Raw genomic sequence first — 103,400 nt, forward strand, 5'->3', positions numbered from 1 at the left:
TGAAAACAAATAAGCAGTGATTTATTTCTCTCCACATTAATTTAGCAACCCTGATCTTCCGTGCTTATTTTTGGCTTCTCTTTAAATACTTCAATATTAATTGCCATGGATTCAAGGACTGGTTTTGTATACGAATAAAGAAAGCCCTAAAATGACCACAGAGAGGTTAAAGAAGCCCAAAAGGGCTTTAAACAAAGTCCTAAAATTAAATCAAGGCCATTTAATCAAAAACTTTTTCATTACAAGAAAGCAAAGCCTGTTTCTAAATGTGCAGCAGTGAAACCGTCACAAATAAAGACGTTGAATGAACCAGACAAATGAAATCAACTTGATTTATATTACATTTTCTTTAATGTGCACAGCATTATGTGATTTTACAGTAAAAGCAAGAAAAGAGAATTTCAGTTTTCATATAAAAATATGAATAAAAATAGGCTCTCATCTACAGAGGAGGACTTATTGAAGCAAATGCATCGCAATAGGTATTAAGACAGCAGGTAGACAAAGAGGTGACCAAGTTAAAGCGGGTAGACAGAAGTGAGCATAATGTCAGAACAAAATACTATATAAATCCCACTTTAGCAGCAGCCTTTGATGCTGGAAACTTTGGTTTGCTGCCAGTCTTTGCCAGTGCGTGTGTGCATGTGTGTGTGTGCGTCTGACAGTGAACTAACAGAGAAGCAGACAGGTTTGTTTACGGGACAAAATTCCAAACCAAATAATGTCACGTTGTATCGCAGAAACATTTTAAAAATGCAATGAAAAAAATTCTTCATCTTCAAAGACTGCAAATAAAGTTTAAGCATATGTTAAGGCTGTGGTAATGTGCTTTCGAGTTAAAAAAGTTCAATCTTCATGAGCTTTGTTTCCTTTAGTTGCTAGCTTCACATGATGTCTCTCTGGAAGTTGTCTCTGCCACTCAAAAAGCTGTTGACAGGATGACCGGTTTGAAGCGTTAAATGTCAGAGCCAGGAACAGTCTCTTTGTTAGTATATGCTGAGTTAGCAAAGGGTTCAGTGAGGGCACCTCTTTTGCCCTGTGTTCGGGCCATCCACCATATTTAGTGGCAACATGCAGTGTGACGGGCAGTCTTAACATCAGCAGGGCCACGCCTACTTTTTTCTCTTATATTTCCCGAACCCTCTCCCAAAACAAAAACTTTTGTGTCAGTGATGACAAAAAAGGGTGATAGTACCCAAATGGAAGAATGAACATAGCAAAACTATTAGAATATTCTATATAATGTTTAGAAACAACAATGGAACTATTTTGGACAGACTTTGTGGACGTGTCAATGAACGATAGGGGACAAAAAACAAAACAAAACCAAATAATAAAAAAACAACAAATTCACAGCCTTGTCCCAGCAGGCAAATCGTAAAGGGATAGTTCACCTCAAAATGATTTTTTTTTCATTATTTACTCAACCTAATGTCATTCCAAATGTATATAACAGTAATGTATCTGTGGGATGCAAAGTGGAAAATATTTAACGATAAATAGTCACATTTTTTGTAGTTCGGCAAATTTTCACGGTCAAAATCCAGTTACCTGGACCCTAAAATATTGATTTTTATATATAGATTTTTAAAACATATTTATATATTTTAATATATAAACATATATATAAATATATTTTTTATTAAAAATGAATAAATTATACAAATTATAATTATTTATAATTAAAAATAAAATAATATTCATAAAATATATTCTATATTATGACCACTGTCAAGCTCCAAAAAGGACAACAATTGGTAAAAAAAGACATTAAAGTAGTTAAAGTACTTAAAAATAGCGCATTAGTGTCATGTGGATCACTTTTATGGAGTTTTTGAAGCTTGACAGACGTGGAATAACATGAGGGTAAGTAAAAAATAACAGAATTTGCATTTTTGCATGAACTGTCTCTTTAAAAGTTAGGCTAAAACGGTATTCCTACGTTGATAAATTCTAATAGATTACAAAAAATGTGAATTTTTAAACACACGTCCCCTACGCCCCAAGGAATCCAAAGCTTAGAGGAGATAAGCTCATAAGAGCGTTGAAAAGAGACGGAGGGGAGAGTCTTATCTAAGGGCCGCCGAAATACAGTGCAAGCCTCCATCTCTGGTCACGTTTGTTTCACCCTCGTGATTTTATCTCCCTGCGGCGGACACTGGTTTCCATACCCCCAACCCATCCATCCCACCCTATCCCTCTGGCTCTTTTCCTTCTCCCTCTCCCTACACCACTTTGGTGGTGGAGATCCGCACACTGCTGAAGCACTTCCCCATGGCTTCGAACAGCGGGTCGCAGAAGGTGTGCACACAGATGGAGTAGACTCGACTGACGCAGTGGATCTCGATTAGGTAGCTCTTCACGCAAGGCACCACCGCCCAGATGTGGATGAAGGAGAGGATGGCGAAGAAGATGCCCCATATCAGGGCAAGCGGGATGCCCACGAGGGCCGTCAGCAGCCTGTAGCACCAGTACTTTGTTACTGTGAAGGTGGTGAAGCTCGCTTTCCACACGCCGTCAAAGCTGTAGGTGCCGGGGGGCTCAGCGATCACGTCCTCGAAGTCCACCTGGAGATGAATCGAAATATAACATTGGTATAATCCAAATCAGATATATTTTCATAATTTCCTTTTGCACAACAAACCCACTGGGTGTTTTCCAGTGAACCCATATTTGATGACTTTCTAAGGCCTTTACATTAACATGACAAATACTTTTTTCTACTGCATGTCTTCTGCCCTCTAGTGGATTATAAATGATCTTCAGGAAGTAGAAGTACTTTTAATATTATTTCATAAATGTCCTTATATGTCACAACAACAAAGGTCTTTTTACTGGGAAATTCAAGAATAACTTTCAAATCATTATTGATATTTTAAAAACAGTCAATCTATATTCATATTCAACAGTCATATTTAATGGTATCTATCTATCTATCTATCTATCTATCTATCTATCTATCTATCTATCTATCTATCTATCTATCTATCTATCTATCTATCTATCTATCTATCTATCTATCTATCTATCTATCTATCTATCTATCTATCTGCCTATATATCTATCATTCTGTCTGTCTATCTATCTATCTATCTATCTATCTATCATTCTGTCTGTCTGTCTGTCTGTCTATCTATCTATCATTCTGCCTGTCTGCCTATCTATCTATCATTCTGTCTGTCTGCCTATCTATCTATCTGTCTATCTATCTATCATTCTGTCTGTCTGTCTATCTATCATTCTGTCTGTCTGCCTATCTATCTATCTGTCTATCTATCTATCATTCTGTCTGCCTATATATCTATCATTCTGTCTGTCTATCTATCTATCTATCTATCTATCTATCTATCTATCTATCTATCTATCTATCTATCTATCTATCTATCTATCTATCTATCTATCATTCTGTCTGTCTGTCTGTCTGTCTATCTATCTATCATTCTGTCTGTCTGCCTATCTATCTATCTATCTGTCTATCTATCTATCATTCAGTCTGTCTGTCTGCCTATCTATCTATCTGTCTATCTATCTATCATTCTGTCTGTCTGTCTGTCTATCTATCTATCATTCTGTCTGTCTGTCTGTCTGTCTGTCTGTCTGATCGATCGATCGATCTATCTATCTATCTATCTATCTATCTATCTATCTATCTATCTATCTATCTATCTATCTATCTATCTATCTATCTATCTATCTATCTATCTATCTATCTATCTGCCTATCTATCTATCATTCTGTCTGTCTATCTGCCTATCTATCTATCTATCATTCTGTCTGTCCGTCCGTCCGTCCGTCCGTCCGTCCGTCCGTCCGTCCGTCCGTCCGTCCGTCCGTCCGTCCGTCCGTCCGTCCGTCCGTCCATCTATCTATCTATCTATCTATCTATCTATCTATCTATCTATCTATCTATCTATCATTCTGTCTGTCTGTCTATCTATCTATCTGCCTATCTATCTATCTGTCTATCATTCTGTCTGTCTGTCTGTCCATCCATCCATCCATCCATCCATCCATCCATCCATCCATCCATCCATCCATCCATCCATCTATCTATCTATCTATCTATCTATCTATCTATCTATCTATCTATCTATCTATCTATCTATCTATCTATCTATCTATCTATCTATCTATCTATCTATCATTCTGTCTGTCTATCTATCTGTCTGTCCATCGTTCTGTCTGTCTGTCTATCTATCTGTCTATATATCTATCTATTGTCTGACTTTCTATGTAATATATACAATGTGATTATCCATCCATCCATCCACCCATCCATCCATCCATCCATCCATCAAACAATTTGTCCTATGTGTGGTCGAAGAGAAAGGTATTATACTGTTTTTATTTTTATTATACTATAAAAGCTATCTGAGTATTTCTGCATGTTTTCAGCCATATCAAGTGGGCCGACATAAAGAAATCCAGCACAATTCCTCCTCCCTCCCTCAATTCACCCATCTCCACATTCCTCATAGACAGCATCTTTACATTGCACAGCAGCCTGCTCTGGTTCACTCAGACTGGTACGACTTGGTTCATGCCCAAGTCTCTCTGCTCTAAACCTCCTGTATCAAGCACAGATTGGATTAGTGCCTGACACCGAACACTAACATTTAGAAGACATGTAAATATAAAACTCATTTAATAAGCTCCGGAAAGCTTGGTTTAGATCTTCCTTGCTGACAACCCTCACAACCTCACTGTATAGCAGTGCACTTTCTTTTAAATACACACGTGTTTATTAAAGTTGTGACACTTTTGATTATTCAGAGAAAAAAGCACACACAAACACACCCTGTCCTTCACGGTCACACATGAAAGTCAAGATAAAGCTAATATTTAGTTAAGAACTCTTGTATGAATCAGATTAACTAATCAACAAATTGCTAATACCTGAAAATGAATGTTTAGCTTACTGAAAAGTAGACAATTAAACCAGATTGTTTGTGCTAAACAGCACAGCCTTAGATTCCAAGCAAAACAACTGTTGTTAAACCACCACAGTCTTAACCACCAAGCTGGCTGATCAAGGAAGTCTTACTGGTTAAGTTAGCAAAAAAGCCTGGTAGGCACACCACCGGGTTTGGACAAAATAGACGAGCGTTTAGAGTAAATTGAAGTTCCTGTAAGAGTAAAATGATAAATTACTACTTGTCTAAGGGCTTGAAACCATCATGGCTCAATTTGGCAACAAAATGCCAAATTATACAGTCTAAGCAGGCTATCCTCCCCATTCATTTATCTACAGTATATCCCAACTGGCTGGACACATAGTTTCCATTACTTGAATATTACAACTATGACTTTCAACAAAGTTAAAATAAACAGTTCTCGAGCTGACTGCACAGTGTTCTCTGATAACACCCTCACTGTACTGACAGAAGTATCAACTTGCATTCTTTAGACCTGGGGGCCTGTGATTATATATGACCTGTCCACATAGTTAATAAATCAGCAGTGTGCAGTGTCAGTCTATGGAGGAGAAGGAGTGCCACTGATCAATTTTCATCATTTAAAATAAATAAATCACTTTTCAAAACGGAATAAAATAAAAATGAAAATAATAAATCACTTCAATAAACAAATAAGGAGATATTTAAAATTGTTTATTTAATGATATTTAAAAATAAAACAAAATTAAGTAAAATAAAAAATAAGTCGCTGTTTATATAATACATTTTATTATATATATATATATATATATATATATATATATATATATATATATATATATATATATATATATATATAATTTTACTTTTTAAAATACCCTCAAATATATTTTTAAGATTTACATAATTGACTAAAAAGTCAAATTGAATAATTGATTTAAGTTTGTAATTGTTTAATTATTCAATTAAAATATGTAAGGATTATTTAATTCAGTTTGATAGAAATATACTATTAATTACATTTAATTACATTTCTTAATTGCATCTGAGTGTATATTCAATTTTTTTTATTATATAAATATTTTTTCCCCCCTTCAAACTGACAAATACACTTTATAACAAAGAAATTGTATTAATTCTATTAAATATTTTAATAAATAAAAAAAAAAGTAAAAAAAAGTAAATAAATCATATTTCAAACTGACGAATACACATAATATGTAATTAAATATTTACATACAAAATTAATGACCTTTAGACATTTTAAATTTATTGAACAAATGCTCATTAATAAATAAATAAAGATTTATTTTTAAGTAGTCCTCCATACACATTATGCCTCAAAATACTGAACTTGGACACACAAAAGTTATGCAAAAACAATGGCATTGTTGAGGATCCACAACAGTTCAAATGAAAACCATATAGCTGCCTTGTTTATTTTTTCTAAATCCTCGATCACCATAGCAAGAGCCTGTGACTCATTTCAAATCACAAAATCATATGCAGTGACTAACAAACCCACCAAAGCCTTGTTACTGTATCTGCATGGAAGGCTTTCCTATTGGTCAGCCAAGATTTAATACTTCTGCAAACACTGTATACTACAAGTATAATCTCATGCATTCGAGATGACTGCTCGGAGGTCACTAGACTGTGCTCTGGCCAGATTCCCACGTGGAATCCTGCTCCAGCGTGCTATTAAAAGAATGCACTTTTATGAGAGGAAAATATTCAGATCCAAGGGAAAGCTACGCATGTGTTTCTGCACACAAGGTTCTTTGATGTGGAAGTCTGTGGGAGTGCACTTGGACCACGAGTGCATCACGGTCCAGAGGAACGCCCCATGTGTGCAGAGGGATGTGTGTGTGTGTGTGCGTGTACGGAGAATTTGTGAAAATGGAGATGGGAATTCCCTGCTACGCTCTCCTACGCAAGACCACTGCGAGTGCTCAACCCCTTTTAAGGACAAAATAAAAGGACTGCGTGCACAAAATGAGTTTGACTATCAGAGCCGTTGTGACAGTAATCCCATAATTCAAAGCAAACAGCAAATTATAAGCAGAAAACTTGCTTTCGGTGTTCTCTGGATTCAATTTTCAGTCAAACCATAAGAGGAATTCAACTGTATGTGTCCTTTGGGATGTGACTCAGTGTCATGTTGTGGTGGGAGGGAAAAAGACATGCAAAAAAATAATGCAAAAGGGTGGAGATGGATGCAGGGGGATTGTTTTTGAAGTGTAATCCTGTATGGTCAGGTGACCCTTCGACATTTCTTACAGGGAAAGTTGCTATGCAAGGCGTCGCCCCACGCCCAGGAGAATTTTGACTAAGAATGTTAGGTGTGCAGTCTTTGCTGAAAAACAGGAAACTGTTAATATTTCCTCTATAAAAAAAGACCTTACTTTGACAGCCCGTCACCGCATGGGAGTTACCACATCAACATGCCCGTCCAAATGAGAGCGCCGGGCTATTATTGCACGATTTCACAAACTCGTGCCACAGTCCCAACATTTCACATTGCGGAGACAGCTGCTCCAGTGATAATTATTTCCACCCTGTTGGAAAATCCAGCTTAAGATGGCAGCTGCGGATCTTCTAGCTGGTCTAAGATGGTACTGGTTAACTAGTTTGAATACTATAACCATCTGGTCTGTGAGGTAGAACCAGCTTAGAAACCATCTGTTGCTTCAAAACACCTAAAGAAGCCTTGTATTGACACCAGCACATCAGTATATTATGCTAGAGACAGGTGAGACTGAATGCAAGTGCATTTAAAAGTAAATGTAAGGTTTTGCAAGTTCAAAAACAGATAATTCGTCAAAGACTTGAAAGACAGCAGCTGCCTGCAGTAATTGTTTCCAGTGCCACTGCGACAAACTGACCAGTGACTCATCATCGCCTCTGTTATGAAGCCAAACTTTTTTGTTGAGTTATAATGCCATTTTTTAAGTGTATGCATGAACCTTAATGCCCTTTGAAGATGTTTCTGAATATTACATTTAATATAACAAAGCATAACATTTAATAGTTAAGATATTTGTATAATTATAATACAAATACTTTAATACATAACATTATATATCACTTTAAATATAATATACTAAAATAAATACGTATGAAAAGTTGCGTGCAGTTGTTTCATCTTACATTGTAGCTACTAATAAATGCATTTTTTTATTAAAGTGACTGACCAAAAGAAGGAAAAAAGTTGCATAAAGTAGAAAAAGTGATAGACATACCTTCACTACATCGTCATTTAAATGCTTTGGGTCCCGGTTGACCAGGTCAATCTCCTTGGTGTGGACATCCCGAAGTGTCTTTTCGTTGATGCTGTCGTTATCCATTTCTTTATTATTTGGTTTGTAAATGTTCCCCTGTTTCCTGATGAACGGCGAGTGAGCGTATTCCTGCGGTTCCAAAGAAAACAGAAAATGAAGTTCATGAGCTTGGAGGGGAGACTGGGGCGCAACTCAGCACAGCCCTGGCATGGGATGGTTTTAAGCGGATAGAAATGAAGCACCACACCCTCTGGAACACAGTGGAGGGACCCGCCGCAGGGGGGCGCCATTTTACACGCCGCGCGTGCGTTGTGGTCTTTTTCTTATTCCGCAGCAAAATATATAATTAAAAAATACACCCGCAACTGAAAATATCAAACTTTTGGGAAGTGTTTAAAATATATTGGTTAGTCTGAATATTTTTTGTTTGTTTTTAAATCCGTCAATGTGAGCTGCGAACGTGCTTATTCCACCTAGAGATTGTGAGCATGTTCATTTAGCTAATATTATTATTCCATCAAGTTGTGTTTGCACAAAGAGTGCACAAAGTAAACAAGGGAGGCTTGCCGAACAAATACGTGCCTGTAACAGATAAGACCTCACATTTGCTAACATGCGCGAAAGAAAAAAACAAAACAATAGTGGAGCAAGTGCCAGCATACCGCGTTCATGTTGATAAACCCAGCGAAGTGTTTGAGTAATAAATTGCACAAATTACTCGGGAAAAGCCTGATAAATGAAGTGGCATAAAAAATAAAAGTTTTCCGAGGTAAAAATAGTCAATCTTCTTACCTCTTCAGGTGTCCCGTCCTTGTATCCGCTCGTCATGCTGTCCTGACTCCTGCCTGAAGTGCGATCAGATGAGTGTGTGGAAACGAGACAATCAGTACAGAGGAAGCCGTGTGGGAGGCGTGTGGAGATTACTTACTGTGGGGAGTCCTCTTCCTTACAAAAGCCCTCTTTTTTTTGCAAACTAAAGTCCCATAAAACTTTATCTATTAAATGTTTGTATCTCTCCTGCAGCCTCTCATGATATGAAGTGGGAGTTTCTCTCAGTCACTGAGGACATGCTGTGCGTTCAATGAATGAAACCTTCCATTAGCCTGCCACTCATAGAACTACGCAGTATTAGTGGTTGGGGTTATTGACGTGATTTTTCCCAAATGGGAGGCATATTTGGGCACTGTGTAGCCTACCATATTTTGCTGCACGATTGTGTACACTATAGCTACTTGGCTTGCACTATTTCTCCACGTTTGCCATTTAGAAAAAGAGTACCAAACAACCTGAAACCCCTTAAAATAGAGGGATCAAATGATAAATAAACCACACCATCTTATATTTGACCAAAGTAGTCTCACTGCCCTACATGCATAAGGTGCATTTTAGGATGTTTTTAAAACAGTATATGTTGAAAACTTATTGGCTACTATTTTAGTTTTAGGTAAAGTTTTATCTTTGTTAAAGAGATAGTTCACCCAAACATGAAAAATGTACTCAACCTCAAGTCATCCAATATGACATTCTTTAGAAGTCATTAGAAAATAACTTAATAAAAAAAAGTTAAAGGCGGGGTTAAAGGCATTCTGAAGCGAAGTAATAAGAAAGATGCATATAAGAAAAATATCCATATTTACCATCGTTCACGAGAGACTGGCGTTCCACCATATGCCGATGATGCTCAGGTGAGAATATGCTAATTTTGTTTTGCTCCATCGTCAAATTTTGTTTTGCTCCATCGTCTGGTGAGTAAATCATGGGCTAATTTTAATTTTTGGGTGAACTATCCCTTTAAGAAATTCACATTTGACTTGAAACGTATAAACCTGAAAATGTGACTACAGGTCAGTTTGCATACCAAAATACACCTCAAGGCAAAACTTGCACTTTAGTTTGGAATGTTTTCAACAATAATGCAGCTGCAGCTTGTTTTTCCTCACACTTGTAACTTATGATACTTTTTATAACTTTTCTATCATTTACTTTACATAGCTATACATCTTTTAGAATCCTTCTGTTGTACCGGTATAAATATTTGTACATCCAGTTCAGATGCTGGGATGTGCAGGCAATGCAAAATATGCAAAGAACGACGACAGTGATAGTGGCCAAAGGTCACAGCTCAGGTAAAAAAAGTAGTATGTTTTAAGATCTGTTTAAACTATATATATATATATATATATATATATATATATATATATATATATATATATATATATATATATATATATATATATATATATATATATATATAATACATTTTATTTATAATGCACTTTATATTAAACAAAATCTCAAAGTGCTAATATATATATATATATATATATATATATATATATATATATATAAATTATTATTTTAATTGAATGTCTCCATGAAAATGTTCCAAACCAATTACACAAAATCAGAATGCAGAAAAACCCATCTGTTATGAACTAGAACACTCAGACCCTTCCCCAAAAACATACAGTTTTTAAGCGTACACCGTAATCCTCAGGCATTTCTGCCACATTGAACATGTCACATTTTTTCACATTGCATACGATGTTCAATCTTATCAGGATAACATTCCATGTGCCACAAAGTGATCTCCATGGTCTCTCAGCAAAAGAAAAGAGTCCATTAAACTTCGAAAAATTATTTTATTTGCGAACTAAGAGGCATTTAGTTCTGTCGTTCATAAGCTGAGCTGTGTTCAGCATGTTTGCTACATGACATCATTCAACAGGGGCGAGGAAATGGCACCTGAGCCTCTAATGTTCCATTGCACAGTCAAATATTCCATTTACTCTGTGGAGCCACTAACAGAGCACAATCAATGACCAACAGCATGTCAAATGTGGCTTTGCAAGGCAAACCAATCGCCATTTGGGCACTTCATTACAAAAAGAAGTCATTAATACAGAAGAAAACATGTTATATTTATATAAAATGCTCTCTATAATAGGAATGTACCTGAAAATCATAAATAGTCTTAACACTTGCCATCAAATCATCTAATTTACTCTTGTTGATAAAAATCTATCCACTCAAAACAATATAAATATTAACTCAGAAATAAATCGCACAACACTACAACCCTATTGGAAGTAGTTGCATCAATTTTTCCTTGCAAGCACATTACGCGCTTATTGCAATATCATATTTCATGCAGTAGCCGAATATCCTTAAGGTAAAAAAATCTCAATCATTGCAATATAAAATCTTTTAAAAGTCTCACATTATAACACAAAAGCTTAATTAGACTTACATAACAGTATTGAAAAAGCATGTCAGCACTGACGGCGCCCATTACGAGGTTGACATGTCAGTCTAAATAATAGAATGAATATTGCGATTGTCTACTGAAATGAAAGAAAAAGTTCTTTCTCTTCTTTTTGCTTCAGAAGTCTTATCCTTCAGCTAATAACCCTCAAAAAGGAGGCCAAAAGAACATGACAGAAAGATTTCTGCAACACTTCCATGCGGAGTTAGATTTGGGCAGACTTGCTCAATTTTGCACAGTCTTGACATTAATGGAGGACAAGCACCGTCCAAGGCTGAAGAAGAAAGGCCCTATAAACATGTCCATTAAGCTGGTCCAGATCACGTGGATGGAGGGCAGTGTCATCATGCAGCCGTGGATCACTGGCATCACCACCCTGCAGATGGAAAATAACTCATCATTATGTGTGCTGATATACAAGTCTTATATAATAATAATTCACATCAAGGTGAACGTGTTCCTCTTTCTTTGTTCTGAAGTAAAAATGTACCCTGGAAAGTGTGCGAAGCATTAACCTTCTTTTCAGATGGTTCCATTAAATCATCACCTTTGATATTGTTGCCATTAAACACATATGCAAGATCTGTCAGTGAGGATGACTGGCCAATAAGAGATTAATAAAAGGTGAGACAATACATAAAGCAGGGTTGTATCCACAGAACAGGTCTAAAATCTTATTTTTTGTAACAATATTCCTATTTATAAGATTAAAGGTCTTTTAGGGAATTTGTCTATTAAAGGGTTAGCTCCCAATGATTTACTCACCCTCAAGCCATCCTATGTATATATATGGCATTCTTTTTTCAGACGAATACAACCAGAGTTATATTAATAAAGTCCTTGCTCTTCCAAGCTTCATAATGGCAGTGAATGTTGTCTCGTTTTTGAAGTCCATAAAAGTGCATGTATCCATCATATAACTGCTCCACACGGCGTTGTTGTTACGGAAGAATTCTAGCTTCCGTTGAATCACCTTCCGTATTCAATTTACGGAAAAAATGTAACGCCTCTCGCAGTTCAAAACACTCACGCTGCGTCTGACGAGTGTCGTCAGACGTAGCATAAGCATTTTGAACTGCGAGAGGCGTTACACTTTTTCTGTAAGTTGAATACTGAAGGTGATTTTTAGACACACTTTTATGGACTTCAAAAACGAGGCAACAGTCACTGACATTATAAAGCTTTGAAGAGCCAGGACATTTTTTAATTAACTCAGATTTTATTCGTCTGAAAGAAGAATGTCATACACACCTAGGATGACTTGAGGGTGAGTAAATCATGGGCTAATTTTCATTTTTGGGTAAACTATCCATTTAACCTAATTTATAAGGAACAAAACATTTGTGAGTGGCGGCCACTTGTGCAAAACTCACATCCTCAATGTTGTGGGTGGTTGTTAGGGTGTTGTTTTGCAGTTGCTAAGGTTCTGTGGATTTTAGCACTATGCTTGGCGATCTGTGGTTGCTAGGGTGTTGCTATGTTGTTATGTATTTGTTGAGGTTCTGTAAGGTTTTTTGCACTGTACTTGATGTTATGTAGTTGTAATGGTGTTGTTTTGCATCTGCTAAGGTTTTGTGGGTTTAAGCACTATCCTTGGAAATCTAGGTGGGTGCTAGGGTGTTGCTATGTTGTTATGTGTTTGTTGAGGTGTAAGGTTTTTAGCACTGATGTTATGTGGTTGTTATGGTGTTGTGTTGCACTATCAATGGTAATCTAGGTGGTTGCTAGGGTGTTGCTATGTTGTTATGTGTTTGTTAAGGTTCTATGATTTAGCATTGTACTTGATGCTCTAGGTGGTTGTTTTGCAGTTGCAAAGGTTCTGTAGTTTTTAGCAAAATGCTTGGCAATCTAGGTAGTTGCTAGGGTGTTTCTATGTTGTTATCTGTTTGTTGAGGTTCTGTGAGGTTTTTAGCACTGTACTTGATGTTGCTAAGGTCCTGTGGCTTTTAGCACTATACTTGACAATCTATGTGGTTGTTAGGGTGTTGCTATGTTGTAAAGGTTTTTAGCACTGTACTTGATGTTGATAGATGGTTGATAGGAGTTTGGGAAAAGTAATTACTCCTCAACAAGCTGCACAATGTGAAGCATCAGATTTACAAAATACTAGTAGCATATTGGTGTTGCTATGCAATTGCTATGGTGTACTAGCTGATTTATAGGCCATTGCTATTTGGTTACTAAGGTTCATAGGTTCACTATGTTTGGGTGGTTGCTATGCTGTTTCTACAGTTGTGTGTTTTAAGCACAATGCTTGTTGTTCTAGATGGTTGCTAAGGCATTGCTATGTGGTTGCTAATATTCTGCCTGATTTTTGCCATTCTACAGGGCTTGCTAGGGTGTTGATATGCAGTTGCTAAGGTTCTGAGTAGTATTTTACACTTATATTGAGTGGATTCTAGAGTGTTGATATCCGGTTGCTAATGTTATGTGTGGGTTTTAGTACTATGCTTGATCTAGCTGCTTGCTTTGGCGTTGTAATGAACTATCTAATGTTCTGTGTTTTTTATAACTATGCCTGGTTATCTAGGTGGTTGTAAGGCTTTTGCTATTTGGTCGCTAAGGTTCTATATGTTTTTAACACTATGCTTGTTTGGTTTTTAGCATTGTACTTGATGTTCGAGGTGGTCCCTAGGGTGTTGATAGATAGTTCATAGGAATTAAGGAAAAGTAAATACTCCATAACAAGCTGCATTTAAGATGTCGCCCACTATAGTACCTTAGACCTGCAGAATTCACTAAGTAGATTTCTCTTTTCCTATAGAGCTACACTGACATACTGACATTTGATCTTATCTGGCTAATCTGTCAGCACTACCCATTCCTAAGCTAATGCGGTCACTCTGCTACTCTACGTTGTAAAGTTTGTAAAGCTAATATGTTCAACTTAGGAACACTGACCCTGAAAAGGCTGATGATCTAAACTGCACAAGGGTCAAGCACCAAGCTTTGCCAAGTTTCTGCTTGCATGTGTCAAACCAAAGTTGGAGAAAGCCACTTGACTAGAATGTAAACAATCCATTAAGAGTTATGTGTGGATTTTTCCACCATATGTGAAAAAGGCAGGCCCATATGTACTACTCAAAACCAGTATGCAAGAATTTATCTGTGGTATTTCTTCAATTTTGTCAAATGCCAGTCTTTATCTAGGTGGGAAGTGGCCAAAGGCAAATATTCTGCAATTGAGCAGTGGAAAATACAACAGAGAGCCAACAGCCTTCCCCAACAAGAAGCCTTTTCATACCAAATATGTATACAGCTGAGGATCCCGAAAACAATCCCCACAATAAATGCCATGGGAATAGCCAGAAACGTGGTGAGGATCCGGTAGAAGACGTATTTCACCAGCTCGAACACAGCATGACTGCTTATCCACACTTTGTCAAAGCTGTGCGTGGAGATGGGCTCAGCAATGATGTCTTCAAAACCAACCTGAGGAATCAAACATAAAATATGAAAATCAATAGCGCACAAACTCAACTACCAAATACTTGTCCAAAAGTATAAAGTGTTTATATTTTAACTACACCTTTAAAGACCAAGAGATCAGTGTTGAATATCTTTATATACATTTTATATCTATATGAATGCAGTACTGTATGCAAAACAATCATGCAAATAAAGTAATATAAACTGAATTGGTAAAAAAAAAGAGAAAAAAAAGAAGATTATTATTGCGCATGTGCAACTACACACATTCACAGACTCATTTAGAAAAACATTAATGCACGTGAATGTTGGAAAGTTAAAATAACTTCGCATCATACCATAAACAACACGTTATTAACTCTTATAGCAACGATGTTGTAGCCCAGAAAGTTAATAAGCGATAGTAAAATCTCTCGCAATAACTTGTCACATACCTTTAGATGCGCGTTTATATCTTTGGGATCTCTGTCCGGGACCTCTGAATACACTTTCGATTTTTTTCCAAGTATAGGTTCAATCGATCTATTGAACTCATCCTCATCCATAATAACGCTGGTCTCCGCTTTTTCTTTTTCAAGCCCCATTTTTTTGTTTTTGGAGATGCGAGGCGCGCACTGCTGTCTGTTGCGCCTGCTGTACGCGCGCACTGTGCGCTCGAGGCAGGACGCGTCCACGCCCCTCACGGAAGACGCGTTCACGCGCAGACAAAACACACAAACGGCACTCAATTCACTGCTCCAAACAAATGTGGAACAACGATAAGGGACCTTTTTTAGAATAAATCCCTGTCTAGCCGTCCTTATCTCAATACGTTGTTTATTGAAACAGAATTTTAAAGGAATGTTAACAAATTGTTATTGTTATTCCCTCTAGAGTAGCATTGGTCGCGATTAGAAGTATTTTTCATCCATTCATTTAATCATTTATATTAAGTTTTTAACCGTTAAAACCAGGGCAATGCTAAATGTTTATCTCACACTCTTCAATAATCATTAATCTTCACTGGATTCTTGGAGAAGGGTAATGGCATTTTCTGTTCTTTAAAGGGTATTTACACATAGGCCTATAACCTTTTTTTGAACTGTCAAAATCCATTGAAAGCTACATTGATTTTTTTGGATCTCAACCATCCACTAAAACACTCTCAACATGTACTAACCTTCTTAAAACGTCTATAAATTTTAGTTCAAACTGTGAAAATCTAAATTTTATTCAAATTGTTGCTGGTTACCTATCATATGGCCCTTTTTTACTTTCTATTTTTTTTAAAAACAGGACATATGTGTGTAAGTGTGACTAGCTTTGTTGAGAATAGGCCTAATTATATTCTCAGCAAAAGACAAATATATTGAATATAAGACCTATTTTGAGTTATTGGTTTTATGCATAAACTGTACTTTTTGAACCAGTATTTTTCAGCTTCCAGGCAGTCTTAACTTCAGCCAATAGGCCCCTCTCCATATTTCTTTACACTGGAAACTGATTCAGTGCTGGTATTTGCCTTGCTATTTGACTTTTTTGAAAAGGGACACAGTTAACCCAAAAATGTAAATGTTGTCATCACAAAAAACAAACAAACAAACAAACAAACAAACAAAAACCTTTGTCCAAACTTTTTTCGAAAATGAAAGTGGATGTTGAGCAGCTTGGTCATTCTGCTAAACATCTTCTGTTGTATAGCCTCTAACACTTTGTTTTCATAATTCTTCCCTAATGTCTGAATTTTATCTATAACCAGAAGGAATGGAGGGCGTTTCACTGGAGCTAATACACACGTAAACAACAAACTCATTGTGTTGTAACATTCGGGAGGAAAAAGGGGAGAGGCCGTGGCGGCTCATGACAGCGGAGCAAAAGCACAACAGTGGGAGTGAAAAGCACATTCTACCCACGGACACGCACAATACATGCCGTAATCCCTATGGATAAACACACAGCTGATTCCCAACAGCAAAGCAAAGGTGCCAAGACCTTCCTCTGCCTGTGTGATTGAAGTGGTGATCAAACGTTGTCAGCATCATGAACGGCCACCATGATCTCTAGTTTGCTGTGGGTGTAGGCCTACTGTATTTTTTTTTTTTTTGTCCAAATAAAATAGACAGTGAGACAGGCAGACTTTACTACTAAACTCTTTATTGAAGGTATCAAGTACTATAATCTGTGATGAAGGGTTTGGCAGGCAAATCTGATTGATCTATTCTGGAGCTATCTTTTATACTGTCATAATAACTTAAGTTTGCAAGTTCAACAGTTTTTTTCCCCTTGAGGATACGGGACCAGCCCATCAAGCTTCTGAGTAAGTAATAAAACCAAACTCTCAAGTGAATGACAGCTGCCATAAGGTTGCATAAAACAAGTCAAATATAAAGGGATAGTTCACCCAAAGATTTTTTTCCACTGTAAAAAAATATTTTCATGATTTAGCACAACTTTTTATCTTTTGTCAGATCAACTTAATGTGGTTCAGAAAACACAATATTTTGAGTTTCTGTTTAATAAACCAATCCCCTTCATTGTTATACTTCTGTCTGAGGTCAACGTATGATGTTCGCATGGTTTTTAAATTCAAAACATCATAATGAATAAGTAATAAGCTATTTTCTACACTGGTTTTGAGGCTCTCTCAAGAAACTCTCAGTGTTAATGGGCATGCTGCACTGAAAACTTGGAAGTAAATGCTCACGGCTATGATTGGATAAGATTTGCATATTTAATGAGCTTCAGCTCCCCTGTTGTCAGTGTGCAAACAGCAACTGGAATTAATCGCCCAGACGCTCACAGGGCTTGACAAATGTCTTTATTAAACAAACACGATTCATCTCTCATCCACCCGCAATTGATTGGAATGTTATTTTTTTATTAACATTTGATCGATGAATATAACCGCAAACCGTACACAAACACAGCGCGCGTCCTTCAAATGTCAAATCAAGAGAGTGAACAATGCACATCAAGAAAGGAATGTTATTTCGCTATTTAAGATAGTGAGGTTTTGGTAGACTGTCTGGAAAACACACAGCCCCAGGCCACTGGCCTTTGCGAGCCCTGGCCCATACATGTCCGGGTCTGATCCCGAATCGCAATGATTCTCCAGCCTTTGACAGAGCGCTAAGGTATGTTCAGTTAGATATGTACACATAATCAATACTATCTGTAACAATGAAATACTATCACAAATTTTTATTTTTACTCGCATTAGTGTGTTGTTTCATTCATTCATGTAATCGCATCCTGTCTGCAAATCCAGTCTCTTGTTTACAAACGAATCTGTGGTTTAAACAAAGGAAAAGACAGGCAATGTCTTCCCCACGTGAGCTGGAAATTGATTCAAAAATAAAGTTCATCCATGATTCATAATATTAGAATCCGAATTAAGCTTATGTGACATGTTTACTGTTTAGAAATTCGATGCGGTTTAGTTCTATGTAGGCCTGTCATGTTAGTGGCATGTTCATGTTGTTTGTTCAGCACATCCCACAGGTGCTCGATTGGATTGAGATCTGGAGAATTTGGAGGCCAAGTCAACACCTTAAACTGGTTGTTGTGCTCCGGGAACCATTCCTGAATCATTTTTGCTTTGTGGCGGGTGCATTATCCTGCTGGAAGAGCCACAGCCACCAGGGAATACTGTTTCCATTAAGGGTGTACATTGTCTCCAACAATGCTTAGGTAGGTGGAACGTGTCAAAGTAACATCCACATGGATGCCAGGACCCAAGATTTCCCAGCAGAACATTGCCCAAAGCATCACACTGCCTCCGCCGTCTTGTCTTCTTCCTAAAGTTCATCCTGGTGCCATGTGTTCCCCAGGTAAGCGATGCACACGCAACCGGCTATCAATGTGATGTAAAAAAAAACATGATTCATCAGACCAGGCCACCTTCTTCTTTTGCTCCGTGGTCTAGTTCTAAAACTCATGTGCCCACTGTTGCCGCCTTCGGAGGTGAACAGGGGTTAGCATTGGCACCCTGACTGATCTGCGGCTATGCAGCCCCATACGCAACAAACTGTGATGGATTCTGTCATCACAGTGTATTCTGACAGCTTTCTATCAGAACCAGCATTGACTTCTTGAGCAATTTGAGCTACAGTAGTTTGTCTGTTTGATCGGAGCACACTGGCCAGTCTTAGTTCCCCACGTGTATCATTGAGCCTTGGCCACCCATGACCCTGTCGCCGGTTCACCTCTGTTCCTTCCTTGGATCACTTTTGATAGATACTGACCACTGCAGAACGGGAACACCCCACAAGAGCTGCAGTTTTGGAGATGCTCTGACCCAGTCGTCTAGGCATCACAATTTAGCCCTTGTCAAACTCGCTCGCCCATTTTTTCTGCTTCTCACACATCAACTTTGAGGATAAAATGTTCACTTGCTGCCTAATATATCCCACCCACTAACAGGTGCCGTGATGAAGAGATAATCAAGTGTTATTCACGTCACCTGTCATAATGTTATGACTAATCGGTGTACTTTTGCCTGTGGAAAAGCTACTTATTCATGATTCTTCATGTGGCCTCTTTTACCAACCGCATTACTATGGTGGTTGTCAGTATATGTTAAAGAAGGCACAAAAAAGGTTTTAGTAGCAGTGCGCGTTGGTAAATTTATTTGGCTTAAATTAAAATGTTCATGTTTGTAAATAATATTTATACTGTATGTACATGTTGTTGTTTAAATATGTTAACATTCTTACTATAAACTCTCAGTTTTTTTTTTGTTGTTTTTTTTGTTTTGTTGTAAAAACAACACTTTTTTTTACAGTGAAGATTAAGATGTGTGCACACATACTCAGGATGTAAGGAAAACTATTGACCTTAAGGCACAAACAGTGCTGGCGATTTTAATGAATTAGCAGAAGGTCACATTCCATGGTTCTGTGATCTAATTCTACCTGCAGAAAAACAATGATATCATCACACTTCCTGACAGTCAGCTCATCGGCTAAAGCTCTCAGCTCTGTGAATCTCTACCGACACATCATAATAAACCCTGACATGCAGTAATCGTGAGAATCAGCCTATAGCAAAGTTTCTCTATTGTCACCACCACCCAGGTGTGGAAGCTCACATATTCACATACATTAGAGTACAATTACATTATACAAAAAAATAAAAAAGTGTGAATAGCATTCCTGTCTATTACTTAGGCAATTGGCAATCAAAACAGAAGATTTCAATTAAAGAAGATTTCAGCAGAAGAAAACAAAAGCTTTACAGTATAGAACTGATGAAAGTCTTTGCTTAAACATTATTGCATAACTCATTCAGACATAAAAGTGGCCTTTCTGCATTGACTCTTATAAAGTCTGAACTTAAATCAACTTATGGAAATGAAATTAGACTAGAGGGAATACATTAGCCTTCGTGCTCTCTGCCAGTATGTATCTTTGTCTATACAGATCAAATTTAATGCTTTGTAACTTTTCCAAACACAATAAACCTGTCAAAAGCACTCAAGCCCTTTATCTGTACTCACGTTGTTCTGTGCTTGCGAACAGCACTGGCTGAAGGTGTGGTAAACACATCAGGGATCCACCCAGAGCCTGAGGTCACATTAGTCGAGAGTATATGCGCTTTGCGGGAAGAGATAAATAAGTTTTTTCCATCTGTACTAACTGTGGAGCAGCTTTTGCTGTGGTGTTGCACGGACAAGCCCTTGAGTCCTCACAAGCTTTAATCCTGCAGCTTTGACATGGTTGCCCAGTCGCACATGGAGGGATATTCATCTCCATCACATGACAGACCCCTCAAACCATTTTCCAGCATAGTTTAGATCAGATAGATGACTCTCAATATTTCAGATCGCACATACCGCTGCTGTTACTCAACAGCTTCAGGTGTGCTTTTTCCATTTATTTTAAGCCAAGTCTCATGCACCTCATTCGAGCTTTTATAAGCTGCCCTGTGATAAACATATCAATTTAAGGTTTTTAGCTTCTAGGTGATTTACACTTTGCAGTTATTTTTTATGTCACCTCATGAAAGCTCATAAACTCAAAATGTTTAGAAATCAATTTGTTGTTATTTATCACATTATCACATTTGGGTGAACATAAGAGAGTATTTTAAATAATTTATAAATAATTTCTACATTTATGCTAATACTTAATAAAACTAATATTGAACTAAAAATAACTAAAATAACACCGAAAGTTAAAAAAAAAAAAATTGAAGAATTTTTTTGTAATCATTATGTTTTTTTTTCATGTCTTCAATGTCGCTTTCCTGTTACCTCATGTTCAAATATGCCTATTTTCCTACTTTCCTAAAATGAGTAGTATGTCTGAATATGCAGTATTCTTAAACAATGGGCGTGGCGCGACTGTTAGGTCAAATGACAATTCTAACATGGCAACATTCTTCTCAAAAAAGTTACTTTGAAAGTGACTTCATCTATGCATAAAACCAAAATGATCTTTTGACAAAGTAAACAAATCTTGCACCCTGACCCCATTAAAGGGTTTGTATTAAAATATCCAAAAAACACTAGAATAGCGTTATATATTTTGTTGACTTATGTACTTACATATCCCAAATGTTTCCAAAAATGTTTAAATCCAGAGAAAAAAAGCAGTTTTAACCAGGACACGGACCGTGTCGCCTATAAATGACATCATACCCACGTTACTTTTTATTTTGTAGAAACCATGGAAACACCAAAGATGATTTAATATATTATGTGTTTTATTAGACAGACGAGCAACTGGATACATTCATTGACAGAAAAACAAATTATTATTAGCTCAACACAGTTAGTCTTATTGTTTAAATCTCGTTTTACCATGCCTAATATCGATCTAGCTTACTGCAGTGTGCAACAAGTGTCTCATACCAGCCACAGAGCGAACAAATTCACAGATAAGCATTATAACTTTCAACACACTCAAATGTATCTAATATGATAAAACATCTATCTATCTATCTATCTATCTATCTATCTATCTATCTATCTATCTATCTATCTATCTATCTATCTATCTATCTATCTATCTATCTATCTATCTATCTATCTATCTATCTATCTGTCTGTCTGTCTGTCTGTCTGTCTGTCTGTCTGTCTGTCTGTCTGTCTGTCTGTCTGTCTGTCTATCAGAATAGTATAGTATAGAAAACATGCATGTGCAACATAAACCAATTAATTTTTTTGAAGCTTTAATTTACCTTCTTCTTAGTTAGCTATGTGTCCATTTGAACCAGATGACTGGAGTAGCCGTGTGGTCCAAAGCAAACACTGTCAACCGTCACTGCTCTAGTAGTTTTCCAGACTTGTTTGCACTGGAATATGAGGACTACACTTGAATGAGCTACCTGAATTACCTAAATCCATGCTAGCCACGGACCCCCAAACTTAGCGACAGTGATGTTTTACAGGAACACATGCCCTGATTCTGTGCCAAAAGGGTGTGGGCTGAGGGGAACACAACTAGAGAGAGAAAAGCCCTTTTGTTTAGTTTTTTTTTGTCTTGAGTTGAAGGCGGTTAGCATGTTGCTAATGGCCTCTGAAGTAGTCAGACACGCAAAACTCTCATCTAGGGTTCCCCGAAGTGGAATTCCCAAGTTAAATTTAGTCTTTAATTATGCCTTCTCTCTCCCTCGTTCTCTCCGACCACACTATCACCTCACACACAGCTTTCTTTCTCTTTCCTTCCAAGCTATGGCGATGAAACGGTTCTGTTGAGGCTATTTTTAGGCCTCGGCTGCCCCCTTTCCACCTTGCTCCACAAACATCATCTCAGGGATACCGATGAGAGGTTAATTGTCTCATTTATGAGGTCTATATAAGAGTGTGTACTCAAAATCCATCAATCTATCATTATTGACCTTAGTACACGAGGAGAACTCAGCTAAATACACTGTACGGCGGCTACGGCCTTCACTGCAGTCTTTGACACTGTGAACCCCGCAGGCTGAATTCCAAGCTCAGTGTCCTCAAACCTTTGTCTTTTCATGGAAAAACAGTGTTTGAAACCAAATACGCAGCTATCGGACCACACACTTCCCGCGGTATGAATGCGACCTGGAGTGAATGAGTGTGCGCGGGCGGGTGGAGTGTCCCAGGGAGTTCAAAAGGAAGCTCCGGTCATGAACACACAATAATGAGACCACCGCTTACCCTGCTTGCTCGATTGAGGGTGTAATGAGGATTTGAAAACAGATGTGTGAGAGATCACTGTTCTTCTCTATCCCAATATTAGCACAAACAATGCACAGACAAAGGACACAGGGCGTGGTCATGAGGAAGCTGAATTTCCATTGGGTGCTTTTGAGGAATGTGATCTACTTAAGACCTCTTTTGGCTTGCGAAAGCTTTTTATCTGGGTTTAATAAAAGGTTTTAGAGTTGCCAATTTGTTTTCAAACTGGCAGATACCTTTGAAAGTGTTCCAAAAACCAAGATAATGCTAAAGCTATGTCCTAAAGTTTAGCCTAGTAATCCAAGGCAGCTATTTTAAGTCATGCAAGTACAGCTCCTGTCTAATTAAATGGGGAAATGGCGAAATTTCTAAAACTTGCCAAATATATAAATTTAGCAATAAAATCTGACAAGGCTGGTACCATGAATGTTGTTTCTTACACACTCTCAGAAAAAAAGGTACAGTGCTGTCACTAGGGCAGTACACTAAGGTACAAAAGTGAAAAGATACATCTTTGTACCTTACTCACCCCTAAATGGGACATATTAGTACCTTAAAAGGTACATATCAGTACTTTAAGAGTGAAAATTAGTACCCTAAAGGACAACTCCGGTGAGAAATGAACCTAGGGGTAATTAACACATGGTTACCGAGTAGATCGTTCTCTGGGATGCGTTTTCATGAAAATCGAATGTAAAGAGTTTCATTTCTAAAAACAGATTAGCTTATAAGGCTAGTCTATGGGGCACAGGGTAGTGAAATTAAATCTCTAGTTAATACCACTAACAAGGCTAGAAATAGCCTCACACTAACACGGTAGCATAATGAGGGTCCCTACATGCAAACCGAAGCATTGAGAACTTTGTAAGTGTACAAACAGTTTAATAAGAAGATACTTTATAAACACAGAGCATTACGCGTTCACAGACAGGCGTCATCTTGGAAAACAGTCTTATAGGCTATAGATATAGGCTTAGGCTGAAGTAAAAACATGCTTTGACATTAATCATTAATGTTTCTGATTATTTCTGATTATTTTCATTGAATAATGACTAAACATCAGAGTTTTTAATATCTTTATATTGTAATAATTTCACAGTTATGCTCCAAATGAATGTAAAAACTACATAAAGACAGTATATTTTGAATATTTGTTGCAATGGTAACTTTTTTATAGATACTAGTACTGTTAATTGCATTATATGTTTATGAATTAAACTGAAAAAATGTCTCAGCTTTAATGAAATATTGTTGATAGCACTAGTTATAACACAAATCTATCACATGATTTTAGAAGATTATAGAGAGAGTCATATAGTTTATTATACTTTACGTATGTGTGTACTATTAGGGTGACCATATTTTGATTACCGAAAACCAAGACACTCGGCCCAGCAATGAGATACTCAAATCATATTTGAAGTTTACTCAAAGATTCCTTATTAATTTCAATACATTTAAAGTATATGCCCCCTCTGTATGGATATAAAATTGTTATATAAGGGCCAGGACAGGACTTGAAAACAGGACATGTCCTGGGAAAACAGGATGTTTGTCACCCTAACTATCATTAACTTTTCCTTAAAGGGATAATTCACCCAAAAATTAAAATGGTGTTGTTCTATTGGATCACCAAAGGAAATGTCCCGCTCACCCTGTCCATATAATGGCAGTGGAAGGCGACCAGCAGGAAGGTTATTTTCTTTTCTTTTTTTTACTGTAAACGTATCACAGAAAGACCCCATGCAACATGTGTTGTACATTCCATGTGTTCTCAGAGTATACAATGGGATTTGGTAAAAAAACTAACCAAAATTTACATCCTGAACTTGGCTGTTTGTCTTCTGTGCAGGACTGTGCGTTCATGAGACTTGATGATGGTCTCTATTCACTGGCATTATATGGAATAGCATGAGGAACATTTAAAAAAAAAAAATCTCCTTTTCTGGTCCGAAAAAGATAGAACGGCATTAGAAAAACACCAACCGATAACTGATCCATCCAATGGAAATATTCATTTTTAGTTGACCTCTCTTTTGTGCTTTGAAATGAAACACACTCCAATGAGTCATTATTTAGACACTATGGCAGTCAGTGAAAATATTTTCAAGTGTTGTGAATGGAGGGTTAAATGGTGCTGATGTGTGTTAACAAGTAAATGGAAAGTCACATCCGCTTGTACAAAGGCAAGGAAGAACATGCCTCAGGCTGCCTTATGAAGGCTAAAAGTACCTCTCATGCCCAATTAACTGCAACGAGTTATAAAAATCAACTTCAATTGTAAAGATGACTCATTTGACACTTCATTTACTGTTAAAGGGTTAAACTGTGTGTGTCCCATTTAGACTGTTGTAGGAATATAACTAATCACATAATAGGATAACGCAAAACTACAGGATTATCAGATATTCAAGGTCCTTAAAACTGTAATTTTAACCAAAAAAATGGCTGAAATGGTCTGTAGCGTGTTCACTGCAAGTCCTCCATCATTTAAGTTGTAGTCTTTTTTTTTTAGCAAAACGTCTGCACAGCTCTTAAATTTGATGGTGAACTCTGAGAGCAAAACATGAAGGTCCACTGGGACTTTTTAATCGGGGAATTTTAAACAGGTTTTTTTTTTTTTCTCTGTGGTGACAGCAGGAGCATGACCATATCAGCTGCTCAGCAGAGTTTAATGTTTCCACCAAAACCATGTAAGGAGTTTTTAGGATCCAAGCACGATCAGAGACATTGTAAGGGAAGGAGGGACGGACCACTCACAGAAAAATTAATGGGAAAAATCGCAACACTTAATATAGCAGCTCTAGAAATGGAAGCCCTGCCTTTCAGTTATAGAGCCAATGCGAGTTTTTGACTCTAGTCTAGAACACACATGGACTTAAGTTCTAACTGCTAGACACAAAAACACACTGTTTTATAGCTACATGATTTGAGCTGCATTAATGATGCTAATATTTAAAATATTTATATAAAAACAATCTTTACAAACAGTTAACATTGAAAGTTGAAAGGAGCTGCGCTTGTATTCCTACTGCCTTCCATAATGGCTGCCGAGTGAACTGATTTGCCTTAAAGGGACAGGCATGATGTGAGCTTTATAGGGTTTGAAAGTGCATGTTTCTTCACAGATTCATAATACATCACCTTTGAAACACAAATGTTCCTCAGAGCTGTTGCCAAAAATCTCTGTATTTGCTCATCATTTCCTTGCAGACGTCTCAGGTCGGATACGCTACCACCCAGCATTAGTAGGCTGTGATTGGCTGGTTCTAAAGCCTATGGTCATCCGCTCATCATACTCTGGAGAAAAGGGAGGTTTCAGCTGCTTTGGCATCATCATCATTCATGTTTAAAGGCGGGCATTTTCAGGAGGAAGTAAGTACAGTGACCAATGTGGATTCAAATACAGAGCAATTGCATTGCCAGAAATTCCTCTGAAGTTCAGGTGTACCGATTTATGGAATATGAACTATATTTGTGATAGATAGATCTACATGTTATGACATTTCTAAAAGCACATTGGTTTTGCTATAAACAGATGCTTTGGACATCACGGAATATATATAAAAAACAACAACAGTTCAGACACGTACAAATCATCTATCAGGGGGTTTTCAAACTGGGGTCCGGAGATGCTCGAGGGCCCATGGAAAATCTGAGAGAGAAATGATTTCTTACCCTTTTCTGTTACCTGAATATGTTTAATTATAATGTTTTGATTACTATAAATATTATCATTAATATAGTTTTTCCATATTTACCACATTTGTAATCTTTCTATTACCTTTTTTTTCAGATTTACTAAATTTTATAATTACATTTTATTACAGTTTTTATCTCTTTCTAAAAACTGATCCGAAATGACAACGTTAATGACAACAGTTGTTTTAATGACAGCCCTTGTTATAATAAAATAAATAAAAACTAAATCTTATTTAAATAGGCCTATACATCTATCATGTATAAAGTCAATATTTTATGAGAATTATTTTATTTTATTGGCATATCATTTAAGGGCAATAAACAAAAACTAAATCTATTTTAAAATAGGTTTATTTATACCTATTAATTATTATAATGGTGGGGATATGTCAACTAAAAAGTAAATATTTTATATATGTTTTTCATAATGTAAAAGTCTGACTCTCTCACCAACCTGACACAGTAGACTCGCTGTCTCTTTCTCTCTCTCGGAGTGGACCGGCCTGCCTCAGTGCTCATACAGGAAGTTGTGTACAGTTGATAACAGAGAAAACAGGAGGAGTGGGCCAAACTTCATCCTGAAATGGGATGTCAGTAATTAGCAGAGACCGGGGAATAGGATTTGTTTTCCTTGTGCAGCTGAACATGAAATTATAGCTTTATCTGGAGGTAACAGGCCATTGGTCCCAGGGGTCAAACTCATGTAAGTGGACCAGGCTCTATGCCCAAACAATTATCTAGAAGATCCATTGTATAGCTTACATGCACACTAGTCATTTTAAACCATCTACACTAATTTATTTTAGTCATATTCAGTTTACTCAAATGTCTCTAATATTCACTTACTATGTTTCTGTAATTGAGGCCCTTGCTGTATAGTATCCTTCTATTGATATCTCAATCTACACCGAAGAGGGAGTCCCGAGGAGCTGTAATGCTATATAAAACCCTTTGCCGCAAAACTCCACCAGTTTTTGCCCATAGTTCTCCCACAGCCGAGCTGCCAAGCCGACACACATTTTCCTGGCTGGAGTTCAGGAAAGTGCTGCTCCGAGCTGAAGGATGGAAACTTCAGACTGCCTTTGCCTGGATACAATAAAAAACACACAAACACAGGACCGGGTGATTCAGAGTGATGCAGACAGTGCCTTCTTTATCAGGAAGGGGGCTCACCAGGTGGATACGTCCCTTATCACATTAGCACAAAACACAAGTCATTATAAACACATTGTCTGATATGTGAGGAGCCATAATTCTTCACTGTTCAATCTTTAAATCTTTCATGCCTTGTGCCGACATACTACAAACCACAGGGGAAAATGTCTGTCTCATTTTTTTGTATCCCTCATTTATGTTCAGTGAGTCATACTCGCCTTAAAACGCAACATTCCCATCACTCTCAAATGATATAGAGGGCTCTGCTCAAATGGTTCGCTTTGAGGTTACATGCGAATGAGAAGAATAAAACAATAAATGAACTCTCCCTAGAACAAACTGTACCATAAATAAGACCCCTGGTGGTTGTATAAATTAAATTGACAGAAGTGCCATCAGGGTATGTAATTAGATCAAATCAAACGGAACCTCATTGGTTCTTGCTGAAGCTCAAACGTGCTACGTAGCACACAGGAATAAACCTCATTGGTTCTTGCTGAAGCTCAAACGTGCTACGTAGCACACAGGAATAAACCTCATTGGTTCTTGCTGAAGCTCAAACGTGCTACGTAGCACACAGGAATAAACCTCATTGGTTCTTGCTGAAGCTCAAACGTGCTGCGTAACACAAGAGAATGAACCTCATTGGTTCTTGTGGAAGCTCAAACGTGCTGTGTAACACAAGAGAATGAACCTCATTGGTTCTTACTGAAGCTCAAATGTGCTGCGTAACACACAAGAATGAACCTCATTGGTTCTTACTGAAGCTCAAACGTGCTGCGTAACACACGAGAATGAACCTCATTGGTTCTTTGCTGAAGCTCAAACGTGCTGCGTAACACAAGAGAATGAACTTCATTGGTTCTTGCTGAAGCTCAAATGTGTTTTGTGTGTGTGTGTGAAAGAGTCTATTTTACACTCCATTTTGCACTGATGGTTTAGAGTTGAACCCTTTCATTGCTGTGTGGTTTTGCATGCATTAGATAAGAAATCTCTTAGGACTTAGATCTTAGGATCTGTTTCTATCAGATTTAACAACAAAATAAAGGCATAGAAACAATATATTTGTCGTGCCTAAAACCTAAAAATAAATCATTATGCTCACAAAAGCTGAAAAAGATAACTTCACACTCATTTAAAAATGACCTATAACATTCCAAGACATTTATCTTAATTTCATTGATCTCATGGATGTGGCTATTGTGGCTCATGGTTATAGTGGCACCAGCTGGCTGCAGTAAATGTGGCATATTCAAACAATTTGGCAATGTATGATGTGGCAATGTATCAAACAATACAGTTGTTACATTTATCTATTTTAAAAGCACACTGCCCATCATACATTTGTCCAAACATCATGGCAGTTGCGCCATGGGCTCGGGCCCGTCATCGTTGCTTGCAGCTTTATTTTAACTTGCAACCTTTGGCAAATTGATCTGGCATAAGATCCTTTCAGAAAATGTCTATTTTCCAGTCAGATTACAGTATAAAACTTCTTCTAGATCCTGTGGAAAAATAAAACAAAATATAAATAAGTGGATGTGACCAAAAACGTAGTAATACAAACCTGTACAGAACTCCAAACCCCAAATTATGTCAGAAAGGGAACTCCCTGACTGAGTGTTTATAGTCAGCCCCATCCAGGAACCCAACGTGAGGAACATTCTGTCAACACACGCCAGAGCCTCCCACCGCACAAGTACACAGTTCCAATTCCCACAACGTTGCCATGGCAGCAAAGAACCCATTACATAATGCTGTGGTGACCCACTCTTTCCTGCAACGGACTCCAGGCAGGATGTGTTTGAGTCGTGAATGTTAGCTCTCTGTGAGATTTTCCCTGATGCTCCATTTGCAGAAATTAATCTACTTTCTGAGATCATGAGATTTCAGGAAAATATCTAGTATCCAGGGTAAAATTGTCTTACTTTCTTATATGCACTTTCTTCTTTCTTCTACTTTTGTCCATACAAGGAAAGTAAATGGGGACCAAAACATAACATTAGGAAGAAAGAGACTTGAGGTCTGGTTGCCAACATAAGTTCTCTTTTAAACAGCTTTGTTCCTTGCAGAAGCACATGTGTTTGACATTAAATTTCAGAGACAAAGTTAATAGCAGACATCAGGAACAAAAAGAGGAACAGATGTAAGGTAGGAACACAAAACAACGTCAGCTGGCTAAAATTATCCGAGGACATCCCTGCTCACCACGTGGGTCGGCAGTGTAGAAGAACCCTTCTTCTAGAGCGGGGAACTCCTCCTGTCAGTGGAAGCCCATACAAATGGGACAGAGAGTATAAATCTTCCCCCAAAGGCCAAAGACACACCCTCACATTGTCCTCCAGCTCGCAGCAGCTTGAGGAAACGACTGCAACTCTTTTTGGACAGGAGATGTGAAAACAGTTCCTCTGAGAGATGTCTACTTTTACCACACGGCTTTGGCCAGGGGCTTCCGACTATTGACGCAGGCCATCTTTGCTTTCTCACACAATGCATATATCAGGTGGAGAACACCAGATGGGAAGATGGTTGAAGGATCTTTCAATGAGGCAAAGCAGACGTAAGAGGCGCCATTAATCTACTTTAATGCTGTGCTAATGGAAGGCGTCTATCTAAATGGGAAGAGAAAATTATATTTCAGCAAAATATATTCATCAATAAAATGCAAAATAGTACAATCCATTTTGCTACTTAAGCTCAAATCACATACACACACAAAACTGGAGACATTTCCTTTAAAATGTGATTGGGTGTTTTAACTAAAAGGCAGGGCTTCAATTCCTGCAGTTGCCATATTCTGTTATTTAAGTTCCCCCATCCCCCAAATAAATTATAATTCAAAAATTTGGGTGAACTGTCCCTTTAAGATGGTGCAATACTGTTTAGTTTTTATCATTAAGACTGAATGAGTGCACAGTGTGGTTACTGGTTGTCAACAAAATGTTTCTGTATTTTATTCATAACCATGGCAGGATGAGCTTTTGCTCAGATGCTCAGACTTCAAAAACACCACTGTTTCAATACCCAAAATCCAACACATGTGTCTGGAGTACTCCTCATTTCAATTCCAAAACACTTTTTATGTAATAATTATAAAATATCATTATTTTCAGCATTATCCAATCACAAAAGAGAAATTTGGTAAGGTAATAATTTTAGATTGGAGATATTGACATGATATTGTCTTAAGGATGTATAACCAAGGTATAATTGTGCAGGCTGTTCTAAAACAAGGGTGGAATACAAAGATAATAAAGGCATGGTTCTATGAAAGAAATATAATTATATGTGTATTATGACTATCTCATAATATATATATATATATATATATATATATATATATATATATATATATATATATATAGTTTTTTAAAGTAAAAAAAAACAACAACTATATATATATATATATATATATATATATATATATATATATATATATAGTTTTTTTTTTTTACTTTGGCACTAAAACACTGTCCTATGAGATAAATCTCAAAACATTGCACCTAGAATGCTGAAGGTTTACTGTGGTATCTGGCACCAATATGTTAGTAGCAGATCCTTTAAGTCCTGTAAGTTGCAAGGTGGGGCTTCCATGGATCGGATTCATGAACTATTTTCGCTGTTTGGCAGGGCACATAATCCTGCTGAAAGAGGCCACAGGCACCAGGGAATACTGTTTCCATGAAAGGGAGTACATGTTCTGCAACAATGCTTAGGTAGGTGGTACATGGCTATAATAAAATACAGTGGCTCACGTGCCCACTATTGGTGCTTTTGATGCTGGTCTGATGCTGTGCAGCCCTATACACAACAAACTGCGATGCACTGTGTATTGACACCTTTCTATCAGAACCAAACAGACAAAAGCTTAAGCCACACCACAGGGGCCTATAGTGAACTACTCCAGTGGTTCTCAAACCTGTCCTAGGGACCCCTCACCATTGCACATTTTGCATGTTCCCTCATCAAACAAACCCAATTCAAGTCTTGCAGTCTCTACTAATGAGCTGATGATTTGAATCAGGTGTGTTAGATGAGGGAGACATGCAAAATGTGCACTGGTTGGGGGTCCCCAGGACAGGTTTGAGAACCACTGCACTACTCCACCTCCTCAAAAAACATTCTTCTAAAGGCCATAATGACTATAATGTTAATGTTGAAAAATTTGGGATGCACTAGGCTACCTGTTTCAGCCGCATATATACCCATTGAAAATTAATGCAATGGAAATATACCATATGTGGACTGCTGAGCATTAACATGTGTTTCCTAAAGCGGAAGATATGATGACTAGTTGCCTATAAGTAATGTTATCAATAACCTTTATTGGAATGTAAATGTAGGTGTTGCCAGATTGGGTCGACGATTTAGAGCCCTACGGGCCCTGACTTTTTTACACCACTAGCCTCATACCAACTGTCGGCAGCTGACTGCTTGGTTGTCACTTTAAAAAAAATTAACAAACAAAAAAATGATCCAAACATTTTTCTAAATTAACTTAATAAAGAAACTAAATGAAATATAACTACTTGGACATTACAAACAAAGCTGAACTATTTTAATGACTGCAGGAGTGTGTCATAAGGAGGATTGTGCAGGGCCTGTGCAGGGCTCAAAGCTTCTATTGAGATATTCAGATGGTAGAGTCAGAATTTGGCGTAAACAGAATGAGAACATCGATTCATCATGCCTTGTTACCACTGTGCAGGCTGGTGGTGGTGGTGTAATGATGTGGGAGATGTTTTCTTGGCACACTTTAAGCCCCTTAGTGCCAATCGGGCATCGTTTAAATGCCACGGCCTACCTGAGCATTGTTTCTGACCATCTCCATCCCTTTATGACCACCATGTACCCATCCTCTGATGGCTACTTCCAGCAGGATAAGGCACCATGTCACAAAGCTTGAGTAATTTCAAATTGGTTTCTTGAACATGACAATGAGTTCACTGTACTAAAATGGCCCTCACAGTCACCAGATCTCAACCCAATAGAGCATCTTTGGGATGTGGTGGAACGGGAGCTTCGTGCCCTGGATGTGTATCCCACAAAACCCCATCAACTGCAAGACGCTATCCTATCAATATGGGCCAACATTTCTAAAGAATGCTTTCAGCACCTTGTTGAATCAATGCCATGTAGAATTTAGGCAGTTCTGAAGGCAAAATGGGGTCAAACAGTGTTAGTATGGTGTTCTTAATAATCCTTTTTCCGTGTGTGTGTGTGTGTATGTATGTATGTATGTATGTATGCATGTGTGTATATATATATATATATATATATATATATATATATATAGTATAATTTTTTACATATTCCTCTTCACAAGTGTTTATTTAAGAACAGAAATGAGGAATTTTGGAAATGCAGACAAGACATGAAACAACAGGGCAGGCACCAGCTGAAAGCACTGATATGAATCAGAGGTTGTTTTCAAACCAGCATCAGCACAGCGATATCATCTGGAAGATGTTAAAAAAAGGTTTTATCAGGGTGTGTCTCTATATCTATTCAGCCTCCCACTTTTTCTCACTCTTTCTCTTTTTCTTATGTTTTTATTATACAACACACATAAATTCTCACCAAACAGATGAGCCGTGAGCACAGAGGTGTGTCTGAAGTAGCTAACCACGATCATTATACAGTGCTGAGGGACACTTGGGAATTCACAACTATGTCATTCCTCCCTTGTTTCCTTGGAGTTCATTGTGAGTTGCTAAATTTATTGCATGGAAAGACCCCAAATGTTTGGCAGAAAACGGGGTCTTAGCCATTGATATGTCTGTTTGAAAGATGACTGGCTTTGACTGAACTCTGAAGGCCAAAAGATGGAGCATCTTGGGTTATGTGGGAGAAATATTTAGTTTAAAGGGATAGTTCATCCAAAAATAAAAACTGTCATCATTTACTCTCAATCCTGTTGTTCCAAACTAAATATGACACTGAAGACTGCAGTAATGATACCGAAAATTCAGCTTTGCATCACATATATAAATTACACTGTAAAATACATTGAAATAGAAGAAGAGTTATTTTAAATTAAATGCAGCCACTGTGGACATAAGAGACCTATTTACCAACCCCAACCTTTTAAACAGTAGTGTAACAGTATAGGGAAGAATCTCATTGAAAAAGCCCTGGCACACTCCTCAGTCCACAGATGCCCACAGGGCGTATAACCTACGTGAGGGTGGGCACACAGATATAAATGAGCATATCCTCCCTAAAGCAAAGACGGAGAGGAATTTTCCAGAAGTGGTGTGAAAGGCCCATGTGTGTCTTCAGTTTAGATTGCAGCAAGAGGAGAGAGAAAAGAGGGAGTGAGGAAGGGAGAAAAAGAGAAAATTAGCTAATGAAATTGGGTAAACCATGGCTTGCTTAATATATTGTCATCACAGAACAAGTGAACCCACCCGTGTTGTCTGGGAGAGAGGTGAGGTTGGAAACTCCTTCCACATGATGTAGGATTCTTCTTAAATGCCGCAAACATAACCAAGAACAAGTCAATTGGTTTGTTGGTTTTTTATTCATGATGTGTAGAGTACTGATCTTCAGTTTTTCTTATTTTTTCTGTGGAGCAAAAAAAGAATATATTTTTAAAAATCTCAAAAAGTTTTTTTGGCCATACTTTAAAAGTAATTGTATTCATCATATGGACGAAAACTGCCATCTTTACTCAAGGGAATCACAGAACATTTGAGCCAGTCAACTATCTGGAATAACTTTCACAAAAACAAACTACTGTTAAAATCCAAGGGAAATGATAGGTTGGTATTTGTGTCTGACACAAATTCTGCAAAAGTACAAATGCGATATTGCATTAATAGCCTGAATGATTGCACCATTTAGCCATTGCGAGAAATGTGCTGCTGGTGGATCACAGAGGATTTCACCCAGTGCCCGGTGGAACCTCCTTCACACAACTGTTAATCTTTCCACACAGTTGCCATTTACCAGACTGTTGGCATGGCAATAGGAATAAACTGGTGCTGTTGCTTGAGGAGGCACTTTGTAAAAACAATATCCTCTTTATTCCAGTGATATCTGATTTATGATCTGAAACCAAAAGAGTTAGGAGCAAAACACTCTACGCTCGTTAAAATACAAGACAGAGTCCCCCTTACATGTGTATATGAACAGAAAAGTATCCAAGTTATATTAAAGGCTTTGATATGGACAACAATGTGGCTGCAAGCTGTTGTGTTATGATGAAGTTAGTCCATTGCATGACAACAATATTTCAAGAAACTCAAGAGAAGTTATAGCCTGCTGACAAAAGAAGCCAAGCTGGTTTTCTCATTCTCACATTCACTCTAGCACAACACTTATAGAAAACAATGTACAGTATTGCAGCACTTCATCTTCAAGTCATAAAAAATGTAATAAGGTACTGTAAACATTAATGGTAAAAAAAGTTTAAGGCATGGTTTAAAATGAATGAGCACTAGTGCTTCTTAATTGCATTAGATACATAAACACTATATGCTAGTTTCAATAAAGGTGAATGAAAAAAAAAAAACTTTCTCATTACCATAATGTGAAAAATATATAATTTTATACATATTTTAAATAGTAATTATTACGTTTTTATACTAAATGGTTGTATTTTTATATTGCCTTTAACGTATTATTTTTTTACAAAAACAAAACACCAATAAAAAAAAGCAAAACACCTATCAAAGCTCCAAACACAACACAACACCAAACAAAAACAAAACACCAAACAAACCTCCAAACAAAACTAAGCTCAAGACAAAAAAACACCAAACTAAACAAATAACGACAAAAATAAATAAATAAATAAATAAAAACGAGACACCAAAACAATGCAAACCAAAACCAGGGGCCTATTGCACAAAACTAAGGGATTAAGCCAGGATATCTTGGTGATCCTGGCTCAATTTATCCGCTAATATTCAGTTATCTTTCGTTATCATTCTTGGTGTGAGTGTGCCTTCAGGGTACGTTTACATGACAGCGGTGTTCAAAATTTTGCAAACAGAGGACAAGCTCAACAAGATATCCCGGCTAGTTTTGTGCAATAGGCCCCAAAGCACAAATAAAAACAAAACACCAAACAAACCTAAATAAAAAACACCAAACAAATCTCTAAACAAAAACAAACAAACAAACAAAACTTCATACAAAAAAAAAATAACAATCTTGTTATTTTATTTTTATTTAGAAAAATTTGTTCTTGAACAAATGAACCCCCCCCCCCCCCCACACACACACACACACAAACCAAACAACGCAAAACAAAGCTCCAAAGCTCAAAACAAATAACACTAAACAACAACAGAACACCAAACAAACCTCCAACTAAAACACCAAACAAGCCTAAAAAAAAACACACCAAACAATGTAAAACAAAAACACAAAACAAAGTACAAACAAAAACAAACAAACAAAACCCAAAACAAAAAAATAAAAAATCATACAAAACAAAAAGTGCATATAATTAAAAATAAATAAAAACAACTAAAATTGCCTTTTCCTTTTGGTTTCGCCGTGAAATATGACCCAAAAATGTTTTGTGGATTTCACCTAGTTATTTTACTATAGTTGTCACATTATCATATATAAACACTGGAGGTTTCTGAAAAGAGATAACAAATATTCCATTTACATTTCCTATGATTTTGTTTCACAACAATGAATGCAAATGCACTTAAGTTATATTAGCATAACCTAGATCACCTTACACAGTGAGTCCCGGTGAGGGGGTTGAAATGGTTGCTCCATACTTTTTTGCATTTACTCCATTACCTCAGACAGTAAGAATTCCAGAGCCACATACTTATCAGTACAGCATGTTTATAAAAACACTAGGACATGCTGTTACCAATTCATTCCTTGGAATAAATGGCATTCGGTTACAGACTTGGATGAGGAAAACTAACGATTGTTGATATATATAGGCTATGCTTCACATCATTGAGACCTGTCAAACCAAGGAAATCACGTGAGCAGAAACAAACAGATTCAGTGGATGTTCATAGAGCCAACGTATGTTACATGAGTGCCTATGATGTCAGGTTTGTATAGAGAAGAAAAAAAACTCTAAGGGACCGTTGTAAAGAATGCATGTTTCCAGTCCACTGTGGCAATGTTTCTAAATGAAATCATGCATTAGAAACAAATTTAACCATTGTGCTCTTTTTTCAGCGTCTTTTTAACTACAAAACACATCTTATCACTCTAATTTACTACAGCTCATAGCCTCATGGCTTAGTGGTTTAAGGCAAAGGATGTGCAACTAAGTAACATCCAAACAAGTCTGTGACAGTTCGTATTGTTCATGATACTTGGCTCCAAAATTACATTGATACAAAGACCGGCATTCCATGAAGTGCATACTTTCAGCAAGCATGGACCAGCTCTCTAGTGAATCAGTCTCAGGGGAAGGGAAATGGTTGTGTTGTGTAATGCCAAAACAAGGCAAGCACGGCCATGAAATCATGTTAAAAGTTTACAGACTCACGGGCTAGTTAGCAATCAAGTGGTAAGCAGGTCAAATCGATTCAAATACCTTTTGAGAGAAGGTTACGCTGACAGTTTTGGGCAAAACTACCAAACAGGGCTTGAGACAAACATTCCTAGAATTAATCACCCAAATATTAAAATTCTTTCATATTAACTCATGTCATTCCATCTATTCGACTTCCTGTCCTCCGTGGAATACAAAAGAAAATATTTCTGATAATTTTCATGCAGCTCTTTTCTGTACATTTCAATAGTCCTTTTAGGAGTTTGACAGATGAGGTCATTTGAACTATAGTTGGAAAAGAGCAGTATAAAGATCCAAAAATGTCTCCTTTGGTGTCAAACTTCAAATGATAAAACCCAACTTGCATTCCAGAAAATGTGGTAATATATATAAAGTGATTGAAAACTTCTCACAATGTTATACATTAAACATGCAACAAAACAAAAAAATCAAGAAAATCCTTGTAAAACTAGTAAATAATTGACAGTTCTTCTAATACACTGATCAGGCATAACACTGATTATATCTGCATCACAGCACCTGCTAGTGGGTGGGATATATTAGGCAGCAAGGGAACATTTTGTCCTCAAAGTTGATGGGCAAGCGTAAGGATTTGAGTAAATTTGACAAGGGCCAAATTGTCATGGCTAGACGACTGGGTCAGAGCATTTCTAAAACTGTAGCTCTTGTGGGGTGTTCCCGGTCTGCAGAGGTCAGTATCTATCAAAAGTGAACCAGCGACAAGGTCATTGATGTGTGGAGAGAAGGCTGGCCAGTGTGGTCCGATCAAACAGTCAAGCTACTGTAGCTCAAATTGCTCAACAAGTTGCTGTTTCTGATAGAAAGATGTCCGAATACACAGTGCATCACAGTGTGTTGCGTAAGGGGCTGCAGAGCCGCGGACCAGTCAGGGTGCCTATGCAGACCCCTGTCTGCTCCCGAAAGAGCCAACAGAGCATCAGAACTGGATGACGGAGCAATGGAAAAAGATGGCCTGGTCTGATGAATCATGTTTTCTTTTACATCACGTGGATGGCTGGGTGCAGGTGGGCCGCTTACCTATGGAACACATGGCACCGGGTATGCACTATGAGAAGAAAGCAAGCCGGCAGAGGCAGTGTGATGCTCTGGGAAATATTCTGCTGGGAAACCTTGGGTCCTGCCATGAATGCCATCGATGTTACTTTGACACGTACCACTTACTTAAGCATTGTTGCAGAACATATACACTCGGTATTCCCAGGTGGCTGTGGCTCTTTTAGCAGGATAATGCACCCTGCCATAAAGCAAAAATGGTTTAGGAATGGTTCGAGGAGCACAAGAATGATTTAGAGGTGTTGACTTGACCTCCAAATTCCCTAGATCACAATCCAATCAAGCATCTGTGGGATGTGCTAAATAAAAAAGTAATATCCATGGAGGCCCTTCTTCACAACTTAAAGGATCTGCTGCAAACATCTTGGTGCCAGATACCGCAGCACACCTTCAGGAGTCTAGTGGAGTCTATGCTTCGACGGTTCAGGGCTGTTTTGGCAGGAAAAGGGGATCAACACAATATTAGTCATAATGTTATGCTTGATCAGTGTAATTTTACACTGTAAAGTGATCAGTTGACTTAATTTTTAAAAAAAGTAAGGAAATGTGTAATTGAATCATGTGTAATTGTAAAAATTAAGTTACGTGAACTAGACAATTCCACATAACTTATTTTTCCCATTATACATGAAGTTTATGTATTAATTTCAAGGCAATGGTTTTCCTCAGAATGTTGAAAAAGCGTTATGCTGCGAACATTCCCACAACCAAACTATAATGTTTGCTAAATGTTTTGTATAAATGTGCTGGCTGGGAGTAAATCAGCTCTGCTTATATAAAGAGTAATATTAGCAAACCGCTTTTTCAAAAGCTTGCATTAACTTATTCTTAAAACTTCCCCATGTGGTGGACACTTTAAAATTAAACTCTGAATATTTCTAGAAAGTGGCACCATAAGTGAAAATGATGAAAGACACAAAGGTCAAAGGTTAAAGGCTAAGAATTGGGCTAATTCTGACATTTCTCTGTCACCCGGCAGCGGAGCGTGCAGTACAGGAATGGAGAGGCTCGTCCTCTGTCCTTTGATGTCAAATGTCAAACATCCACTTTTCTCTTTCAACCAAAAGATGGATGGGTGGAAAAAAGAAGTTTAGAAATGTTACAAGAGCCAGAATTTGACCCCTCACATTCTCACCTCAGTACTTCTCCTTCACAGAGAGGTGATACTCGGTGGCATCAGCACCATTCGGGAAGAGGGATCTCCTCCTTTCTTTACTTAAAGGGACCTAGAATGAGAGAAGATATCGTTTTTCATCTCAGTTTGACCTCCCCCTCACCACCTTTAGAAATCCCCCTTATTCAAACCACATTAAAGTAAAGTAAACCTCTTTGCTGCAGAAAGATGATAGAAAAAATTTGCTCTTGATTTGAATGCCCATACAAGGTAGTTACACATTCCTGCCGGAGACGTTTATTAGCTCTTAAAAATTTTCTCCAATAGCTTTCTAAATCCAGAGTACAGCCTTTAAGAATTCTTATCTCTACAGTTAAAGCATATTAAGTGTGGAGTTTCATATGTAAAGGTTAAGTGCTTTAGACAACATGCATCATCATTATTGTAAAGTACAGTATATGAACATGATCATATTGACAGGAAAGACATATTATGCTTAACATACTATACGTTTAACGTGTGATTCCTTTGTTCAGATAAAATAAGATTTTTGAGTTTATAATCTCCATAGACACCCCAAACCCATGCCACTGGGAATGAAAAACCATAACTTGTCAGTTTAAATGTTTTTCTCTCCACAAAGAGTGGTACAAGTAAACAATGGAGTTGTGTGAGAAGAATCAAACAATAGAGGATCTTATAACACCTCTTTTGTTTAGGCATCAGCTAAACCAATTATGAAAAAAAAAAACAAGTAACGGTATGACTGTTACAATCTATTGAATGGGTTATCTACACGTTTGTGGCATTTATGTCACTGAGAGGACCGGATAATTCGCTTCTCTTGGCCAAGTTTCTGAGGTGTTCATGACTGAGCTCTGATGGATTGTGTTTGCCTCTGCTTGTACGTTTTTTCCAGGGTGAAGAAGGGGAAATGAGACACTGTACAAAGGCAGGAAACTGAGGCAGTTGCTAGGCTATGCAAACTAAACCTGGAGAGCCCACGGTTAATGAGGCCAGTGAAATCTGTGTCAAACACTATTGAGTAAACATCAGCTCCAGCAGTAACACAATACACCAAGAATGTACTGGAATAATCGTTATCATTTTTCATTGTTCTGTAGATTCTCTGCATTCTTGCCATAAGCAAAAGTCCACTTTTGTACTTAAGCTTTGATCCATCTATCTTGACTGAGATAGTTTAAAGATTTGTTTGAGCGGAACACCTTAAAAAAGGTATCACGAAGACAAAACGCAATCAATTTGAAAGCGACTACCTCAACAATTCTAAATACTGTGACCTAAAAAGACACACACAAGTTACTTTATTTATCCCAGTTTCTTTACTCAGATAAAGAAAAAAACTAAGCTGTCAATCATGGCATCCCCCCCCCCCATTGTTTTTATAGCATCGAATAACTAACTTAAACCAAACGTATTTTAAAAAAGAACACTTGAAACTAAATCACAATGATAAAAACTTGTTTTGTAAATTGGCCAATGACTCGTAAGGTCAGATATACATAATAAAGGCTAGATGTCTCGTCCGCGCTGCTGGCCATAGCTCTTTAAGGTGCAAGCTGGTGAAGTGAATTTACATATTGTAAAGTTAACAAAAGTTATCATGAGCATTGTAATATTTGAAGTGGATGTCATAACAAATTTCACTAGACTGGATACATTTTAAAACAAGCAGGGTAAATCCATAAGATCTTACCTGCATGCTGTGGTAATGCAAACCGAGCACCGATCTGAAAGGGTTGGGGCTACGTAAGGTCTATTACTTTTTCAAAGTAATCCAGTAAACACGTTGTGATTTGAGGATTTTGTGCTGATATTGTCAGTTCAAACATCGTTGTCTCCAGGACACACTCATTTTTGTTCACGCCTTTCACATAGTGAAATGTATCTGTACAAATATCTACGCATAAGTCCAAAAATAAGTCTGTAAAAGTAAAAAGTAAAAGACAGTCTGTTTGTGTATCTATCCATCGGGCCAGTACATTTTGAGGACCGAATTAGGATATTCATTTTATAGTGAATTCTCTATATTTTACCTGTTGCATAAGTATCCCGATGTGTTTTGCATATTGTACAGTAATTATGAACCATCAGTTGTAAAATTGAGTGTTTTGCCTAGTTTTACTTGACATAGTTCTACTGTGTTGTATTTCATAATTTATGTGACATGCTAAACCAAACGTCCCAAAAACTGTAATCTCAATCCAATGTGCTTAAAACATTTTTGTGCAACCCAAAATAAATACCCTCCATGCCAAAGAAAAACACTCCCAGTGAATAATATCTTAAATGGTCTTAGTGGAATATAGACGACTCCTCAACTATGTTTGGGGGAGAGCTACAGTACCTGTCTCTTCTGGGTGGGGCTTCTCCATGATTGCCCTAGAGAAAAATAGATAAACCGACCAGGAGAGAAATAGACAGAATGAGTAAGAACATCAAACAATGCATAGTCTAATAAACCAAAGGTGGGTGTGGAGAGTTCACTTAATATTATATTTGAGTTGACACAATGAAAAAGGCAGGAAAAGGAGGAGTGTACGAGATAAACAAAAGCACAAAAGAGCGCCGAAAGAACCCAAAGCCAACCGCAGATATGATTTAAAGAGCATTTGGGCTGTGCCAGGGATTTGCTTTATTTGCCTGCCCAGAGTTGGTATGAGCATGCCCAGATGACAGAGGCGGGAGTACACCTTTAAACCCAGGTGAAAACGACCGTGTCTACTTCAGATCAGCAGACCATATGCAAATACAGCTCAAAAAGAATTTGGAAATCCGTTGGAGAGAAATGTGAAGAGAGGTGGCCTTAAGGTTTTATGGCAGTGTAAACATCACTGAGGTGACTAGAAAAATGCCAGGCCCATTCTGGCACTGCAGCAAACTATCCTTCGGTTTCGTCACTGTTATTGTCAAACTCTCCCTCGTTTTCTCTCTTTTAGGAGGAATGTTGTTGGTGAGGCTTATCAGTCAAAGAGACAGCTGACATTTACATCTGGACGAGTCTCATGCCGTTGGATCGTTCCGTTGCACAGCAAAGTCACATAACTTGCCAAGTAGACTACGTTTATTTGACAATATTCTTGTTATAACCTTAACCACACACTTCCCAAAAAGAGAAAATGATTCATTGATAAGAATGTTGCTCAAGCCTCAAACCAGCCCTACAGGCGTTTGGCCTGTAACCTGGTAAACAAAAATGCTGTTGCTGTGCAACAACAAATAGAATGTGGAAGAGCGCCCTCTTTAGGATTATCTCAAGAACTTGCTGCTTAAACCACATTTTTACGGTCTATGAAACAAACGAACCCAGAGGAAACAGGTGTCTGTCTGTCTGTCTGTCTGTCCATCCATCTATACTAATAATATATAAAATAATTACATAATTACATGCAACCAAACCCTAATCCTTCAAAATTATTTTGATTCTTAAAGGAGATCCAATAATAATTGAATACAGATTTATAGTAGCAACAATACATGTTTTTTAAAATATGATTGTTTCATTATAAACATGGTGATTACCTCTAACTTAATATTGTTAAGTATTAAAATATTTACCATCTGAATCATGTCAACAAATGGATAAGTCAGCTAGCTGTTTATTATCGTGTTAAAGAGGTCCAATGATACGCAGCGCCTGAAAATATAGGCTAACTTGAATTCCGTCAACATAACCAACGTGTCAACCAGCTTGCACAATGAGTGTGCTGGGGACTATTTCCAGGGGCTGCGGAATATCATTGCGCCTGCTGCACCTAATGTACAGCAGGAAAGTTCCCTGATTATTACACAGGAATGAGAGAATAGTCCTATAAGAAACTGTTCAACCTTTTATGTTCAAACTGGAGTCAGACAATGATGGAGAGACTCAAGTAGTGTAGAAAGCAAAACGTAAAAAACACCACTGCATAGTAAGCTGCATTATATATATATATGATATAAGCTTAACCTGACAACCATGTTTTGCTATATTGTAATTTCTCATGTGTGTGTAACAAACAAGCTCAAAAGTTGTGTGACTAACGAGTGCGATTCCAGGATCCATCTGTCACATTTCTGCTGTCACCAGTAGTATCCTCCAGGGATTTGTATCATCTCCCTGGCCTGCCTTGACTCTTCATGTGTGGGGCCTGTGCTACAATTTCGATAAACAGCAGCGACGCTTTGCATCTGGGTTTCATCACCTCAGGGAGCCACAAATCAACAGATCATATCTCTCGCACTGTTAGTGCTCACGGGGAAAACAAGTGCTAAGGAGGCAAGCGTGCAAATAAGTGCACTTCATGTTTGGCAGGGAAAGCACCATGTAAATACATTCCTGCACGGGGGGTGACACTGAAGGAAAGAATTCCCTCCTGGAAAACTCCACCCTAGTGTGGCGTGAGGTGAAACAGCAAAGCCCCTCAATGGTGCAACTACAGACAGTTACGATGGGAGGAAATGACGGCAAAGTCTTAAGTTCGCCGCCATTAGAGACAATGGAACCGGGCTTCCTAGAATTGTGCCCTGTTTCCACATCGAAGTGTAAGAAAACACACAGAGGACTAAGTTTTCCCCAAAAGTGCTGGCCTAGATTGGATTTTTCAATGGTGTGAAACGGTCAAGACATTAACATGAGCGTAACACCTTTCCCTTGGGACTTGTATGTCACAAAAACGATATTATATAACGAATATTTGGATACATAGTTGAAGTGGAAAGATGGGTGAAAAGTCCATTCAGATGTTTGCAACACATTTATTGGATAACAAAAGGAAAGCTATGAAAAAATAAAGTGCAATTTTAGACCTAAAAAAGGGAAAAGTAGAATAAATGTTTCAGTACCCAAAGAACAAAAGCCATCATTGCTTCTGTTTATTAATACTCAATTATTAATAATAAAGACACTGTTACATTGACAACACTTAATAAGTTGGGTTACCAGCAGCTGCTCCACTGTATTTCTTATTATTTTACTTATACAAACAATTCAAATTACATGAAAATGAAGAATTGGTCATACAATTAGATTCATATCTAAAATGGTGGCATATATGTATATTTATATATTTGTGTGAGATGCATTAGAGACAAAATGGCTTGCAGTGCTCTGAGCACCACACCCCCCCCAAAAAAAATAGAATTCCCTAGGTGAAATTCCTAATTTCTTCAGGAGGCCATGACCTTTTTCTTGCACTCTACGGAGCAGAGCAGCATTCCCTGCAGGGCCATGAAGCGCTGGCCCATAAGGCACTTGGAGCAGCAGGAGCACTGGAAACACTGGGGCTCAGCGTGCCAGTTGTGCTCTCCGTACGACACGCGCTGAGCTTCAGGCTCGATGGGGTTCTGACAGGCCGCACAACACTGTGAACACAGAGAGACATGGAAAATTCACAGGAAGTAGTACATTATAATAAATGTATTTGTTTGAAATAACACTAGTGACAAAGGTCTTTGATTACACTTATTACAGGCACAGAGTAGGCACAACGGTTCGACGGCACAAGTGTGCAAATAAATAATAAGAAATAACAACGGAGTCTTTACAAAAACTGAGAGGAACTACTTCCTTCCGCCACTGATTCAAATCTCAAGTTGACAGTTTAAAGGGTTAGTTCACCCAAAAATTAAAATTCTGTCATTAATTACACTCATGTCGTTCGACACCCGTAAGACCTCCTTCGGAACACAAATGAAGATATTTGTGTTGAAATTTGATATTATTTCATTTTGTGATTTTATAATTGTGATTATTTTAAAGGTTGCCTTTCTGTGCACCTGACTGCCGATGAAAATTAGAATTTTTCAGTTAACTCGGGTACATTTACAATAGCATAATGTTGATTAATGTACATTGTTCACTTTTAAATAAACAACAACAACAAAAAAATGGTTCAGACAGGCCTTCATTGACACCAATGTCATTTCCTCTCTCAAGACCCATAAAAGGCACTAAAGACGTCGTTACAAAGCCCATCTCACTACAGTGGCTCTACAATAATTTTATGAAGCGATGAGAAGTTTTTGTGCACAAAACAACTTATATAGTGATGGGCCAATTTCAAAATTGTAGTGAGATGGGCTGTCTTTAGTGCCTTTTATGGGTCTTGAGAGAGGAAATGACATTGGTGTCAATGAAGGCCGCGTCAAACCGCCAAACCGCTAAAATCATGTGACATTGGCGACCCGAAGCATTGATCGATTCACTGATTCATTAACCGTTTGAATCTTTTTGGAGAAACACGGGAAGAGAAGACAATGCTGAATAAATTCATAGCTTTTGATATTTTTGGACCAAAATGTATTTTCGATGCTTGAAGAGATTCTAATCAACCAACTGATGTCACATATGGACGACTTTGAAGATGTTTTTATTCCCTTTCTGTACATGGACAGTGAAGTGGGCATTGACTGCATTATGCTCTGGGACTAAAATCTAAAATATCTTAAACTGTGTTCCGATGATGAACGGAGGTCTTACGGGTGAGGAACGACATTAGGGTGAGTCATTAATGACATCAACTTTATTTTTTGGGTGAACTAACCCTTTAACATATGAGCCAAAGCCTCTGTTACTAATTCTGATGCCCCTTTAGAACAAGCAACGTTGGAATGCGGAGAAGCTTATTTTATTATGTATTATGAGTATAACGAGAGAGAGGGAGAGGGAGAGGGAGAGGGAGAGGGAGAGGGAGAGGGAGAGGGAGAGGGAGAGGGAGAGGGAGAGGGAGAGGGAGAGGGAGAGGGAGAGGGAGAGGGAGAGGGAGAGGGAGAGGGAGAGATCATCTAAATGAGTGTTACCTGCATCTAGCTGGTATTCTTTAGGTCAATCGTATAATCACAAAATCATTTTGAATGCCTGCTGAGGAAAGTGATCTTTGTTCTTTTAACAAATAAACAGATTGTAATGGCAGCGTAGTTGTTTAAAGTAAAAGCAATGTCCTTGTTTACAACGTAGCTAAACGTTTTTGGTTCCCAGAACATTCTTGTTAAGGTTCATTTTTGGTTTGCCAGGAAAGTTTTCTTAACAGAAATAGATCATTAGTTTTTGGTTTGTAGTAGACAGTTGTAAAAATGCATCTGTTCCAACATTTCTGGAGTGTGTAGTAGTCATCAAAATCCAAATTTGTTAATATTTGCAAAATACAATTACGTTGTTCATTGGAAACATTAGAAATATTTTCTTTGTACTTTTTTCAGTTAAATAAAGTTGAAAAAGAATTAACAAAAATCCCAGATTCTCATTTCTGTATTTTACAAAATGTCCCCCTTCAGCAAGGCATTCAGTGCAATTGCATCTGGAATGAGTGTAATCAAAGTCATTTGGAAGCAAACCTAATTCATTATTAATGTTATATACAGATATAAAATATAAAAACTCTGCTCTATTTGAATGTCTGAAGTTTCCTTCCTAAGCTGATGTCTAACAGATGAGTCATAAGAGCTGTGTGTCATCGGACAGGCAGGCGTTGAGAGAGAATGGTGGTGTCCGATATCACACGACTCCATTACGAGCGCATCCATCCACCCTCCCTTTCCTGATTATCATGTCACTGGCACTTCCTTAATCTCCTTCACCTGCTCCTGAACCAACATGACTGACAAAGACCGAGCCTGTTAGTTTTAATAGCCCAGGCTTAGCAGGAATTCACTTCCATTTATGCATGAGATGAATGATACTTGTACAGCGTGAGGGGCTAAAACTAGCTGCTAAATTTTTCACTAGTTAGAAGTGCTCCGACATGATAAAACGGTCTTGAATCTGTGTCAGTATGTATGTATCTATCTTAATCATAACTGTAATGCATTTCATATATATATTTACAGTCTGCTTAACTTAGATTATATTTTTATGAATTAAATATCTCTCTCTGTATTACATATAATATTATACATTCATTTCTGAGGAAGAAAAAAAAGAAAAAGATACTCTTGTGCAAAATGAAAGCTGCGAGGCAGTGAGGGAGAGAGAAAGTAAGGAATTTCTTCTCTTTACCACAGCATGGTTCTTCATGTAGCAGGGTTTGCAAACAGGCTTGTCGTTCTCCATGACGTAGGTCTCTCCGGCCAGCACACAGTCACATTCAAAACAGCAGAAGTGCTTCAGGTGCCAGTTGTGGCCCTCAGCCTGAGTGTACTCATTACTGAAGATGAGCTGGAGACCACACACACACACACACACACACACACACACACACACACACACACACACACTTTCCCTTCAGTATTTTGCTTTGAGCCACATGGTATGTTAAACACAATTTTACTGGTATGTTAAACAACATTTGACAAAATTGCATGCATTATTTTACTAAGACGTTTGTAATGGTGAGGTCTAAACATCTGTTATGACATTGAACATTTTCAGCACCTTTTACTGTAACAATCTTTTTTTTGAACTATTACACTTTGCATATAAGACAAGGCACATTGAACCGCCCTGTGCTATCAGCTATTATTACACGGCTCTGTGAAATACTTAAATTCTGATCAATTGTGCATTCCAGCGGTATGTTATTTCCAGATAACACCCGCTCATCCGGGTACTAGGAGTCATCTTGAGTACTTCTATGCTTAACGCTGGCGCCATCTTGTGGCTTAAACATCCGTGGGTTACAATGGAAGACTTCAAGGCAGGTTTTCTTTATAACGTTTTTAATATAGATCTTTTTCTTACACAAACGCATCGATTCGAATCAGAAGGCTCTATTAACCCATCGGAGTCGTGTGGAGCACGTTATTTGACGGACAGCTGCATTTTTTATGGACTTCAAACACAACTACAACTACTGCTTGGATTAACGTTAGCCTGGACTTTTTAATATAACTCCGATTGTATTTGTCTGAAAGAAGAATGTCATATACACCTATGATAACTTGAGGGTGAGTAAATAATAGGCTTGGTTTCATTTTTGGGTGAACTAACCCTTTCAGCATTCATTTTCAACATTTAGCAAGGGCATATGGCAAATCTTCAGCAATAGATAAAGGCTTAAAGCAGGTTGGAACTGTTTTTCTTTGAGGAAGCTTTGCGTAAGAGCTAATAAAATATTTAATCTCAAGACAATATTTTGTGTCTAATAATTATTTATTTGAGAATCCTCAGGACCAGGACCCCTCAGGATCATCAGGACCCCTCCGCTTCGTGGTCGGGGTCCTGATCACTCTGTCAGGGTTTATTCTGCGATAACAACCAGCTGGGTGTACATTATCCCTTACATATTGTGGTGTGGTTTCTTGGCCAACACAGAGGATGCGTTAAAGCTGACATAACGACTTCATACTACAATTACTGCTCTTACAAAATCTAAATGATCAGTACTGTACATATTTTTAAATAGGCCTTTGAACTTGGCATGTGGGATAATGCTCACTGCCATATTGCACCATCAGCCCATTTTGCGGCGATGTTTCTCTGATGCTACAGATGATACGTTAAAGCGGACATAACTTTATGCTATAATTACTGCACTAAAGAAATCCAAATTTGCAGCACTTATTACTGCACTTATCTTGTTTAACTATTGAACTTAGCATCTAAGAGAATGCAGAGTTATTCTAACATTACTGTAACATTAATATCTCCTAACACTATTCTAACGTTAATGTTATTCTAACGTTATTGTAACATTGCTCAAACTTTACTGTAACATTGCTCTGAAGTTATTCTAACATTCCCCTAATGTTATTTTACTGTTCCCCTAACGTTATTCTAACATTATTTTAATGTTCCCAATGCTATTCTAACTTTACGTTAACATTCCCCTAACACTGCCCTAATGCTAACGAAATCTAAATTCAGCAATTTTTACTATTCCTATGTTTTTATAGGCCTTTGAACTTGGCTTGTGGGATAATGCATATTATTGCGTATTGCACCATCATCCCATATTGCCGAGCTGTTTCTCGGCTGTCACGGACAAAAGACTGTTATAGTAGCCTTACTACTCTAACGAAATCCAAATTTCCAGCACTTTTTACTGTAACACTCTTTCTTTATGGATCCTTGAACTTGGCATACAGGACAATGTACACTTAAGCCCCGTTTCCACCACAGGAACTTTACCCAGGAACCAGGAACTTTGGGTGGTACTCGTGTGTTTAGACCGCAGGAACCAGGGTCTAAATGAAGTTCCGGGTAAATATTTCCCCCTCCAAACGGCCCTGCTCGCGAGGTAGTACTTTTTCAAAGTTCAGGAACTTTCGAGGGCAGGACTTGGGCGCTGAACATGCTGATTGGTTGAGCTCAGGCAGCATTTTATTTCAACTCTGCATTTTTAAAAGTCTTTTGCGAGGTTCGGTCTACGTTCAGTTATAATCAGTATTACAAGCCGCGCTCATGTTTACAAGAGAGGAAAGTTAATTTTTCTGAGGGGTTAACTTTTTATTTCGTAAGTTATGAAGATAATGTTGGAGTAATGACACAGCGTATATTGCCCCAGGCAGTTTTTACTTTAACTGCGCCTGACAGAAGATTTTTTTTTTCTCAGATGATTATTTAAACAAATAAATAGCTTATAATATAATACTGTATTAGTCCTGGTGGCCGTTAAGAGTTGCTATGGCTTCAGTTAACACATAGCTGCTGGAGAAAACAGCGTTGACATTTTTGATGCGGCAGACAAACTGCTTATGTGACAAAATGATTGCGATTGAAAGTCATTACATGTAAACACCAGATCGGTTTAGATAACGTCTCATGTAAACAGTCCACTAAATCTTTCAATCGGTACACACAAAAATGATTACTGTCCGTTAGGGCTGTCATTTTTGAAAAAAATCTAATTGAGCGGAATTAAAATATCAAGCAATGCATTCGAATATATTCAATTATCTACTACAACGCCGTCATCTCCAGCAGCTGGAATGTGTTTACGGATGCCATAGCAACTCTCAACGGCCACCAGGACTTATACAGTTTTATAAAAGCTATTCATTTGTTGTAAAGTGTAATAATCATCTCAGAAAAAATAAATTCTAATGTCAGGCGCAGTTGAAGTAGTTAATAATTGTTTGCTTACATAGGCGTAGAGACAGTGTAATTATGCCAACATTATCTTCATAACTTCTTATGAAATAAAAAGTTTATCCCTCAGAAAAATGTATTTTCCTCTCTTGTCATGCTTGGTGCATGAGCGCGACGTGTGTTCTCTTCAGTGGTGAATGCGCGCGCTGTGTACATCACATAAGGACGCACACTCAAAAGTAATCCGGTCAGGTCATTTACATGGTGAAATGTTTAGTTTGATCGATTCATGAAAAGGTTTATCCACCCATCTCAAAACGATTACAATTTCATTCAGTTTGGGCATTTTTATTACGATTGAGGTGTTTATATGGGGCATTTTCCTTCAGATTGGACTTTTAAACTGATTACAGTGCTCCATGTATACGCACCGACAGTAAAAAAAAAATTGCGCTACATGGCACTTTAAAAACCGGATAGTTTATTTATAGTTCGATTACGGATATTTCACGTCATCTTCGAATGCATATTCGAATATCGAATAAAAAGTGACAGCCCTTGTCCGTCACTTGCTTGGAGGCAGTCGAGTGCAGTCTACATCACCAGACTAATTTGCCTAATCTTCTCGGAACTTTAGATCGCGGTCGAAACGCAGACAGTTGCAGGTCTGGGGGGGAGAAAAGTTCCTGTAAAAAAGTTCCTGGTACAAATTGTTCCGGGTAATTTTGGTGGAAACGGGGCTTAAGCCACCCACTACACCATTAACCCATTGATTTAAAAAAAAATTATACCAGAAAATAATCAACATGCAAAATATAGTTATGATTCAGCTATTAAAGATTCCATTCTGCACCATTACCAGTTCGCTAAACAAGTTTGTGACATTGACCATGTGAATTACTTTGCCTCCACTCACCTCATCACAACCCGCACACCGAGGCTTTTCGCTATCACCATAATGGCGGCCACAGTACAGCTGATCCTTCTTCCAAAAATAGATCATGTCCACCAGGAGCTCGCTGCATTTACAGCACACAAAGCATGCAGGGTGCCAGAGTTTATCGTATCCTGCCCGCTCGGCGTAAACCGCTGGCTCACCCTTTTTCATGGGCAGCTGGCACTGGTGACATGTCTGTGGGCAGAGATTCAGTAATGAATTCAACTTGGCATAAACATTAATGTAGAATGAACGATGGAAAACACAATGGGGGGAGATTGGTATTAATGAACCAGAGACCAGAGATGGTTCATCACTCCTGGTGGAATATGAATATTGGAAATACGAACAACTACAGTCTAAGGAATAGACCCAAGATTCAAATGACTTTATGTCACACAATGTGACTGTTTCTCGTAAATCTCATAAAAATGTAATTCTACCTCATAATTACGACGTTATATCACATAGTATGACTATTTCGCAAAATTATGAATTCACGTATATGTATTATTTGTATTTTTGACTTTATTAGATAGATTTACAACTTTATCTCTCTTAATTATGACTTATGATTTTCATATTTATGACTATGTCTCAATGCAACTTTTGAGTAATTACTTTTTCTATGATATTATTATATGAAAAAAATTTCACAATGCAATCTCATAATCCTACCTTTACTTCTTAAATTTATGACTATATATATATATATATATATATATATATATATATATATATCTCATAATTCTACTTTTTCAGATAATGAGTTTCTCATAATTATGACTATATCTTACAATGCAATTATTGCATTCTAAAATAATGACTAAATAATTATTTATAACTTTTTTAACTTATAGGTAGGGAAGGTAAGAATGATCTAAAACACTTTTGTCCAAATTTCTTTAAACTTTCTTTATAATTATGTCAATACATAATTAAAATGCAAGTACTCTTAAAAAGAGAGTAAAAAAATCAAGTGACTAGACTTTTTAATCTGCAATAAACACCACTCATTATTTCCATTAGGAACGAAACAAAAGATTGGCTTGGGCGACTGTCACTCTCTCTCGCTACCATGGCAACCACCGCTTTTGCTACAGGTTCTACCCACACATACGCTCACCCCTAGGAAGAGCAAAAGTATTCAAAATGCAAGGTGCCAGGTTTTGCAGTCAGCGAAGGCAAACAATGCAAAAAAAAGGAAGACAGTAGGCAATGCACAAGAAGTCTTTGGATAAACAAAGAAATCAAATGCGAGTAAATATCAGCATGGCTTTCCAACGATGTTGAGAACTGAGGGACCTCAAGGGGCTGAAAAGCGACTCAATGCTGGCTGTATTTCTGCTGGACAGGTAATCTTTCATTTTGATTATACATTTTTTCGGTTTATGTTTTCATGAAGCATGTATCACTAGCACATGTAGCTGCCTAATATAGCTAACATAACATTACTTAGCATAAAGTTACAATATTATACACCTAGCCATTAGTAGAGATGATAAATACTCAATATGTTTAGCTCAAGTTGATCGCTGTCGTATTGAATTTCGCATAATGTAACTTTAGATAACAAAATGCATGTGCAAACGCTAGTACACCGCATCTAGGAACTTTTTTTTTTAGAACTAAGTTAGCTTTAGCAACTACAAATCAACAATGCTTTAATCATGGAAACTCTTACATTCAAAACAGAGTATATGTTATGAATCTTACACGAAATTCATCTTCATCACAGTATAACTGATATTATTGGAAAAAAATTTTTTATCAATACTACCCGTTTTTAGCTTTGACTTATAAATATAACTAGATTGTTACCGAATTAAACAAAAATATATTTTAAACTTTACCAGTATTGGTATTCTAGCTTCATAGTGAGTACTAAAAGACATCTTATTTGTTTATATTTATACTGAAGTTAGTTTTTTTATTACATGTGATTCTGATGTGATGTCACTACATGCACTCGTCTCAGGTAAATAATGCGTCTTCCAGCTGAGCGGCCGGTGTAGCGAGTTCGTGTATTTTGGGGGCGTGGCTTTGGAAGGAGCCCAGAAGGGAGAAGGTGGAGTGAATTGAAATAATGAGCTGTCTTGAAAACAGTCGTGAGAGGTCTACAGACACTCAATTTTTATACTTTCCTTTTTAGAGTACTTACATTTCAATTATGTATTGATATATAAAGAACGTTTAAACAAATTTGGAAAAAAAGTTTTTTAACCATTTCTTACCTACCCTACCTTTAATTACGACTTGTATTTATGACTTTTATTATTTATTTATTCATCTCAAAATGTTTGATTTTTTACATACTATTTCTATCACTTACTATTTTTCATATTTATTATGACTTTATATCTTTCAATGCAAATTTATTTTGTATAATCATACTTAATTATACATATCTAAAAAAAAAAGTTTATTTTTTGTAATTATGACTATATATGATTTATATTTATAATTTTAAATTGTATTATACAGCATCCTCTTTTTGGAATGTAAGATTGAAATATGTTGCACGGAAACAATAACAGCATACAGGTTTGGAACAAAATTAGGTGGAGTAAAGACACACACAATGTCCATGGTAAACTATCTCTTTAAAAAAGGCAAGAACATTAGGCTGATGGCATACATATGTTTCCATCATGAGATTTCAGATGCTTACAAGAAATTTTGGAAAAATCCACCCCAAGCTTGAACATAACCACAGGGACTAAGTGTGGTAATTTATGAAGATCTCTGGAAGAACATAACGTTCATTCCAACTGCCTGACTAACACAGGCTTGGCAGTATATGAACTGCTCTTATGCTAATCAAGTGAATCCGGAGATAAGCACTGGAGAACAGTTCGGCTCCTGTGGCGCACATGTGTTGGAAATAAATACTGATGCTCAACAGCTCCAAAGGGGATTTTTCATTAATGGATGGTGACATTTAACTGACAATAAATTAGCCTGAAAGTCATTTATATACAAAGGGATAATGAGAATAAAAAGGTTACAAATGCTATTATTTGTATGTAATAGAGAAAAGTATTTATGACATGAGGAACCATCACAAATGCACACCGATTGTAAGTGTTGCTACTCACAATCGGTGTTCATTTGTGATGGTTCCTCATGTTGGATTCAAAACGTTCAATTACCAGCCCAAATCTTTTGTTCTCCATTTAAATCAATTTATAGCTCATTAAACAAAAAACATGGCTACAGATATTGACAAAATTAGGAAAGAAGTGGTGTGCAGTGGTGTTTATCAAAAAACATCAAAAATGTAGGAATGGAATACTTACGTAGCTACCAGCAGGTCCACCGGGTGAAGTCCCTGCAGCCCCTGAGGCGCCAACTTTTCCCATTGTAGCAACATCATCACCTCTGTCTCCTGGCGTCCGTGTCGTTCCAGCACCAGGCTTCCCTCCAGCATCGAGACCTTGAGGCCCCGAACCCGCCTGAAGCCCCATCTCTTCGGGCAAGGTGATGTCACCCATGCCCAAAGCCTCATCCTTGTACTTTCGGACATACTGCTGCATTAGCTTAACCTCGCTGGGTGTGAGTTCGTGGCAGCGCTCAGGGTCTTGGTCGTGGTCGGGAAGCTGCTTGGCCATCTGCTTTTTACGATAATCAGCTCCCGCCGTACCAACGATGGGTCGCTGCTCCGGAGGCAGAAGTTCCATGTAGCGCAAAGCCTGAGAGGACAGAAGATGTTTTTTGGTCAATATGAAATAGGATTTGCAACTCTGACTTAAATTCTGTAATGTGATGTATTGTTGCTTTTAACAGGCTATATTTAAAAATAAATGAAACAGATAAGTGATGGGTGTTTCACTTTGGTAAACCATAACTTTCATAATCCATTTTTAATTAGCAATATTCTAAGATGAAATAAAAAGTGTAAATAAAGATACATTTATAATGCTATTATTTTATTTTAAATAATTGAAGTTTTATGTATGTAACAATGTAGGCCTACAAACAAACAGTTCAGCTTGATTTTTTTTTATTAATGAAAGGTGCAACCTTTAATGTCTCAAAACACATTTAATGCCCCCCCCCCCCATTTTTAAGCAACAGCTTAATTATAAATGCAAATTATATTTCTATTATTCAGCATTTTAAAACAATCAGATTATTGGGAGAGCAGAAACATCTTCCAACATTTCAAAGAGGGCAGTTTCAAAAAAAGAAAAGAGTGACCTCTAGTGGATACAAGTATCATAGTAACATTACACTCTAACCCATATTTAACTGACATATAAAATTAAATCAAATTAAATGATGTATAATGAAGTATTAAGTATATGATTTTAAGATTAAGAGAGTTACCAAGCTTTGGTTGATCCCAGGTGGAGCCCATTCATAGGTAACGGACTTAACCACATCTGTCTTGGCAGGCACTGCGGTGGGAGTCGGGACAATGGTAGTGGCAGCACCAGGGCCTTTAAATGGGATAGCAGCAGTATGGCCTGTGCCTGATGGAGCACCATGGCCTGTTCCTGATGGAGCACCATGGCCTGTTCCTGATGGAGCACCATGGCCTGTCCCTGATGGAGCACCATGGCCTGTCCCTGATGGAGCACCATGGCCTGTCCCTGATGGAGCACCATGGCCTGTCCCTGATGGAGCACCATGGCCTGTCCCTGATGGAGCACCATGGCCTGTCCCTGATGGAGCACCATGACCTGTCCCTGATGGAGCACCATGGCCTGTCCCTGATGGAGCACCATGGCCTGTCCCTGATGGAGCACCATGGCCTGTCCCTGATGGAGCACCATGGCCTGTCCATGATGGAGCACCATGGCCTGTCCATGATGGAGCACCATGGCCTGTCTCTGATGCAGCAGGTCGGCCTGTTGCTGGGGCAGCAGGGGATTGAATTGCCGCCCCTGGGTGGGCCACAGGTGGGCCAAGAGCCGACTGAGCGCTGGGGGTGGAGGTCTGGCTGGAGCCAGGGATGAAGGTCTGGCTGGAGCCGGGGACAAAAGTGGACGCAGGAACAGGAGTAGCAGAGCTGATGGTGGCTGCTGGGATGCTGAATGTGACTTGGCTGCCTTTATAAGATGGGATGCCATCTCTCTTCAGCTTGGCTATGAGGCCGGTGTACTTGGTGTCCTCAAAAAGCTTCCCCACCTTCTTATTCTCCTCAGTCTCCAGCTGCACGTCATGGTCCTCAACACCGCACTTACAGTTTCGGCAAATCTTTCTGAAAGAGAATGAAGTGTATTTTTTGGTCAACACTTTATACCATGCACTACCATTCAAAGGTTTGCGATCAGTTCGATTTTTTGAAAGATATTAATACTTTTAATATTATTACTTTTAAGATTCGGCAAGGTCAAATGTGACCAATTGATCAAATGTGATTGATTGATTGATCAAATGTGAAATCAATTCAATTGATCAAATGTGACAATTTACAAAAGATTTCAATTGCAAAAAAAAAAAATTCTGATCTTTTGAACCCTCTTTTATTTAATGAAGAATCCTGAGAAAACAGCACAAATGTATTCAACATGATCATAATAATAACACATGTTTCTTGAGCAGCAAATCATCATATTAGAAGTATTTCTAAAGGATCGTGTGACACTGAAGACTGAAGTAATGATGTTGAAAATTCAGCTTTACCATCAAAGTAATACATTTTTTTAATACATGTTAAAAATATATAAAACATAAGCAAAGAGACTGACTACAAACTTTTAAACTGTAGTGTATGAAGAATCAAACTGAATCAAAAAGTAGCATACTGGAGAAACAACAAGTGATTGATAGTAGCTTATTATTACTGTCTCTCTGACTTATGTCTGTTTTGTTAAGTTTAGAGTCTGATAACACTAGTTTAGATTGCTGTTCACATGTCAAGTTACAGCATGCACAGATATTCAGTGATTACTTGGAAAAAGAACAACGTGGGCTACATCCTGAAAGGCTTACGTCATGAATTTAAGGGATTTTTTAATAACATGAAATAAACAAACCCGTTGCATTTAATGAGAGCTGTAAATATTTCAAGAAAATACTTCTGTTTCTGTATAGCTAAAGATAAAGTGCATTGATTATCTGGAAGTTGACTAAGATTTATATGGGCCCTGCCATGAAAAACTCAAACAAATAAAAAGTTAGACTTTGTTTAAAATTTGAATGGAAAATGAATGCATTCTGCTCACTGTTGCTTCAAACCACTGTAATTAGCTATTTCCATCCACTTATTGTATGTAAATTTCAGCATATTGCATAAAAATGCTGGGTATAAATGCCAAGATGTGCATGAATTCTAAAAATGCCATTACATTTTTTTAAAGATAAAAATTGTATCTAATAAGACATGCTCACAAGCCATGATGGAACCAAATGTACTAATTAAATCCCTCAAAGCACAAAAAAAAAAAAAAAAAAAAAAACGTCACATAACTGTGCCTCAACAGTGGATGTGATTGGATAACTGGACTACCCAGCGGATCAATCTCATTGCACAGCATCTCAAATGTTGGTTTGATCATTCTGAAATGACTGAGCCAAAGTCTATAATAAGAATGATTTGGTTTAGAAGCGTCTCACATGACTGTGTTTACAAACATCAGCATCCGAATGCAAGATTACATGACAGCGTTTGTTGGTGCATTTTGTGTAATCAATTTACTATGCAGGAAATAATGCCACATGCTTCACCAATTGCAGCAACTTTTGTAATTTTATTTTTTGTGCCAGTTTCCTAGCCTAGAAATCTAGACGCACCCTAGCGGCAGCAAATTTAATATGCCCGCAAGTGTCGTCTAGGAACTCTCAATACCCTTCTGAGCTGTATTCCTTTCAATCTGGACGGGCCAATCACATCGTGTATAGAGTCGGTGGGTGGGGCCATAACGATGAAGGCCGAGTTGCGTTTGCGTGCTTCTAGTAAACACAGAAACTGGCGAACGGCGGCGGTCTTTCGAATCAGCTTTGACTGCGATTCTGGAAGACTTGGAGTTAAGCTTTTCTCTGAGAAAAGAACAAAGAACGGCACTGAAGTCATTCTTAAAAAGGGAAGATGTGTTCGGAGTTTCGCCGACCGGATACGGTGAATGTTTAATCTATCAACAAGCTCTGTTTCACCTTCGTTGCTCTGGTTGGTTGTAGCGCTATCCTATCGCGTGCAGAGGGAGTTTGAAAGACAACCGTTTATCCCGCCCCTCGGATTGAGCCCTGTCAATGGTGGGTTTCCAGACCAAACATCTTTTTTTTTTTTTTTTTGGATCAAAATGTTTAAAATTTATTCATATTCCAGGAACATATCAAAGCTCCAATGAACTATATACAGACAGATGCCATGAAAACAGTCCACACAGACCAAACATCTTGATGTGGGTCTGGCTTGTCAGGCTACCAGTTTCCCAGAGAGTGATGATTTTGTTCTCTTGAACACATGAGATGGAAAGGGTGATTTATTCACAAATGTTTTATGCGAGATTTCAATTTTGTGCATAAGTTAAATTTGCAACTTTGGATAGAAACACTATATTGCCACTATATTAATAAGTATTGAGACACCCCTCCAAATAATTTAATTCAGGTGTTTTAATCACTTCCATGGCCACAGGTGTATAAAATCAAGCACCTAGGTATGCAGACACCTCTACAAACATTTGTGAAAGAATGGGTCGCTCTCAGGAGCTCAGTGAATTCAAGGGTGGTACCATGATAGGTTGCCACCTGTGCAGGTCTATTCGTGAAATTTCCTAACTACTAAATATTCCACGGTCAACTTTTAGTGGTATTATAACAAAGTGGAAGCAATTGGGAACAACATCAACTCAGCCACGAAGTGGTAGGCCACATAACAATCACAAGAGTGGGGTCAGCGCATGCTGAGGCGCACAGTGCGCAGAAGTCGCCAACTTTCTGCGTCTTTTCTTTTCTGAGTCAATAGCTACAGACCTTTTGTGTGTTTGTGTGGCCTTCAGAATATATCAAGAACAGCATGTAGAGAGCTTCATGGAATGGGTTTCCATGGCAGAGCAGTTGCATCCAAGCCTTACATCACTAAGAGCAATGCAAAGCGTTGGATGCAGTGGTGTAAAGCACGGTGCCACTGGACTCAAGTGGAGTCCAGTCGCAGTGGAGACTTGTTCTCTGGTGTGACCAATCATGCTTCACTGTCTAACAATCTGATGAACGAGTCTGAGTTTTGCGGTTGCCAGGAGAACAGTACTTGTCTGACTGCATTCTGCACAGTGTAAAGTTCGGTGGAAGGGGGATTATGGTGTGGGGTTGTTTTTCAGAGGTTGGGCTTGACCTCTTAGTTCCAGTGAAAGGAACTCTTAATGCTTTAGCATACCAAGACATTTTAGGACAATTTTATGCTCCCAACTTTAAAGGGTCATAAAACCCCCCTGCTGCAGCTGTTTTTTCACACCTTCGATTTGAAAAGGCTTCTTAAAAGGGGAGTGGTCGACTGTGAAAAGGTGGGATGGTATTGTGTGGAAAGAGGGAATGGTTCGCATAAATAGGGGAGTGTCATTAGGTGCATTAAGATTAGTGATACCAACAGCAGCAGTTACAGCGGTTCTGAAACATGTTCTTGGTTCACGTTGGCATTGTTTACACCAGTGAGATTAGATGAGGGATGTGTACAGCTAATGAGAGAGCTATGAGTGGCGTCCAGCAGAGATCGCAAATCATTCAGCTATTCAAACCAGCATAATTCAGTGAGAAATGAAAATAAATGTTATTCTGCAAGACGAAATATTTTGCAAACGTGATAAAACTATAACTATATGTCCAAATATGCACGCTGTTTGGCAAGATGAACAACGCACCGACGTGATAAGAGAACGTAAACCACCCACGAACATGCAATGCGATAGAGATGTAATTCTAGATCGGGGTAAAAGCGAAGGGGTTTGAGGCTTCATATCTCGACGATGCGCACTGGGTTGCCATGACGATCCGCGCAGTCACTCGGTAGCTAAATCTATATCTGTCCCAATATGCACACTGTTTCACTAAGAGCCTGAACACATGTGGTTTAGTGCATGTCTGTGACCCCAAATAAAACGGAGAGGACGTGGCTTTTGTTCATTAGCCTACAGATTGGTTATTTTGCACTCCTGACATAAATTAAATAGTCAACGCTTGCAGGTTCGGCGTGCGATTCCTCGAGTTAATTTTACTTTACCGAGCCTTTGTAGCAAAGGCTTCAACAGACGGCGCCCGCTTACAGCTCGCTCGGCACCCTTACGTTACTTCGTATCAGCATAACGCCAGCTTTCCTCCGTGACTTTTCCGCACGCTGCTTCCAAAACTTCCCCACCATGCCTCTACAATAATGATGAAAGACGAGCCTGACATATTCACTAACTTATCTTGTATGCATACTACAGTGCAGTGATTGGACTGAATGAGCTTTATGAATATATATATCGAGAATCACTCAGAGCGGTCAACGTCAGCATGTCCCCAGCAGCCCATACTTGGGCCGAAAAGCACACGCTGACGTCAGCATTTGTGACGTTGCTAAGCTTTTCAAACCGGAAGACAGAAATCGCTCTGAAAAATGCAAAAATAACTATTTTCACATATGAATACCATTAATGAGTACCCTTAGTGTTTTCAATGATGTGCAGCCTATACATATCTGTTTACATCTCAAAAAAAGTGTTTTGCGGTTTCATGACCCTGGTGCTCTTCGGTCATTTCTGACCGAAAAATTTTCTGTTTTAAAATTTTAAAAATCCCAGCTTCATCAGAATGATATGAAACTTGGTGACTTTTTTAGCATTAGGTATGTAAACACACAAAAAAATTGGGGTCATGATTCGAGCATGCTAATTGGTCATTAAAAAAAAAGTAACGTTCATTGTCTTCGGTCATAAATGACCGACCATAGGAAATGAATGGGAAATCGGCAAAAATACAAAAATTCTGTGAATATTTGTGTGTACAATCTACAAATCGGCCACAATGCAGAAAAAAAGTACACAGCAGTAAAGGGATGACACTCTAAAACATCAAGAGTGTGATACTGACACATCCACTCACACACACGCACACTTATACACACACACCCATGAAAAACTGAACCTATGAACCACATTTTGAATTATTAAAAATCACATCTTCGTCAGAATGACATGAAACTTAGTGACTTTTCTAACATTAGGTATGAGGGCATGATTCGAGCATGCTAAGTGGTTTTTTTTGAAGGCCTAGTCTATTTTAACCTAAAATACTGCAATAAAAAATAAAATAAAAAAAAATGTTTAAAAAAATATATTTTATAATTTTAAATGGCAAAACTAGACAATAATTATTGCATAAATATTAAAAAATACCATCAAATCATCTCAAAATACAAAATTAAAAAGAACAAATATTATTGAAGAAAAATAAATTGCATTGGTTTTACTGGGGTGGAGGAAGTTTAATTTTTAGGTGTCCGGTCACTTATGACCGGGAAGACAACCAATGTAACCCCTAAACGAGGAGCACCAGAGGGTTAAAGGAACAGTTTGGGGATGGCCCCTTCCTGTTCCAACATGACTGCGCACCAGTGCACAAAGCAAGGGCCATAAAGACATGGACGGGCGGGTTTGGTGTGGAGGAACTTGACTGTCCTGCTGGTGCTGACCTCGACCCAACAGAACACTGTGGCGAGGGGGGCGTGGTTCTGCGAGGTCTGCAGCGGGAGAGAGAGAGCTCAGAGCGGAGCGGCAGGTAAGTAGGTCAAGCACAGATGACGAACACCTGTTTCTGATTGCAGTAATTGTCGTGGAGAGAGCGCATTTAAGCCGCGGCCGGGTGAGAGTCGAGAGAGAGAGAGTTGGACTGGGACTTCGCGTGCACAGCAGAGAAACTGAGAGACTGACACAGAGAGAGACTGATTGAGAAGGAGCGATCCATATCGTGGAGAAACTGAGTTATCACACACACACACGCGTGTTTGTTATTTGTTTTGAAAAGACTGAATAAAGAGAGCGAGTCCCAGTCAAAGCCGACCCCTGTCTTCTTCCTTCCTAACACAACGAACTTTACTACAAACACCTTTGTGATGAATTAGAGACGGAGACTGCGAGCCAGGCCTTCTCATCCAACATCAGTGCCTGACCTCACATATGTGCTTTTAGAATAAAATTTCCCATTAACACACTTCTAAACCTTGTGGAAGAAGGTCAACCAGAAGAGTTGAAGCTGTTATAGCTGCAAAGGGTGGGTCAGCTCCATATTAAACTCTATGAATTAAGAATGAGATGTGATTAAAGATCATCTGCATGTAAAGACAAGTGTCCCAACACTTTTGTAAAAGCAGGGTCAGCGAGAGGGGAATGTAAATTATTACTTTTTGGTGAAAGAAACATTGACATTATAAGAGAAGAAAATAAAATACTACAAAAGTAGAACAAGGCCCCTTTTAAGGACACTTTGAGCTGTTTAACATATCAAAAAGAGCCAAGCAGAAAGAATGATGGTCTTCGGGAAATTTTACAGCATAAACCGTAGCCGCAAATCCAAAGAGGCTTTATCTTCACCCAAAAGAAATGTTTCAGCATGTCAGTGATCCAAAGCACAGATGTTTTTACCCAAAGCGTTTTACAAACGAAAGACTTTGAATTAAAGATGCAGAACAGGAAGTGGCCCTGAGACTGTCTGAGTCACTTCCCCACTCCCACTCAGATGTCACTAATTCTGTTCAGTCACCGGATGGCTAGATGCCCATCTCTACTGCATGGAAACAAAAACAAAGTTGAAGTCTCTCTCCAATGACCTGCATCCATACTGACATCTTTTCATTCAATGAATTCCTGAAGCCCCACGAGGGCGCTTGGGAATGCCACGCACCACCGCTGTAGTGATAGAGCTCTGGCACGGGCATCTTGGCACCTGTGGTTCTCACTTCAGAAAAACAGGTCGAGTGCAGCTAATGGCCAGAACTCTCTCAGCATGACACTTTTTCTTGGCATATTTTCAGATATGATACTGCATGTTGCTGTGTTTAAGATGATGATGGATAAAAACAGAAAGGTCAAATCAATGATGGCTCAAACATAAGACAATAAAAGCCACATGCAACATTGCACAAATACATAGAAAGGAAGCAAACAAACCGCCAGAAGTGAAGATCAAAGCCTTCACACTTGTCCTTGCATTTCAGACAGGCAGCTCCGGCTCCAATCTCATGGCCCAGGGTTATCTGCCAAAACAACATATTGAGACAACACATAAGTGTTGGCCAAATCTTCTGAACTTTATAAAACATTTGCATTTATAGGTATTTTAATTACCCATCTGGCACTTTCCACAAATTTGGTATGATTTTTGTTTTTGTTTTCAACATATGACCATTGGAAAGGAGGTGCGGAACCTTCAGAAAAGGTTAATTAATCAGGAGAGCAAAATAAATTAGTAATTTTATTCAGCAACAACACATTAAAGTAATCAGAAGTGAAAGTAAAGATGTTCCCATTTCAAATAATTTTATTCAACAAAGAAACCTGAAATACATTTTCAACGTTGATAATAATAATGTTTCTTAAGCAGCAAATCAGCATATTAGAATAACTTCTGAAGCATCGTGTGACTCTGAAGACTAGAGTAATGATACTGTAAAAGAGTTATACACCTGTAATAATATCTACTTTTTTTTTTACTGTTTTACTAGTTTTCCAATAATAATATAAAAAGCCTAAATAAATAACTGTCAAAACAGGTAACAGGTTTGCAAATTTAGAATATGTGACCGTGGACCCACAAAACCAGTCGCATATTTGTGACAAAAGCCAACAATACATTGTATGGGTCAAAATAACCGAAAATTACCAAAAATCATTAGGTAAAAAGTAAAGATCATATTCCATTAAGATATTTTGTAAATGTCCTACTGCGCAATATATATACATATACATACATACATACATACATACATATATATATAAATGTATTTTTAGTAATAATACGCATTGCTAAGGACTTAATTTGGAAAACTTTAAAGGAAATTTTCTCAATATATATATATATATATATATATATATATATATATATATATATATATATATATATATATATATATATATATATATATATATATATTTTGCACCCTCCGATTCCAGATTTTCAAATAGTTATATCGGGCAAATATTGCCCTATCCTAACCAACCATACATTAATGGCTTTAAAGCATTAAAGCTTATTTATTCAGCTTTCAGATGATGTATAAAACTCGGGTTTAAGTGCAACTTCATAAAAATAAAACATTTGTTTACAATTATTACAAAAAAGTTAAAAATGAAAATTTCCTGATAATTTACCAGATGAGGAATAGAGTATTATCTAGCGAAACCATCTGTAATTAAAACAAATATAATAATAATAATTAATATAATTTTTAACCTTCAGAGTTGTGATTCTTCACAAGAATCTGGATTGGTAGTTCCACGTACATCCCAGCCGTGACCTTTTGAAGAATCACAACTCAGAAGTCGCACATTTGAAGTAAAAAAGTATATATTTATATATATTGAATGAGTGAGTGGGAGTGAGTAAATTATCAGGAAATTTTCGTTTAATTTTGCCAAATCCAACATAGGTGAAACTGCATTTCTCTGTGGTCTGTTTCTCATAAGACAAGATTCAAAAAGAGGCTGATGCCATAAAACTTCCCCCCCCCCCAGATACATAAAAAAACTGCTATAGTATAAGTAGGACATATTAGGCTATAGTATAAGTAGGCTATAGTATAAGTAGGCTATAGTATAAGTAGGCCTGTTTACAAGAAAAAGAATATGAAATCAGTCTACTTCACTAGATATTCTAATATTTATATTATAAAGTTCATTCCTGTCTTAGCATTTCTCAACAGAAAACCTCCTGAGCTGGAAGACCGCCTTATAAGGTCAAGTATTTATAAGATGGAGAATGCCTGGAGGTCTTTTTTTCCCTGCCTAAAATACAGAGATCCCTCCAGACCTAAAGAGTTACTTTGATCGGCAAAACAATGAGGCCCACTGTGGCATACTGTAACTACTGTTATTTATACTGTATCAAAATCTTAATTATTGCTTTTAAAAACAAGATAACGTTGCAGTACTTGCAAAGTTTTAGCAGCTGAAAAAATATGTATGTAGTATGTAGATTTTTTAATACAAATATCCAAAATCCACAAGAAGAGTGTTATATATGTTGAATTATGTACTTACATTATTCAAAATGTTTCCAAGAATGTTTAAATCCAGAGAAATAAGCAATTTTAACCAGGACACAGATTATGTCTGTGTGTCGCCTATCAGTGACTTCATACTTGTTTTATTTAGTTCAAACCATAGAAACACCAAAGACGCTTTAATATATTAATGATATGTCTTATTAGGCAAGGGAATTGTCTGATACATTAACTGTTTGGATACATTTAAGACAGAAAACTATTGTTATCTAGCTCAACAGGCGACTGTGGCATAATACAATTTCCACCGCTGTCAAGGTGTGTGCTGCACTCGTCTCTCCTTATCATTTGCTTCAGTAATGTAAATAATCTCATGCATGAGCATGATTTCTGCCCCAGGTTGAAATTTGTGAATTAATCATTCAGATTGGTTTGTCAGTTGGAACAGCCAAATTCACTGAAATATCAGAATCATTTGTTCACTAATCAAATAAGTTTGAGAGTGAAAAATCAGTGCACATCATGTGCTGAATTTGTGTTCTTTTTGAGGCTTGATATCTTCAGTTATGTCTTTGAAAAAAAAAAAATCTGGTGGAGGTAAACAATATCTGTATAAACATATGGGGTTAAACTCTAGCCTAACTTTAATCTGTCAAATAGAGGAACTTATTTACATCAGCATCTTGCAAAATTTCTTTCTTTACAGTACATGTATGTCACAACAGCATATTTTACCACTTTACCACACATTGCAACTTGACTTGTGGTTGAATTAGAAAGAAACCCTGTTTCTGTAGTAACACCCATATACGAAAAGCGAAAGTATCTGCATAATGATACATAATAATCATAACATTTTCCAGATTGTTTCCAATATTAAAATCTATTGGCTCTATCAAGTTACGCCGTTATATCAACTTAATTTTCTCTTTCAAAAAAAGTGGGACGAGGATCCTGTTGTACTTCATATGAATGACCACTTCCTATTTCTTAATAACTGTAACCAAGCTTTTTAACCATTTGCTCTTGAATGTGACAGTCGTTATACCCAATGTTTCGCCATGTAACGTTAAAACAATGGCAGTGGCTTTACCTTTAAGGGCGTTGCCGAATGTTTCTGCAACTAACCCTTTGGAACATGAACAGTTCAATAACCGTACCTTTTTAACTTCTTTCTCGATCTCCATTCTTGTCGAGCTTGTTTAGATTTGATAACCAGCGTTGAATCTAATCCCACCAGCAACTTTCCCTGACGGATCACTTTTGCTGAACGGGACAGTCTCCCACCTCCGTCCCTTTCACACTCTCTCCTGCTGAAAGACTTCCGCTCATTGACAATGTGCGAAGTTCAACCAATAGAAGCTGAGATGTACATGAGAACTACCAATCAGAGCAAAGCATTACATGTCAACGTTACAAATCCAAACAATCGCGGATAGATCAGAGAGCAGCAGGAGGCTGGCTGCGTCCGAAAACCTAGGCAGCAGACTTGTAGCCTCGCTACCTTTTCAGACAATTACTTGTAAAGCAGCCATTTGTGCATGAAGGCACCTGACCAAATAATTAAGACAGCGTAACAATGTTCTACAGTAAAATAGAGAGAGCTTTGGTTAGAACTAAACAAATAATTAGGAAACATTAGTCATTTCTCTCTGGAAATGACATCAGAAGTGGAAAATTTTGGTCAAAATTTTGGCTACATTTACACAAACTGACCCAAAAACGCAACTTTTGGTCGCCATCTTTTTTTGTAGCTCAATTTAGAATTGTAACGGACAGGATTGTGGGATATCAAAGGCTGAAGGATAGATTTATGCTTCCTTTAAAAATCAATCAAATGAAGGTATTTTAGGAGATTGTCTACCTTGAAATTTGTCCTCCGAAGACAGGTTTCAGACACAGCTCTATGTTAATGTTAGAGTAATGCGGAATACATTGCTTAAAGTACATTTATACAATTATTTATTTTAGATATTATTCATTTGAAATTATTATAAATAAAATGTAATTGTTTAAAATAAAACACTTTAGTCTTTTGTTTATCAAATTAGTCTCTTAATCTCACAAAGGCTGCATTTATTTGATCAAAAATACAGTAAAAACAGTAATAGGCCTACTGTCAAATTACACAAATTAGTTCAAATTGACTTTTATAAGTATTTAGAACTTTCATTTTCTTTTGAGTTCACAAAACTCAAATATTTTAAGTCATCTGAATTGTTTCGAGTTTTATGAACATGTTCTTTTAAGTTAGACTTAAATTTAACTGAAACTAGGCTGGGATTTCAAATTCCCAGCATGCTTTCCCATGACACTAAGAGTAAATGCTAAAATTAATTGTTTAATGTTTTGTTATGCTAGTTTAGAAGAGTATCTCTTATGTTGAGAGTTCATGATGCCGATGAGTGGAGCATGAGCAGTTTGAGAAAAGATATAGTATGTTAAATGTATTATATCACTGTACTCATTCAGCAAGTGCTATGCTAATGCTATTAAAGCATTGTTACAATTATCAAGGTAGCATTTATTGAATTAGCTTGTTAAAGCTAGCCAGTTTCCACTACTAAAACATTTAGGATGTTTTACATTTTAGACAAGTTGATCATTTTAATTTAAATGTATGAATTATTTTACTCAAATATTTGAAGTTAGGATCAATCAAAATGTATGAACACAAAATACTTAAAAATTACATTTCTTAACATAAAAAAATTGATGTAACCGATTGGCTTAAATAGTTTTGAGTTTTGCCAACTTTTTCAGTTTTACAGTGTGGGCTTGTTTTTACTATTAATTTGTTTGAAATAAATAAAGCCCTTTACTTATTCAATATAACAAGCAAATTGTAAGTGCATGAGGGCAGGGAACAGAAACTGATGAACTGGCCTCACAGCGGAAGCTGTGGCTTATTCTGTGTTGGTGTTGGTTTTAAAAGGGGTGTGGGGATGTAAGCTGCAAGGTTTTAAATTCTGACATCCTAAATATTGCTTCTCTGCCTCTTTTTTAGGGGTTTATTAAAGATTTGTGCTGACTTGTCTTCACTAAGCCTACTTGAATTCCTTGCTTCTCTCATTTTTTGGACGTGAAGCACAGGCAACTGCTTCACTGAATGACTCACTAATGTCCTTGCTGAATTCAGAAACTGGGTGTTTAGTGTCTTATCTTGGGTGTAATCATTACTCACTCACTCGATAATACACAATCATTTCTTTATTTAGTTCTGTTTCACCGACAAGATTACAAAGGTGTCTTTCAGTACATTTACAGAGATGAAGGTTTATGTTTTTGCAGACAGATCTTCAACCAATGAGCAGCCACCATGCACTATAAAATGCACTATAAATCCTCACATAGACAAAAGCAAATTCTTTAAGCAAACTGAAGTGAATAGTGTATTTAAATTCTGCAATCAATCATGCTTTTCATGAGAAGTCTATGCACTGACTATTACACAGTAGTCCTTAAAAATGAAGATATACGCAGCTGCACTGTTCTCATCTATCATACTCCAGCGTTACACAAGATTGTGAGAACCAAAGCAGCAAGCGGCCTGTCTGAGCACTGTCAATACAAGGTCAGAATCCTTGTAGTGTTTCCTGCTCTTCTATTCCACAAAGCAATATCCTGTTTAGGTGTGCCTCTCCTGTCAGGATATGACTACCCGTATGCAGATGAGAAATCTCCAGAAGAAGTAAATGACTACCATGGTTTGGTCATCTTGATAAGTAATATCTGATAACAGCTTTGGTATAAATGTAACTCCATCTGCTACATTCAAACATATACTTTCCCCCCAATAATATAACAAAAATTGAGATGGTAAAATGGTATGTATATATTGTTTTTTTATGTTTATAGATTTTTATATAATCATAATTATATAATATAATCAAAATGTATAATATCAAAAAACTAACAAAATGAGATTTGTATAAATGTCATTGTCACTGTTCTTTCCTTCTGCTTCATTCAAATAACAATTTTACCCCATAATATTCTATATTCATAGAATATTATATTGGTAAATAATGTTTTGTTTCCTGTCTCATCTAATTAGTTATAATAATAATATTTCTTAAATACATATAAAATATATTACATTTTTCATATATTCATTTATTATTATATAAAAAAAGGACTTGCCCCAATGGACTCATGACTCTTTGATTTGGTCTCTGATTTCAGGCAATACCAGCTGAGGCATAATGATAAAATTAACTAGTCAATACAGCTTATGTTGCAACAGCTGCATTACTTTTATTTGTCAAACTTCAGCATTATTATGTGTATAATATTGTGGGAACCACAGCAGCAGGCTTCCATTCCAATTTCCACCTCAAATACAAGGCCACAGTAAATAAAGGTTTACTATAGCTAGTTCTACTCTATGGAAGCATATGGGTAGCAATATTCAAATATAACATTTGAAATGTAATATGCAAAATGTATTTCTGTATTTACATTTTCTACGTTTGGAGCAAAATGATAATTCAAATAAATATGTAATATAATTAACATTTGCTATTTCCTACACTTTTAATTGAAACATATATCATTATTAATGTTTTATAATTTGCTAAATTAAAATTAAAATGTATTACAGAAATGATTAGATACATGTTAAAGCAACAATGATCATTTAAATGTTATTTTTCTTAATTGCATTGCATTCACAGTTAAAGACAATATTAATCTGCATTAAATATTACAAGATCAATATAGCACAACTCAATGTGGATTTGATAATGTATTCCGTTTAACTAAATATATATTTTGAAGAATGTTGGTAACTGGACAGGTATTTGTGTGTGTATGTGTGTGTGTGTGTGTTTAAAATTAATATCAATAAATAATCATATCTTGTGTTTTTAGTTAAGTTATTGCTATTAAATATTGTACATTTACAAATCCATGTTATATACATCAAATAGCTATTACCAGTGTTGAGGAAATTTACTTTGAAAAGTAATCATATAACAATATTGTGTTACTCCCCATAAAAAAATAACTAATTGTCTTTTTATTGAAAGTAATGCATAACATTAATTTTGCATTACTTTTTGACTTATTTGTTTGATTTTTAATAAGGGTAACAACAAAAAGGTTTTATTTTTTGCAACTATAAAGGCCCTTTCACACCAAAAGTTAAAATGATTAAGCCTCAGGCTGAAAGAAATGCAAATTCACACCTCTACAGAGGTGAAAAATGTGAACAAATCTTTTCAGCAGTCCAGCCATTCTGGATTGAAGAAGAATAGGATGCAGGAGAAAAAAGTTCAGTATCGTTCAGCAATAAAAAAGGTTTTATAAAATTAATAAAATTAATTTTTGCATATATGGTTCAAATGGGCAATTAAAGGTCAGTATAACAAAGACATGCAGTGAGATTAAATACAAAAAGTATAATTGTGTAATTTAATATAGTTAATCATTGCAGCTTTGCTTAATATTTTTTTTATTTGTTTGTTTTAATGTTAAGTAATACTTTGAGTAAATGCCTGTTCACTAAAACTACAATACCCATCCTGTTCACATTCAACACCTCTTTACTTACTCCTGATTTCAACTTAATGTGGGGACAGAAGAGGTGTCAGTGAATAAATGAAGAAAAAAAAACCTATTACTGATTTAAAAAAGAAACTCAGATATTTTGTTGTAAATTTAAATGTAATGTGTTAATTTATGAGTTATTTAAAAAAAAAAATCTAATTATGTAACTCAAGTATACTTGTAATGCATCAAACAAAAGCATGACTCTAATAAGATCTGCTCTTAACCATATATGGTTAACTTTCACAGGCTCAGATGTGTAGCCTGGTTTGTGTGTCTTGAAACGTGTCCGGGCACTACAGGGCTGAAACTGGATATAGACTATATTGCCAAAAATTTTGGGACGTTAGCCTTTACATGCACAGGAACTTTAATGGCATCCCAATCTTAATCCGTAGGAGTTAATATGGAGTGGGCCCACCCGTTGCATGCAGCTATAACAGCTTCAACTCTTCTGAGAAGGCTTTCCACAAGGTTTAGGAGTGTGTTTATGGATTTTTTTTTTTACTCTTAGTAAAGTCTAAGATTATTGTATACTCTATCAGTTTCCAGGTTTTTACAGGTTATTACATCCAGGTTTCTTGAGCATGGACAATGAGTTAAGTAAACTGAAAGCACCTCCACTCCACAGTCACTAGATCTCAATCTGAATGTTGGTAACCAAACAGTTAAAGGGCCACATTGACTTTTTATTGTATTTATTTATTTATTTATCCATATGGAAATGGGACCCCTCAACTGTTTAGTTACCTATATTCTTCAAACTATCTTCTTTTGTGTTCAGCAGAAGAAAGACATTTATACAATTTTGGAACAACTTGAGGGTGAATAAATAATGGAAGAATTTACATTTTTGGGTGAACTATCTCTTTAAGAGTCTCAGCAGGAAGCTGTGGCTTATGTGGAGTGTTATAAGGAGGAGGGTCAATGTGGTCAAAGCTACAGTGACAGAATATAAAGTGTGATTTTTAATGTTGATAGCTATACTTTCTGTAAGAAGATGGACAGATTACTATTTTTAGCTTCTTTGTTTGTGGCTGTTTTTGCCAAAAAGACTTTTGAGCAGTAAGTCACTTTGGTGCATTACTGTTAACTATTTAAAGCAAATCTGTATCTGTATTTAAAAAAAAAAAAAAAGTTTTTTTGAAAAACTTTCAGTGCTTTTATACCAATATATCTTCATATAATGAAAAACATATGTTGTTGATGATGTCAGACACAAGGTTCTTCGGATCAACGCAGAAGATGAGGCACAAATCTCTCTCCTGAAGGAACTTTCTGAACATGCCCCTCGTCTTGGAGTAAGTCTCACATCAAGACCAGAGATCTGCATTTTTTATGTTTCTCATATGCATTTGGTATTTAAACTAGGAAAGTGTAAAAGTCAGATTTCCTTGTTTCCTTCTGCATTCAGCTGGACTTCTGGATGGAGCCCGTTCATGAGTCCCTGCCTGTGGATGTCCGTGTCCCCTTTCACAGTCTCCAACTTGTCAGAGCGTTCCTGGCGTACAATGAGATCGAGTATGATGTCATGATTGAGAATGTTCAGGTGGGACTATTACCGGAGAAAAAAACCCTAATATAACTTACTTTAAAATGATTAAACTTCTTTATTATGATAGCTTTTATAGGCGATAAACAATAATACAACAAACATTCATTGGTTAGACAGGGGTTCCAAAACTTAAAATATTTTATAAGTCCATAAATGAGATTTTAATAATTTTACAACACATCCACTTTATCTTATGTTTGTCACATTATTACCGGTATTTGCTTCTCACCAAATCTTAATCCCCCTGCAGTTCCCTCAAGCTCTGAGTTAATACAAAAATAACTTTTTAGTCATATTTAATATTCATATTCTATATGTAATCATAAAATGTAAACCTGAAGTTTTTTTCTTGTTGACACAATTCTTCTTGCACCATAAGGATTTGCTGGATGATGAGGGACGTGAGATGGCGAAATATCGCGCCTTGCCAAAAAGTACCGATGATTTTGTCTACTCCGCCTACCATAACCTGAACGCTGTGAGTGTGTTTTAATGCGTTTCATGATTTTCAGAATGTCATTACCTGTTATGTCTTTTAAACCATTTTACACACAAAGTCTACAATCATTTAATCTTTACCATGCAGATTTACTCTTTCATGGACATGCTTGTGAAAGAAAACAGTAATCTGGTCAGCAAAATTGTGATTGGTCAGAGCTATGAGAGGCGCCCCTTGAACGTCCTGAAGGTAGGCCATGATAAATAGTTATATTTGTGCAGTGTTGTTTAAAATGCATTACTGAGCAATTAATTACTGTAACTTAATTACTTTTCTCTTGAATTTTACTGTAATTACAGTTGCTTCTGATGTAAGTGCATTAAAGGATTAGTTCACCCAAAAATGAAATTTATGTCATTCTGTGTTCATCTTCGGAACACAGTTTAAGATATTTTATATTAGTCCGAGAGCGTATCCAAGTGTATGCACACTATACTGTCCATGTCCAGAAATGGAATAAAAACATCATCATAGTAGTCCATATGTGACATCAGTTAGTTAATTAGAATCTCTTCAAGCATCGAAAATACATTTTGATCCAAAAATAACAAAAACTACAACTTTATTCAGCATTGTCTAAATATAAAATATCTTGAACTGTGTTCCGAAGATGAACGGAGGTCTTACGGTGATGAACGACATTAGGATGAGTCATTAATGACATCAATTTCATTTTTGGGTGAACTAACGCTTTAAATGCTATAGAATAATTCTATTAAAATACAAGATTTACCATAAAAATGTAATGTCTAATGTTAAAATGTATGTTTTATGTTATTTAACCTTTTCCCTGTAAATACTATGGCCAGTTCATAAATAATTTATGTCTTTTTATTGTAATTTATTTGAAAGAATTAAAAGAGCACATTCATGTCTTAGTTCAACTGGCCGAGGTTGATGCGATTTAGAAATTAATTAGTAATACTTTTTAAAGAGAGTAATAAGTGCAATAATCTAATTGTACTGTTAAAGATGTAATTGGAAGCTATTCATTATTTACTGTAGCAAATGGGAATTTGAATAATTAATGATAACTTGTTATAATTAATTCTAAATAGATTCACTTGATATAGCTGTAATCGTTAATGAGCATCCGCCTCCCATGCAGGATACCGCAGTTTGAATCCCACTCAGAGCGCATTGAGTAGTAGGACCAGTATTTGAACCGAAGGACTGGTGACATTAGTAGATATTAAGGAGACAGTCTACTTATATTAATGAGAGTTAGTTGACATGTGGTTGCGAAGATACTTATAGTCAACAGAATGTTCAAAAGGGACCAACAAATATGTGTTACCCAGGGGTGACCAAATTCTGTCCTGGAGTTTAGCTCCAACTTGCCTCAAAACACCTGCCAAGAAATTTTTGATTAGGTGGTTGAGTTGTGTTTAATTAGGGTTGAAGCTGAACTCTGCAGCCTAAACTAAACTGAACACCCCTGGCCTAAATGATTTTGATGCAGTTACAAGTCATGACATGAACGCACAAATAGCCCCCGCCCACAACTCACGCCATTGGCTGAGTCAGCGTTGTGTAGAATTCAATGTGTCGCTCTAAACAAAGGAACTTTCATAGCGCTCCTAAAGCACACAGTTTACAATTCAGAAAGTTTCCCCTAATGTCTCTGCAGTATTTTAACATCAAAACTTTTGCATTATTCAACTTCAAAATAGATGTTGAATCTCTTACTTTCCCAGTGTTTATTTAAATGCAGTATGTGCAATATAATTACTCTGTTTTTCATTGTTATCTGATGTCCTCTCATTCAGTTCAGCACTGGAGCGAACCGTCCAGGTATCTGGATCGACACTGGCATCCACTCCAGAGAATGGGTCACTCAGGCCAGCGGAATCTGGTTTGCCAAGAAGGTAAAGCTATTTATTCTTGAGTTAGCAAATACAAACATGTTTAAAAAAAGTTTTAATGGAACAGGAATTGACTTATGCACATAAACCCATGTGTTTTGTCTTGTGTAGATCGTGACCGACTACAGACGTGACCCCGTCCTCACCGACATCCTTAACAACTATGACATCTTCTTGGAGATCGTCACCAACCCTGATGGTTTTGCATACACCCACAGCAGTGTGAGTTTTACAGTCTAATGCCTGGAAGACTTTACATGCACATTCAATTCAGAACAACTATATTTTGTCAAAAAAATCCCAATTTACTGATTTTCAACTCCGAAACTGTTTGTTTAAGGACCGCATGTGGCGTAAAACCAGAAAGCCGAACCCTGGCTCCAGCTGTGTTGGAGTTGATCCCAACAGAAACTGGGACGCTAATTTTGGAGGTGAGATTCTTCAGGTCGGGTGGGAGGTCTGCCTGCCTTTTTTATTTTGCCATTAATGAGTGGTTGGACTAGGAGAACACTGAGGCAGACAAACCTAAAATGTAATTTGGTTACAGTTTCAACAGTCCACTTTAGACATTCTACTAACTATAAGTAGTTTTGCAGAAGTTTAGTAGAATGTCTAAAGTGGACAACTAAAATAAAGTGTTGTTTGTAACTTTTAAGGGGTGGTCAAGATTTAAATAGTATGTCATACTTTCTTGCAATTCTGTTTTTCATCAATAGGTCCTGGATCCAGCAATAACCCATGCTCTCAGACCTATCATGGACCCAGTGCTCATTCTGAGCCAGAGGTCAAGGCCATTGTGGACTTTGTGAAATCTCACGGCAACCTCAAGGCCTTTGTGTCCATCCACAGCTATTCCCAGATGCTCCTGTATCCATACGGATACACAAGGACTCCTGCCAAGGACAGGCCTGAACTGGTATGCAAATGAAACATATTAAAGGTGGGGTAAGTGTTATAGAAAATAACTGTTTTAGAAAAAGGACTCGGGCCGAGTGGAATAACAAACTTGTAGCCAATCAGCAGGTAAGGGGCGTGTCTATGGTGAGAAGAGAGAAGAGGGGCTCAGTGCACGTCATTATTCAAAACACACTGAGTCACACAGGACGGACATTAGCCAAGAAAGAACTAATATATGCTGGCTTTTGCTTGAATATGCTCTAGTTTGATGTTCGCTTGTTTGTCTATTTGCGATCGTATTGTGGTTCACTTCAGCGATGATAAAGATCCGTTCATTTCCACACCATATGGTGCATCTAAAACCCCTCACTGTTTCAAGGTTTCAAGCGTCAGCTCACAAAATGTGTCCGACAGGTAAGATACTATACTCCTAATATATGTTTGTTTTCTCTTTACGTAAGGGATAATGTTATCGCAGAATAAACCCATACAGAGTGATCAGGACTTAAATCACTCTGAAGGGGTTTATTCTGCGATAACAACCGGCTGGGTGTACATTATCCCGCTTATTACACGGCTACTAGTCTCAAATAAATAATTATTAGACACAAAATATTGTCTTGAGATTAAATATTTTAATCGCAAAGCTTCCACGAGGAAAAACAGTTCCAACCTGCTTTAAGCCTTTATCTATTGCTGAAGATTTGCCATATGCCCTTGCTAAATGTTGAAAATGAATGCTGAAAGGGTTAGTTCACCCAAAAAATGAAACCAAGCCTATGATTTACTCACCCTTAAGTTATCATAGGTGTATATGACATTCTTCTTTCAGACAAATACAATCGGAGTTATATTAAAAAGTCCAGGCTAACGTTAATCCAAGCAGTTGTTGTAGTGGTGTTTGAAGTCCATAAAAAATGCAGCTGTCCGTCAAATAACGTGCTCCACATGACTCCGATGGGTTAATAGAGCCTTCTGATTCGAATCGATGCGTTTGTGTAAGAAAAATATCTATATTAAAAACGTTATAAAGGAAACCTGCCTTGAAGTCTTCCATTGTAACCCACGGCTGTTTAAGCCACAAGATGGCGCCAGCGTTAAGCATAGAAGTAGTACTCAAGATGACTCGTAGTACCCGTATGAGCGGGTGTTATCTGGAAATAACATACCGCTGGAATGCGCGATTGACCAATCAGAATCAAGTATTTCACAGAGCCGTGTAATAAATCTATATAACCCATCCAGTCATAATTGTAATAAGTTGATAGCTGGACTATCAAGCTTGTGTACTAACGTTATCGAGTTGTTCATGAGAACGGTTTGTGTTTTGTGATTGATATAACTCTAATCTTGTCATAATTGTAATATGTTCATTAGTTGGACTCTCATGCCCGTGTTCTGTCGAGTTGTTCATGAGAACGGTTTGTGTTTTTGTGATCGCTATAACTCTAAACTTGTCATAATTGTAATATGTCGTTAGTTGGACTGTCATGCCCGTGTTCTATCGAGTTGTTCATGAGAACGGTTTGTGTTTTTGTGATGGAAGGGATGACTTTTTCATTGAATATTCGACCTGGATTAGTTACACTCAGATTCTGCCATAGTCGTTGCCTGGGTTACGTATGTGTGGCCGAGACCCTTTTTGGGATAGGGGCGAGTTTGTTTTGGTGATTTGAAATATCAACAACGGTTACCAGATATCACTTACCCCACCTTTAATCTATATTTAACAAAAATGTAAAATTAATGATGTATTTTCTCCTCAGCATAAGCTCGCCAGAAAAGCCATACATGCACTGCAGTCGTTGTATAACACTAGCTACAAATTTGGAAGCATCATTACAACCATCTGTAAGTTTAATAAGATTCACTTAATATTAGTTTTGCATGACGGTTACCCTGCTAACAATCTCTGTTTTGTTCTCAGACCAAGCCAGTGGAGGTACTATTGACTGGACTTACAATCAGGGCATCAAGTACTCCTACACCTTTGAGCTGAGAGACACCGGCCGCTATGGTTTCATCCTGCCAGCCAATCAGATCGTCCCAACTGCTGAGGAGACCTGGCTGGCCCTGATGGCCATCATGGAGCACACCAAAAATAACCCATATTAAACACACATTACTTCTCTATGTGTCGAAATGAATAAAACAGTGTGATGAACTGCACTGTTTTATTGTTTTATAATGTTTCCTGGCGTGCACTTATAATGATTTCTACATCAAAAATATTTTGACTTTAGAAATAAAAGGCATTGAGATTTGTGTCGTGTCTGCTGTGAGACGTCAATATAAACATCCAATGCTTTGATTGGCTAAGATTGATTTCTATATATAATTTAAACATTATTTTCATCCTACACTGAGAAACAATGTGAAGTTGACTGTTTAGAATGACACATCTGGCTGTACATGAATCATTACATATCAGAAATCATTGGTCACAGATCAGGCATTAGAATTAACACAGTTACTTACAGGATGTCGCATAACTGTCAAAACGTTATTTGTTGTCCATCTTGTATAGCTCCTCTCCTCGTCATCTCACTTACACACCAGGGGGCGGGGCTAAAGATGCAATGATGAAGGCATTAATTTGGCATCGATTTTCTTCTGCAGATGCAGTCTTTCATCTATCTATAGATAGGCACATTCCTCAATAAGTCATTATCTAGGCTTGGTTACAATGAAAACTGAAAGGATATTTGTACTGTATGATGACCTCTTTGATTTGAACCACGAAGCATTAAAGGTGTCATGAACTGTTTTTTAAATTTTTTGTCTGAGGTCAACTAATGATGTTCGTGTGGTTATTAGATTCAAATACATCATAACTAATAAGTAATAGGCTGTTACTTATTGTCTTATTTTGTTACTTATAGGCTGTAAATTTTCTATACTGGTTTTGAGGCTCTCTCCTAAACGCTGGGTTTTGGTGGGCACTGGAGACTTGGAAGTAAATGCCCACGGCTAGGATTGGATAAGATTTGCATATTTAATGAGCTTAAGCTCCCCTGTCAGTTCACATGAGAGAGGAGAGAGTGAGGGAGAAGCGGCAACCGGAATGATTTTCTCGATCACAGGGCTCGAAAACGCCTTTATCAAACAAACACATTGATTTATTTCTTTTTCATCCACCCGTGATTGATTGGACTATTTTTTTTTTTATATTACACATAGTCCGCAAGATCGGACGATATAAGCGCGAACAGTGCGCACACACATACACGTGACCGCGTGCACGCCGCCCTTCAGATGTCAATTTGAGAGAGAGAATAGCAGATCAAGAGCGGAATATAATGAGATTCATCAGCCTGCCGGGCTTTGCGAGCGATGGGCCATACATGTCTGAGTCCAGCGTACTAAAGGTAGGGTTGCCACCCGTCCCGGCCGTGAAATACGGAATCGTATTGCGATTTGTCCCGTATTTTACATAGGTCCACCCAGTGGTGTAGCACCAAATTTTGGGCCCTGGGTACAAACCATCTTGCTGGGCCCCCGTACCATGTATGTGTATGTATAGAAAACGGACTTCCCTGCCTCGGGCCCTGGTTACTCACTACCCTTAATCCCCCCAGTCCCATGCCCCTGGGTCCACCCGCATTGTGTGAAGGCACGTCCTATTCTGCTGCCTCACCGGTTCTTTTCTATATGGGCAGAATCCATTTGAAACGATGGCGGAGGCAGGTCCAAATACCCTATATCAAAATAATTTTTTGATTGATAACGTTAGACTTCATATGCTGCCTATTAAGAAATAATGTTAATAATGTAGGCTACATTAATGACGTTATGGTATGATTTGTTGATTAAGGTTAAGTTGTACAGTCAGACACAAACATTACTTTAATAAGAGATAAGATAGATAGAGATTATATATATATATATATATATATATATATATATATATATATATATATATATATATATATATATATATAATCAAAATAGGACCTTTTAGGAATAAAATAAACAACTATTTGTTATGCTTAAAGGGGGGGTGAAATGCTGTTTCATGCATACTGATCTTTTTACACTGTTAAAGACTTGGAATCCCATACTAAACATAGACAAAGTTTCAAAAGTTAAGGTGGACGTTTGATGGGAGTATTTCTTTGTCAAAAATACTACTTCCGGTTAGTCATAAGTTTCGGCAAGTTTTTTGAGATCATGCGTCCCCTTTGACGTTAATGGGGGCGGAATTTCCTTGTATGGGCCTTACGGACAATTCTACCGGAAGCGCGTGAGAGAGAGAGCGAGGGAGAGAGCGAAAGCAACAGCCTACGCCCATCAAAGCGCTGGCTTGTAGGATGCTGGACAGGTGACAATTACACATAGCACATAACAATGTCACCAAAAAAAGTGCGTTTTTGGTTGCCAGACCAAGACAGTCCTGCACAGATTCCCCAAAACCCCGCGTTAAGGCAACAGTGGATGTAATTTGCTTTTCCGGATCAGCAACTGAGTTGCGCGAATGTTTATATCTGTTCGCTGCATTTCGGTGCCGACTGTTTCATAAACAAGGCCCAGCTCGACCCCGGATTTTCCCAATCGCCTAATGCTGAAGGATGGAGCAGTCCCAACGTTAGAAGGGTGAGTGAGACTGCTTCAAATGTCTGTGTTTTTTTTAGTCCGCTTACTGTCTACACAAACCACGCGTAAACACACAAACACACGTGCACAACTGCACTTCCCACATGTACACCTTCAAAGACAAAAATACGACGATATAATTCAAGTATAAATATGTAAATAACACAAGCCGCTAAGCATATTATATAGTTAGTGTATAACTTGTAACTTACCACATACAGACGTCCTGCTCTAGTCGTTTTTGCTGCTGCTCCTGTTCAACTGCAGCCTCTGGGTCTGATTCCGGATCATAGATGTATGGCTGTATCTGATTAAAAGCCATATTTTTATTTTGAATAAAGTTTTTTTCCCGCTGTTAGGGATGACGCACTCGACTCAACACACAGCGCGCTGCTGCACACGTCATTATTTAGCTCCGCTCACACGACACGCCCCCACCCGCTCGGCTTTTTTCGGAAAGACTCGGAACAGCGCATCTTTCTTATATAATTATTAAAAAAATAAAGACTTTTCGGAGATATGCAGGATGCAATGCTACTCTATAGGTACTCAAGATTGACATGACACTGACTGAAACTGAGTGTTTCACCCCCCCTTTAACAAATTTAAATAATTGCATCATCCAATACTATAGAATTAACAATAGACTATATAAAAACGGAATACATAATTTACTTAGATTACCAAAAATAAAAATGTTGTTAAGTGTTTTATTAAAATAAGAAATTATTGTAGATATTATATCATTTACAGTTATTTAGGTGTGGTTTCACTGTTTGGATGGTGTTATTGCAAACAATGACAAATATTTTAGTCAAAATCTTTGTTCACAACACTATAAAATTACTCGAGTTAATTTGCAATTTCTTATCCAACTCCCCTCTAGGTTACAGCAGCTGAGTTTGTTTTTCATTGTCATAGCTGTGTATTATACTGAGTGCATCTGTTCACACTGATTTCAATAGCAGATATCCTATTATAATGTCCATTGGTATCAATCTTAATATATATACAAATTATGAAAACATGTTTTAAGTTATGATATACGACCACTGCACTGGCACACCATCGGGACTGTGGTCATCGTGGCCCCAAGGTGTCAGGTGTCCCTTATTTTTTTGTATTGAAGGTGGCAACCCTAACTAAAGGTATGTTTCTGTTAGACACGTACACATAAGCAAAACGATCTATAACAATGCATTACTATCACATATAAAAACACGTTTTACTCACATCGGTGTGTTGCACCATTTCCTTCGGATCCGGACCGGAGATTTGTTTCCAAACGATTCCGCAGTGAAATGAAGTGAATATGCCTGGAGTGAATATGAGCTGGAACTTCATTAAAAATAAAGTTCAACCACTCATTCCTAATATTAGGATCCGAAGAAAGCTTATGCAGCGACTGGGTTTTTCTACACCCAGGAATAGCGCAATATCTTAATCTTCCTCTGCATGTTTATTGCTGTTGACCAGCTAGCACGAGCCCTCCATGAGTCGGTGGGCAAGGCTACTGGATTAGACGAGCTGTATAGGGGGTGTTTCGTCGTGCAGTGACGTCAGTATGAAGCACAGGACCGTTTGCTGAGCCTGGTGTCTATAAAAGCTTTTCTTTGACTAACAAGGATGTTTTCAGCTCTGAAACTTAGAGGATATTACCATGACCTTTTATATATCAAAAGCTCAAGGGAAAGTTGATTTCTCAATTCATCACCCCTTTAAGATTTGAAGATCAAGGTAAATTGTACTTAATTTGTCTTCCAGGAGCATTTTATTATCTTCTGTTGCTTCTGAAGGGCAGTACTAAATGAAAAAAATTACATTTAAACAAAAACATTTTTTTTTGAACCTCTTCATCCTGTTCAAAAGTTTTTACCCCCATCCCCAATAGTTGTTTTTGAGTCCCTCAATCAGTCAAGCCCCTTTAAAGTTCAAATATGCAAAAGATGCTGAAAACTTGAAGAGTTTGCAGGACCTGGGCGATTTTTCAGAAGAATATTGGTCAGTTTAACTGCTCAAGACAAACAAGGGACTCAAGAACAAAAAAACAAAAACAAAAAATATATATATTTATATGAAATGTATATAAAATTATATATATTTTTTATTATTATTTTTGGACAGTACTGAATAAAAAAATTAAAAAACATGCATTTTGAAAGATCTCTCTTATTTAGTTACAATTATTTACATTTTCACAGATTCTATAAGCGGTCCATGAAATGAAAATGTGCCCAAAAATGTGGGCAGCAAGCTCTTTACATAACCCCAAAGGATCAGTAAGTTTGAAACAGGTGACTGAAGCTTATTTTTAATATGCCCAATTAGAGAAGTTTTCAGATTTATTAATCTCTTCAGTACAGCAAAAAAAAGTAAAAAAAAAAAAAAAAAAACTTTATTGTCAACTAGACTTTTTCTTTCTGTTCACCTTGTCAACATTTTCACTGGCCTTGCCACAAAAAACCTTACTGATTTGTTTATAATTTCAAACCCATTCTGACTCATGCTTCCAATATGATCACTCTCGTTATTTCGGCACCTTACAGCAATATTTGCAGAATACGCAATGTCAAAAACATTACATAAAACAAATGAGTAGGTTTGCATAAATGTGAGGTGAATCATGGGCTTGAAATAAGTACAGCAACTTGTGTTCTTGTCAATTGTTGCTCTATCTAGAAACAGGCGAGAAAACAGATGCAATGTTCTCATCCCTTAAACTCCATCATCAGTGTTTTATAAGATTGTGAGAACCAAAGCAGCAGGTTTGTCTGAACCCTGACCCCGTTAACTTCTCAACTCCAGTCATCATCACCATGAATAGTAGGCCTATATAAAAGAGGCACTTGGTTTGAGAAACTCTACTTCAAGCAGCAAGATGAAGGGGTTACTGGTTCTAACTGCTCTTTTTGTGGCCGTGTTTGGAAAAGAGACTTTTGAGGGGTGAGTTCACAAATCTTGTGTCTCCAAGTAGCCTATCCCTTACTTATTTTAAATGTCCAGTTAATAAATAAACATGCGAGCATTTTGTCCATATACTTACAACTGAACTGTAGAGAAACAAACTGTGACTTTGATGTGACAGTTTTTGTTTTATTTAATAACTATACCTTTTATCCTTAATATTGAAGCTAAAGAAATTTTATTACTTTTTGTACAGAGACCAGGTTCTCCGGATCACTGCAAAAGATGCAGAGCAGATCTCTCTCCTGAAGGAACTCCCTGAACAGACAGCTGGGGTAAGTTTTTGTGAAGACCAGTGATCCCAACGCGTTGCTCTAATCTGACTACTTTTTTCCAGTAACGAGTAATCTAACGTGTTACTATTTCCAAACCAGTAATCAGATTATAATAATTTATCCATATTAAACACACCATATCCATATTAAGTCACTGTGAGTTACTATTTAGTCATTTTCCTTAGTAAAAAAAAAAGAAGAAAAAAAGTGCTTTCTTCTTGCGTCTCGGGGAGAGTATTTTTTCAGGAAATATTTTTTAATTTCAACTTGAAATGTCTCAGAGATTGTTGGCGTTACAGTTAAAAATGCACTTCGAATAAAGTGAGTGTTGGTGAAAACGGTTGCCATTTCTATGTTGAAGCGGCAGGGGTGTTGCCGGCAACTGCTGAATGTAACCAATAAAGTAACTTGTAATCTTACTTAGTTACTTTTAAAATCAAGTAATCTGTAAAGTAACTTTTTGAAGGTGTAATAATTAATCAATAATCAGATTACTTTTTCAAAGTACGTAACTGTGGCAACACTGGTGCAGACCATAGATTATTTGATTGTTTCAGATTTGTTAGGGGTGGGGGGACCAGTCAAAAGTACAAACCTTTTTACAAATATACTGTTGTTGTGTCACTGAATTTAGTTTTAAGAGGTTTTTTTAGGTGAGAATATAGTTATTTAGACCTCAAATATGCAACTTTTATATGAACAGCACATATTTGACAATTTGTTTTAGACATTTTTAAGCTCCAGAATGTCAGTGGCTGTTCAGCGCTCATGTGAGAACAGCTTTATCTCAACCAATCCTTTGGGAATTTGCAGCTGGCTCTTATGTAGATAGTGATTAAACATGCAGGAAGTATATTTTATTTGGCTATATCAAATGGACAATATTTGGTCTTATTCATCTATTACTTCCAGAGCAAATCAATTTGATCAAATCAATAAAAAAACGTTATATTTTTATTTAGGGGAACTGAAATCCTGTAGGCTACTATAACTAGTGCTGCTTTTGTACTTTTGACTGAACTGTTTGCTTGAGTATTTTTCCTATTTTAAATTTAATTTATAATTTTATAATTATATAATATTTATAGTATAACGTATAATTTTAAAACGACTGATATTGTTTATTTAAATATTATCGATCAATAATAAGTAATATTTAAAATAATAACATTCCATATTTGATATTGAGGAAGGGTCTGATTGTGATTTTGACTTCAGGGAAATGTAGCTAAATTATTACAGCATTAGTCTTATTACATCTTAGTCTTGGTGATGATTCAAGTAAACACAATCAGTTATGTTTTAAGAAATGCAAGCAGTTCTCAATAAACTCATGTGTAATGGGTCCATGCATCAGGTTTTAAAGGGGTAGTTCACCCAACAATGGAAATTAGCGCATGATTTACTATATTATGACATTCTTTTATTTAAGATTAATAAAATCGGAGTTATATAAAGTCCTGGCTAATCCAATTTTTATAATGGCAGTCAATTGTTGTCTTGTTTATTAAGCCTATTAAAGTGCATATATCCATCATACCACACAGTTCCAGGGGGTTAATAATGGCCTTCTAAAGCAAAGTGGCATGTTTGTGTAAGAAACATTTCCATATTTAAACCTTTATATACATAGGTTATATTCTACTCATATCATAATGTAATATAAAGTATTACTCTACATTTTCCTCTGTGTTCAGCTGGACTTCTGGATGGAGCCCGTTCATGAGTCCCTGCCTGTGGATGTCCGTGTCCCCTTTCACAGTCTCCAAGCTGTCAGAGCGTTCCTGGCGTACAATCAGATCCAGTATACTGTCATGATTGAGAATGTTCAGGTGGGACTATTTTAAAGATGTGTTCAAAAAAAAAAAAAAAAAAAAAAATCTATTTTATATTTACTTCTATATAACACAAAATAATTGTTTCCGGAGCTGAAAATCCTTACTTGTTTGATGGCTTTCTGTAACATAAGGAATTGCTGGATGATGAAGAACGTGAGATGGTGAAACATCGCTCCTTGTCGAGAAGTACAGATGATTTTATCTATACCACCTACCATGACCTGAACTCTGTGAGTGGTGCAATTTAAATTTAATTCTATATTATATTTTATTGTTCTTTAAATTATCAAATGTGTTTATGACTTAAATAACATTTTTTTGTGTTTAAGCCTACAGAACCTAATTTTACATACAACCATACTGTTTGCAGATTTACTCTTTCATGGACATGCTTGTGGCAGAAAACAGTAATCTGGTCAGCAAAATTGTGATTGGTCAGAGCTATGAGAGGCGCCCCTTGAACGTCCTGAAGGTAGGTCCCGACTCACAAACAATAACAGTCTTAAGATGTTGCCATCACATCATCCAGGTGGATGCTGAACATCGGTGGTGGTTGAGGAGATTCCCCCCTTCTATATGTAAAGCGCTTTGAGTGCCTAAAAGCTTTATATAAATGTAACTAATTACTATTAATTATTATTATTATGATGTTCTTTATGCTTATTTTACTATTAGGAAACGTTAGATGGAAATAAGTTATGAAATCCCAATTTGCATACATCTATATGCCAGATTAGTGTCCCAAAACATATAATATGCGGATAATAGTATCTTTGGAAAATACCAAATCTGAGGAGAGTCCATAAAGGATGCATCGTTTGTCATTTATTAGTGAATATTGCACCCAAGCCATGATTATGCTACAAATTCAGTAAGCTAATAATGATTTTTAGTATAATAATTGTAGCTAGATGCTAATAAGGTGGTATCAAGATGCCATACTGCTTAGAGAAAAAAATGTGTGCTTTACAATTTCCAGTATCTTGATAAGGTATATTTTTTATTATAAGCAATAAATTAATATTTCAATACTAATTTCTGTTCATTCAGTTCAGCACTGGAGCGAACCGTCCAGGTCTCTGGATCGACACTGGCATCCACTCCAGAGAATGGGTCACTCAGGCCAGCGGAATCTGGTTTGCCAAAAAGGTCATTTGAAATTCCAAAATACCAGATGAATGCCAAATTTAATACAACATAACTGAATCAAAGATTTATACCAATGCATTTTTTGTTGAGTAGATCGTGACCGACTACGGTCGTGACCCCGTCCTCACCGACATCCTTAACAACTATGACATCTTCTTGGAGATCGTCACCAACCCTGATGGTTTCGCATACACCCACAGCAGAGTGAGTTTGATGCCTGGAAGATATTACATGCACATTAAGTTTTATAGATTTTTATATTTTAATGAAAATAGAACCCAACAGAAGAGAGCACATCTTAGGGAACAGCCCAAGTGGTCTAGGGCAGGGGTGTCCCTGGCTACTACCCTGCAGATTTTAGCTCCAATCTGAATGAAACACACCTGAACCAGCTAATCATGGTGTTCAGGGCTGCTTGATAATTACAGATAGGTGTGTTGGAGGAGGGTTGGAACTGAAATCTGTAGGACTGTAGCCCTCCAGGAGCAGGGTTGGACCCCCTGGTCGAAGGTTTGTAGCCTAATAGTCAATAAAAGAAAACTTTTGGATGTTGAATTGGTCATCCTAAAGTTTTATTTTACTGTCTATTTTAATGAAATGTGCCCTATTTCTTGTGGAATCCAATTGGTTGGTTTGTTGGTTGGTTGTTAAAGGACCGCATGTGGCGTAAAACCAGAAAGCCGAACCCTGGCTCCAGCTGTGTTGGAGTTGATCCCAACAGAAACTGGGATGCTGGTTTTGGAGGTGAGATGCTTTTTTCATTGCAGTTGTACTGCCTTCTTTGATTTGATTGACCATCTCAATTATTTTGACATTGACTGGGGTTGACATTGAAGTGCTGGTAGACAACCGAGACAGACCAACATAAAATGTAACTTGGCTACACTTTATTTCGCCAGTCCACTTTAGACATTTTACTAACTATAAGTAAATCTGCAACTACATGCCAACTAACTCTCATTAGTAGACTGTTTGGTTAGGGGTTGTAGAATAAGTTACAAAGTTACTTATACTCAATATAGAATGTCTTTTGGGGGACCATTAAAATAAACTTATTTGATCAGTTATCATATTAAACACAGTCTACTAATTCTAATGACTGGTGGTTGGTGTAGCTGACTGCAAAGTTACTTCAAGTAGAATGTCTTGAATAGAATAGAATAGAATAGAATGGAACAATTGAATAGTGTTACTTGAAACTTTAAATATGTAATACCTTCTTGCAATTCTCTGATTACATCTATAGGTGGTGGATCCAGCAATAACCCATGCACTGAGACCTATCGTGGACCCAGTGCTCATTCTGAGCCAGAGGTCAAGGCCATTGTGGACTTTGTGAAATCTCACGGCAAAATCAAGGCCTTTGTGTCCATCCACAGCTATTCCCAGATGCTCCTGTATCCATACGGATACACAAGCACTCCTGCCAAGGACAAGGCTGAACTGGTATGCATGTGGAAACTGAATACTATTCTAAATATATTTAAAGGGGGGGGTGAAACACTCAGTTTCAGTCAATCTCATGTCAATCTTGAGTACCTATAGAGTAGTATTGCATCCTTCATATCTCCGAAAAGTCTTTAGTTTTATCATATTTATAAAAGAAATATGGGCTGTACCGAGTCTTTCCGGAAAAAACCGAAAAAGCCTGGAGGCGTATCGTGTGGGCGGAGCTAAAGAATGACAAGCGCGCAAAGCGGTGACGTCCTCAAGCGTGGAGAAACCCATCTATCTCAGCTAATACAGATAATGATCCACAATCAAATCTGAGGCAGAAATAAATTGAACAGGAGAAACGGCAACATCAGGATGTCCGTCTCTGTGGTATGTACTGTATTTAGGGGCCTTTGTGTGCAGTTTATGAGGACATGATTCGGTTTATGGACTATTGTATGTGACTAGACCTTAGAGGGCCGGAAGCAAAACGGTTTTGCACGTCAGAGTCAGAATAGTGTAACGTTATACAGAACAACAATGGAGTAACCGTTAGCGCATTTGAATGACGAAGCACGCGATCGTATCGTTTACTGATGTTTACTCATGCGACGGTAGCCAATAGCAGAGACATTTGAAGTTGATTTACTCACCGGCATCTTCCAAAGCAGGACCGCTCTGTCAAAAACACACTTCTTTGGTATGATTTGGTGAAGTCCTGTGACAGCAGTGACCGTGGAAATCCACTTTGCGACGCGACTGAAGCGATGCCTTGAAGCTTCCCGTCATTTCTGCGTTCAAATCGGTTCAAATGCAGCGCTGCCTTCCCGGAATGCTGTGCTGAAGCGTTGAAGTCGCTCGACGTCACCCATAGGAATAAAGTGGAGCGCGGCGCGACATAAGTGTTCACGGACGACTGGATCTGCACCTGAGAGACTGTTTACAGCGTGCATTTCCTCTCTCTCCCTCTAGTCACGCGCGCGCACCCTTCCGGGAGAAGAGCCCGTACGGCCCATACAAGGACCTTCCGCTCTATTTAACGTCAAGTAGACCCATACTCGAAAAAAACTCGCCGAAACTTGTGAGAAACCGGAAGGAGTATTTTTAACACAGAAATACTCCATCAAACGTCCAACATTAGTTTTTGAAACTTTGTCTATGTTTAGGATGGGAATCCAAGTCTTTAAAGGTGTAAAAAGCTCAGTATGCATGAAACAGCATTTCACCCCCCCTTTAACAACATTTAAAATTAATTCTGTATGGTCTCTTCAGCATGAGCTCGCCAGAAAGGCCATCTCTTCACTGCAGTCGTTGTATAACACTAGCTACAGATATGGAAGCATCATTACAACCATCTGTAAGTTTAATAAGATTCACTTAATATTAGTTTTGCATGACGGTTACCCTGCTAACAATCTCTGTTTTGTTCTCAGACCAAGCCAGTGGAGGTACTATTGACTGGACTTACAATCAGGGCATCAAGTACTCCTACACCTTTGAGCTGAGAGACACCGGCCGCTATGGTTTCATTCTGCCAGCCAATCAGATCGTCCCAACTGCTGAGGAGACCTGGCTGGCCCTGATGGCCATCATGGAGCACACCAAGAATAACCCTTATTAAACATACAACAATATTTCTTTCATGTTTTGAAGTGAATAAAAGAGTGTTAATAAAAACAACAGAGAATCACCATCTTATGTATGTTGCTTTGATATACATTATCAAATATAAAAAATGTTATTTCTCCCCAAAAAAGTTTCTGGACACTAATATATCCATGCCATTTATCAGCCACTTATTACAGATTTTTATTTATTTATCAGTATTGGTTAATATTAGATATTTAACTGTTCGTGCTGATTTCCTCTATTTTAACATTTAGATTATATTTGCCATCTAACACTCACTTAAAGTTTATCTAAAAAAACATTAACAGTTTAATAACACTGTTAAACGTAATCTTTAGCAAATCACAAAATTAATATCCATTTTTCCATACTGTACATTATAATATTGTGATGCATATGACACCTCCCGCATGATGAGAAACCCATTAATCAGAATAACAATTCTTTCACAAACTGCTCGGAGACGCAAAGGCTGAGGATCCAAACACTGTCTTTCTTAGAGTAATCCAGAATCATAATCCATGTAACAGGCAGAGGGTCAAACACACAGCTAAACAATCCAAAAAAGACTGGAAACACAGGCAGGCAGGGTAATCCAAATAACCAGACAAGAGTTAAAACAATAAAAAAACACAGGGAACAAGAATAGAGTTTGGAACTTCAGTTTGACAACAAAGCACAGAATAACAATAATAATAATAATAATAATAATAATAATAATAATAATAATAATAATAATAATAATAATAATAATGTGTTCGATTTATATAGCGCTTTTCAAGGCACTCAAAGCGCTTTACATAGAAGGGGGGAATCTCCTCAACCACCACCAATGTGCAGCATCCACCTAGCTTCAGTGGGAAACCAGTCTTGGGCTACAGGGTGATATGGCTGCTGGTAAACAGAGTTTATATAGGCTAGGTTAACAAGACATTAAGCAACAGAGAGTTCTGGGAAATGCAGTTAATAAGGATTTTGGCACTGGACTAGGGAGGAGTGTCCTCTGGTGGATATCAAGGGCACTCCAGCTGGTGTTCATGACAGACATGCAGAGGAGCAGGACAGATGTTTTGATTCCTAAACACTAATGATATAAGAGAAAAATTGGTATTGAGCCCTTCTGCTGATCTTTACTTTGATCCAAATGATCAGTACGTTTGAAACATAGGCGTCTGAAGTTTACTTTTAACAGGGGCCCAGTCAGATACGTTTTCAGATTTATGAATCTGTCAGTATAGAAAATGTATGTGGAATATTTAATCAGACTATATTTGAGTGAATGAATATTGGTTTAACTCTTTCCTTGTTTCCTTTTACCTGATGTTGAAAGCTAGAATGATTGTGACTTTTTTGATATCTAAACGTTCAGGTTAAATCCTATGTTCACTTTTGAGAGGGAATAAAACGCTGCGTCCCCTTTAATGGCACAATTGGGAATGCCTCCGGCATGACAGGTGTCTAAATATGACAATGAACTTGACATTAGCTGTGTCTCATTTCAGAAGGCTGCGTCCTCCGGAGGTCTCATTTGAAGGCTACATACGTCATAAGGCCGTCTCATTTCAAAAAAGTGAGTAGGACACTCCAAATGCGACCCTCGAATGCGTCCTTCTTTCAAAGGAATTCGGAGTGTGCATGAGGTGTAGCCTTCGCGGCTGGAGATAACCAACAATTCTTTGCGTCGCCGCTAAGGGGTGGGGGTTGTGTGTGAAATGCTGTTTCATGCATACTGAGCTTTTTACACTGTTAAAGACTTGGATTCCCATCCTAAACATAGTCAAAGTTTCAAAAACTAATGTTGGACGTTTGATAGAGTATTTCTGTGTCAAAAATACTCCTTCCGGTTTCTCACAAGTTTCGGAGAGTTTTTTTCGAGTATGGGTCTACTTGATGTTAAAGGGGTACTTCAGTGCTGGGAAGATGAATCTGTATTTAAACTGGGTCATCAATGTAGTAGAAATGTGAAATTATTTTTGAATTTGTTGTCTTCTAGACTGAGAAAAGACAGAAAATTTATTTTTGTCCCATGGGGATGAAAGACTACAATTCTTTGCTGTAGTACAAAAGAAGTTGCCATACAAAAGAATGCTTTGCTGCCCTGTGCCATTGCCAACACCACCAACTTGATTACAGTGACTGAGTTAGAGAAAACACTACAATTAAAAACTGAACGTGTCTGTTCAATATAATGAGTGAGTCACCGCGCGAGTATCACAGCACTGAGCACTAACTGCAGGAGTCAGATAATTGAGCTGAATGAGCTCTCGTGATGAGAGCTGAGGTAATTGCGACTACACTCGCGGCATACATTCACAACGCGAGTTCAGTCTGGTGCGTTTCAGTTCATGCCTTTACAAGCTTAACTTTCATAGAAATTAATTTGAGAAGTTAAAAGACTTACATTGCACACCATAGCTCCGTTTAAATGAGTGCCTGTAGCTGCCAGCTGAGCTCTCCCTGCAAGCTGAGTATTATCTCCCATCCCCCATGCGCGGATTCAAAACATGCGGAAATGGCTCCCTCTGCTGGCTGTAGTCTTTAGCCTTTGGGCAAACATTCCTCCTATGATGCAAAAATCGTCAATTTGTATCATAGGAGGAATTTTTCCAGAAATAAAATGCATAAATCTCTTGTCTCAGGGAGATATGAGGGGGGAAAGCACAATAATTTGAATATACTCCAGGGTTTCTACTGATACAAAGCCATATGCTAATCGCTGAAGTAACCCTTTAATAGAGCGGAAGGTCCTTGTATGGGCCGTACGGGCTCTTCTCCCGGTAGGGTGCGCGCGCCTGTAAACTGTCGTCCGTGAACACTTATGTCGCGCGCCGCGCTCCACTTTATTCCTATGGGTGATGTCAAGCGACTTCAACGCTTCAGCACAGCATTCCGGGAAGGCAGCGCTGCATTTGAACCGATTTTAACACAGAAATGACAGGGTATTCTCACAAAAATGCATATAAATAGTACGAGTGTGCAATGTCGTGGAATGTATACGCCAAAACTCATTTTGGCGTGTCTATGGCACGCTGTTTTTCGCGTGCATATGATACGCATTTTATGGCGTATTATACATACGAACCCCCCACCCCACCACCCTAAAACCTACCCAAGCGCGTGTCATATATACGCCATAAAGTGCGTATCATATGCACGCGAAAAACAGCGTATCATATGCACGCCAAAATGAGTTTTGGCGTATACATTCCACGACATTGCACACTCGTACTATTTATACGCATTTATGTGTGATCGGGTTGGAAATGACGGGAAGCTTCACAACATCGTTTCAGTCGCGTCTCAAAGTGGATTTACACGCCACTGCTGTCACAGGACTTAACCAAATCATACCAAAGAAGTGTGTTTTTGACAGAGCGGTCCCAGCAATAAAGGTTCGGTCCTGCTTTGGAAGCAGCTGGTGAGTAAAACTGCTTCAAATGTCTCTGCTACCGTCGCATGAGTAAACATCAGTAAACGACACGATCGCGTGCTTCGTCATTCAAATGCGCTAACGGTTACTCCATTGCTGTTCTCTGTTGTATAACGTTACACTAGTCTGACGTGCAAAACCATTTTGCTTGCTACCTCTAAGGTCTAGTCGCATACAATAGTCCATAAACCGAATCATGTCCTCATAAACTGCGAGTAAAGACACACAAAGGCCACTAAATACAGTACATACCACAGAGACGGACGTCCTGATGTTGCTGTTTTTCCTGTTCAATTTATTTCTGCCTCAGATTTGATTCTGGATCATTATCTGTATTAGCTGAGATAGCCATGGGTTTCTCCACGCTTGAGGACGTCACCGCTTTGTTCACGATCGTCATTTTTTAGCTCCGCCCACACGATACGCCTCCAGGCGCTCGTTTTTTTCTGGAAAGACTCGGTACAGTCCATATTTCTTTTATAAATATAATAAAACTAAAGACTTTTCGGAGATATGAAGGATGCAATACTACTCTATAGGTACTCAAGATTGACATGAGATTGACTGAAACTGAGTGTTTCACCCCCCCTTTAACAACCGTCATATATATTTTTTAATATTATATTAAAAAAACTGCACCACAGCCAGATATACATGCGAGTGTAGGTGTGGTGTTTAAAATGTAAGTTAAGCTTGTTTTTGTTTTTTAATCTCTATTACCTCAAACAGATAGTTGTGGTAAACAGAATTACAATGCTTTAGTGCTTTTTAGACGTGTAGAACAGTACATTGCTGTCAAGACAAGAAACATTCCATAGTAATTTTCAAGTTATGAATAATTTTCGTTCATATAACTGGCTCGAGAGCGCAGCGAGGCTAAACATGTTGGCATAGCAACCTGATACTTTCTGCCTGTGTGTCCTACAAAGGACGTCTCGTTTAATTCTGACTGAGGACACTCCGTATACTGCATCCTACACAGGACGTGTCCTCCGGAGGACACAGACTTAGAAATTTAACGAAATGAGACACAGCTATTGGCAGGTGCTAGCCTATGACGTCACTACTGGTGCAACTGTGAGTATAAAAGGGCACCTGTGAAATACGTCATCCTCTTTCTTGTCTTTAGGAGACCTTCTGAGTGTCTAAATAGAAAGGCAAACTATGGCTAGCATTAGCATCATTAGTTTTAAGAAGTGTGTTCATCCATGTCAGTTTTTCCTGATACTTGATGAGTCTGACACACGATATGTGCATTATGTGCATTGATGATACACATGATATGTGCATTATGTCCAGTGACGAGGAGCATGCACGCTCAGTCCTTGAGGGTCCTGTATGCATGCATTGCAAGCACTTTCCCAATTTTCGTTTGTCTCAAATCCTTGAGGGAACCGAGACAGCCATCTGTACCTTGCGTTTCAGGACCTGCTGCAGCTGAGGCAAGTAGGAGACTGAGATTATGGTGCTCGCAGATGGAGCTTGAGTTTGAGAAAGGTATGAATATCTCTGAATTATCGGCGGCTGGCGAACCTCACATCCATCTGATCCGGCAGCGAGCATGCTCCTCGCCTTGAGCCAGGATGAGCAGGACGAGGCTGTTGAGATCAAGGTTTTCTCTGAGCACTCTTAGTCCACTTGCCTTCATACGACGAGCTGATGGGTATTATGTGGTTTAAACAATGGAGAGATTACATCTGCCGTGGAAGCGCAAGCTCCCTTGAGGCCTCCTTGATGTGCGATTATGCCCCAGCAGGAAGCGTTCAGTCTCGTACAAGACACAGGTGCGGAGATCTTGGGGAAAGCCATAATTTGCTCGCATCCTGCTCGAACTATGCTAGAAAACTGTATGCCCAGGCCTCCGCTCCTGAGGGGCTCAGCCCCAAATTCCGAGTCATATGCGCTCTTTGAGCGTCCTTGGAGCTGCCCTGAGTATAGAACATAGTTAGACCTCCTCTTGTCTTAGAGAGTCAGCATTCTGAGGCCTTCGTTCTCGGAGATGGAATTGGGAATACTTTTAATCATTGTTAATTCGCTCCCCCAAACTTTATCTGCTATATTAGTGTCAAGTTGTTAGGCCTTCTTTAGGCCTCCCTGACATATATTGGACTTAACTAGGCCTTCACTTTTGAGAGTTGTTATTTCAAGGCTTTCGTCTTCGTAGCTCAGTCTGGAGCAAAGTTGTTGAGCTATCTGTGACCCTTCTTGGTCACTGTCAGCTTTATCTGATCCTACTTATTGTTAGTCTCACTCTTGCTACAGAAAACGGTTCTTTAAGGGCCCATTATTGTGTCAGGCAGCTAGCTCTGTTATAAAGCTTCCATGTCAGGCACAGGACGTAGTGTATTCATTCCTATAAGCTCAGCCAATAGTACTGCAAGGGTTGCTATAGGCCTCTGCTCCCTTGAACTCTGCTAGTGCATTTTTTGCAAGTTGTAGGTTCTCTTTGACCCTCATTGTGAGATGTCCTGAGCGTAGGGCATAGTTAGGTCTCCTATCAATTTAGAGATTCATCATGTTGAGGCCTCCACTCCTAGAGCTCTGGTAGGTGGTAGGGTAGTATGCTACATCGTGAAGCTCTCTTTGAGCCTCCTTGGCTACTGACCTCAGTGTGATGAGTGTTGCTTCGCCTCCTCTCATTATGAGTCATTGTATTGAATTCCCCACTCTGTGGAGCTTTGTGGGCCAGTTAGACTCTTGTTTGAGGCTTCCACACTTCAGGGCTGCCTAAACAGAAATCCAGAGTGCTAGGCTCTCTGTGAACCTCCTTTAACACTGGCCTAAATATGAACATAGTTAGGCTTCCTCTCTTTAGAGTCATCCTGCTGAGGCCTCTGTTCTTGAGAAGCTCTGGTTTATGATCATTGCAGGTGTACACCTTTAGAGACAAGGACTCCTTTGAGTCCTCATTCTTTGAGACCTTTAATTTAGCTTAGGTATTCTGGTACCCATAGCACACTAAATTAGTAAATTTTTACAATAAAAATTCTGCTGCACTTAAGGTTCCTAAGAGCACAGTGGCCTCCATTATCCTTAAATGGAAGATGTTTGGGATGACCATAACCCTTCCTAGAGCTGGCCATCTGGGCAAACTGTGCTATCGGGGGAGAAGAGCCTTGGTGAGAGAGGTAAAGAAGAACCCAAAGATCACTGTGGCTGAGCTCCTGGAATGCAGTCGGGAGAAGGGAGAAAGTTGTAGAAAGCCAACCATCAATTCAGTCCTCAGTGCAGTACACATGAAAGTTTGTTAAAAAAAACTCCAGAAGGACTTCAAGATGGTGAGAAATAAGATTCTCTGGTCTGATTAGACCAAGATAGAACTTTTTGGCCTTAATTCTAAGCCGTATTTGTTGGCGAAAATGTCCAATGTCCAATACAGTCCCAACAGTGAAGCATGATGGTGGCAGCATCATGCTGTGGGAGTGTTCTTCAGCTGCAGGAACAGGACGGTTGCAATCGAGGAAAAGATGAATGCGCCCAAGTACAGGGGTATCCTGAATGAAAACCTTCTCCAGAGTGCTCAAGACCTCAGACTGGGCCGAAGGTTCACCTTTCAACAAGACAATGACCCTAAGCACGCAGCTGAAATATAAAAAAAATATTGAAGGAGTGGCTTTAAAACAACTCTGTGACTGTTCTTTAATGGCCCAGACAGAGCCCTGACTTAAATCCAATTGAGCATCTCTGGAGAGACCTGAAAATGGCTGTCCACAAACGTTTACCTTCCAACTTGACAGAACTGGAGAGGGTCTGCAGGGAGAAATGGCAGAGGATCCCTAAATCCAGGTGTGAAAAAAAAAATTCCCCACAAAAATATATATTTCCCAAAAAGACTCATGGCTGTATTAGATCAAAAGGGTGCTTCTACTAAATACTGAGCAAAGGGTCTGAATACTTAGGACCATGTGGTATTTCAGTTTTTCTTTTTTAATAAATTGCAAAAATGTCAACAATTCTGTGTTTTTCTGTCAATATGGGGTTTATATATATAAATCGAAAAATGTGAACTATAGTGACTATGGACTGAATTTCCAGTTTACCTCCTCATTTGACAGTGAATCATAGGCTTGAAATAAGTACAACTTGTTTTCTTATCAATTTGTTGCTGTATTTAGAAACAGGCGAGAAAGCAGATGCAGTGTTCCCTTAAACTCCATCATCAGTGTTTTATAAGATTGTGAGAACCAAAGCAGCAGGTTTGTCTGAACCCTGACCATGCTAGCTTTTGCATGGTAGGCCTATATAAAGGGGGCACTTACTATGAGAAACTCTACTTCAAGCAGCAAGATGAAGGGGTTACTGGTTCTAACTGCTCTTTTTGTGGCCGTGCTTGGAAAAGAGACTTTTGAGGGGTGAGTTCACAAATCTTGTATCTCCAAGTAGCCTATCCCTTACTTATTTTAAATGTCCAGTTAATAAATAAACATGCGAGCATATTGTCCATATACTAACAACTGAAATGGAGAAGAAAGAAAAATGTGACTTTTATGTGACAGTTTTTGTTTTATTTAATAACTATACCTTTTATCCTTAATATTGAAGCTAAAGAAATTGTATTACTTTTTGTACAGAGACCAGGTTCTCCGGATCACTGCAAAAGATGCAGAGCAGATCTCTCTCCTGAAGGAACTCCCTGAACAGACAGCTGGGGTAAGTTTTTGTGAAGACCAGTGATTATCTGTTTCAGATTTGTTCCTCGAGAGATTTGTTCTCATGCATCAAGCAGGTTCCGTTGAGTTTCTGTTTCATAAATCAATGTTTATGTGAATAAAAGCCTAAATTCAATGTTCATATAAAACGATTGTGTCTCTTCATAAAATTTGGACTAAACTGCTCAATTCATTTGGAATAGTTTTACGAGTTCTTTATGAACTTTTTGAAGTGTCAAAGTGTCAGTTGCATAGCTGCCAATGGAGGGACAGATAGCTCTCAGATTTCATCAAAAATATCTTTATTTGTGTTCCGAAGAACGGTTTGAAAATGACATAAAGGGTTTAGAACAACATAAGGGTTAGTAATTAAAGGGACAGATCACCCAAAAATGTAAAATTATGTCATCATTTACTCACCCTCATGTTGTTCCATACACAAAAGAAGATATTTTAAAGATGCTGTAATCAATCCGGTAGCCATTGATTTCCACACTAGGAAATCTCAACTGTCTGGTTACCAACATTGTCATAATAAATTATATGCTTTCAATAAATATAATTTATTTATATTTATTACAAGTGTATATACAGTTTATATTCTACTCATATTATAATGTAATATAAAGTATTACTCTACATTTTCCTCTGTGTTCAGCTGGACTTCTGGATGGAGCCCGTTCATGAGTCCCTGCCTGTGGATGTCCGTGTCCCCTTTCACAGTCTCCAAGCTGTCAGAGCGTTCCTGGCGTACAATCAGATCCAGTATAATGTCATGATTGAGAATGTTCAGGTGGGACTATTTTAAAGCTGGGGTTGAAAAAAACTAAACAAATTAAACTTCTGGTCATATACTTCCATATAATACTGAATAATTATTTACAGAGCTGAAAATCCTTACTTGTTTGATGGCTTTCTGTAACATAAGGAATTGCTGGATGATGAAGAACGTGAGATGGTGAAACATCGCTCCTTGTCGAGAAGTACAGATGATTTTGTCTATACCACCTACCATGACCTGAACTCTGTGAGTGGTACAACTTACATTCAATAGCATTACAAACAGTGTTAGGAAAGTTACTTTAAAAAGTAATGCATTACAATATTGCGCCACTCCCTTTAAAAGTAACAAAATAAGTTACTTAGTTACTTTTTAAGAAAAGTAATGCGTTACATTACTTTTGTGTTACATTTTCTCAATTTTGTTCAAATGTAAAGAAGATAATTTAAATAAACCTCAGGCCGAGCTAAAAATGCAAATTCGCATTTACAGTAGAGGGCTCAGCTATGAATAAATGCTCACATATAGTCTAGATCTACAATAACCTGTTCACACACAATATCTTTGCACTTACTCTCGATTTTTCTCAACATGGGGCGAAGAGAGCTGCCAGTCAAATAAATGTGAAAAGTAACTTGCGTTACTTTTTTTTAAAAAAGTAAAAAAGTATTTTGTTTTTCAAAGTAATGCGTTACTTTACTAGTTACTTGAAAAAGTAATCTGATTACATAACTAGTTACTTGTAATGCGTTACTCCCAACATTGATTAAAAAACACTGAACTTTCAACATCAACATTTTCAAAGAAACTATGTTTTATTGTACTTTAAAATGTATTGCATCAAAGATGTTTATGATTTCAGTTAAATTTTTTGAGTAGAAGCCATTTTAAGAACCTAATTTTACATATAACCATACTTTTTGCAGATTTACTCTTTCATGGACATGCTTGTGGAAGAAAACAGTGATTTGGTCAGCAAAATTGTGATTGGTCAGAGCTATGAGAGCCGCCCCTTAAACGTCCTGAAGGTAGGTCCCGACTCACAATCAATAACAGTCTTAAGCCGGGTGCACACTGTGCGATTTTGGCCACGATTTGGCCGTCTGAGACAAATTTAGCAAATCCTAAAAGACTCCTCTGATCCTAGGCTAAAAATCTGACGTCTTTGGTCGTTAGTTTGACATGTTCACCGGCAGCCGATTAATGAGCGCTGCGATCCAATTTTACCTCAGACGAAATTTTACCTCAGACAATCCTGCAGTGTGACTTCTCCTACGACGACAGTTAAATATCTCTGTTTTTCAAGACAAACTATGACCAAAACGAGTGCAGGAGATTTCTTTGTAGCCAGCATTTCAGTCCCCCATGTAATGCAGCTCACTGTCACCGAACACGTCATTCATTGATGATATAATAATATATAATATAACTCCGGACGAGTTTTCTTGTGCACGTCCGTTTTTAGCGCGCCTTCACTATCGTACAGTCTGACATTAATGCCAACTGAGATCTTACAGTGTGACATGGCTTACATCGGGGATCATGTTCGTACAGTCTGACAAGGGACATTCGCAAAGGATTTTGAAAAATCGCACAGTGTGACAGACCTATTAGGAAACTTGAATGTTAAATATGGCAGGATTTAATAAAAATGGAAATAATTGATTAAATTCCATCGAGTCCATGAAGGGTGTATCATTAGTCATTTATCAGTGAATATGCACACAAGCAAGGATTATGCTAGGATTCCAGTATTTTTAGACTAATCATTTTCAATGGACGCCAATAAGGTGGTATCAAGTTGCAGTTTAATTACACTCCCATAGTACTTTCAGAAAAATGCATATATTACAATGTCCAGTGTGGTGTATAATGTATATTTTTATTAAAGAATTGGGATGCATGCAGCCTAAGTAATATAGAATAATTCCATTTGTTCTTTATGACTAATTTCCGTTCATTCAGTTCAGCACTGGAGCGAACCGTCCAGGTATCTGGATCGACACTGGCATTCACTCCAGAGAATGGGTCACTCAGGCCAGCGGAATCTGGTTTGCCAAAAAGGTCATCTGAAATTCTGAAATACCAGATGAATGCCAAATTGACTACAACATAACTGAATCAAAGATTTATATCCATGCATTTTTTGTTGAGTAGATCGTGACCGACTACGGTCGTGACCCCGTCCTCACCGACATCCTTAACAACTATGACATCTTCTTGGAGATCGTCACCAACCCTGATGGTTTCGCATACACCCACAGCAGTGTGAGTTTGATGCCTGGAAGACGTTACATGCATATTCAGTTAAACAGAACAATATTTTAATGCAATTTGTGGAAACCAATTGGTTGGTTGGTTATTTAAGGACCGCATGTGGCGTAAAACCAGAAAGCCGAACCCTGGCTCCAGCTGTGTTGGAGTTGATCCCAACAGAAACTGGGATGCTGGTTTTGGAGGTGAGATGTAGCATTACATTTGGGATGGTGGTTCGGAATGATTTATATACTCAAATAATATGTAATCTTTGCACTGTTTTTCATCAATAGGTCCTGGTGCCAGCAATAACCCATGCTCTCAGACCTATCATGGACCCAGTGCTCATTCTGAGCCAGAGATCAAGGCCATTGTGGACTTTGTGAAATCTCACGGCAACCTCAAGGCCTTTTTGTCCATCCATAGCTATTCCCAGATGCTCCTGTATCCACATGGATACACAACAACTCCTGCCAATGACCAGGCAGAACTGGTATGTATGCCACAGAAACATGCAGATTTTGATGCTTTTAACATACTCAATATGTCCAAATCAATTCTGTATTTTCCCTACAGCATGAACTTGCAAGGAAGGCCACCACCGAACTGAAGTCTTTATATAATACTGCATATACATTTGGCAGCATGATTACTACCATCTGTAAGTACATTTCCAGTGAACCTAACGCTCTAATATTTTCAATATCATTATGATTATTAATCTCACTGCTAACAATCTCTTTGCTCTCAGATCAAGCCGATGGAGTCACTACTGACTGGACTTACGATCAGGGCATCAAGTACTCCTACACCTTTGAGCTGAGAGACACCGGCCGCTATGGTTTCATCCTGCCAGCCAATCAGATCGTCCCAACTGCTGAGGAGACCTGGCTGGCCCTGATGGCCATCATGGAGCACACCAAGAATAACCCTTATTAAACATCCAATATTTTTGTGAAAAAAGTCAAAGTGCATAAGGATATGAGAAAGCGTTAAGTATGAAGTAAGGGATAATGTACAGTTAAGCTGGTCATTATGGCAAAAAAAAAAGGGTTTATTTTGTGATAAAGACCGTCAGATTGTAGGTTATCCATCAGATTACATTAATTTGTGACAAATAAATAAAGCTGTGGGAAAATGTTTTGAGTGAAAAAAGTGTTTGTTTTATGATCTTACCTGTATTTTGTCTTGATGACCTCTATGATGTCATTGAAGATATCAAGAATTTGCGCTAAGGTCTGTTTTCCAAAAGCATCATAACATATGTTCCTCTTGAAAATGATCGTAGATCTACGAGTGCTCTGGAGTAATTGTTGTAATTCCTGATTTTAAAAATAGCCATTGTTACAAGTAAAAATTCCAGTCCTGATATCAAGGATATCAGAAATCCATATCCTGGGAATGATTAAAAGTCAAAACTGCTTGCCATAGTTGCGCGGGCTAGTTTAAAGAGGTTTAACATACAAGGATGAAAGTGAACATTAAGAAATATTAGGCTGTTACAATGTACAAAATATACAGCTTAGCAACACATTGCAACATTACAGTAACATTGGTGCGTTAAGAAATTTAGTGGTCTGCTTTGTGCACTCACACTCGTTGAAGGCGCAATCTCTTATAGGCTGAATGAACAGCAAACTTTTTGAAGGCGCCACACTCTGTGAAAACAGCTCATATGAAAGCTCTTTAGGAGAATTGTTCTCCCTGAAGAACAATTCGTAGAACACACTCACAGCTAGGATTGCAATAAAGGCAAATGCCTTTTTTTTTTCTTTTTTTTTTCCCAAATCTGCGATGTATCCACTTCCGTGTTTATACCCGCGCAGCAGAACCAACCAGAATCAGGTTACAGGAAGTAACACTCATAATAAAGAATGTTTGAACATTGGCTAAAAAGATAATTGTCATTATTTAAACAGCTCAGCTCATTAAATCCAGCAATTTCTTAATACATATTGAATATCCTTGAATATCCTTCTACATTATAAAATTAATCTTTATTCATACTTTCATTACAAAAGAACAAACCAGGTAGTTTTTCATTATATTGATTACATTAAATTATTCAATGGTCAATAAAACAAGATCTTTGAAAGATCAGGAATAACTGATTGTAGTCAATCAGCACAGACAACAAAGGCCAAACAAACCAGTCAAAGCTCTTTCTACCACTCCATGTACACATTCCGCCAAGACTGACTCCAATATATGTAAATTCCTTCATCATGCTTTGCAACATACAAAGCAAAGTTTCACACAGCAACATCAACGTCATTAATGCCATCAAATCACATCTACATATCATAATATTCAAATCACAGTCGAGTAGATGCAGATTATGAAAGAAAATCTTTCCGTACTGGTTTAGAAAGCATCAATCGTTTAAATAAATGCACTGAAAAAAACAGATAAGCTATAGCTTTAAGGCATTAAAAA

General features: G+C 37.7%; 6 protein-coding genes and 1 long non-coding RNA gene across 7 annotated transcripts; 3 read left to right on the forward strand and 4 right to left on the reverse strand.

Annotated features, from left to right (window-relative positions):
* Positions 1–318: 318 nt before the first annotated feature.
* cav1 (caveolin 1) lies at positions 319–9,200 on the reverse strand. The gene is made up of 4 exons (XM_067436686.1): positions 9,105–9,200; positions 8,969–9,021; positions 8,138–8,305; positions 319–2,567 (listed from the first exon to the last, which is right to left on the reverse strand). The coding sequence occupies exons 2-4, from the start codon at positions 9,002–9,004 to the stop codon at positions 2,226–2,228; spliced, it is 546 nt and encodes a 181-aa protein (XP_067292787.1). The 5' UTR covers positions 9,005–9,021; positions 9,105–9,200; the 3' UTR covers positions 319–2,225.
* A 1,598-nt stretch (positions 9,201–10,798) lies between these two features.
* On the reverse strand, positions 10,799–15,631 carry cav2 (caveolin 2). Its single transcript, XM_067436268.1, has 3 exons — positions 15,305–15,631; positions 14,686–14,873; positions 10,799–11,817 (listed from the first exon to the last, which is right to left on the reverse strand). Exons 1-3 carry the CDS (start codon positions 15,452–15,454, stop codon positions 11,667–11,669), a joined length of 489 nt encoding a protein of 162 aa, XP_067292369.1. The 5' UTR covers positions 15,455–15,631; the 3' UTR covers positions 10,799–11,666.
* A 10,115-nt stretch (positions 15,632–25,746) lies between these two features.
* LOC137065480 (uncharacterized) lies at positions 25,747–41,965 on the reverse strand. The gene is made up of 5 exons (XR_010901653.1): positions 41,926–41,965; positions 39,579–39,669; positions 27,553–27,792; positions 27,161–27,284; positions 25,747–26,304 (listed from the first exon to the last, which is right to left on the reverse strand). It is a non-coding gene; the product is annotated as an uncharacterized lncRNA (long non-coding RNA).
* A 2,735-nt stretch (positions 41,966–44,700) lies between these two features.
* On the reverse strand, positions 44,701–66,922 carry tes (testis derived transcript (3 LIM domains)). The gene is made up of 7 exons (XM_067435956.1): positions 66,761–66,922; positions 63,550–63,635; positions 55,790–56,666; positions 54,760–55,152; positions 51,440–51,655; positions 47,554–47,712; positions 44,701–44,921 (listed from the first exon to the last, which is right to left on the reverse strand). Exons 1-7 carry the CDS (start codon positions 66,785–66,787, stop codon positions 44,727–44,729), a joined length of 1,953 nt encoding a protein of 650 aa, XP_067292057.1. The 5' UTR covers positions 66,788–66,922; the 3' UTR covers positions 44,701–44,726.
* Positions 66,923–72,110: 5,188 nt separating this feature from the next.
* LOC137064938 (carboxypeptidase A1-like) lies at positions 72,111–78,636 on the forward strand. Its single transcript, XM_067436495.1, has 11 exons — positions 72,111–72,215; positions 72,367–72,451; positions 72,565–72,699; positions 73,085–73,183; positions 73,292–73,393; positions 74,974–75,072; positions 75,181–75,291; positions 75,410–75,500; positions 75,786–75,985; positions 77,733–77,817; positions 77,894–78,636. Exons 1-11 carry the CDS (start codon positions 72,151–72,153, stop codon positions 78,079–78,081), a joined length of 1,260 nt encoding a protein of 419 aa, XP_067292596.1. The 5' UTR covers positions 72,111–72,150; the 3' UTR covers positions 78,082–78,636.
* Positions 78,637–83,437: 4,801 nt separating this feature from the next.
* Positions 83,438–89,912, forward strand: LOC137064939 (carboxypeptidase A1-like). Its single transcript, XM_067436496.1, has 11 exons — positions 83,438–83,502; positions 83,720–83,798; positions 85,496–85,630; positions 85,768–85,866; positions 86,007–86,108; positions 86,687–86,785; positions 86,879–86,989; positions 87,439–87,529; positions 88,032–88,231; positions 89,492–89,576; positions 89,653–89,912. Exons 1-11 carry the CDS (start codon positions 83,438–83,440, stop codon positions 89,838–89,840), a joined length of 1,254 nt encoding a protein of 417 aa, XP_067292597.1. The 3' UTR covers positions 89,841–89,912.
* A 7,558-nt stretch (positions 89,913–97,470) lies between these two features.
* Positions 97,471–102,104, forward strand: LOC137064633 (carboxypeptidase A1-like). The gene is made up of 11 exons (XM_067436082.1): positions 97,471–97,630; positions 97,850–97,928; positions 98,586–98,720; positions 98,856–98,954; positions 99,635–99,736; positions 100,674–100,772; positions 100,866–100,976; positions 101,077–101,167; positions 101,258–101,457; positions 101,541–101,625; positions 101,716–102,104. The coding sequence occupies exons 1-11, from the start codon at positions 97,539–97,541 to the stop codon at positions 101,901–101,903; spliced, it is 1,281 nt and encodes a 426-aa protein (XP_067292183.1). The 5' UTR covers positions 97,471–97,538; the 3' UTR covers positions 101,904–102,104.
* The last annotated feature ends 1,296 nt before the right edge of the window (positions 102,105–103,400 follow it).

The sequence above is a fragment of the Pseudorasbora parva genome, chromosome 25, assembly GCF_024679245.1.
Source record: "Pseudorasbora parva isolate DD20220531a chromosome 25, ASM2467924v1, whole genome shotgun sequence".
NCBI classification, from domain to species: Eukaryota; Metazoa; Chordata; class Actinopteri; order Cypriniformes; family Gobionidae; genus Pseudorasbora; species Pseudorasbora parva.

Coding starts and splice junctions, on each gene's coding strand:
- cav1 (XM_067436686.1), bottom strand. CDS start 9,004: ATGACGAGCGGATACAAGGACGGGACACCTGAAGAG. Junction 8,306..8,968: donor AGGACGGGACACCTGAAGAG/GTAAGAAGATTG, acceptor TTGGAACCGCAG/GAATACGCTCACTCGCCGTT. Junction 2,568..8,137: donor TAAATGACGATGTAGTGAAG/GTATGTCTATCA, acceptor ATTCATCTCCAG/GTGGACTTCGAGGACGTGAT.
- cav2 (XM_067436268.1), bottom strand. CDS start 15,454: ATGGGGCTTGAAAAAGAAAAAGCGGAGACCAGCGTTATTATGGATGAG. Junction 14,874..15,304: donor ATATAAACGCGCATCTAAAG/GTATGTGACAAG, acceptor TTGATTCCTCAG/GTTGGTTTTGAAGACATCAT. Junction 11,818..14,685: donor CTCAGCTGTATACATATTTG/GTATGAAAAGGC, acceptor TTCCATCTGCAG/GGTGGTGATGCCAGTGATCC.
- tes (XM_067435956.1), bottom strand. CDS start 66,787: ATGGAGATCGAGAAAGAAGTTAAAAAG. Junction 51,656..54,759: donor GTGGACCTGCTGGTAGCTAC/GTAAGTATTCCA, acceptor CTCTGCCCACAG/ACATGTCACCAGTGCCAGCT. Junction 44,922..47,553: donor ACATGAAGAACCATGCTGTG/GTAAAGAGAAGA, acceptor CTGTGTTCACAG/TGTTGTGCGGCCTGTCAGAA.
- LOC137064938 (XM_067436495.1), top strand. CDS start 72,151: ATGGACAGATTACTATTTTTAGCTTCTTTGTTTGTGGCTGTTTTTGCC. Junction 72,700..73,084: donor TCATGATTGAGAATGTTCAG/GTGGGACTATTA, acceptor TTGCACCATAAG/GATTTGCTGGATGATGAGGG. Junction 73,394..74,973: donor GCCCCTTGAACGTCCTGAAG/GTAGGCCATGAT, acceptor CCTCTCATTCAG/TTCAGCACTGGAGCGAACCG.
- LOC137064939 (XM_067436496.1), top strand. CDS start 83,438: ATGAAGGGGTTACTGGTTCTAACTGCTCTTTTTGTGGCCGTGTTTGGA. Junction 86,786..86,878: donor GAATCTGGTTTGCCAAAAAG/GTCATTTGAAAT, acceptor TTTGTTGAGTAG/ATCGTGACCGACTACGGTCG. Junction 87,530..88,031: donor CTGGGATGCTGGTTTTGGAG/GTGAGATGCTTT, acceptor TTACATCTATAG/GTGGTGGATCCAGCAATAAC.
- LOC137064633 (XM_067436082.1), top strand. CDS start 97,539: ATGAGAAACTCTACTTCAAGCAGCAAGATGAAGGGGTTACTGGTTCTA. Junction 97,929..98,585: donor TCCCTGAACAGACAGCTGGG/GTAAGTTTTTGT, acceptor CTCTGTGTTCAG/CTGGACTTCTGGATGGAGCC. Junction 98,721..98,855: donor TCATGATTGAGAATGTTCAG/GTGGGACTATTT, acceptor CTGTAACATAAG/GAATTGCTGGATGATGAAGA.